This window comes from Orbicella faveolata, unplaced genomic scaffold, assembly GCF_042242905.1.
Source record: "Orbicella faveolata isolate gen_17 unplaced genomic scaffold, um_ofav_v1 contig_1, whole genome shotgun sequence".
Classification (NCBI taxonomy): Eukaryota; Metazoa; Cnidaria; class Anthozoa; order Scleractinia; family Merulinidae; genus Orbicella; species Orbicella faveolata.
Window position 1 is genome coordinate 3262245 of NW_028301536.1, and position 139997 is coordinate 3402241.

General features: G+C 38.6%; 13 protein-coding genes, 3 long non-coding RNA genes and 1 pseudogene across 27 annotated transcripts in view; 7 read left to right on the top strand and 10 right to left on the bottom strand.

The window, feature by feature from the left end:
* LOC110052905 (elongator complex protein 2-like) overlaps window positions 1-16453 on the bottom strand; it is an 18303-nt gene extending 1850 nt beyond the window's left edge. The window contains exons 1-20 of one of the 2 annotated variants that reach the window (XM_089285187.1): window positions 16246-16453; window positions 15398-15494; window positions 15030-15109; window positions 12527-12683; window positions 11673-11756; window positions 11132-11196; window positions 10934-11000; window positions 10384-10539; window positions 9613-9708; window positions 9062-9165; window positions 8267-8395; window positions 6919-6975; window positions 5470-5568; window positions 4462-4563; window positions 4272-4349; window positions 4043-4112; window positions 3313-3420; window positions 2536-2593; window positions 942-1014; window positions 1-183 (exon numbers count right to left, since the gene is read on the bottom strand). The exon at window positions 1-183 is cut by the window's left edge and continues 4 nt beyond it. In XM_089285187.1, coding sequence (XP_089141313.1) covers window positions 1-183; window positions 942-1014; window positions 2536-2593; window positions 3313-3420; window positions 4043-4112; window positions 4272-4349; window positions 4462-4563; window positions 5470-5568; window positions 6919-6975; window positions 8267-8395; window positions 9062-9165; window positions 9613-9708; window positions 10384-10539; window positions 10934-11000; window positions 11132-11196; window positions 11673-11756; window positions 12527-12683; window positions 15030-15109; window positions 15398-15494; window positions 16246-16413 — 2031 coding nt within the window. In that variant the 5' untranslated portion in view covers window positions 16414-16453. Of the gene's footprint in view, window positions 184-941; window positions 1015-2535; window positions 2594-3312; window positions 3421-4042; window positions 4113-4271; window positions 4350-4461; window positions 4567-5469; window positions 5569-6918; window positions 6976-8266; window positions 8396-9061; window positions 9166-9612; window positions 9709-10383; window positions 10540-10933; window positions 11001-11131; window positions 11197-11672; window positions 11757-12526; window positions 12684-15029; window positions 15110-15397; window positions 15495-16245 lie in introns of both variants that reach the window. The other variant, XM_089285182.1, reaches the window with a different exon arrangement.
* Window positions 16454-16796: 343 nt separating this feature from the next.
* Window positions 16797-21945, bottom strand: LOC149117737 (homeobox protein EMX1-like). The gene is made up of 2 exons (XM_089285193.1): window positions 21413-21945; window positions 16797-19330 (listed from the first exon to the last, which is right to left on the bottom strand). The coding sequence occupies exons 1-2, from the start codon at window positions 21822-21824 to the stop codon at window positions 19092-19094; spliced, it is 651 nt and encodes a 216-aa protein (XP_089141319.1). The 5' UTR covers window positions 21825-21945; the 3' UTR covers window positions 16797-19091.
* Window positions 21946-26144: 4199 nt separating this feature from the next.
* On the bottom strand, window positions 26145-30012 carry LOC110052573 (homeobox protein HMX3-like). Its single transcript, XM_020758708.2, has 2 exons — window positions 29500-30012; window positions 26145-27785 (listed from the first exon to the last, which is right to left on the bottom strand). The coding sequence occupies exons 1-2, from the start codon at window positions 29885-29887 to the stop codon at window positions 27526-27528; spliced, it is 648 nt and encodes a 215-aa protein (XP_020614367.2). The 5' UTR covers window positions 29888-30012; the 3' UTR covers window positions 26145-27525.
* A 7089-nt stretch (window positions 30013-37101) lies between these two features.
* Window positions 37102-42651, top strand: LOC110052383 (QRFP-like peptide receptor). Its single transcript, XM_020758504.2, has 3 exons — window positions 37102-37199; window positions 39477-39564; window positions 39996-42651. Exons 2-3 carry the CDS (start codon window positions 39531-39533, stop codon window positions 41000-41002), a joined length of 1041 nt encoding a protein of 346 aa, XP_020614163.1. The 5' UTR covers window positions 37102-37199; window positions 39477-39530; the 3' UTR covers window positions 41003-42651.
* Window positions 42652-43265: 614 nt separating this feature from the next.
* Window positions 43266-45207, bottom strand: LOC110052351 (uncharacterized). The gene is made up of 3 exons (XM_020758465.2): window positions 45107-45207; window positions 44212-44359; window positions 43266-43667 (listed from the first exon to the last, which is right to left on the bottom strand). Exons 1-3 carry the CDS (start codon window positions 45162-45164, stop codon window positions 43343-43345), a joined length of 531 nt encoding a protein of 176 aa, XP_020614124.1. The 5' UTR covers window positions 45165-45207; the 3' UTR covers window positions 43266-43342.
* Window positions 45208-47920: 2713 nt separating this feature from the next.
* On the top strand, window positions 47921-54416 carry LOC149117738 (uncharacterized). The gene is made up of 4 exons (XM_089285219.1): window positions 47921-48076; window positions 51000-51147; window positions 52703-52867; window positions 54133-54416. Exons 1-4 carry the CDS (start codon window positions 48025-48027, stop codon window positions 54287-54289), a joined length of 522 nt encoding a protein of 173 aa, XP_089141345.1. The 5' UTR covers window positions 47921-48024; the 3' UTR covers window positions 54290-54416.
* A 9743-nt stretch (window positions 54417-64159) lies between these two features.
* On the bottom strand, window positions 64160-78720 carry LOC110052425 (galanin receptor 2a-like). Of its 2 annotated transcripts, none has more exons than XM_020758559.2 (3): window positions 77359-78720; window positions 67345-67421; window positions 64160-66583 (listed from the first exon to the last, which is right to left on the bottom strand). In XM_020758559.2, the coding sequence occupies exons 2-3, from the start codon at window positions 67364-67366 to the stop codon at window positions 65400-65402; spliced, it is 1206 nt and encodes a 401-aa protein (XP_020614218.1). In that variant the 5' UTR covers window positions 67367-67421; window positions 77359-78720; the 3' UTR covers window positions 64160-65399. The 2 variants fall into 2 exon arrangements, with proteins under 2 accessions (XP_020614218.1, XP_020614216.1); XM_020758557.2 differs by lacking the exon at window positions 77359-78720 and adding an exon at window positions 74971-75083.
* Window positions 78721-78850: 130 nt separating this feature from the next.
* LOC110052426 (methionine-R-sulfoxide reductase B1-like) lies at window positions 78851-83842 on the bottom strand (annotated as a pseudogene). Of its 2 annotated transcripts, XR_016206144.1 has the most exons (3): window positions 83687-83842; window positions 82213-82376; window positions 78851-79971 (listed from the first exon to the last, which is right to left on the bottom strand). The product of XR_016206144.1 is annotated as a methionine-R-sulfoxide reductase B1-like, transcript variant X2 (transcript). The 2 variants fall into 2 exon arrangements; XR_016206142.1 differs by lacking the exon at window positions 78851-79971 and having other exon boundaries at window positions 81338-82376.
* A 2611-nt stretch (window positions 83843-86453) lies between these two features.
* Window positions 86454-93419, top strand: LOC110052463 (ras-related and estrogen-regulated growth inhibitor-like). The gene is made up of 5 exons (XM_089285259.1): window positions 86454-86860; window positions 86983-87121; window positions 88893-88949; window positions 91182-91255; window positions 92571-93419. Exons 1-5 carry the CDS (start codon window positions 86858-86860, stop codon window positions 92961-92963), a joined length of 666 nt encoding a protein of 221 aa, XP_089141385.1. The 5' UTR covers window positions 86454-86857; the 3' UTR covers window positions 92964-93419.
* Window positions 93420-93509: 90 nt separating this feature from the next.
* Window positions 93510-96716, bottom strand: LOC149117739 (uncharacterized). Its single transcript, XR_016206148.1, has 2 exons — window positions 95689-96716; window positions 93510-95055 (listed from the first exon to the last, which is right to left on the bottom strand). It is a non-coding gene; the product is annotated as an uncharacterized LOC149117739 (long non-coding RNA).
* LOC110052403 (ras-related and estrogen-regulated growth inhibitor-like) lies at window positions 96684-106421 on the top strand. Of its 2 annotated transcripts, none has more exons than XM_089285249.1 (5): window positions 96684-96813; window positions 102075-102213; window positions 104146-104202; window positions 104563-104636; window positions 105094-106421. In XM_089285249.1, the coding sequence occupies exons 1-5, from the start codon at window positions 96766-96768 to the stop codon at window positions 105538-105540; spliced, it is 765 nt and encodes a 254-aa protein (XP_089141375.1). In that variant the 5' UTR covers window positions 96684-96765; the 3' UTR covers window positions 105541-106421. The 2 variants fall into 2 exon arrangements, with proteins under 2 accessions (XP_089141375.1, XP_020614186.1); XM_020758527.2 differs by lacking the exon at window positions 96684-96813 and adding an exon at window positions 101370-101489.
* On the bottom strand, window positions 99591-102755 carry LOC149117740 (uncharacterized). The gene is made up of 2 exons (XR_016206147.1): window positions 102586-102755; window positions 99591-100003 (listed from the first exon to the last, which is right to left on the bottom strand). It is a non-coding gene; the product is annotated as an uncharacterized LOC149117740 (long non-coding RNA).
* A 3416-nt stretch (window positions 106422-109837) lies between the features above and the next one.
* LOC110052362 (ras-related and estrogen-regulated growth inhibitor-like) lies at window positions 109838-118732 on the top strand. 3 transcript variants are annotated; one of them, XM_089285299.1, is made up of 6 exons: window positions 109838-109992; window positions 110933-111075; window positions 111485-111626; window positions 112597-112653; window positions 115203-115276; window positions 116705-118732. In XM_089285299.1, the coding sequence occupies exons 2-6, from the start codon at window positions 111040-111042 to the stop codon at window positions 117134-117136; spliced, it is 741 nt and encodes a 246-aa protein (XP_089141425.1). In that variant the 5' UTR covers window positions 109838-109992; window positions 110933-111039; the 3' UTR covers window positions 117137-118732. The 3 variants fall into 3 exon arrangements, with proteins under 3 accessions (XP_089141425.1, XP_089141420.1, XP_089141414.1); XM_089285294.1 differs by lacking the exon at window positions 109838-109992 and adding an exon at window positions 110592-110791; XM_089285288.1 differs by lacking the exon at window positions 109838-109992 and having other exon boundaries at window positions 110592-111075.
* On the bottom strand, window positions 112128-131765 carry LOC149117741 (uncharacterized). The gene is made up of 3 exons (XR_016206152.1): window positions 131340-131765; window positions 112573-112732; window positions 112128-112485 (listed from the first exon to the last, which is right to left on the bottom strand). It is a non-coding gene; the product is annotated as an uncharacterized LOC149117741 (long non-coding RNA).
* LOC110052327 (ras-related and estrogen-regulated growth inhibitor-like) lies at window positions 122139-130746 on the top strand. 3 transcript variants are annotated; one of them, XM_020758445.2, is made up of 5 exons: window positions 122139-122253; window positions 124098-124216; window positions 128927-128983; window positions 129240-129313; window positions 129403-130746. In XM_020758445.2, the coding sequence occupies exons 2-5, from the start codon at window positions 124123-124125 to the stop codon at window positions 129820-129822; spliced, it is 645 nt and encodes a 214-aa protein (XP_020614104.2). In that variant the 5' UTR covers window positions 122139-122253; window positions 124098-124122; the 3' UTR covers window positions 129823-130746. The 3 variants fall into 3 exon arrangements, with proteins under 3 accessions (XP_020614104.2, XP_020614105.2, XP_089141402.1); XM_020758446.2 differs by lacking the exon at window positions 122139-122253 and adding an exon at window positions 123511-123982; XM_089285276.1 differs by lacking the exon at window positions 122139-122253 and having other exon boundaries at window positions 124004-124216.
* Window positions 131766-132009: 244 nt separating the features above from the next.
* Window positions 132010-139165, top strand: LOC110052358 (ras-related and estrogen-regulated growth inhibitor-like). 2 transcript variants are annotated; one of them, XM_089285317.1, is made up of 4 exons: window positions 132010-132474; window positions 134811-134867; window positions 136517-136590; window positions 138244-139165. In XM_089285317.1, the coding sequence occupies exons 1-4, from the start codon at window positions 132384-132386 to the stop codon at window positions 138820-138822; spliced, it is 801 nt and encodes a 266-aa protein (XP_089141443.1). In that variant the 5' UTR covers window positions 132010-132383; the 3' UTR covers window positions 138823-139165. The 2 variants fall into 2 exon arrangements, with proteins under 2 accessions (XP_089141443.1, XP_020614134.2); XM_020758475.2 differs by lacking the exon at window positions 134811-134867.
* Window positions 139044-139997, bottom strand: part of LOC149117742 (ras-like protein family member 11A) — a 6101-nt gene continuing 5147 nt past the window's right edge. For both annotated transcript variants that reach the window (XM_089285336.1, XM_089285337.1), the window contains one exon: window positions 139044-139753. In XM_089285336.1, coding sequence (XP_089141462.1) covers window positions 139325-139753 — 429 coding nt within the window. In that variant the 3' untranslated portion in view covers window positions 139044-139324. The remainder of the gene's footprint in view (window positions 139754-139997) is intronic.

Below are 139997 nucleotides of genomic sequence, written 5' to 3' on the forward strand. Positions count from 1 at the left end.
TTCGCTTTCCATTTTTCTCTTGAAAACGGACCAACAACGGTCACGTGACACAGAGAGAAGCCGCTGGCCACTGTGATCAAAAGTCATTTGAGTTACAGTGAGTGCGTGCGAGGGAAGCGAGCAAACTTGTCTCCACGTGCCAGTATCCCATAATATTAGAGCTGCATGTTCCGGTTTTGAGGCCTAAAAAGGCAACAAGAGAACGCGTCACGGAAAATCGTGCAAAGAGATATTTTATACTTGTGTCATTTGCTCTTAGAAGCTTTGAAGAAGAGCATTGATATCTGCTATTTCGAAAGATCTGTGTATGGATGCATGAGCGAGTAATTTGAATTTTAACAGGACTGGGAATTAACGAGTAGTCTAAGATTCTGAATACATTCCTTGCAAAAAATTATGGACGATTTTTATTTTGGACAAAAAATTATCCGAAAATAAAACTGTCTGAAAATTTTAAGCGCACGAAATTGTAAACGTCCGAAATATTTACAGTACAGTATAACACTTTTAAATAGCTCCAAAGCCGCTAGTTTTCTTTATGGAGCTAACTCTAGTTGAGACATTGCTTGAGATACGTATTAAACGGTTCGACAGGGTTTTTCTACATTCTCGTCGGTGTATCTTTAAAACCTTGTTTCACTCTAAAACATGTTGTGTGGGCGTAAATTTACGTTAGCTATGTTTTAGCCAAGCGTCCGAAAGTGAGATAAAAAGTGTCCCAAAATTAAACGGCCGATACTGTTACGCCCGAAAGTAAGTAATGTAGATATTAATTTGTTTCTTTTCCTTTTTTTAAGAAAACAATCTATATAGGGCTAACAAGAACGTGTTTAGCCGTTGCATATAAAAGCCAGACCAAACAACCTGTATGCAAGGTTGTTTTTTCCGACACACTGTGGATGTACTTCTAGCGTGTTTTAAGCAACAGAAGAGATACAAACCTTACACGCAGAAGCTAGCAAAGATCCGTCAGGACTTGAAGCCACACAAAATATTTCGTATCCATGGCCGTATCTATGTAAAAACAAACGGAAAGGGCAAACGAAACGATAAACAAAATATCACTTTCTTCCAGATTACCACATGCAGCTGCTACAGGTAGCCGCAAAACAAGGAAAAACGATCAAATTTTGCGTTTTGTTGAGAACGCTCGTTAATCTTCGGCGTCAATTCTCCTTCGAGTAACGTTGTTTCGACGAGCTAGCTCACAACATGTTAGCTTCAGGTTAGTCCTAGTCTCCCACGAAGCCGTTATTTGAGTCGTCACGCTGCGTGACGACGTTTTCTAGGTCACGGAAGCATACGCAACTTTGACACTGACAAACTGGTTTGTAACTGAAATATTACAATCACAGATTGACACTGAAAACGAAGTGAAGAGAAACCCACAAAAAGCGAAAAGGGAACATAGATAGAAAACGAAAATAGAAAGAAGCATAGATTGGAAAACGTCGGCAAAACTTTTATCAAGTTTACATCCATATGTATGAAAATGTCATTTACACATACTTCAATTCTCGTACCCTAGGAAAATCAAATAGTCAGATGATCTAAATAAGAAACATGATTAAGGAGGTTTGATTACACAGAGGGCCACAAGTTCATTAGTTTTACAACTATTAATTGTCAGCTTCTTGAAATAAAACTTGATTGATTGATTGATTGATTCATTTTGTTTGAACATGCTCGAAAGTATGTTTGCTTTTTATGTGGCCACGATTTTACCTGTAAAACGCTGTTACTCTGTCAATTTGAAGTTTAGTGCTCATAACTAACCAAAAGAAACACATTTACCTAAAGCACCGTGACCTAGCCCCTTTTACATGTACAAAAAAAAAAACTTTCAAAATGGGGAAAACTCTCTAAATGCTAGATTTCCATGGTAAAATAAAATTCTTACGTCAAAGAAGCAATAACACATTCTATTTTTATAACAATATTGTTTTTCCGGCCCAGGTTGAATATTATTTTTCTGCCCATTCAAGGCTAACATAAATATATTCTTGTGAATATTCTTCGATTATAGCGAACATGTGGAAAGCCTTATATGTCACACATGACTTCTTACAGAAATGGTTTTAGCATCGAACATACGCCTACTGGTGTTTTTTTTTTTTTTTTTTTTTTGCTAGTTTTGCCGTTTAGAGAAAGGAAGAATTTTATAAGTTTAGTTAAAAACATATAATTGTATTGCATTTACAAATTTTCAACACATAAAATTATATTCTTTTCAAAATCTCAGCCTCGGGTTTATTCTTAAAATATTTTTAAAATTTTGCAAATTTCAGCCTTGATACCCATGTAAAATATATTCTCATTTAAAAAGAGTGTTAACAATTTCTATCGGCTCTATGTTTTTCTCATAAGCGAAGCCATAACCAACGCTTCTCCTTCTTTATCATTTGACTGTTGTAGAATACAGGAAATTATTTGACTTTAATGATAACATAAAAACTGGCAACAAAGAAACGGTGCTAAATTGGACAAAAAATCGAGGTAGTGTAGAGTGGAATGTGCCCAGAGGTTTTCACTCACAGTTTCTGTACTTCAGGCCAAAGTGTGTTCTCGTGAAGGATATCTTCCGTTGGAGGTTCTGAAAAGTTAAAAGTAAAAGTAAAGAGAACAGATCATGAAAGACACTGTAATGAAATCAAATATACGAGATGAATTCCTCAGTGGAGCTGACTTACATCTAATACTTGAGAGGAGGACACGATTTTTGCAGTTCAGGTAAGCTTAAAATATCATTTCTCGTTACTGGTCGATGCTCGTTACTTTTATCGTTGGTTCTGAGAACTTGGTAGTATATCAAGGCAAGTCATTACCTTCTGCCTGAAACAATTCTGCGGCGCTTATTACAACAAAATCTAAAGACAGTGTGATTACTTGCCAGGGTTCTTTGTACTCTGCATGCGTGAAATAGATAAAAATCCTAGTATTTGCCTCGTTTCCACACTAGCTGGGTTCCCTAATTGGCTTAAAAAAAAAAAAAGAACTAAGAGAAATTTTACGTCAAACCAGCCACTCACATTCAAACAAAAACCAACCCTGATCTCACCCATGTAACTTTTCCCGCGCTTTTAACTTAATGAAAGTTTTCCGGCGCTTGACACAGCAGATATTTTCCCGCATTTTTGTTTCCCGCGGTTTCGAACAGTTACAAGTTTTTCTGCGCTTGCCACGAGCTCTACTAGGTTTCCCGCGTTTTTTACAGGACAGTTCTGATTGGCGCAGTATTTGCTACTGTCGTTACAAGGAGTCGCAAGTAAACAGCTCTAGGAAACATTATAAATAGGAATAGAAATAACAAACCTTTTAATGACACTGGTGTGAACGGTGCCGGTTCCTCGCTGGCAAAGGCTGATGATTTCATAGGCCTCGCTGGGTCTTCCAGGTCCCTTCTAAGACTGTCCATGTCACCTGTAAACACAACACGTTGAAATAATTTTGAAAATTGTGACAGTAGAGTTAAGACTGAGTCAAGAAAAACGTATCGCTTGGCGTGCTTATTTTTTTTCCCCGCTCGTCTGAGACTGGACCAGAAATGAAAAATTCCATACTGATGACGTAGCTCTACAATATCCGCGCAACGTCTCTGATTGGTTCTCACTCGGTTTTGAATTTTCCCGCGCAAATAACAACCAATCAGAGAGAGAACGCGGACGTCTGTAGAGCTCGCTTGCAGTCTCTGGAGTAGGGGAAGAATTGGCGCCTGTTTCTAGGTAAGGTAAGATTCAAACTGTTGTAGTGCCTTGGATAAGTATGCAGATTAATCTGCTCCCAAAACGCAACTCTCTCATTTCACGCCTTCCTTCGTCTTTGATGCTAAATTTGCACCTACCAAGTAGGTTTTTCTTTTTTTGGAAATCGATAAATTAATTTATAACTAAGAATAGTAACATTGACGCAAACGTCAAAACATGGCTTTGAACAAGACTGTACAAAAAAAAAAAAAAAAAGAAAAAAAAAATGAAAAAATGAAAGAAGAAGGCAAACTTGCAAAATCTACAAATTTCTAAATTGCCGGCATTCAGTCTCTCACCTTCATAGACAGCTTTGTTTGAAAGTCCAAGAGCAGGTACACTCGCTCCTACAGGCAAACTATCAGCCACCTGAAGTTAAGTTATAGAAAGCCATTTGTTAGTTGCTGAAGTCGAAATTCGCTGATACAAGGGTTAAAGGTCCTGATCAAAGTGTCCACATCAGTGAGGTGCCTCTATTATATGTCAAAGACGTAAAATTCTTTCAACATGGCTGATATTTAAATGTACCTCATCGTTTTCCTTAATTTTGCAAAGTCCTTGAAATGTCTCCATGAACTGACGAGGTGCTTTGAATATTCTTAGGACCTGAAATGAGAAAGTAAGGGTGTAAAACAATTGAAGTGGACATGCATTCTACAGGTACATGGCGGGCTCACTGCAAAGCCCGCGACAAATCAATAATCCATAATGCCGTTACCTTTTCATCGGCGCCAGATGCCAGTCTGTATCTACTGAGCATACTCAAACACTGCATGTCATAGCCATGAACCTGCGGACGGGCTATTTCACACCACAAGCACTGCTGGGAAAAGCACAACGAATAATGAAGTAAAGAACACATAAACATGTAAGAAAGCGCAAGGCAGGAAACGTAATTAGCATAACCAAGCTTTACTGCCGTTGGTTTGGCCATAACATTAAAATCTCACACAAAACAAAACAAAACAAAAACAAAAACAAAAACAAAAGCAAAAAACAAAAAAAAACAACAACAGCAACAACGAAAAAACACACGAGACTAGACCAATATTCCCCAAAACTTCGTAGCAAGTAAATGCAATAAAGTATTTTTTACAATGGCTCTTTAAAACCTCTGATGATACATTGATGCGTCTTCCAGTCCCGGTAAACGCGTGCGCCAAAGGTAAGAATTTATTGACGTTTCTTCAGGCCGCTTTCGTGAAAGTTAAAGTGAACTTGTCCACCAAACATGAAGGGAAAAGATTTCTACTTCACATAGCATAGAGAGTTTTCAAATGACGTCAGGGCAACCATATTGGTGTAGGAAAACAATGAAACAGCGGCCATGTTGGTGTCCCAAACCAACTGGTCATTTTCAACATATCAAAATTCTAACTTGGCTCCGAGGCTTGCGGGAATAAAAGAAACGAAATCGAATCGAAGTTGAGTGATGAATAATTTGATTTCCTTTGTTTTGTTTCCCAAGCCTCGTAGCCAAGTTTGAATTTTAATATATCGAAAATGGCCTTTTCTGTGGGAGTTGAACTCTTTTCTAATGTAAACACTTTCTCTTGTTCCAATGAATTTGCAAGGCTGCTGGCCATGTGAGTCACAGAGCTTTATTAATGAAGCTCTAAGTACTTCATGCATTTCAGTTCAACAATTTCCAGAGTCCAGAAACAGGCGTTCCTCGATAGCAATTGTATGTTGCTTAACATAAACGCCTAATATATCTCGAACTAACCTTTCGTCCGTGTTGTTTCCACGGAGCGTGTAATCTGGTTGTCTGATCACTGCTGACACTCACAAGAAACTGTCCATCAACAGGATCCCAGTCAATATCCTGTGGTATGCAGAGAATGAAAAAATAAAAAAATTAAAATTTTTAAGGTAACTGTTCATCTACGTTAACCACAGAAATTGGAAAAGATAGCAGGGTCCAACTGTCTTAAGAGGGCGGAAAAAGGTCGGGCTGTGAAACGGACATTCCGCTCTTGGCACAATGTGTGTTGAGGAGTAGAACGGGCACGAGTGCTCCTTCCGCACTTCCGGTGAAATTAATGCTACCAAAAATCTCCTCTCGTCGAACCGGAAATCGAATTTTATTAATTTATTTTTAAGCCACCAGTGGCGTATTTTCACAATTTCTTTTGCAATCTTAGGCCCACTTCTCAATATGTTTCTGTGTAATTAATTGTGGTTGAATAACATCGCACTCGATGCATACACATGACCCACTGGACTTCCGCAAGAACTTTCGTGTAAACTGATACATTGAACGCTTACCGTTGATATCTCTAGTTATTAAACATGTTCACATGTAAGACTGATAAAACTATTTGAAAAAATATTATATGGCTGTTAATATGAGAAGACAGCAGGGATAATCAGTAAAGTTGCGGTAGCGCTTTCTTTAATCAACACGAATAACGATTTCGCTTTTGTTGCTCGAGCTCTCGAAACTCCTTGTCTATTTCATTTTCGTAGTCTTAAATTTCATTATGTTGAAGAAACACACATAATGTTGGTAGCCTTTTATTGCGTTGATGAAATTGCTGGACAAAAGATAGCGAAAGAAATCTCTGTCAAGATTTGTTGACAGTTGAAAACATCCACTCAGTAAAAAAAGTGTGCTCTCTGTAACACGCAAATAAACTAAGTTGAATGCGTCAGATTTTCCTTCAAGGACTTCTGCAAACTCGTTAAGCAGAAACAATAAGAAACTATCAAAACTGAATAGATTTTGCTTATGCTTGAGCATTGTTATGAGAACGTCACAAGTTTACTCGATACCAGAGTAGAGAGTTTTCTTACTTGAGCCAACAACATCCAACATGTCGTAATTACACGTCGCAACAGCGTGGCCAAACGCAAGCAACATGTTGCGCCCAACAATGTTATGATACCTCGCGTTGAAATGCTGCGATCGCTTCGCCGGGGCTTATTCACAGCGCGAGATTGAAATCTTGCTTTCAACTGTGAAAACCTTGCCTTTTCTCATTAGCTCAGGACAAAAAATGCACCAAAAAAGATGTTAATTCATACAGCTGGGGTGCCTTACAATTTCTTTAGACATTTACGCTCCAGAGTGGAAGTGAACGAAACCTTCACGTTTTAGTAGAACCCAGTTTACTGCATCACACCTTTTCTGTTCGGACCCGCTAGTTTTAAGCCCCTGGTATTAGTGTCTTACCTGAACAGGACCAAAGTGACCACCAACCGTCACGCCAGGCTCCCATCTCTCTTCACTCTGTCAATCAAAAGTAAACAAAGAAATCTTATTGGTGCATTTGCACGACGCTTGCTGTCTATGGCACATCACATCGGTGAACTAGAGATAATCTCTGAACGCTAAGGGGTGCATGTATTGAAGGCAATTCTTGATCTAAGTTAATTTTCATTTCAATCGTGCGTGGTTCGTTTTTTCCTAGTGGTTACCTACTAGTTACCTAGTCAATAATAATTGTAAACGACTAGGGATAATTGTAAAATAAGTTAACTTACTGGTGGCCTCTTCCAGGGGATCAGTTAGATGGGGCTCCACGCCAAAAAAAAGGCGGAGCAAAACAGGAGAGAGAGGCTTGACTAACTAAACGCCTGGAAGAAGCTAACTTACTGGAAGAATCAAGAATCACGGCCAAGTTATTTTATTCCCTTGATATATTAAAATTCTAAATTGAATCTGAGGCTCAGGGGAATAAAATGAAAGAAATCACATAGAGGATGAGGGACGAATAATTGCTTTCTTTTGTTTTATTCCTTTAAGTCTCGGAACAAAGTTAGTTTAATATATCGAAATTGGCCTATTCATGAGTAACACTTCTCTAGTACTGTAAGGACTTCTTTGCAATTGTTTTGATATCCACACTCCAATAATGCAATAAAATCATGCACTGTACATGTGCATAGATGTATATTTTATATCCTTGGAGTATTTTTTGACACACAAAACAAAAACCATTATGAAGAGACGTCGATGAAAAAGATACACTAGCGTCCTAGGTCTGCAAAGCGTGCAAAGAACTACAGCTGCGTAGCCAAAAGAAGGCACTACACCCTCACCTGGCATTAAAACATACATGCCTGTCACATAGGTAATAATTTTAATATCACTGCTTGTTTTTACATGTATGCATTACTAACATGTTATTACAAGTGTAGTCGTACATGTGTACCATGAAGATAATAATGCTATTATTGATGGTTTTTACACACTTGCTGGCAGGCGTGGTGGCCTCATGGTTAGTGCACTCATCTCCAGATCAAGCTGTCTGGGTTTGAGTCCTGGCCGCAAACATTGTGTTGTGCTCTTGGGCAAGACACTTTACTCTCAAAGTATCACTCTCGGACACTCTGGTGCATGAATGGGTACCAGCTAACTTAATGCTGGGGGTAGCCCTGCGATGGAATAACATTCCCATCCCATCCAGGGGAGAATAGTAATACTCCTAATTGCTTCACACTACTGAAACCAGGATAAGCTCTGGCCTGATGGGCCACTTGGTTCGTATGGAGACTTTACCTAAAGTTTCTACACATACCATATTTGTTATGTTGTTCCACAGATGAAATGCTCCTTGATATCCATGCCCAAGGATGGATTGACCATCACGACTAAACACAGCCCCATAGAAACCAAGAGTGGTCCCACCGACTTCACCAACACGAACCTGCATAAGGGCGGAGAAGATCAGCAGTAGAACAGTAAGCTACACAATATAATATAGTGTAAGAGCAGTGAAAGATGCTGATAAGTAAGGGGTACGCTTGTACAAGGGACTTTATTTTGAGTTTTCACAAGGGAGAGACAGGAGAATCCCATCAATTTACCATGTGGCGCTAAACTTTTGCAGAAGTTTTAATTAATTTTGCGCTTGTATTTTGCGGGAACCCGTTTTTGCAAATTTGAATGACTGGTTTTTCTTGCGGGGTATCGATAGATATTTATTTTGCAACTATCAGGAAGTCACGTTTAACTAGAATTACAACATTTTAGAGCTCTGGCCAGTTCACAAATATCTCATCTTGCAGCAGTTGGGAGCATACATGTACATGCACATTACAATTCAAAATGGCCACCACAAAGCAGGAAAGTACCAAACTCTTTTCCGCTCTCTAATTTGATGTGAGTGGCCCAATGGTTCTACCACTAATATACATGAATTTTGAGAAGCTATATGTACTGTACTGTAGATGATAGTTTAAAAAATGTGTAAGTCTTTCCTATCAATGAAAGTAATTATTGTCCACCAAACAGAAGAACTACCTGGTGGAGGATTGTTCTCATGTTATGTGCACGTACATGGCCAGACAATGTTTTATTCTTCATTGCTTACTTTCTCAAGCCAAACACCAGACTCCTGATCTGGTGTCCACACTATTAACGTCTTGTCCATTGATGCAGACAACAGTGACATTGGCTGGGTGAAGCTGCCATCATCTGTAATATAAAGAACAAACAAACAGACAACTGGATGGCACTTTTCCCAAGTCCTCCACTGTCAGAGGGAGATTAAAGGTACATGTAGGTGTATGAGGGAGGGTGACATTGAATAGAAAGAGTGAGTACAGTACTCTAACCTTACAAAATATTATGACAGAAGAGAATAACGACAAAGGGGAAAACATGAAGAATTATTAAATAATTGCTTTCAAGAGGCAGAAGATTCATAAAAAAAATTAAAAGAAAAAATAAAAATCAGGAAGAAAGTTCCTGAGGTCAAAATGAGGAGGCCAGGGGAACTTACAAAGTAGAAGGGTGTAATCATCCTGGGAGACTGAGCTGATTGGCCAGAGAAACATTTTTCTGGTCAATCAGAAGGAAGCAATTTGAACACTTCTGGAACTGGTTTAGTAATTAAGAGTAACAACTTATGAATTTGTTCACCTTTTCTAATGGCTGGATGCCAGTGGACACCATAAATCCACCCTTCATGCCCAGTCAACACCGACTCTAATACAACTGAAAACTCATTGTCAACACCTGAAATGAAAAACACACCTGATTTTAGTACAGTGTACTCAACTGTACTGTACAATACAGCAAATCTATAAAGCTCACAAAAACATATTTGACAAAAATTAACAGCCTTTTGCACTGAGAGCAAACAGAAGAGCTAACTGCTTCGAACATTTACAGAATTTGCTATCACAGTCAGTCCTGTATACATGACTGTAGTTCACTTTACACCTTAATTATTTGTGCAAAAGTAATGCCAGCAAAATGCACAAATTTTGTTCTTTGTTCCCACAATTTTTCAACGAAAGTTCATTTGAAAGGTCAAATGGAATTTTTCCAGCCTGTGAGCAATACTTTGCTAGAACAAAGGGCAAGTATGTCTTCCAATTTTTGATAAGTTAATGAAAATTTGCAAGCACTGAAGATAATTTGCCAGCCAATGGACAAAATTTTGCAAGGAACTGAACAGCAGTTTACCAGCATTTTCTTTTTGTGGCTGATACCTGATGTACGAACAAAGTGTCATGTAACTTACACAAGATAAATTTTGATACATGACTGTATTTGTTTGTTTATAAATTTGTCAATCAATATATCTTGTAGTTGATTATTTCATGAAATCATGCACTTTCCTCAAAATTACAACTGTATGAAAAAGTTCTTTTATTAGAGAAACATATGTAATTATTAAATATATACCTCTATCAGTGACACTAAAGACATTTGAGGTAAGTTTCAGTTCTTCTAATTCATCATGTAAAGTGTTGTATTCCTGTATTTTATTTGCACGAGAAATTCTCCAGATCCTTATGAAGCTATCCTGAGAACAACTAGCAAGAAGAAGATCACCACCATCTGTAAAAAAAAAGAATCTTTAGAATCTTCAGATGAGGAGGTCCTCAGGGACTGCGCCTACACGGTCTTTAATTGCAATGTCTTCATCCTTAGTTGTTTCAAAGTGTTGAAAAAAATAATGCAGGAATAAATTTGACTGTTAAATTAATGAAATGTTGTACATCAAACTATTAAGACCCCTCTTGAATGTACAAAAAGATTCATCCGTTCTTAAGTCTTTGTCTAACTTAACTTCATTTAATATGTAAATCTGCAGGCCTTTGAGCTTGCCCTCATTTATTCATTCCTTGATTGTAGCATGATGAAGTTGCTGAAATGTTGGGACATTAACTTGTTAGTTTTCACTAGCTAATATAAATTTACATTAGTTGAATTATTAAACCAAGAAACTAACCTTCCAATGCAAAGTCAACACCTCTTATCCAGTCTTCATGGCCCAGTAAACTCTGTACCTTTACAAACTGCCAGCATGCAGTGAGTGAAGAAAAGGTAACACGAAAAGGGTAGAAAATTACAGTAGATAAGGAGAAAGAAAAGGTACATGTGCATCAATAAGTTAGACTTACATGTTTATGTATACAAGTACAGTTACCTTCTCATCTTTTTCTGTGAATAAGTGCACCTTGCTGTCTTCTCCTCCACATGCAATTACAGGAACTGCAAAGTAGTTGAACAAGATAATGTCATTGAATAAGTTTTGGATTGTAAATAATGATCTTGTCAGTACAGCTTTTGGTATCAATAACAAAATAATTATTAATTAAAAACTGTATAATTTTTTATATATTGATTATGATAAATTGATACATGTAGACATGTACAAATGGATTAACAAAAATTCCAAAACACACCTGTTCAATTGCATGGAAGATCACAGTAACTAGGGGTTTCGATTAAAACCTTGTACCATTCACCCCAAGCAAACTGATTGAAGCATTTGAACTAAGTGAGTCCGAATATTTTTGCTAGTGCCTGGTTTGACCATCGATGCATCATTAGGAAATGTTTTCTTACATGGAAGATCTGTTCAATTTTTTTTAGATTTGCCTGCCTGAGAAAACCAAAAATTGTCTTACTGCAAAAAATCTTAATAAAACTCTTGCATAAAATGCAGTATATTTGAGGAGTAATACCTGTTGTTCCAGGAAGAACAGCGATTACAACAGCTAAAATGAAGCCTTTTCCAAATGACAAAGTCTGTAAACAGGCAAAGTTACCTGACAGATCAGGAGATAAAAATTTATTAATTATTAGACTTTGCATGAAAAAGAAATAAAACCACAGGGCACCCACACAAGTTAGGAGTGAAAAATTCTCCAAGGGTTAATTATCTGCTTTTTGTCATTATTTCTTTACTTCAGGGTGCAAAGAAAACTAATTTTCGCTCTTGCCCTCTGGATGAGCTGAAACTGCATGTATGATACACATGAACTAGCCTGAAACTCATTCTCACTGGTCCCTACAAAATTTGATCTCAAGATACAGTAATTTTCAAATGTGACATTTCCCCCGCCTCCAAAATAAAAATAATAATAATAAAAAGACTTCCCCATTTGAGGAAGTAAAAGACATACCTCACAAGCCTGGCAGCAAAATCCACTAGCCTTAAGCTATTAGACATGATCTTCTTTGCATGCCGTCACTTAATTTAAATTTTTTTAAAGATTTAACCTTTATATTTTGTGGCATGCCTTTGTTTGATCATTATAACTACACCACAATAAGCACTCTTTATAAGCATGCATGCACATACAGTATACACCATCATGTTCTTAGAGGAAATGTCAACTAAAGTAAAAATGTTGTTTTCAAAAATGTAAGAATATCTAACAAGAGTACACATGTATATCTATGTAACTTGTTTAAACCTCGGTACTGAGTACTAACATAAATAAACTACCGGGGGTATTAATAATACATGTAATCTGCACGAACATGTGCACATAATATTATTATTGACTAATTGCTCTGGGAGATCTGATCTCACCTTCTGATTGTTCCCGACCCCATATCCTGACTGATGAATCTGTAGATGCAGAAACTATGATAGTTCTTGTCCTTCCATCATTGGATACTGGAATGGTAATCGCGGCCACTGAATTCACTGCCCCCTGGTGCCCTTCAAGGATGCTGGAAACTTCCCACTAAAAACACAAATAATTTTATAATAAATTCCATGTAGCAAAGCTTGCCTCAATGAATACTGTGTATCAGTAGGTAAACAAACTTTGACCAAAATCTACATTTACAGTACAATGTAGATATAGCTTGTCTGTAATTCAAGATTAGTGAGTGGACCAGGTCTAATTAAGCTTGTGTGGCACTGTAAACGGCTTCACTGTCACAACATGCAACAGAGTTTTTAACCATGGAAGTCCCCCCGGGGGGGGGGGGGGGTACTTTGGGAATTTCTGGGTGGGGATGTGCCGCTGGGACCCTGGAACCCTTAGCCTATACCAGGGCTAGTTCAGCTGAATTTTGCTACCCTATACTAGAGTAAACTCCCCAAATCCCCACATCTATCGACACTGTTGAGGCTGATTTGCATAAATTTAAACTTGCTGATTTGATTTTTTTATATTTTTGAGTGGCAATTCCTGGTTTCCTTAGTCTAGATAAAATCTTCAACCAACTAATCAGTTTTGTGAAAAATTATACCCTATTCTAGATCCAAATGCTCTGATTTATATACCCTATCCTAGAGTAAACTGCTTGAAAAACATACCCTTCACAGCGGCACATACCTATATAGCCCAGGTATGGCAGTGCCCCCCCCCCCCTGCCCAGGGGGAAGTCCCTGGCAAGATGTTTGAAGATTACCCAACCACACAATTGTGTACAGTCTCTGACAAAATCCCGACATTTTTGACGACAATTTATTCCCAAGGTTTCCAAAGTTTCCTGGTCCGACTCCTAGCAGTCAAACAAACAACGTCATCTAAGATTGGGGAATTTCCGGCAGGTACATGACTGTGCCATCATGCAGTTACATGAAATTTTCTTTTTCTTGCACTGGTTTGAGTTTATATCGTTTTCAAAGGAGATTAAGGTTGTAATCAGTGACAGCTCAAAGTAAAGCTGGATGTGAGAAATTGGCTCATGCATCCAAACTGGCTTGATATAAATGTGTTGAGGCTCGTCTCTAGAGGGCGAGGCTTGGCAACTTTACATGTAGTACCCAGGGGGACCAACTACAATGCTCTTCATGTACAGGTATACGTACATGCAGTCACTTGACATGCTTGTTCAGCATTCCTTAGCTTGTGGAGCATTGTATTGGTTACATGAACAACACCAAAATATAACTTGCCCAACAGGTGCACAACAAACATGAGCAAAGTATGTTTGGATTTAAAATTAATCCCTGCTTTCCACTTATTGTTTTGCTTAACTTGCAGTCAGAAGTTTTGAAATTGTTTTTGATTGGAAATTAACACTAACAATACTACTGAGGCTAACTTCACTTGCCACATGGACTATGCCATCAAACCTACATTTTCACTTGCCCAAGAGCAAAAGTTACTTGCCCCAGGTGATCTAGTCTCCTCCGCAGCCATTTTTTGGGATGTCATGCAATGCTCCCCTCAAAGAAGCGGCTGCTCACATCCGAACCACATTCTTTTCCTTTTGTGTTTGTGGTTTCTTTGCACCCTGTTGAACAGACCGATCACATACATGTAATGGCAAAGTGTGAATGATGTAAGCTTGCACGCGAAAAGGCCTGTGGTGCGAACATGCAGGGGATTTCTGGCTTTTGTTTCACGCCACACGTCACCAAAAATAGGCGGTGCTCGCAGGCTATGATCATGACGGACAAATAAAAAATGTGAATGAAAGCCCTAAGTACATGTCCTTCATGTGCTCATCACTATGTTCAGCTAATGAGAGAATATGTATTTTCTGGAAAAGTCAAATTGTAAGCGTCAATCAAGGGCTAAACGCTTCCTACAGATTGAAATCAGGAGGAAAGAGCGGCATTCAGAACTCTCTGTCAACAAATCGAGCAAAGCTACTTGATTTCCTGGTTCCATTATTAGTTAAAATAGATATCTTCCTTCTCAACAATAATTTTTTGAGTTAAAAGCTTCTAATAATTAGCTTAAACTTTGAAGAGTCTTCAGCTACACTATAATAGAAAGGTCGTTCAAGGGCCACCGCTATTTTTCGGCATCCATAAACAAAAGCCGGAAATCTGTACATTCATTTGTGACATCTCCTACGACGGGATACAAAGATAAAAAACATTCTCTGATTGGACAAGTTTCAAAGGGCGAATTTGGTGAAAAACATTCTTGAAAATGGAACAGAAGCGGTGGTTGGCTAATTTTGTGAAAGGAATGCTGTTCGGATGTGAGCAGCTGTTTCTTTGGGGGGGAGCGTTGCGTGACATCCCAAAAAACGGCTGCGGAGGAGACTACAGGCAATCAGACCTGGGTTTTATCCTGCCCTGACAACTTGGCACAAATGTTTATTATAAACATGTAACTTACTGTACAGTCCTGACTGGCAGTTTTCTTCCAAACAATAACTAATTTATCGGTTGAACCTGAAACTAGCTCATTTTCTGCCCCTGAAAGAAAGCAAACAGTCAAGTTGTTTCTAAATTTGCTCAAATCTAGGAAAATCTGTTTTTTGTTTTGTTTTGTTTTGTTTTGTTTTTGTCAGGTTTGAAAATTACAGAGAACTACAACTCATGTTCCAACAACATCTACATGCATGTCCCCACCACCCCTCCCCCCTTGAGCATGACTGGATACACCATATTATTAAGAAACAAGATGCTACGCTTGTATCTACTGGCAAACAGTAACACCATCAGTACATGTAGAAATACAGCACAAAAAAACCAAAAACCAACCAAACTCTGGCCAAGGAATCCATTTAACACAATTTACTCTATCTTTATGTCCATTTAGAATATGCTCTACTCTCCCAAATGAGCCACATTTAGATCTCTAAAAAAAAAATAATGAAAAGAACAAATATAAGTTTTTAGTATATTCTCAGCTCCGACTATTGCATTTCTAGCTCTCTGATTGGCTCAAAAACTCCGACTATGAGCCATTAGTCGGAGTTTTACCTTATATGGAAAACAGTGCGCCAAGTTTAAAAATTTTCCGCTCTGTAAAATTGTTGAAATAAAAATCGGCGGCAAAAACCCGATTAAGAATATACTAAAACAATTATTCCATTCGACCTTGTTGGATATGAAGTGATCATAACCAACTCGCGCTACGCGCTCGTTGGTTATTTATCACTTCATATCCAACGCGGTTTCATGGAATAATTGTTAAATATACCACACAATTTTGTACGTATACTGGATTTTAAGATTGCAAATGTCACAGTTAATCAAATTTGAAGGAAATTTTTAAGCTACAGGATTCCTCCAGAAATACTGACTGTAGCCCAATTCAGTTGTGTCCTGTTGTACCGGTACACTGAGGGAAAAACCATTGTACTGTTTTTCTTTAATTACGAGCCTTTGTTTAGCCATTGTATATTGTTGGGTCTTTTGTATCGGTTTTTGTGTACCAATACACGAGGACAGAACCCCAATTCTGCTGTATTTCGTGGCACGTTTGCCCTGGCTATGGCGGATTTCGCCACAAAAATATCAGCAATGATTGGAAGATTGAAAATACGGGCACATATTCTCATCTGTACGTGCAAATTGGGATCAGCGTGAACAGCTTTGAAACCCACCTGAGGACGATACAAAGCAATTGAATAACAAGCGCCATAAGCTACCCAGCCATTCCTTCCCCAGTCCACACACAAAGGCGTCCTGTTACATGCAACGCTGACGTATTCCAAGGAACATTTGCAACAAGAAATGAGTTTATTGCTTTCTACCATCTCCTTGTCCGCCATGATGGATTTGTCTGGTCTTTAACGAAAAACCGCTGATCTATCGCGGTTGTTTCTTTACCCATTGTATAATGTGAAATTATGTTTGCGAGCACGAGACCAGCGCCTTTTGACTTTTTTAAAAATAACCTCTCCTTTTAACTCTCGTTATTGAGCCTTGACACATTTCCGTTTTATTCAGCTTGTGGATGGTTCCCAAGTCTCATGTTCAAACTGTAGGAAAGAAAGAAAGACATGAAGGGATGGGGGGAAGTTAGAGAGGACTTAAATAGAGTGAGTGTGTGTTTGTATTCATTGGTCTATTAAGGTAGAGGGTTTTTAACAGTATTTATGATAAAGGTGATACGCTGAGTGGATTCATAGAACAAAAAAGCGAAATGGCCACGTTTACAAGAACAAAGCAATTTATTGATGCTCAGTTGTAGGCAAATTGTAACAAAAGTATCAATCAAGTGGGTTATATATGAAGCTTACAAGCAGGCTCATGCTTGGGTCACACGCAACAGCAGTGTAGTCGCCCTTGGAAAAGAGTCGGCACTCGGCAGTCCAAGCGACTTGGAGTAGAGTCTGTCACTCGGCTGTGACCCAAACATGGGCTGCACAAAGGCAAATTGACCTCATTTATCTATCGATTCTTTATCTAGTAACCCATTAATTTCATAAACTGACTGTTATTAAAATAGCATTATTAATCTCAAAGCCATTTGCGACAACAAATAGCGCAATGGTCATCATATCAAAATGGCTAGGGCCAACGGCAGGCGCGGGTAAACTCGTGTAAACTAAACACCAAATTTGTTAGAAAGACAGCACGTCCTTTCTGATTGGTTAAATCAACAGCCCTTCGTGAACCCTTTAACTCCAGGGGAAGCATAGGTTGTTAGTCAAACTGCTCTATCTATCTGCGGGTGATAGTTTACGGGAGGAGCCGGAGCTTATCTTAAGTTGAAAACTCGATCACCAAGCTAAAAATCTGATTTATTGATTATAAAGCGGTTTTCATTTTAGTATCCAAAATACATTTAATTCGCATTTGCTCTGGTTTTGCATTACTGCGCTACGCAATTAGCTTAAGGACGTTCGCACGAAAATTTTCCAGTCGATAGATTTTTTTTTAATTTTTGCTGCAGTCAGATAACGAGTTAGCTGTGTCAGAAATGCAAAAATAGTTGGGCTTCACCGTCTTCGTTTCAGAGATAAAGCGTGTGGAAAACTGCCCTGATTTTGAAAAATTGGCGCACGTAATTAATCATGGTTTACAGGGGTTTACAGTTAAAAATATCGAAGGTGAGTTAACGAAGGCAAACGATTTTAGTCATATTTTGTGGAAGTGGGTCTGTTGCATAAATTGTTCCAAATTTTACCAAAGTTTTCACAAAACGTAACCCTTCAAAAGGTATTTCAAACCGTCGCACAGATAAACGAAGAGCTAAAAAGAACAGAATTCGATTGTCCATTTTGCAAAAAATTCAAACTTCTAGTCGATAGATTTTCTTAATTTTTTCGCTAAACGTAGAAAATCGATAGAGAAAATTATCCATCAAAAGAAAAATAGGGATCACCGAACGTCCAAGATCGTTAAATCCAGGCAAAGCTATAGCAATGGCCATTTTCCCTGTCATTGTTCATTTTATTACTTAGCGCGCTCTCTCATGCATGACGTGGATGAGAAACAATTAGCGTGAACATCCTAAAAAAAAAAAATCGCACCACTTTGTCATCCAATCAGAAGTAAAACCAAAACCAATCGTGATTCGCACGCACAAGTTTTCCCGCGCTTTGGGTCAGCTACAAGAAGTTGCTTAGAGTTTTGATTGGCTCAATGAATTATCTGCGTCATTTGTGATTGGCCAGAGTGATTACTTTGTTTTCACGATACTCAAATGAAAACCGCTCTTAGCTCTCATGGCCAGTTAAAAAGTGAATTAGCTGAACGGAGTTATCACTTTCTTAAAGTATCAAGACCACAGTAATATTTCGCCTCTCACTCTTAACGCGAAATATCTTTATATTATTCAAACATTCCTGAAAAATGTATTTAACAACTATAAGGTTTTGATGACTCTTTGAGTCTCGGCAACATTAGTACTACTTCACACCATTTAACACTTAAATAAAAACTGTACTTTAGTACTTTCAATATTAAGCTATAGAAATTCCCCATGATTTATCATATTGTGGTATATCATATTAAACTGCAATTACGGGCGATCCTCTTAAAATCCTTTACAGCAAAATGAGGCATTTTGACTATATTTTCTCCATTTCAACGGCGTTCAACAAATCTCCAACCCAGATCTTACACGACCAAGCGGAAGGGAGATCTCATTTTTCAGCGTCAAACCGAGTGAGATCTGGATCCGAGATAATAAGGGCCGGGGAAACAGAACTGTCACTCCAACTTTGAATGTGACGGAATTTTAGCCAGTTTTTCACATTGCTGAATTGGAGATGTTTGCAGTCACAATGCATATCATTAAAAAATCTTGTGGTATATCTTAATTTCAATCTCTTGCTAGCTAGTTCAAAACGGTTTTAAGCTTATATCAAGTTAAAGCAAACGTCCGTAAAAAAGTCACCATCTTGAATCCATATGAGGCTGCCCAAAAGTTTCTTCCCGAGGAGAAAGAAAAGAAAAAAAACACTTTGCGTATATGCCTTTGCTCAAACCCTGCGGTGATTTATGATTCTTCATGAGTCTTTGCCATTGCACCACCGAGGACTTGCTTTCTCCATCTAATTCTTCGATTCTGAAACCAGACTTTGACCTGCGTCTCTGAAAGACCAAGTTGTGAGGCGATGTAAATCCGCTGGGCACTTCCAACGTACTGCTGTATCTTAAAGTGTCGCTCCAGTCTCTCGAGCTGTTGAGGAGAGAACACAGTGCGCATGCGTCGTGGTTTCTCTTGTGGCCCTGCACCTGGAGAGCAATTGAAAATAAGCTGTTATTACTATATTTTTTTTTTCGAGTTATTTGCTGTTTTGTCTACTTTTTTATAACAAACAGGGAGAAATGACTAAATTCTGTTGGTAAACATAGGACATTTTTAATTTATTTGTGTTCATCGAGGGCAAAATGAATCTAACGAAAGATTCCTAGTGTTGACTCGAATACGCTCGAAGATGACCCGAAAGCTTCCGAAGATTTCTGGAACGTCATCAAATATCGTTTCTCGACGATTCCGGAAGACCACTCAAACAACCTGAGAGTTTTGTGCCTTTTAAAGAAGTGCGCTCTCTCTTCGTCTCCCTTTAAAATCGAAGCTTCTCTAAGAACGAAGACGTTCGCCATCCGTTTCTCGATCAGCTTGGATTCTTTTAAGGAAGACTACTTCAGGTTTTGCTGGAGCAAATAATAAAAATAAAAATAATATGTTATGTATAAAATCAAGAATGTATCTGCCTGAATATTAAACACGGGAAGGTGATCTCAATCATGATTATTAATGCCATTAAAAAGGCTATTTAAACGTTGTCGTATGAAGAAGTCCCACGTAATGACAGATCTAATAATATAACTACAATTTAGAGAATGAAATAGAAATAAGTTTGCTTTCACAACGTTGTGAATTTGAAAATTGTTTAAATTTACAAATTAGTCTGGTTATGAAAATCACCAGAAAACAATTTTTCACGCTGTTAACAAATCACGTAAACGAGAGGTTATATTCTGAAATTTCGAGCGTTCAGTCCGTCGCACTCTAAAAACCTAGGAAAAGTTTTCGAGATGATTTTTCAGGGGATTTACCTAGTTATGACCGAGCCCAGTGAAGAAAAGTTGCAGTTTATATAAATCTTATTTGACTTTTCATCTCTGCTGGAGAAACGTTCTCGCCGGCTGAAATTGTTTCCCCAAGTTCTCTAGTCCACCGACCTGCCAAGTTTGAACTGTTACAATTTTCCTCTAGTTCAATATTATTGTTCCGGCGTTTATTAGAGGCGAACTCATTGATACTACCGCCGAGCTGTAGATTTAGGAGGGAAAATAGCCTGACAGAAGGAGAATAATATAAATTACAAATTAGGCTGGATTAAAAACAAGATACAATTTTTGTTGAGGAAAGCGCTAACTGAATCTTTTCGGACATTGACAAAATTATGCATGAAAAGTGGAGTTAATGGAATTTTATGGTAACCTGCGGGGCAGAAAATAAAGAAACGAAATTTTGTTTTCTACTAAGCTGTTAATGTTTCCAGTTATGCTCTATTCTGGTTCTTCTAACTTCTTTAACACCTAAGTTCCGAGTAGCCGGTGTTTCTCGCAGAAATGAGGGCAGCTTTTTTTTCTGTTTTAAAAACACAAACAAAACAAATTTTGGAGGCATACAAATGTAAATATATCTCTGAGACGACAAAATAATGTCTTCCGTGGCCAAAACGCTTTACCAGAAAGCCCTCATGTCCACATATCTTGTCACTGAAACGTCATGATATAGACCCTTAATTGACAACCGAAAAAAAAGAATTGCCATTAATTTACACGTTGTTTAGCCCTGCCAATTATTTTGGCAGAAGTAGTTAAATAAAAATAAACATCTCTTGTTTCAAGTATTGTGAAATTTGCCTTGAAATGTACATGTTCTCTAATCGTTTACCAATGTAGAAACGCATACACTGAAATTTATAGGCCAAGGGCTCGTACGGGGTTCCTCGTGACGGTGACTTAAAACATAATTATATTGAGCAATTACGGGTAGCAAAGAATGTTACATATATCATTTTATCGCCTAAATAGCTTTAAAAAGACCACATGAACCTAATGGCCGCATTAATAGTCATTTCCTGGAGTATTAACAAAAAGAATATATGCTTTACTTAGAAGGAGCAAATTCAATTATTGTCATGTAGGTTATATTATGAATGCCGAATGTGTAGTCAGAATGTGTATGCACTTCGGGCCGCCAAAACGATTGTATTAAGGCAATTCTGCACTAGTCATTCAATAAAGATATGATCTACCGGGAATGAAAGGAGTTTTATAAGGTTAGTTTGAGTTACTCACTGCTAGGTTGCTCCCAGTATCTGGTACCAGGCGTGTCCTGGGTTCGTTGTAAAGTTTGACTTTGAACCAAATGTCCTTCCTGAAGGTTGCCTCGCTTAGGTATGTCCTGTACATTATGCGCCAAGCTGTAACGACTTTCTGGAGCGAACACCGCTCTGGGATAGCTCGCTCTGTGCAGGGCGTGAGGCGCAAAGAGGCTGGCTGGGGAACTTGGGATTGGCGTGAAAGGAAACATGGACATTTGCGAGCCAAAACCGACAACGCGGTTATGGTTGTATATATCTCTGGGATGCGACAATAGAGCCTCGTTGTTGAAATCTTTTCTTGGAAAGCAGGTTTGGCAAGGGCAAGGAGGTAAGGCCTCGCTGGTTGCTTTCAAAGGAGGAGATCGCTCACCGGTTTGCAGATTCATCGTGTTAAGCCGTGTAAAGCGCGTGTAGCATTTAACGCTATGCGTGTTAAACGTTAAACAAGTTTGGCGCTGACGAGGCTATGGACCCATTATCTCTTCACTTTTCTATGCCACATTTTTACGCGCAACTCCTCAATCGCTTGGCAACTGAAAGAAATAGTCACGATGGAAATGTTCAAAGACAAGATGCTTTTTATTTGAGACATGCAGGCGTTTATTCTCCTTGTTGTGACTATACGTCTGTTTCTTTGTTCGTCGTTTAACTCAAGTCCTTTTTGTCTTTGTCAAGAAACCTTTACGGTTGTATTTTTGTTGTATAATCAGTTTAATCTTATGTATTACCCTGTACCCTTGCAACCTCAGCGCGGAACTGATAATAAAAACACAAATTGGTGTAGGAGATGTATAAATGAGCTTTTTGAAGAAAATTACCTCAGCCTGACGTTATGTTTACTGGCTAATTGCTTTAATTATGCAATAAAATGTCTTTAAACAAACACGTCTTTCATTAGTTGAGTGAGAAGGATTGCATAATGGAAGTTGTAATGATATCGCACATAATAGAAGCTGTGGTAAATATGAATCGATTGAGCAAGAAAACTTTTTTGGATATATATTGGCAGAAGTGCAAATGACGAGGTCGATATTGTTTTTGGTGTACGTGCGGGTTTAAACATTTCTTTGATTTAAATAATGGCCCTCTTTTTGAATAATCACAATTAAGGGGAACACAACGCGGAAAAACTTATCTGTTGAAACAAAAGGAAAATAGGCTCACATCGGGACAGATTTAAGTTTTTCATCATCGCTCTAAACTGTTTCGTTCCAAGCACAATTCACAAATTTCGGATACAGCTTTTTCGATGTCCAAACGCATTCCTCCTATAAACGTAGCTTGGAGAAATTATAAGCGTGTTTCCGTGGGTAAAAATTGTAATTTCTATTTCCCTGTTATTAGTGAACGCGAGAAAACAAAGACAAGTTTATCATACCACACGCTACGAACAATTTAGCGCTGACAATATTCTAAAACTGTACGATTGATTTTTATTTGACACGTGACACTTGCTCGCAAAACGCCAGCAGTTTTAATACCTCTCTTTATTCATACAGAGTGGCTAATTTTCTTCAACGTATATTTAAACAACAATGTACTAAGTCATTCTATATACATCTAGAATCTCTACCTTTAATTTAATGTTTTAAAAGCACTTGGTAAGAGACACTGAGCTCGAGAATTTCAAGATAATTTTCAATACAGTGCGCGCAACGATAGCAAATGGATCGCAATTCAAGCCAGGGAAATAAATTTCACCGCGACAGCATTTTGTTTAAAGTAAATGAATCTCTGTTTACAGAAGTTAATACATCGAAAATAAACCATAGTTTGCAGGGAACTGGCTCAAACTATCCTTCTAGTAATACTGGACGAGATAAATTCGTGTGGCGGTCTTAACACCTTTGTTCAAAAGCGGACAAAAGCACTACGTATGTAATGTTAGCGATAAAACAGCTTTATCAATTAAACCGATAACACAAGAAGGTATCGCGTGTATTCGCGTACAGCTTCTAAATGTCGAGCAAGAACTTGCTTAGTAGTACATTCTTTTTTATACGAATATATTTCATAGGAATAGCGAGGCTTAAATTTGCGAAATTAACAAACCGAGGCTAAATTGTAAAGAATAATTTTGTGGGCTGAGAATGTGTCAATACAATACGATCATGTATTTTTAACTAAACCTTATAAAGTTCTTCCTTTCTCTTAACGGTAAACTAGCCAAAAACGGTAGAAACAGGGGCTAGCTGTACGTTCGATGCCATAGTACAATAACATTTTTGCAAGAGGTTATTTTCGTCATATCAGGTTTGAATCCAAGAACACTGTACAACAATATTCTCAGCCTAAAATCGGCAGAAAAATAAGAATATTCAGCATGGGACGGAAAAACAATAGTCTTCCAAGAAAAGAAAATGTAGAGTGTAGTACGATGTCTGAAACTGTGAATAATACTTTTTATCATTAAACGACTGGGCCGTAGCGGTTACCTATCATGTTGTTTCATTAAAATACTTTTGTCCATTTAGACGTTTATTATTCTGTGTTTATGTTCCCCATTGAAAGACCATCAAATTCTTATCAAAGAACTGCTGGAAAACATGAGAAAACACGGGAACAATTATTACAAAATTATAGGCGAAGGCATGACACTATATAAAACAAAGCTTACAAGGAGAGAAAAATTAGCGCTCTGATTCTTAACATATATAATTCTATTCACCTCTCTGCCGAAACAGGTGTCAGTCGGGTGCGAGCATAAGTTTCTCGTGTTACCTGCCTTTTGCTTTTCAATAATTTTATTGAAACAAGGCCGCTCGTTTTCTTAAAAGGGCTCCGAATGCTTCTCTTCTGTAACCTGTCGCTAAGTAACCAAGATCTACATAGATCATACTTAATGCAGAAAACTAATCGTGCTCTTTTGTTCTTGGTAGCGTTTTCAGAGCTCAGCAAGTGGCTTATTGTACAAAAGACATGTTTTGGTGAACGTAATTAAATAAAAACAATACCCACTGAGACATGCAGAAGTACTATGAAAACACCTTAGAACAAAACGAAAAGCCAATAAGTATATTTTTAACATCTTACAGGAAGTGAACCGTTTTTTATATGTTAAATTAGACAATCGCTGTCACTCAAACTTATAAGTCAACTACACATGCTACCCCCAAATTACATTGTTATGCCGTTAAAGGAGAAAGTCACTCCGAAAAGCTTATCTTTTTTGTCTCCGTCTATAGCGAGTAAACATTCAGCTTTTCCACTCACAGAAATTTCAGTCTCTGAAGTGCCCGCTATCCTGAAGTAATTTGTCTCGAAAGAAGCGACTTCGGAGGCCGACATTTTGCAACTGTCTTGGCAGCCAGGCCGTGTTTAGGTGACGTCATTCCGTCCGACTCGAAATTGGCGGGAAGGAGAAAAACCTGCAACTGACTTGGCATCCTTGACAAGCTCAGCAAAATCTTTATTTTTTCCGAACGATTATCCACGTCACTATCTTCAATCCTATCATTTCGGAGTTTGGAGCATGTTTGGCTCAAAATAATATGGCTCAAGAGCAGCCATAATCCAGAGTGGCACTTAAAAGGTTCTTCGGAAGCAATTGGACGGAACTGACGTCACGAAAACGCGGCCTGGCTAGTGCTGCTGAGTACTGTTCAAAATAGCGGCGACGATGTTCGAATTTTGGTCTTCTTTAGAGACAAATTTTATAAGGAAAACCTGCACTTTAGAGGCTGAAACTTCGGTGAGTGGCTAAGCCTTGCACGTTTTTATTAGCGTTAACAAAAAATATACGTTTTTTGGAGTGACCTTCTCCTTGAAAAGGGAAAATCAAGCTTCCAGCATGTGTGAACTCCAGCAAATTCTAAAATTGCTTTTCAAGTCGAATGAACAGTACACTAACAAGGGGAAGATATGGATCCTGCTAAACTGGGAGCCGCATTGATTCTGCGATAGCAACATGTTTTTTACTGCCGAAGAGTTAGCCATTATTAGATAAAGTTTAGACATGAATAAAATAAAGCCTGTGTTTGAATGTGAAGAGGTAAGTGTATTGCATAGCGTGCCGGTGGTGCAAACACTTTTGTAGGGCTTAGTTCGGGTGTCCGACCGCTATTTCGGGTCGTAAAATATAGAGGACGTTGGACGTACTTTTCTTCTCCTCCCAAGCTTTCCTGGTCAAAATGCGGTCGCTTGTTCTCTCGATCGCTAAAATGTGCTTACCCTTCGAGCCATGTGACCAAGCCATGTGCAGTATTCCCCGTGCAGGCTCTATAGGATTCGCCACTTATCTAAAGACGGTTTATTGAACACGCTGAAGCTAAGGTCACTCTTGGGTAGAAAGTGGCGCAGGCATAATATAACTGCAGTCTAGGCAAACATGAGGAATAGCTTAATAAATGATTCAACTCTGTACAAGATCTTTTTTTATAGTGACATTTTATTGTTAATCTACGGAAGTTTTTCGGTAGACGTATTACGAGGACTGGAAGGAAATTTTCCCTTTTCGAAAAACATAATTGGGCGTATATTCGGAAGGGACTCTGTGGAATCCGAAGAAAAAACGAAACATGAACTTAACAGCGCAAAACTCCAAAACTCTCCTTTAACGACGAGGGAAGTGAAAGAAAAACATAGCCTGAATCATATTTAATTTATATAAAGTATGAGGTCGGAGGTTTATATGGTCAACAGAAATGATATCGTTATTTCATCATTTAAATGCAAACGCCTCATATGCGCAGAGAGATCTACAGTCGTTGTTTCTATTTTTTTTTTATTTACAAAGTGAACAAACAGGACATGTATATTTAGCCCGACAAATTGTTTCCATCAATTACAATGACAAATATTTACCTCATACGTTTGCAAGATAGGTTTGTATGAAACGAAACGAAATGCATTAAAACAATTTCCTCTTTTTAAGCGATAACCTCGTTTTGCATCGTAACTGGTAACCTTTATTGATGCGTAACTTAGTTTGATTAACAGTTAGCTAAGGATGAATAGTCAACATAAGACACTTAAACAAATTAGTCTTGTAAAGAACCGTAAGTCAATGGATTTTGCTTAGTGTCTTACGTCTCAAACAGAAAATTTACTCCACTCTGTACTATTCAAAGAGTCCGGCGAAGGCACTTAAAGTATATTCAAGGAACAGTGCTGAATCGTGTTTCCGAACACATCGTCACACTACATGTTCTTGTCGATAGTTGCTAAAACTCGGAACTTTTAACTTATAACAAAACTGAACTTCAAATATTTTTCAGCAAACCGTATCTCAGCGTGAAAATTAATTTTCTGGCCACTAACAAAGAGGCAATTTTGTTTCACTGACAAATGAAAAATGGCTCAAAATTTTCATACTTAATGCCAGTTAACTAACCTGACAACGCACAAATTGGCAACATTAAAACTAAACTCTAACAAAATGCTGCAATAAATTTACAGACAGGAATACTGTGTATAAACTGACCCGCAATCTACTTTAGGAACACCTATTCAACATTAATTATTTTTATTTTACCACAACTTAAAAGCTTTTGTAATCTTTCAAGTCCCAATAGCTTTCGACTTCAATAGCTTCTCACTGCCTCAACGAAGTTCATAACGCACGGGCAAAGAAATTTTTCCTCTAATTTAAAAAAACTGTATAGCGCCAGACGTTCCAGTTTTCGCTGCCGTTGTAGCTTGCTTTTAAGTTAGGATCCTCATTAACTAAGAAGGTTGGATAGGAGTCAAGAATCGAGCACAAGAAAGCATACATTCTAGTAGTAGTAGTATGGTACGTATCTTAGCCGTCTTCTACAAACAGACAACCAAATGAACAATTTGTGCGTTACGTGCATGAGAACAAACCCACAACGACGACTTTTTTGGGGAGAATTCAACGCTATTCTACATATTCAGTTTTGGGATGGCTCTGTCATTGAGCATTGCAAGTAAAATATAGGAAAATTATTTCAGTAAGGTTGTCATCAGCGTTGCCGTCGAGGTTGTTTAAACTCACTAATGACAACTGAGGGGCAAGTGATATTTCTTTTCAAAGAAATCTTCCTTTCTAAAACAACCTAATGATTGTTTGCGCATTGTACATGAACGCTTGCCAGGCAACCATTTTTTGACATATCAATTTGAGCGCTAAGCCCTCATCTTTCGTTCCATTTTGTTCTTCCTCCATTTTATCCGGCGATTCTGAAACCAGACTCGTACCTGTGTCTCTGTCAAGCCAAGCTGAGCAGAAAGGCGTCTTCTCTGCTGTCCCGAGATGTACTGATCGATGACGAAAACGTTTTCCAGCTCGTTCAGTTGATGAGCGGAAAAAACGGTGCGGCCTCGTTGGGGTCTTATGACTTTATCTTCCATGAGACGAGTAACGCTTTCTTCCAGGCGAGGAGGATCTGTGGAAACGCGTGAATTATTTTTAATAAAAATCGGTTTCATAGTTTTGCTTTCATGTAGACAATGAAAAGACATGACTGCTGTTTTTACTATTGTATGAAGTCTTAGCCCTTCTCAATTTCAGCTGACATTTTGCCCGCTCAGCATAAGACAATTTGCTTGTGGCATTTTATTACACTTGGAAGTTTACTCATTGTCGGAACGAAGTTGTGAAGTTTTAATTTTGTGAATTACAACTTAGGAAATATAAGCATATGAACAAAGGCCAAGTGAATTTTTCTCCATTGCCTATCGTTCACAAATGTAAAAATGAACTAATTTACCGTTGAGGTCTAAAATAGACAGGAAAGTAACAGCAATTCAATGATATTTTGACAGAATTATATAGGTCGATGGAAAAAGTCTTTGAAGTTTAAAGCGACAAAATAGAAAATTCCCTACGCATTGAGATAAGAAACCTTTCAGTTCACGCACGAGCACTTTCCGAATATTTGTAAACTGTCAATCATCGATCAATAAAGTGAAGTTTGTCCAATCAGTGTTAGCTTCTAAACGAATTGACAGTTGGGCGTTGAATTGGTTGTCAATGTAGATGTCATAGAATAAATTTTGTTACACCCAAAATTTAAGCTGGAACGTGTTAAAGTTAGCTGATTAACAAACAAATGGAAATTAATACAAGTGAAAAAAAAAATCTTTAATAAAAAAAGCCTTAGAAAATGTCCCTTTCTGAAAAGGAAGAAGTTAAACTCTAAAAACGGAGCTCATCTGCTTTGGAGCAAATTTCTGTCTCCACAAGTTGGGGCAAGTTTCGCCTCAGAAGGAAAGAAAGGATTAGCTAATAGCTATCATTGATAGCAATTATCTCTCTGCGTTTAAACTGTTTGGGTTTTCAAGATTAAATATCATGATTTGTAACTGACACTAAAACCAACTGACTTGCACGAAAGTAGTTGACTTGGTTAAAACTCTCTAAAAGAAATAATAAAATGACACAAAACGCACCATGGCAGAAGTCGGGTCGTTTTCTTAAATGCAACCAAATTTATTCATCTTTCGGAAAGAAAGTTCGCTTTTTCACGTCTTTGGCGGGGCAAACATTTTCTACTGGTTGAGAAGTTTTAGCCTATAAACTAACTTATGAGCGAGTATTTTACATGAGATCCCGAGAGAAGCTCTCCATAGATACATATCCTTGAATCTTGTTTTTATAACGGCACCGAATACTAAAATTTGTTTTGCCGAATGGCATAGTTACAAAGGGTACCTTGGTCTTTTAGTAGCTAATAATTGGCGACGATTTGATCCCATAACAACCCTATTATCCAAAAGAAAAATGAATGAATTTAAATCATCTTTGTATTGACGAAACGTAAACAATGTGCTTGTTTTGGTTGTATATTTTTCTTTTCAAAATCAATACGAAATGCACTTTTACTCAAGCACGGTTTTCAACAGGCAAACATACTGGCCGTTGTGTATCGTCTTCGTACAATTTGGGTGGGAACCTCGCGACCGACTAAAACACATTTTCTGTAGTGTGTCCTAATAAAAATTACCCCATTTGATCGCCTCGCCTGGTATAATGGGTTTTATGGACAAAATGTTGGGATCATAATAGGTTTATACACAAACTAGTTGAAACCACATGTTACATCAATAACGTTTCCTTCAATGAGATTGAGAAACGAAAAATGGAAATTTGCACTATACCTTCAATGCTTGAATTGGCATTTCTTTCGAACATCTGGTTGAAGTGTGGACTTATTGTGCCTCGTTCTACCAGTCGATATGGGTCTGTTAGCAAGACATCTTGACGGAGTGGATTCCGTGAATAATAGCTGCTCCCGCGGGCGCCGAGTGCATAGTTTGAGGCCGGATAAGAGGGAGATAAACACGGGTTTAGATGAGGAGATCGAGTCACAGGCTTGTCTCCCGGGGGATTGTGAAGCATCTGCTCAGAAAATCGACTGGTGTTTTTCATGGAGTCGGGATGTAGACTTGGCGGTATGGCGAAATAGGGGGACGAACTTATTGGAGGGTAAAACCAGTTCTGCGAAAGGCTGGACCAATGACTTGAAGAATTGTAATCCGGTTGCATGTTTGTGTGATGTCCCGCTTCGTATAAAGAAAGCGCAGTTGATTATGCTGCAAGCTGGCACTTTTGAACAACACGATGGAACATAACTATGCTTTTCAAGGTGACTTATATCAGAACTATTGATAGTATCTTAAGACAACTGTCATTAAATCCCACCTGCCTGTCAAGCTGCCAATCAAGCGGATATCATCGATGAAACTGGTTTCGATCGCAATGGTTTTAGCATCGGACAACCCTTGTGCGTAATTCGTGAAAGTAGGCGGAATCAATGTGCCATTGCCCCTGCTGAGTGAAAACCGTTTAAGCTGGAAACTAGACAAAATTAAAAGCTAGGTCAGCGAATCCAAACATAGCGAAAATGTAATTATGTCTAATTATATTGTTTGGACGTCTGAAGTCGATTTTTTCCTTTTTTTTTTCCCCTTTCAAATTGGCCATTCACTTTTCAAACAAAGAACAATCGACACCTTTTATTCGTATGCAAAACAACCCGGCAAAAACAAGCTCTGTAGAGCGAACACAAGTTTGATACAGCCTCGCAACGCTCGCCCATGAACATCGAAACAACGACGGAAAATTTTTCCAAAAAACAATTACTTATATTCCCGTTTTTCGTACTTTATAACGTGCGTGATGGGCAGGATAAATTTTCGGTAAAAGGCTAATATTGATTTTTGGTGAGAAGGAATACAAATTGTTAAGCAGTTCTCATTTCTTTGTTTAAGTGGGCGCGCCATTCTTGAGGTTAGGTTGCTGTAACAACGTTAATCCCATCGAGGAAACTTCGCAACCATTTCTTAAAATTCGGTCTTAAAATCAAATAATTGTATTTTTTGAGAACTTTGATAACAATTTAATTTACAGGTAAACGGTTAAGCCAAATTTACGTTATAACAAAACGTATTTTGACTGAATTATCGACTAATTAACATAATTATTTTCGCACAAGTCTGTTTGTCTGTTCACAGTGCAGTAGGGACATGGCTAGAATAAATGTTAAATTCCTTGATTCATAATAAAACCGTACTGTGTTGTTCTTCTCATGAATTCAACATCAGCATAAATTTTACCAAATGTGTCTTTTATTTGATGAAATACCTTAAGAATTAGCCCTTTCAAAGCACGACTATTTCGGCAAAGATATTCCTTTTATTGATCTCTCTCATGAAAAGGTGATTCGACCAAAGTTGAAAAGTCTCACTATACATTGTTTCAATCAATTCTATCCAATCGCCAATAAAATCGACTTCAAAGCTGATCAGTTAAAAATAGCATCAATATGTAAAATGTAACATGTAACAGGCAGTTACTTTTGGTGAGTTATCCCAAAAAGGCCAAGACGAGCTTTTATTTTGTGGTAAGTGGATCTGAATGCCGGATTCCCTGTAACATCTTTGGTAATGTTTCCTCGCTAATTTCCTGATATGCTACCATTTCACAGATCCCTCCTTGTGTTAAAATTAAGTTTACAACACGCATCTCATAGAAGTTTTTAATACCGGATCACTAAGGAAACACTATAGTTGATTTTCTTTTGAAATGGCACAAAAGTAATAAAGGAATAAAATGATAGAAATAGTACACGGACCTCCGAACAGACAGAGTTGCTTCGGCACGGTTTTCGTGTTCTGACTCTAGTTTTGGTGTTTGCCTTTAATAATGACAATAGATAATGGTAATAGGACGGAATGCTGTCCTCATCCCCCGTGGCCTAGTAGTCCCATTTGAATTTAAGTGTGAATTAAAAACATAGTTGGACAACACGAAGCTTTTACCTATCATATCAGTATATCATAGCTTATCGTATCATATCGCGTCATGTATCGTGTCAATAGGAAAAAAGTGCGGAAAAAAATAGACTTACCGAAGCCTGTTACTAACAGTAAATTGGACAAAATTCAGTGACAAATAGAAGTTCTAAACGTTTTTGTGAATATAAGGAGGGACTTTATTTTAGTCAAAGGAAGAAATCTAATAGTGATCAAGTACACGAACACGAATTTTGTAATCGGACCTGTTAATGGCTTCCTGTGCTTAAAACTTGATATCGATAACATAATTGAACTTTTTGTAACGTTATTAAAAGAATAATCAATTGCACGCTTTACATGAATAAAACTTACAGATACGAAGTAAAAATGATTTAATTTACAAACACTTTGATCATGATCAAAAAAGAGGAAGGCTTCCTTTCCCACCTCCAAAAACTCAGGTTTTTGAACGAGTGAAAAAAATTGTCCTTGATCCCTTGCTTACTCCCATTTTCAGGTGTTTCCAAACTTAATACGTTTTGAGCACATCTTAAAGGGACTGATCAGCCCATATGAAGACGTTAATGTTCTCGAACACCTCTTAAGAGATATCGGCTCCGTTGAAACTTGGAATCATTTATTTGTCACTGGTCACCATTTTTCTTTTTTCGCTTTTATTTTATCTTTTTATTTCTTTAACCGACCGACGGACTCATAGTTACGAGAGAGAGAGAGGGCTAGATGGGAAACGAAACATTTTATGGGGGCCCTGAGAAATAAAATCTAAGGTATACAAGTTGCAAATCTTCACGTGTGAGAAGATAGGTGAAATGTCGTGGTTTAATTAATTTCACCTGTGTTAAAGTTTACCCTTGCTCTGATGTATGATAATACCTTACAATGTATATGAAACAAATTTTTCCAAAGGCAGTAGTGAACCAGAACATTAACATTACGTTTGAAAATTCGTAATGTGAGGAAATGACTTATTTGTCTTCCACGGTTTAGCTGCAGCTGACATGACCGCTCCAAAGGGGGCCGGGAGGTAACAACCAATCAACAGACACAAACTTTGGTCAACAGAAAACAGACGGCCTTTTTAGCTTGAGCGGTTTGTTGCCCAATTCTTGCTTCCAAATTTGCAAATTTTCGCCTGTATATGGCTGATGTTTACACGGAGAAAAGAGCAATTTTCTAGAGAATATCACGTGTTTTGTAATGGGACAACAAGAAGCCTAAGCTAAAAAGGTCCATTAGCAACAATGAAAACGTGTCTGTGATTAGGCAATGAGTTAGAAAGTGCTTGTCATGCAGTGACACCAGTACGACAATGTGTATAGGACATCAACTGGATGGGAAATTTCAGTAGTTACAGTTGTTTACAGTACATTATTGCACTGTAATAAACAGTATTTCAAAGCAAAATTGTAGCATTGTTCTGACGATATTCTCTCAGGCCAAAGACATTGGTTAGGTGTTGCTGATTTATTTCACACTCTTATTTACATCCTTCGTTAAACATCATTAGACTAAAAGATTAAAAGTACGAGGCCGTCCTTAAAGGAGCTACGTCACAGTTTGTTCATCTTGAAAAGTTCAGCCTAAATTTTTCGAGTTCGTCGTTTGTAATCCGTGTCAATCTTTTCCATCTGACCATCCCAGTTCCTTTATGGTTTATTATTATCTCTTTGGTGTTTTTCTTTCTTCGTAAACGATTATTTTCAGGTTTTCTTTAATCTATAGGTAAGTTATACTTGGCCAAAACTTTTCATCACTAAACTCCTTTACATTCCCATGGCGGCCATTTAAGATCGCATGAAACTCAAAGAGATGACAAAAAATAGAATTGACAAGAATGAAAACAGGTGCAGGCGCAAACACACAAAGCGCGTCAGTACTGCTCAAAATGTCCAGGGCAATAAACATTAATTAGTTGTGAGCAATGACATCTTGCACGTGATCAGCTCGGCAACTCATGACAGGCAAGCCGACAACAACGTCCATATAAAACCATGAACTGTCTTTTTACTTGAAAAATTTCGCAATTAATTTGTGAGTGTCATAACACCTCTCTATTTTAACACGCAACGTCAGCATCCAATTGGCCATTGGCCCTGAAAGGCCCCATTGTGGGAGTGGTCAGTTAAGATATTTATCATTTTATTTATCCGATTCCAAACAGAGAAATCAATAATTCAGTTATTTGTCGAGGATGCCTAAGGAGTGTACGAAGAGTTTAAGGTTACATGATTTGTTATACAGACGTTTTCATCCGACTGAAAACTGCGTTTCAGTTGGATGAGAAAGAATCACGTGATCCACCTCACAACTGTAAAACTACGAATGGTGACAACAGCTTGGACCTTGAACCCTGGACTTGCACGTGATCATTGCGTGCGTCTCGAAACCATGGTAGTACTAAGACAGCAAATGAATGCGAAGCATATTGGAAATTGTAGACAGAAACGAAAATTCTTTATTCCGTACGAGTGAAAAAAAACGATAAAATACAAAAATAATTTGTTCAAGCAAAAAAGAATTTGACCATCAGTCGATATCTCAATGCAAATTGGAAAACTCTTAGGCATCCTATACAAATAACTAGTATCTGCTTGGAAATCAATGCTCACATTGTAACAGCAACAACTTTATTTCACCCCAGAGTTAGAAATTACAATGTTATAGAGTAAAAAACCAAAATGATAGGGGTGCTGCATACCCAAAATAGCCTAAGAGTTAAAAATTCTTGACAGCTCGTTAACAGGAAAGATATTTTACATCTTTAGGCCAGGGACACAAAACAAACAGACATAGACACACGCACACACAAAAAGAAATAATTGTACATTCAAATGGAGAAGTGTTATGACACTGACACATAATTGCGCAATTCTTAAATGAAACGTCAATTTACGGTCTTCTGGGCATTACTGTTGTTGGATGTCATGGCTGCTGCCATGTTAGTGTTGACCAATCCACAAAACAGGGGTTAATTTTAAGCTGGGGTCAACAAAACACCTGTCATGACTGTCCCCATGTGGAATTCGAACAGTGAGTTTTGTTTCCCTAGTGTGTCGACGAAGGCCCCCGATGTTTCCTCGATGTTAGCCGAGGCGAAACCGACAGGAACATGGAGGGCCTCGGAGAAAGAAAACCTTAATTAATTTATCTTTCTAGGCCGGTCACACGCATAATTTTACTTAATTAAAGAAAGGTATCTCAATGCAAAATTCTAAGCATGGTGCTGGCCATGCGGTTAAATGTTTATGCTGGCCTTGTCCAGCCACATTTATGTTTTGCTTTTCGAGACACCAATCGTGACACTTTGTCTCCTTGCGCCCCGAAACACGTGATGTGGCAACACGTGTTTCGGAACGCAATTGAGTTCAAACTATGGAACTTGTTATATTGAAGGGGTCATTTTGCAATTTATGTGCGTTGGCTATTGGGCTGGCGTTACATATCCTCGCTACCCAGTGCTGACAAGTCCCAAGAAGGACCAAACAGCTGTCCACTGTTGCAATCCTGCTTTATCGGTTTTTGTCATGTTGGTGTCTCGAAACGTCTTTCACGAAGTATCAGCCTTGCAGTCTATTGTTTGTCTTTATACATTTTTTTTGGCTGATCAGATCTCTTGTAGATCCTACGTTGGCAGCGTTTAACGTGTGCAGTCCCCTGCAGTTTCTGGTTTCAAAATTCTAAGGCCCGAATCCTAGCTCATATAATGTTAAAAATTTCAGTAAATAAAATCATGTCGACCTCAGCCCTTAGGCATGGGGGTTATGGGAAGTCAGAAGTAACACAAACTGAAATCCAGTTATCAGGTTCGTTTCCTTCGAAACTGGCTTTGGTTTTGCAGATTTTTGAAACGTCCTGCACAGTAAGCCCAAGCAATCCGTAAAGATTTTGCAGATCAAATTTCCGTTGCATAATGACGTAGAAAGTCCAGTTGTATGATCAGTATTTGCCGGATACAAAGTTTCACCTTTAGGTTCAGATTCATGGCGAAATTGTAAGCTTTGAATTTATAACTACTCTGATCATCGCGGCCATGTGTGTTAAAAGGAAAACATACATTGTATAAAAAATTGCAAACCGAATTTCGCCCAGATCATGATCCATGGAAGCATTTGCTCTTGACTAAATGTAAAATGTGGTGCGAAACATTGATCTGATAGGAACAAAAGCCGAAAATTCGTCTGTGTTCCCAGGTTAAACATGATTTGAAATTCAATCAGTACTTAATAGCATTATTTTCAGTAACAGGAAAGCAGAGATGCTTTTTAAGCTCCCTGAAGGGACAACCCTGAAAATTTCACCTTTAAATTTTTAGTTTTAAATAAAGGTGTCGATCTGTCTAACAGGAAAGAAAGCCGTTCTAATGCAGACAAAATTTACGTCGCCAATTCACCGTTTATCAATTGCGATTTTTCTGTTTGTCATTTTCTTGGTTATTATTTCAAAATATGATTTAAAATAATAGCAGATAGTTTGATTTTCGTGAAGGCTTGCATTTGGCAAGCATAACAAGCGCATTTGATTTGTCATGACGCCTTTGCAAGCCGTAAAACGTTTTGTAGTCTTCAGAGACGTTTTGGTATTAATTTTTGTTAAAACTTTCGTTTTTCTTCTCTAAAAAGTCAATAGTAATATCTTTTAAAATGCAAACATACCTAAGAAAGCAAGTAAACAAATGAAACTAACTTGTAAAGGCTAACTGAGGAAACATATCTTCCTTAAACTCCAGTGTATTCTAAAAGATCTTGCCGAGTGATAAATTAAAAAGATATCCAGTTACCAAATAAATCAGTCTATAGTTGAAATCCATGGAACCGGCTTGAATTCGTTTTCGTGTATCAAGTATTAGATCGATTGTCAAGATCTAAGGCTACCGCGGACCAAAACAATTTATTTGTCCCTTTTCGTTCTTTACATTTTAACTTTTTTTTTTTTCAAGTGTCTCCATTTTGAACGGGCTGCGGGGAAAATGTATTCCAAACACAAGCCCCCAAAATTGTCAACATTCGTGATTGAATTAATAAATCAAAAAATTTCTTTTTCGAAACTGGAATAAGCAAGATTAGCTAACAGGTACCGACTTCACCTCAATCCGCATTTACAACTGCAATAGAAAACCTCTCATTTCAATTTAGGTATAATCTTTCCATTCTATTCCTTGGTAATCTTACCCATTTTTCGCTTATGCTCTTATCAATCAATCTCAGACTTTGTGTTTTGCTGCATACGTTATTTTTGTTTTGTGAATTTCGAAAACTAATTGGTTGAGGTTCCACGCAAATCTTAGCCTTTTCGTAATTAATACAACTACTAGCGGCGCCAAATTGCAAACAGATCTAAATGGCACCTTTTTAGGTCGCAAACTAAAAGCGCCGTTAGTGTACATAACCAACCAATTATTTTGTGTTGATCCATTAAGGAGGCTTACCACTTCTTAATTTACTTATCTTCTGACGCGGTCAGTCACGTTCTCAAAGAACCTTATTCACGCGGCGGCGTCCTTTCCGAATAGCAAGCAACCGGACGATTCTTTGGAATTGCAGGTACGGGGTTGCGCTCGATATTTCTTGCCCTTCTTCTCATAATATTGTTATATAGTTGACTCAAAGCACTAGCACAAAAAAAAAAGCTGCAGCTGCACTGCGACAGCCTTCTTTTAGCTTGGGATGTTTTTTTTAAATTAAATAGCATTAAAGGAGCAATTTTCGTTATTTTTCCATTAGATGTTGAGATCATGCTAAACCGCTCCCCTTCGAATTCGCCTGTAGAATGTCGTTGAGCTAATAAACAATTGATGTCGAAAATTTTGAAAATAGACGAAGAACACGGAGTCAAGGTTTTAAATTTTGTACTTTTCCTAGTTTTCTGTAAGCATTTCATGCCTGGGGCTAGAGATTCTAATTTGATAGTAAGGAAAATGTGAGATAAGCCACAAATCATAACGCAACATTTTCTTTTTGACGCAATAATGTCGATATTTTATCATTGAATAATCTTCAGAATATCAATAGAAGTCAATTTCTTTGCGTGTGCAAAAGACGGTAATAAAATCCTGTTTTTGAACAACCGATCTTTATGTAAAAGTCTGGCCATTTTTTTTTTTTTAATTACGTTGGCCTATTTTCGGTAAGATCACAAGGCAAAAGCGAGACATAAACTATGAATCTTTTTTGCTGCAGTGATTAAACCCACGGATTAAAAGCTCAATTATTTTTTCAGATGTATATTGTTAGTGAAAGAACGGGGATTAGCCTGCAAGAAATATTGATTACTTAATTAAAAAAAAAAAAAACCTGAAACAGATTTGTTATCAAACAAACAAAAAGCCTTTTAAAACAATTTAAAATGAGGTAGCTGAGATAACTTCACCTGACATTTGAACTGAACACCGCGCCAAATTAAAAGCTATAAAATGGAATTAACATAAAAGCATTTCTAACTGATAACATGATAAGGCTTAAAGAACTCATACAAAATTTAAAATAGCTTTGGGATATAAAGGAAGACATTTAGCCTGTTTTTGGTCCCATGGTTTTAGGTTCCCTTATTGGGCTGCAATTTTTAATATAATTAGACCATCATCATAAAATGTATTGTTCCCAACGCCAAGTTAAAAGAAGAAAAGCCGATATTATAAAACATTAACAAATCGGTAAATAGTTAAATAAATGCAACAGCCTTGATTGTATCTCAGTTCTCTGTGATTGCCTATTTGGTAGATGCGATATCACGCTGAAAGGTCGGTTGATATCGGAGCTGATATATTTAAGCAATAGAGCACCTTTTCTGTGTTTACATAGCCTCATCTAAGCATGACAAAAACTGGCTTTGAATTCGGCAAAAACCGGTTTTGAGATCGGCAAAACCAGTTTGGAAATAGGCAAAAACTGGTTTTGAGATGGGCAAAAACTTAAACCAGTTTCAGGGTGGACAAAAACCACTTTTAAGATTGGCAAAAACCGGTTTTCAGTTTGGCAGACACTGATATAGTTTTAAATCAGTTCAGTTCAGGGTGGACAAAAACCTTTTTTGAGATTGGCAAAACCAGTTTTGGGTGGGCAAAAACCGGTTTTTAAATAGGCAAAAACTGTTTTCAGGGTAGACAAAACCGGTTATGAGATCAGCAATAACCGGTTTTGGGTGGAGAAAAACCAGTTTTGAGTTCGGCAAAAACTGGTTTTGAGATGAAAACGTCCAACACAGAGCCAAAAAAGCAGCAAAGAAAGCCATTTTTGAGTTTTCGTGAATGTGTGTCGCTTACGTTTAGAGCTCATTACTTAAATTTATTTCAAGCCGTGCGTTTCTTTTACATTAACATCAATTTTTGTTGCGTAACAAACATTTTTGGCCAAAATCCAACCGTGTTGGATGCAATATTTTCCTATACAGTCAGCCCTGCACAGTGGCACATGTAAAATCAGCCCTACATATTCTGCAAACACGCGTACGTCAGATTTGAACTGAACGGCTTTAATTGAAATTTAGTAACACAAAAGTTGCTTTCAAACACGTCATTTGCCGGTCTTGGTCGGTCCGTATAGGGAACAATCGTGGTCTTGGTCTTGAGTACAGCCCTCTACCTGCGGCCTCGGGCCGTACCCAAAACCTTGGGCACAGCTTTTACCAATACGGACCGACCACGACCGGAAAATAACATATATGTCTTACGGAAATGATTCCTTTGTTCCGTCATCCTTACAAGTATGTGTTCATTTTTAACAGATTATCTCGACATTTAATTCATTGCAAAGAACGCCGAACTGATTCTTGATCTAGAGTATACTATTTTTGATTGTTTTATTTTTAACTTCACTGAACAGGATTGAATTCACTTTTGCCTCTTGCCTGCTCCACTTTGTGTAAAAGGAAACAAAATGTCAAGGGCTGAGATGGAAAATTTTCATAATGGTAAGAGTGATATTAAGACAAAATAGTTTGAAAGATAACGATGCGAAGAAAAAAGCACGAGTATGTTAATGTAAAAATCTAACAGTATTAGAAACTAACGTTTAGCTAGCGCACCAGTTTTAGGTCCAACACGCCAACACGGCCAGGCTTTATCTCAGCTAGTTCCTTATTATTAAGTTACTAGGACGGGGTGTGACCGAGTATGGGGAGGCTGGTTCCAAAACAGTTGGCCAGTAATGGATTACGTACTTTGGCCAACCAACCGGTCCATTAACCCTAAGAGGGTATGTCAAAAAGCGAAAGTTACATACTTTGACCAATCGCGTATGAGAAATGAATACTTGAATAGAGTACGAAAGAAAAATAATTTACTCATCTTAAAAAACGTCATACTTAAAGTAGACTTGTGATATCTCTGTTTACTTTTCAAGGTTCTAATGAAAGTTTTGAACACCAAGGCGAACTCTACCAAAATCGAATTCCTCTGAATCTTCGGGTTGGAATGACACTCGCCTACGTCATCATCTTTGTCATCTCCTTAGTTGGAAATATACTGTTGATCTACGTCACTTTTAAGACACCGCACTTGAAGACAACCACAAATCTCTTGGTGGCCAACATGGCTGTTGCCGATTTGATGATAACTTTCTTTGCCATGCCATATTGCGTCATGTACCTCTACCTACAGAACATCTGGATTTCTGGGAGAATCGGTGATATTACGTGCAAAATCACTCAATATTCGCTGGCTCTGTCAATCGCTGCTTCGATTCTCACACACGTGTTAATCACGATCGATCGCTTCTTTTGCATAGTGTTACCTTTCAAACGCACCCCATTTGTCAAAAAATCAAAAAGAGGTTATTATTTCATTTGGTGCAGCTCTTTCGTTCTTATGAGCCCGTATCTGGTCGTTTACGGAAGCGTGCCTCTTCAGGATGGATATAGTTACTGCGCAGTGAAGTACGAGCATTTTCGCACCCTCCAGATTTATTTCTGTCTCGTGTTCATACTTCTCTACATTATTCCACTGCTGTTCATTGCAACGTTGTACACGTTTGTTTGTCGAAAGCTATGGAGGCACAAGGTGCCTGGCATTCACACGCTTACATCAATTCCCAATAGGGAAGCCCATAACAGGAAAACTGTCAAAATGCTCATCATACTTGTCACTGCGTTTGCATTATGTTGGCTTCCCGCGCATGTCATGCATCTGTTGATGTACTTCTGGCCCGATCAAGCCCTACCTCTCGAGGCCATCTTGTTATCGTTTTGGGCTTGTCACTCACACAGCGCAATCAACCCGCTTTTGGTCGCGTTTCTGAGTGAATTATATCGAAAGGCGTGTCGCAAAGTATGTAAAAATCACCGGAAAAAGGCTTGTCCTTTTTCGCGTAATAATACTAAAGAAACTAACGTGAGGCTTGTTACATTGTGACTTAATAATGACGTCAACTTCGCGACCGATGATGATGATGACGACTGCAGTGATGATGATGATGAGGAGGAGGAGGAGGAGGATTAGAGTGGTTTTCAATAGACCCTTTTAGAGTTGTCTGTTCAGTAACCTGGCCTTTGGATGGCAGCGAGGCTGGAGGTGACCTTGTTTTGATACAGACCTCACTGTTTTTGTTGTGTAAATCAAGTTGTTCTTAAGCTAATTAGTTTGCATTTACATAAGAAAAGCAGAGAGGTCTGTATCAAAGCAAGGTCACCTCCAGCCTCGCTTACAGTCAGAGGCCAGGTGACTAAGCACACAACTGTAAAATGGCCTATTGAGAGTCGTAAAACCAAAACCAAACCAACTAAACCAGTCAGCCAATCTCACACCGTAGTAAAACCGTTTCTGAGTGGATTATATCGAAAGGCGTGTCGCAAAGTATTTAAAAATCACCGGAAAAAGACTTGTCCTTTTTTGCGTAATAGTACTAAAGAAACTAACGTGAAGCTTGTTGCTTTGTGGCTTAATAATGACGTCGACTCCGAGAATGATGATGATGATGATGATGATGATGATGATGATCATGATCATGATCATGATCATGATTACGATGATGATGATGAGGAGGAGAAGAAGGATTAGAGCGGTTTTCAACTGAGAGTCGTAAAACCAAAATCAAACCAACTAAACCACTCAGCTAATCTCACACCATAGTAAAACCGAAACTATAACCAAAACCAAAGTGATTCCCTGATTACTTTTGACACTCAATTAAAAACTGCTCTATCCAGCAATGCCGCTGATTACAAAGACGCTTGTACTGATAATGGTGATGATGGTAATATTGTTTTATACCTAAAGGAAAAAAGTCGTTTTTTACACCTGATTCAGCAGACTACGTCTATATCTTGTGATTTCGATAAACTTTTATTTCTTGTTTACCCGGGTCTGTTAATTACTATATGTCGTTCATGTATGATTCGCAGCAACGTAGAAGGCAACCAATGGTTAAGGTTTGGACGGCAGAGCTCGTTTGTTATTAATTAAGCGACGAAGTAACAACGATGTAACCAATTTTTTAAAGATAATCGACGCTAAGCAGGGGGGTTGATAGATTTGAGGCAATGTTTAGAAAACCTAATCAATTATCAAAAATGAAAAGCTATATAGACCCTTGTCACAAAAACAGCGCCTCGTTCCATTGCCTGGGCGAAATTTAGCCTCCTGTAACCAGATCGCCTCTGATAGGTTTGGCGTACATTTCGCGAGGCAAATCTGCAGCCGCGAGCAATGAGAGGGGGCTGCGTTGTTAGGTAAGACAAAATTCAAACCGAAACCTCAATACCCAGGGGGATGTAATGTTGTTGTACCCCGGGGTTACGCCCATATATGGGCTATATAGGTAAGTGTTGCAAGATAGGGTAGGGTTTTTGAAGTTCTCGATCCTATAGGGTATAGGGTATTATTATTGCCCCTGTTGGCATGTGTTCCCAGTGTGATCCTTAGATAGGCTACTTAAATTGCATCAGCTAAAAGTACAGTGCGTAAATGCCCAGCTAAAAGGGAAACAAATGATCTGTTAAAATTGAACTATTCGTAAACTTCCAATGTTACAGAAACGAAATAAAGTTCAACCGTTCATGCTATTATAGTCTTTTTTTGTTGTTGTTATAAGGTGTCATTTTTTTGTATTTTGCCCTTAAATAAGGTATCAGTTTTAATTCGCTTCATCTATATAGGGTCGAGCTTTAAGACCCAAACCTGTGTGAATTTTACGGAAGTACCCCGCCCCCGGTGTTGTTGTTCGCAGGTATTAAACAAACAATTAGAGAAACGGTACGGGACAACGTCATCAGCATGAGATTTCTGGGTCGAATCTACCGAGTTGAGTAAAGGTATGGGTGGACGATTGTAAAAGGAATAATTTAAAGACTTCACCTTTTTTTTTTTCGCCCGGGCATTTAGCACGGAGATAAAACCCCGAAGTGCTTGTGCTGTATTTGGGTCGCATACATGTACTGCTTCTCGGAAAGAAGAAAGTAGTATAGCAACAAACCCGTTTCCTCATAAATCTTGAAAAGTAGTGTTTATAAAAGGAGAGTTTCAAAATAGAGGTTCCAATCAGAGGGTGGCCTACTAACATTTCTTAATTACAATAAACGAGGGAACGAAATATTGAATGCTTCAACAGTTTTCAAAAACGGTACTTGTCATTTTGAAGTAAACTATTTTATAACAAACAAAAACATCGACGCATATATTTTAAAGGACATTTCTACATCCTTTATTGCCACTTTCAGTTAACAACTAAACAAGTCATTGAGGATAATATTTTGATCAGTAGTATTTGATGAAGACATCAACGCAGACACGACCTTGATTATCATGGTCATTCTTGTTTTTGAGATCCTCTCCGCACCAGATTCGGAGCTCCCGATGTTTCTCGAGGTTAAACGGAACACCCAAGTTGGAGAACACGAGCTCGTTAGAATAGGACTCGTCTACCCCTGGCATGGCGTACCACAGGGTGTTCCAGTCCTTGATGAACTCGCTCCTTGGGTAGATAATCTGGTTTTTCTGGTCTGTTATGATAATGTTCAGGGGGGTCTTGCTGCCCGAATGGCATCCCCAGCGGCTATTGTAGGCTTTGTTTTGGGTGCAGCTGAAATAAAAAGCAGAGCACAACTAAGCTTACTTTGTTATCCAGAAAGAAGTTACTTTGTTTATTAATGAAAGTTTCGTTTATTGTTAACCCGCGCAAAGAGGAAATTGATTTGGGTTACAGTGAACATTGTATCCGAAATTATGATCTCCACTGAAATAAGGCGAGAAGATACACAAAAAAATAAAAGAGCTGCTTAATGACGGCTCAGATATCATAAGAATGAATTGATTGAACAGTCTGAAGGCTCCCTCACAACAAACAAATTACACAAGGATGTCCACTTTAAGCCCTTTGCATACAAATAAACTGAGCTATTTTCCTTGTCTTTTCTTGAAACGCGAAGTTGTGACTCGTAATCTTTTAATAGGCCAATTTCGATATATTTAATTTCTAACTTGGCTCCCCAGCTCAAGGAGATAAAGCACATCGAAGTTTAGGGATTAATAAATAAGCCTCGGAATTAAGTGAGAATTTTTTAAAATATATCGAGATTGGCCTTTGCGCTCGACGCCAAACTAGTGACAAAACAAATTCAATCTACCGTATCGCTCCTTCTCTGTGCACCAGTTTCATGGCGGCCACTAAATGGGATTCGGAGAGGAAGTTTGGTATGGCCCCATAACGGTCGCCAGTGCACTCAAGGCACACCTGTCGTAGGTTCAACTGAGACCACTCAAACGTCTTGTTACCTTGGCAACATCAAGATATCACATAAATGCATTAGCTAGAATATTTATGTGTGAATAGCACTGAATTTTCCTTTTGTCGTTTAGCATTAGGAATCTAAGGGCGTGTTCCTTATTCAGATCCATCTTGTTTCATTGCGGAAAAACATGGCGGGGTTTTACTTCCTTAATGTGATTATCAACTTGTTAACCTGAACCAAACCTAGATTGATATGGTTTAAAACGGTGGCAAGAGTCCTTTAGCACACTCAAATTTTTAACTAGTTACATAACTTTTTAAAAATGTGATCGGCTTGAGATTCTGATTTTTCAAACAAGGCTGGCAAACCCTAGAATTTTATGCCACAATTTTTTGCACACAATTCTGATCCCTTACATGTTCAACTTCTGAAAACGCGAACGAACTCGAAGTATCAATTCAGCAACCCCTGGAGGCCACAATCATTGATGTTGTTTTTTTCCATGCCAACAAGGAGAAAGTCTGGTGACCGCGTTTTCATTGAAAAATGGTTGTTGGAAACGTGATTAATTGAAAACAAAAATTACAAGGGCTTTTTCTGACAGAGCACGGCCCGGTGCAAAAATGAGCCATCGTCAAATAAATTATATCAGTTATGATTGACTAAATATTGCTATATTCTCACATTCTAGTCCGGCAAAATGGTTGTGTATAAAGCAAAAAAACTTAAGTCTGTAATCTTCTTCGAAAGATAACTATGGCTCAAAAGTTAAACTAAGTCTTGTACTTACTTAATTGCTGGGTAAGGGATGGAACTATAACAGCCACCAAAACTAGCGGCAACAGCATTTTTCAATCCGGATCAGCTTGTTTCCTAACTGTGAATGCAGAATCTGTCGTATTGAATGGAGCAGAAAAACAGCTGTATCTTTTTTAAAGACCATTTTTAATTTAGATTGATGACAATTTTAATTAAAGGTAACTAAATATTTTCATATCACTCAAGGCCACAATGCAATGTTAACTATTAACTTAAAAATGTCTGTTCTGACTTTGCCAAGAAAAGTTTGAATTACGCAAAATCATGTCACAGTACAAGCAACAATTATTGACGGACATAGACAATTGATTCTTTAATGTGTTTTAGTTCTTGGACTGATCGGGTAATTTTTTATTTCCTCGCGAAAACGAATTGTCTGAAAAACATAGGACAAAGTTAAACACTTCAAAAGTTATCTCGTTTTTAATTTAAGCTGTGTGATTTTTAAATGAAAATTGTTGCTTTCTCGCCTGTCATAGGCAATTGTTTGGGGAAATTAATGTTTTATATATTAGTTAATTTCCAGTTCCAACAAGTTGGGTAAATATGTTCAAAATTGTCATAAGAACTGATTAAAAATTAAACACGCGGCGTTATCTTGCCTATCTTTGTTCATGGATTCTCAACGCATGAGAAAATTGTCTTGTCTTTGTTTCACTTTACAATATGGTACCTGAAAGCTATTGTAGGGCCCTGGGTCTCCGAGTGGGGCGAAAGGGGAGATCTTGGCAGTGACGTTCCGCTGAGTTCTTCTAATCATGACTCATTTTAGACCAAAACAAATGCACGTCATCGTCAATACCTATATTATAGAAATCGAGCCATATTCTCTTTTGGTTATGTCCCTTTTCTGAAGATAAAACGTCCCACAAAAATTTAGGAGATAAATACATTGATTTTGTGTGTATAATCACTTGAGAGCTTTTTTGATCAAAGTGCCATCTGGGCATATCTCGAGTAACGTCTTTTCTCGTCATACAGAGCGTACTTTCGATCAGCTTTATCCCAAGCGCCAAGTGCACCGCATGCAGGTCCAAGCACAACATCAGGTTTTCTAAGAACACACGGTATATCAACAGGATACGTTTTAAAGAAACGGGCTGTTATACTGAGTCACGGAGCCTCCAGGCGTCCTGTTTGCCGTGAAAATTTTCGGAAAAAAACTAACGCAGCGAACCTTTTTTCCTTGATTAAGTAGACTTTGGGATATTCTCACCGCGATTTATACACCTTCCAATGTGGTACGAGTAAAATAGATTGACAAATAAGAATTCATTGCATGCATACTCCTTATAACAGCTTAATTGGCTTTCAGCAGTCACAACCACTGTTATCAAAACGTAATCTTCCACAATACGTACGTCGTGTTGTTTTTAGTTCGTACTATGAAAATCGCCGAATCGTGGTATGGTATATTTTTGTACAACGACCACTCCCACTTTCATTTGTTGACCCGCCAACTTTCCTTCGTGTTATTGTAAGTTGGCTTTCTTGAATGTTGGCTAACTCGGTTCAAAGTGAAGGTAGGGAATGAGAATAAAGCGGATCAATGAATGAGTTAAAAATAATTACTTCTATTTACTTATATCACATTTACCCGCTTCTTTCCCTTTCCCCACCTTTAATTTGAACTTCGCTGACGGTGAATTCACAATAAGCTAAAGGGAGTGTGGGCGAGTGAGCAAAAGAAAGTGAGAATGGTCGCTGTACAAAAATTCTAGCTTATTTCACGGTTTAGAGATTTCATAGTAGCAAAGCAAGCGACAATCGGAGGGAACTGTTTCTTTTAATTATAAGCACCCCTCTTACAGCCCTAGCTCAAATTAGCTGAACGTGGGAAATATGCTAACAAATATACAAAAGAGTAAGTGACAAGAAACACAGTCTAAAATCTCACTGTAACCATGGTTACACGAGAAAAAAGCTATATTTCATTTCAGATGGTTTTTCAAGTTGTGTGTTGTACGTCGGTTTCAGAGTCGACGTCCATCTTCGTCCGGACCAAGTTTTGTGTAGTGTCGTCGAGTCCTGTTTTGAGGCCCCATAAGGGGTTTTAGGGATAAGAGATATTTAGATAGGAAAAAAAAAAAGATACAGGATATTCAAGGAAAATTAATAGGATATAAAATATCTGGCCAAGATAAAACGGGATAGCGGGTACGAAAATCGTACATTTTTGCAATTTAAGTTAAAACTTGATACGGGATATATAGGCCAAAATTAACAAGATGAGGACTACTTGCAGCCCCCTCCCCCTAATGGGGTCTCTGATTGAGGGTTGACGGGTTTTGTGGGGACGTCAACTTTTGTATTGACGCCACCTTTCTTACGGACGTCAAGTTTTAATTGGATGTCAAGTTTTCTGTGGACATTACAGATTTGTTTGGAAGTTTTAAAAATTTAGAGTAGAAGTCGGGTTTTGTGTGGACGTTAAGTTCTGGGCTGACGTCAAGTTTCGTGTGGTAACTAAGTTTTTGTGTAAATGTCAAGTTTAGTGTACACCTTAGATCTTGCACCAAGCCTAGTTTTGAAGCGGAGGTTAAAATATACTCGGAAATGGCCATTTAGTACACAAAAGAGCACATTTTATACAGTTGGACATTATTGCCATGGTGAAACTTTTGTTCTGTCAATAGCTTAGTTTTAAACCAAACAAATCAGTACTTAATTTATTTTGAGTAAAATAAAACCCAGTTTGTGTGTGTACAAGGTAGATCAGTGTACCCCTTCAGTTACGTTAGTTTGTTTTAGTAATTGATATATTCTTCTCAATGCTTATTAAAACCATCTCTTTGAAGTATTTCACCACAATACAGTAAAAGGTGTCGCAGCTAATTCCAAAAGGCTCGCAATTCGAAGAAAAATTTGAAAGAACCGGATCTACTCGAAATGTTGTTGCAAGTCAGTTTGTTCGTTTTTCTAGGCAGTGCCATGGCTGCAGGTATGTTTTTAGTTACAGATATGACCTAAAACGAATCTTTAAATCTAACTTAGGATTTTACGCCTTGTACAGAGTAATTTTTTCCATAATAATGGAACATTTATAGTCTAATGGATGCCTTGAAAGACTGGTACTAATTCAGAGCTAAATCCAAAATATTAACGTGAACAGTTTATATAGTTTGATTTTCCTCGTGGGCAATAAAGTCATGGCTGAGAACTTTTGGAATTGCTCCCACGGACTTCGAATTACTCACCGGAAAAACAAAGGTGCAGATTGCTTTCTATTCGACGAAGAGTCCACTCCCACAAGCGAGAAGGTTGACGACTTGACCATATTAGGGGAGAGATTGGTTCATGCAGCTATGCGTTCTAGCCTTATGGCCCATCAGGCCGGAGCTTATCTGCTGTTTCCGTAGGACGATCGAGTCATCTAGGAGTACTTTTTTCTACTCTCCCTTGAATTGGATGCCTTTCTATGGCAGGATTACCTCTAGCATTACATTAGATTTTATATAGGGACTGTCAGTAGTAAAGTGTCTCACCAAAGAACACTATGCACAGTTTATGACCCCGGCAAGGACACCAACTCGGACCGTTCGATCCAGACTCCTGCGCCCTAATCATTAGGCTGCCACAACTCCAGCAACTGAATGGAATTACACGTGAACTTAAGATTGTAGCAATAGTCGATCTTACATGCATACACCTTATTTTTCTCTTTGAAAGAAAAATCGAAGTGAGTGATGTATATTCCATGGGGGTATTCTTTGCGAGGCAAGCACAATCATTTCCTTTGAGTTAGCTGGACAAATTAAACCAGGTAAAATTCGCCTCTTGATTTTCAAAGATCAGTTCTCATACAAAAATAAAACTAACGTGAGAAAAGTAGAATGGGAAAAAAGGCATTGAGTGAATTGTAATCTGATTAGCAACGGTTAAAGTAAATATACCACTAATTAACATAAACTTTTAGAACCTGGCTTCGAGGCAGTGTAAATGTCGCTCTACTCCATATATAAAGCGACGGATTGTGACTATGGACGTTATCGAACGATATTGCCTTATGTTTTAAGATATTTAAAATTATTCCTAGCTCTGTTAAAATGCCAATCTAAGTTTTTATTGACTTATTCACAATCAAAAGGCAGTTTAAAGCTGTTGATTTGACTATTAAGAAAGTATTAATTTTGGCGCTTGAACTTTTTTGAAGTCGCCTTTCACAGGTATATGCAAGTTAGTGGGCTTAAATTGCAGAATTAACAAATTTTGATCGTTGACGATTCTCCGTGAATTCATCCGTTTTCATGACAACGCCGTCATATTGGTAACGATCTTCAACCCCCAAAATATGAGGTTATTAGTTTCTCAATAAACTCTACGTATTTACATAGCATAAAAAATATTCTTCTCTTTTGAAAAATTAATTTACGAGCGAATGAATTCTCTGTTAAATTTCATATGAAAAACTTTATGGCAAACCTGGAATGATATAAGTGAGAAATCGTTATGAACTTAATGAAAAAGTAACTTTTAAAAAAATAAATACTTAAGTCTTAGTTTGTGCTCGATATAATAATATAATTTTCACGGCAAGCGCAAAAGTAATGCATGTAAAGGCAGTTGTAAGTTGAAGATCAGAAACTGTTTACTATCATTTTTTTCGTACTTATTCCAATCTTGATTCGTAAACCAAACATTACTAAAAAGTCACCGAGACTGTAATTTTGTATTTGCTTTAAAGCTTTGCAGAAAGAGCAAGCAACACAAACCCATTAACAAGCAAATAGTTTGCTTTGCAGTATTTTATTCAATGTTGCGGTACCATTGAGTACGAAATTCAATTCAACGTCAACGCATCTTGCCGATTGATTGCTAATTAGCGCACATTTTTTCCCCTAGCTATAGGCCTCTTCATGTTTAGTTTCTGAACATGTAAAAAAAAAGTACTATTTAAAAAGATTGATAACCGATGGAAAACTCGCACAGTTTATTTGCATTTTTTCTGAGAATTTTCCGTTTTGAAGAAACCAGCTCCACGGGTGCCATTCCCGAGTCAGAGCCCTATATGTATCAAAATACTATTTGCTATTTTCATCCTTTGACCGTAAAATCCAAAGCATTCAGATTTTAAGAGTATGGGGCTGATTTACATTATGTGATCACAAAATCAAGTTGTAGGCCAGGAGAAAATAAAGTAATTAGGTGCCTGACAGGTTTGGGAACGATTCCTATATATTCACGAGGAACGGCTTCGGATTTCTGAAGTACATCGAAAGCAAAATGGGTCAATTTGAAATCGTTTTTAAGTCGTGAACATGCTTTAATACACAATTTAGAAAAGAAAAATTTAAACTTTTACTTGCTATAAAAGTTAAGAACGCTTGACGATAAATCACGGAACAGTTTGGCGACAAAAACAGCTTTAAATTTTAGCGGGCCGTACTGGAGAGTGCGGCCCACTAAATTGACCAATCACAGCGCGCATGTTAACTTAAGGATATAATAACATGGCTTAAAATCCATCACGCGTCACGTGACTGAATATTCCACCGCTAAAACTGAGAAATGCGAGTGATATTCCCCAATTTTCAAAAACGCGCGTGTTGCGAAAAAGGTTAATAAACACAATAGCCTCCATTTGGCGCGAAAATATGCTCGGATATTTGTCCTTGGACATAATTTGTCAGTCTCAAAATTCGCAGTTTTCCGAGAGCGTAGCTCGAGGATAACTGTGAGCTGTGAGTTTTGAGTAACAGATAATGTCGGCGGACAAATATCCGAGCATATTTTCGCGCCAAATGAAGGCGCGTGTGTGTACAGAGAAAGCACAAATGACTAGTGGGATATTCCATAGTATACCACTCGAACGCGTTGTATAACTGAGATGTAAAGTACAGTCTTTATTCGTACTTGATTTATAGATCCATCACACGGCGGATGGAAACAAATTACCCAGGCTCTACCAGTTTGTGTGGAGCCAAGAGATAATGGCTATGGTCATTTGTATTACTATGGCGAGAGTAAGCTGGTAGCAGCGCTAAAACTCAAGTACGAGTCTGGTGTAATAAGGTGAGATTAGATCTGTGGCATATTTGACAATAACCCATTTTAAATTCCGTGTTTAGCTTACTGAGCAGAAGCGAGGCTGAAGTTGACTTATGCTACAAACCTTGCTACTTGACAAATGCAAATTATTAGGCACCTTAAGATACCAGGACGGGACGAGCTAGGACGACCACCGGAAGTAAATTAGCTCAACCGGGCATGCGCACGAGAACTCTTGACTCATCTCTCTGCCGTCCTCATCTCGTCGAGGACCCCATTTCGCCCGACTAGCCGTCGTATCGGAAACGTGAGTATTTTGCACTTGTTTTGCCCCGATAACTGTTCCAATCGACTTTATTTTCAGTAATATTGATAGGAATGTTTATACGGTTCACAGTTTTCGTGATTGTAGTGTAGAATACTACGCTGAGATACGAAAATGTGAATAAAAATATTCCTCGTCTGTTCGTTTGTGTTTCTGCAGTCACTGTTTTGACGCTATCACGAGTGTGTAAGCTCAATACAAACTGCATGCGTTGAGAATACATCAGTGTAAGTACAGTCGATAAAATGTTGTGAGATCAGAATGAATGCCATGCAGCATCTATCGAGCAAATAAAATGCACATTTTCAAACTGATGTTTAGTTGTTTTTTCACACTACCCGGAACTTGATGCAATGTTAGTTTGATTTTTATAACGCTTGTTACAATTACACATGGATATTGAAACGTTCACCAAAAGTCAGGATTCTTCGGCGACAGAACTCCCAAACGCTTTTGTGGTAAAAAGCCATCTGAAGCAGGTCGATCAGATTGTTCGTTTAATTTTTTCATACGGAAATTATGGTTTCTCTATTAAAATATTGACAGATGTTTGCTTCACGTCTCTTTTATAGTCTAATGGATGTCATTGCGTCTGTGAATAGCTTGTACGAGGTTCGAATTATTGACGTCGCCGTCCTTTGCAAAAATGCACATCTTAAGCATTTTGTTTTTGGCGACACGACGGGACCCGCGAAAGTTTCCCGCGTCCACTGCCGTTGCCGTCCTGGCCTTCCCGTCCTCGTATCTTAAGGTCCCTATTTTCCTGTTATCACGGTAACTGATTTCTAATCGCTGTCCACAAGGCCAACCCAAGCCTCGATTGCTTAGCTTACGGCGGCTAAGTTACATTTCACACAAATTATGAAATGGTCCTATAGCTGCAAATGCAATGGTTTATGTCTTCAAGGACAGCTGGTGTAACATGTACCCTTGATCTTTGATCCCTTCTCGTGTCCCTATTAGTAAAAGTTTTTGTAAAGAAAATTCTTTAATAACAGTTCCACAATTTAATCCCAGAATGTCCCTTACTCACTTGAAATAAATGCTCTGTTCCCTTCCCCCCCCCCCCCCGGTCCAAACTCCCAAGCTAAGAAGATAGGGAGGCTCTCATAGACCAACTGGCCTTCTGATCAATTCCGAGTATGAAGGACTGAAATTTTTCTGCTAATGATCGCAGTCCTCGTGGCTGATAACGTTTAATTAAAAAATTTTATCACGGAATTAAATTTTGTTCATTCTCATATTGTTACACAGGTGTGCCGCCAACGAAGCGTATAACAGCAGGTGGGGTTGTGCCTCCAAAGACTATCCTCTGAACATCATCGTCACGGACGACGCCGATCACGTGATCTTTCCGCTGCCAGAGTTTACTAAGGGACGAGGCGGGTTGTGGTACTCTATGCCTTTCGTTCACGACGAGTAAGAACAGCAAATATTCATGAGATAACCGTAAAATGTGTGATATCGACAACAGCACAACAAAAACAGCAACAACCCGACAATAACGATGGTATCTTTTTTCACCTTGCCATACAATAAAGCATGCTTTAGAAGAAATTTGTACAAGCAAAGAGCTTATACGTTCCTGTCCCTCTCCACTCTATCCTTCGGCTAGTTGTTTGAATTCCGATTAGCAATGACGCTAGCTAGGATAAATAGAGATAGCCAATGAATAAAAACAAGATTAAAAAAAAGATACTTTTTATTCCCTTTGATTTTCAGTCAATCAACAATTAAAGATGAATGCCAGCCTTGAATGAAAACGTTGGCAGTGAAAAACTTTTTCTTTACTAATATTTTGTATTGTTATTATTATTATGGTAATTTTTTTTTCTCGCCCGCAGACTCATCTGTTTGTTATTAACTATTAGTCTTGTTACATATTATTAGATACCAGTCTTTTTCTTTTTCTTCGCGTTTAAATTTCGATTGTAATCTAGTTAACGGTCACTTCTGAAGATGTATGTTGTACATACGAAACGTCAAGGAAATTAACTTTGTTTAACATGCGTTTTGGTTCCATGTTTATCACCGCGGTTTGTGTTTTGTTTCTTCTAAAGCTACGATGGCCAAGGAAAAAGAGTGTTTACGAATTAAAGATGATTTCCAGTCTGTACTGCGGACTCTCTAGAGTTTGTTTACGTTTTTTGTTTTGCTTCATGTAAGACGTCACAAAATGTGACCGTTCACATTTACTTATTTGAAGTAAATTCAAAGTTTCATGTCAACCGCCATCATGGATGCGAAGCTTTATGTTTTGCTCTTTTCGAAATAAATTGATGAAACAACTTTGTAGCCGTAAAAATAAAAGAATCTGTTGGGAAAAGAACTCACAATGTCTCAAAGATAACGTAAGCAGTTCGAACGAATAACATTGATTCGCATTCCATCGAGTGAAACTCACAAACATTGGGGTGCCGAGAGTATGCAGTACGGACTGGAAATCATCTTTAATAAACTGACTGGGATCTTTACGACAATGACCACACCGTTGTATCAATTATGATCAATCAATAAATTAATTCATCAACTAGGCACTCACTCATTAACAACTATAATAATTCTCGTAAGAAAACTGGTCCAAAGCAGCTTCACACATGCCCGTCTGTTGCCCCTCGTTCCTTTCCCTTAATCCAACTAGGCAGATCATTTAATCTTACGAAATCTTCCTCATATTCCGCCAGGTACTCCGATGAGTTAGTCTTCGCTGATTTTGCCCACCCGTTTTACCTGATCGAGGGAGAAAAGATGAAGTTTTGGTACGGAGAAGATTTGACTGGGCACTACGAAACTGACAATCAGGGTCGAGTATGTTTCCACGTCCTCGTGCGATTTATTTAACCAAGGAAACAAGCTGCCTTCATGATAAAGTTCATAACAGTTTTGATGTCATATTTGTTTCAATATACGTGTTATATTTTGGCTTCCAATAAACAGGGGTTAATAAAAGGCATGTTCTGTATCTAAATGTCGTTTTTTTCAGTTACCTTTTTATTCATTGAAGCTACTCAAGGGTGCAATGATTTAGGTTTCAATTAAACTACCTCAGGTTGCTAAATTACAGCCGTTTTCACTTTAGTGTTGAAAGTTATCAGTTCTTAATAATTTGCTTTGGTTTTGCATTATTACGCTAAACAATTGGCTTAAAATCTCGCGCCACTTTGTCGTCCAATCAAAAGTAAAGCCAAAACGTGACTTGCTCGCACACTTTTTCCCGCGCTTCACGCTGCTTACATGTGTTGGCTTCGAGCATTGATTGGTTCACTGAATTGTCTGCGTAACTGTGATTGGACAGAATCCTTACGTTGAGTTTGCTTAACGACACTCAATTGAAAACAGTTCTATTCCATAAAGCTATCGCTATAAATTACACAATTTAATTTACAAGCTATTAAGGCGGTTTCTGCTTCAATTATTATCCTAGTAGTTTCTGCTGGTTCGTAACTTCTTTTTCTGAAATATGAATTAATGACGCAGAGCTGTGCAATCAAGAAATACACCAAATCTTAAAATGTGCCCAATTTTAGATCCAGCAACTTCGATTTCATAAAATTTTTCAAATAAGTGTGTAAAACTCCGAAATGGATTTTAAAAATCTTAAAATCAAGGAAACGCAGCAGTTTCGGTAGCACACTTGGAAGCACGCGGCATTTCCAAATTCCTTTGTAATGATTTCTAATAATTAGACACTCACTTAAATGCTGATTCCGTAACAAAAGATAAAATCCTGGGCTATTTAAGCACCCCTCCCCTATTCCCTCCCGTTAGCTAAAGAGGGTTGTAACACGATCAAAACAATTTTTAAGAGAGAGAAAATTCTTTTAATTTCCTTGATAAAATGAAGATTCGACCCCTTTATCGACTTATGACTTCTTACGGAAATGGCAAAACAACGAACACCAAACCTGTTTGACTGGAATTAGTATCCATTTATTAAACACTTTGTTCTAAACAGGTTTGCAAACAAGACAGCAATCCTCCGCAGGAAAAAAATATGGCGGTTGCACGTCTCACCACAATACCACGCGAGCCCTACACAGCCCACAAAGTACAAGGAAAACCATCTTTTGGCAACATTTGCCACTGTGCTAACGACAAGTTAACAATGCTAGGTTTGAAGATGTTATTACTTTTCTGTACGTTATATAAGCGTTGTTAAATTTTGCATGCGCTAGGTTAAACCTGATGAAGACAGAACGTTTTTCTACCGTCACACAGCTACAAACATATGAAAACGTACTAATCAATTTAAAATTCTTTGGGGCTTTTTTACTTTGCTTTGCTTTGTTTCTTTTTGTTTGAGTTTCCTAGGTTTTCTTTTCTTTTTTTTTCTTTTCAACGCACGATTGAAAATTGGAAAACCACATGTACTAGCTCTGTCTAGCGTAAATGAATTAATTGAGCAAATGTTGTTTGTAATGTTTAAAGTTTTCAAGCAAAAGTTCAAGATCACTGGTCCACAAATACATGTAGAGATTTTTTTTTAATAGAGATAGACAAATACATTGAATGCTGAACGTTTCGAAGATTTCACTGTTTCGTTCTAACGAACGAATTCTCAGTTTTGTCTGAAGCAACCACCAACCATTAATATATAAAACTTGTAATACCTCAAGGGAAAAATTCAAATATCTGGGATATGATACTGAAATGATTGCTATATGAACAACTCCGAATTCACCGGGGTATAAGTTTGTGTGGTTTACTTGGAGATATGTTTCACCCAAAGTTATGCAGACGTCATGTTAGTATCCCCCAGAGGGGCACCAATGTGGTAGCTGTCAGGTATATAAGAAACATCTGTCATTGAGTTTTACACAGATATTAATACTTCTTCTAATGTAAAAACGGTTTAGTGGGAAGGTAAGTCATCTTTTAACATACGCGACGGCCTTGTCGGGCCGCCATAGCGAAGAGATCTGTTGGGCTACAACTTTGTAAAACATCAAGTTGTTAGAGTCTTGCAGCTGATTAGCCTTATTAAACCTCGGAAAGACCAGCAATTGATTTACGAAATTAAAAAAAAATGATCAAGAAATGGACACTAAGCGTCTTTAACCGGAATTAGTGTCCGTTTATTTAAAACTTTGTTCCAAACAGGTTTGCAACCAAGAATCAAATTATAAAATTTGCAATTAAACTTGATAAATACTGCGTGATTTTCTACGGTCACACAGCAATAAACCTGATAAAAATAAACATGCGAAAACTCACCAAGAAATTTGCAATTCGTGGGCGTCATTTCAGTTTGCTTAGATTTTTTTCTTATTGTTTTGTTTTGTTTGTTTTTACTTTTTCTTTTCAACGTATAATCATAAAAATTACAATTTCCTCGATTGTGATTGGTCTAAAAAACTCATAGTTTCCACTAATTCACTTGTCAAGTTGTTATTGGACCGTTTGCTATTGGACAGTTTGTTATAAGACAGTTTGTTATCGGACAGTTCAATAGCCAATCACATTCAAAGCTGTAGTTGATATCAACCAATCACATTCAAAGTTGTAGTTAAGTGCGTGGGTGCGCGCGCTTGCTTTTGTGTTTTTGGCGCCTAATTGCCGGTAGGAAGCACGGTGGGCTTAGAATGTTTACATCTCCTTTGTAGGTATTTTATTGCAAATTTCCTTTCTTTCATAACTTGGCTATTCTTCTTTTCTCGGAAATTGTAATTTTTATGATTAATTGGTGATAAGACTTTGTGTCGTCCAATTATATTTTCGGTCTGTAATCATACTCGCGATAAACAAATTGGACTCCCGCTGTGCGGTCGCCCAATTTTGTTATCCGGCTCTTATGATAACAGACCGAATTGAACTCCACTCAGTCCTATTACCATTACTGTAATAGAAAACTGGAACAGCACGAGACCTGTCTAGCGTAAATTAATTGAGCAAATGTTTTCTGTACAGTTAGAGTTTCCAAGCAAATTTGGTTCAAGCTTACTGGTCCGCAAATAGATGGAATTTTTAACAGAGATACGTGTTAAATTGAATGCTGAACATAACAAAGGCTTCATTGTTTCGTTCCAACAAACCACTTCGTTTGTTAGCAACAAACACCCCTTACTGCTTGCTTCTCAGTATTATAGGAAGAGATTCGATAATACAGCAGGTAAGCTTTCCAGGCACAATGTATTTTTCAAACATTTCTGATCGCCAGGGATTTTTGTGCGATTTTGTGCCATAAACCTCCCTATACCGCCAACACTCGAGCTCTGTGTGACAAAATGCTTAGTTTTACAATTGTTCGGTAATAGATTTCTTTCTTTTAATTTTAATCATTTCTCTCTGGTGTGAACGCCGTTTGTATAATTCTGTTGAACAACAGGGGCAATAACAAGTGCCAGAGACTGAGTCGTATTCTGTAATCTAATCTAATCTAATGATTGAGCATATGTACGCAAGAAGTATAATGAGTTTGTCGGACATATGTGGCAACAAGTGTTTGCAATTTGTAAGAACATTTCCTTGAAACATAATTAAATAATTCCTCACTAATTTCACAACGCATCAGTCATTCTGGCATTAATTTCACACTGGACTTTACTGACATGTCAAAAATGCTGTGCTAAAACAATCGTGTTAAGAGTAACAATTGTTTGAAGTAAAGCAACGAAAACAGCAGTTAAAGAGCTCGGTTCTTTCAACTGCAAGTTAGACGGTAAATTTCACGATTGCAGCCACTTTTTCCTGCATTTGTTTAAGCCAGTGCATACTAAACTTTGTTTAATGATTTATGATGCCAGTTGCTCGCCAAAACTTTGAGCTGTTCAGCATATAAGCCTGTGTATTTATTTTTTTCTGAGATTAAGTCAGCTACGTTTGTTTGCCTGAGTAACCAAATGGTATGAAAAATAGAATACTAACGAAACTGGCTGCCGCAGAACTGTGCGTGGGAAGCCAGGCGGCGAGCGATCAAGAATCTCCAGTGAAACCATCAGACAAACTGCTAAGCACAGATTGACAGTGTCGCCGGGTAGTGTCGCTCTCGTTTACGTTCCTTAACAATATACAGTTGCAAAAATCCGCTTGTCCAGATTAGATTTATCTGACACGTTGAAGTAATAGGGGCCGGCGTAGCATATTAAAAATATTTGGATCTAAATCGTTTTACACCAGGCCTTCGGTTTTATCAGAATTTCATAAAAAAAGACATACAGACACACGCAAAAAATAGACCGAAACGGTGGAAAACCCATCAGTTTAACAAACACCAACAAGGCCGTGTGATAATCTTAACGGATTTCGAGTAGCGAAGCCTAAACATAAATTAACGCAAGTTCGGTCGGGGAATTCAGCTTTATGCGACAGAAGCAACATCGAGATGTCTCGTTAAGGTAGCTTTTAATGGTTTCCAGAATTTTTTAACACTTCTTCTTTCGTGGATTATTGCTATCTTTCGTTTTTAATTAGTTGATGCTGAAATAATGGTGCCAAACAAATGCTTAATTATTAGTGAGCAAGTTATGGCATTTTTCATGAAGCAAAACTTTACCATAGCAACAGTAAAGCCCATTAAGAACACCCTTAATTTCGGCCTCGCTATCTCAAACTCGATTATATTGAACTCGAAATCAAATCATTTTCCCTTGAATTGAGACATATACTATCTTGAACTCTCTTTATTTAGAACCATTTTTTTCATTTCCCTTGAGGATTTGAGGTAGCGGTGTTTAACCATAACTCAATCAAAGTGGCTGTGAGCCACTGAACTCGAATAATGATTTATGAAAGGCTGAGAATGGAGTTTTAATTTGTATTAATTGAATAACGCGAGTCCATTTGTGGCTTGTGTCCAAACGTAGTCGCTCGAAATTACATCGAGTTGTACTGTCTTCCATTACTCCAGCTCCATTGTCTTGGCGACGAATGACGCCATTGTCCAAGGTCTAAACAAATCCACGAATGTACGAATGAGAAACATTTCCAGAAAAACAAATTTTCACTCCCACCTGAACGAGCTCAGCGACGACTTAAATGAGGGATAAGCTGGAACCAGCCATCCACTCGTACGACTGTCGCACGACTCTTTTAACTTGAGCCCGCTGTTCTAACAACCCAGCGTTTCTGTGGAAACCAATATAATGAATATGTTTCACCAATTTCCTTAGTGCAATTATGGCGCAGTGGGTCCTAATCTTACAGTACAGAGCAATTTTTATCTTTAATTTTTTATTTATTTATTTATTTTTTTATTTTTTTATATAACGAATATGTCTATATTAAAAAAAAATAAATGAAACATTTACCGAAGCACAGCGTTTTCTTTTCCAATTCTTAAAAAAACATTATTGAAAAAAAAAAACGTTTACAAAAACACAGCGTTTGCTTTCCGATGAATAATCATCTGGAGCTTTTAATCATTCGAGAATTCGTCCAGCACATCGATCGATTTCGAACTCAAAATAGGCTACCCGTAGTCGAGCCCTAAGATATCACTAGTGTCAGATAGGATTGGGAAGGAAAAACGATGAAGACGAATTGAAAACGAGTCGGGAGAGCTCTTATGTCTAATTAATTATCAAACTGTGATCAGCTTGTTAAGATGCAAGCTTTTGTCAACTTTAATAAAATTTGTGGAAGCAGATTCAGACTGGAGCCACCTTGAATTTACCAAAAATTTAGGGTGGCTCTGATTACTATAACTTGTTTACCAATGATAGGACATTTGTTTGATATCAGTACTGTCCTGTAAACTGAAAAAAAGAGTTGCTATCAAAGTAGACGTGCTAAAACATTCTGGAAACTGTTGTGACCCACCTTAAAGGAAAATATATGTTGTAGTTAGTTTACCAATTCTCTTTCAGAAAAATGGAAAAGAAGATGACGTTTTCTTGCGTTTTGATGCTATTGGGGGCAAATTATTTGCAACTTTGTTCTGCGTGGCCTTGGCGAGGTATGGCTTCGAGAAACAAGTTTTAAAATAAATACTATAATGCTTTGTGTTCGATGATAATTTTATTTTCTTAAGGGCAAATTATTAGTAATGTAAATGGAATTTAAAGTCAAACAGCGAAGACGGTTGACGGTCATTTTTTTTCCATACTATTGAAATCTTTATGAAAAAATTGCTTGGCATATGTGACCAAAAACCTACCGTGGGTGTAATTTTATATTTTTAACAATTGTTTAGCAGATAAAGCGAGCAATAGATCTTAGTATTAAGAAAAAAGTTTACTTTCAATGTTATTTTTTCTTTCAGTTTTGTACCCAGTGAGTACGAGCTTCAATTCAAAGCTAACCACATCTTGGACCGATTGCTAACATGAACGTATAACTCTCTGGGCCTCTTCATATATTCAATTTCCAAACGGGATATGCAAAAAAGTTATTATTTTACTGCGAGATTTCAGGACAGTTCGATCGTTTGAAAATTTTAAACGATTTGTATGAATGGGAACTTGCCATCCCGCAGCATTTTCCTTACATGTCTTGCTATTTTATTTTTATTTTTTCAAAAACGAAACATCTCGCGCTTTGACGTCAGTGGCCTCAATATTGGCAATGTTACTTAATTTCATCATCACGCATTCATTTCTGGTAGCTACTTTGCTCCACGATATTTTTTTTTTATGCGCTGGCAAGGTCACTTGACCAATTATCAATACGCACATGTTATAATCGGCCATTCTGAAGAAATTGGCACCAGCAATATGTCCCACGGGTGCATTTTTCATTCTATAGAGCGTTTTCAATGAATCTGAATGGCTGCTGCCCACGTGAGTGAGAACGCTCTACGGAGGTAAAATATATAGAGAATATTACATGGCCGTACGGAGATACGAAATTTATCTTCGAGTGTTGTAAAATATTTGAAATATTTTACAACACTCGAAAAGAAATTTTGTATTTCCAAGTGACCATATCCACATAAAAAGGTAGTCATGGTACAAATGTATTTTATAAAACTCAAGTATAAGTCGGGAGCAGTAAGGTAAGATGAGGTCGAACCCATTTTAAAGTTCAGTGCTTAACGTGCTAAGCAAAAGCGAAGCCAGAATTGACTCTGTTGAGATACAAACCTTGTTACTTTTCAAATGTAATTTTTTCCTGTTACATGGTAACTAATTTCTCATTTCCAACCCAAACCGTATTAGCGGCAATGGACAAAGGTTGATAAAGCAGCGCGCAGACTGTCGCAGAAGCCGAATGACATACAGCATTAGATACTACCTCTGCAATAATGCTTGCAAAAATTTTAGAACGGAGCGAACGAAGTGAATTTAATAGAAAATGTGTGCAACAAGTATTCATGTACAGTAGTGTATGTGTCGTTAATCACTCTTGCCCCGGTTGGTCAATTTCCGTACCCATTAACGTAATTTCGTAGTGGTGAAAAATTAGTTAATCAATCACATAATGTCCTTCTGGTGACCATCTTGCTAATTATCAAGGTCTTTATAGTTGACCCTGTTTTTTTAAAGTTAATATATAGATTTAGCCAGGCCTAAAAGTTGAGCTACTGGGCCGGGTAATTGTTCAAAGCCCACCCAAGATAAGCGGGAAGTTTGATTTGAGTTTTGTAACTTTGGAGTGAGGTTTTCTGTTTACATTGTTTGGCCTTCTGTTCTGAGTTTGAATTATCTCAAACTGCACAAAACATAAGCAAATAAACATTTTTATTCAAGAAAAATTTATACTTCGGTTAACACAGTTTGGGATGCGTTAGCCGGCTTCGAACAACCCGGCTCTGATTACAACTAGTTAACCTGGCTTCAGCCTGCGATCCAGTTGAAAAAGCAGTACATGGGCAGCGTTCAACTTCAAAAAACATGTGACCCCCATGAGCTCTAAACTTGAGCCCGCAATACGGTCACGTAATACAGGTCAGCGGATCCCTTGTTTTGGCAGGTGTCAATTGATCACAACATGGATGTCCAATATCAAAGATGTATGAGATATACACTATAAACCAAAGCTGTATGTCTCGGTCAAACTATTACCTGCCTAGCTGAAGTATGGTCACCATGTTGCGAATCGTCGTCGTCGTCGTGCGTGGGCGCCCACGAGCAATACTGCTAGCCATGAAAACCATGAGAAAATCCATCATGGGTTTCCTTTTTCCCCATTTAAAGTTTTTTTTCCCATTTAAAGTATGGGGCTCCGCTAAGCGGCCCTTTCGCCCGCCAGAGCTCCGCTATAATAGAAAATTAGATTTTGCATTGGTTGTTTTTCATAATGCTACACAGATGTGTCGGCGACGAAGCGACTGACAGTAGATGGGGCTGTCCGTCTAAGGAGGATCCCCTGAACATCATCGTCACAGACGAAACCAATCACGTGATCTTTCCGGAGGCAGAGCTTTGAAGCGAGGAACCCGGGATGTGGTACTCTATGCCTTTCGTTGACGCAACGTAAGAACAGTAAATATATAGTTTATGACGATATATGTGTAACAACGACAGCAGCAACAACAATAACAATATACATACCCCTTTCCACTCCATCCTTTGGCCAGTTTTTTTGAACCCTGATTAACAATAATGTTAGCTAGGATTAAAGAAGATAGTTAATATGAACAAGATAACAAAAAAAATCTTAAGACAGTTTCGTTCTTTGTTTGTTGTCAATCAATCAATTAATCAATGAACCAATCTATCAATCAATAGCCCATTTCTGAGTTACCTTGTGCCTCTGTTTCAAAACGAGTTCTCGTATGAAAATGAGTTTGATTTGCATGAAAATGAACCTGGAGGCGGAACTCATTTTCATATAGCTTCCTATGAATGGTTTCGGACAAGGACTGGTTTTGACACAGGCGCAAGGTGGATCGTTTTGGATCGATCATTGGTTTATTTACGACAGTTGTTAGACCATTCGTTCAATTAATCAATCAATGGGCACTTAGTTATCAACTATAATTTCCGCGTAAGTTCTATTATGGCCTTCTCTTTGTCACTCAACGCTTCATCCTCCTCTGTCCTCACATTAATATACATGTAGGCATGGTCTGGATAGTAGCAGACATGTTAAAATTTGAGGAAACAACACAGCGCTTTTTAAAAACATGTTACGACAGAATCTTCTGTCATCTTCAGTTTAAATTACAAAGTACAGAGTTGAATATATAGTGTACTATATATTTGACTATAAGAACAAAAGGAAACATGACAATGTAAAATATTACAAAGTTTTAAATTCACAAGATAAAGTTGAAGATTTAGAGTAAAACTTAAAATAATACATTTATTTTACATAGTCATGTTTCCTCTTGTTCTTATAGTCAAATAACATTTTGCGTACACTATATATAAACTCTGTTACAGAAGATTCTGTCAGAAACGTGTTTTAAAAAAACGTCGTGTAGTTTCTAAAACTTTTAACATGTAGGTATCTGCATTCCACCTGTAGCCCCTCATTTCCCTCTCTCAATTTACGTAGATGATTTCATGATAACAAAATCCTATTCATTTTCCTCCAGAGACTCTGATGAACTAGTCTTCGCTGATTTTGCCCACCCATTTTACCTGAGCAAGGGAGATGTAATGAGGTTTTGGTATGGAGAATATTTGACTAACCACGTCTCCAGTTACAACCAGGGTCAAGTATGTTTCCACGTCTTCGCACTATTCAAATAACTACGGGAACGTGCTGTTTTCATGATAAAGTTCACAAGAGCTTTGATGTCAAGTCTGTCTTAAGCAATAAACCGATCACATTTTGGCTTCCAATAAACAGAGGTTAATAAAGGGCATGTTACGTATCTACACTTAGTTTTGTCTTTACTTATTTATTCAACAAATAAGTTCAAAGTTACAAAGGTTTAATTTAACTACTACAGATTGTTAAATTAGAGCCTTTTTCGCTTGAGTGTTAATAGTTATACTTATTTGCTTTTGTTTTCCACTGTCACGCTGAGTGATTGGCTTAAAATCTCGCGCCACTTCGTCATCCAATCAGAAGTAAAGCCAAAACGTGGCTCGCTCGCACACTTTGAGCTTTGACTGGTTCACTGGATTGTCTGTGTAATTGTAATTGGGTAGAGCTCGAGTGGTAACTTTGAGTTTCGTTTGCAACACTCAATTGAAAACAGTTCTATTCCATGAAGTTATCGCTATAAACTACACAATTTTATTTACAACATTTATGCACAGACAGGTGATTTCTGCTACGATTGTTACCCCAGTACTGATTTTCGCTAGTTCATAACCTTGTTTACTGCAAGATGAAATAATTAACCCGAACGCGTAGCTGCGTAATCCCAAACAAAATTCCTGGCCGACCGTAATCATTCCGGTCCTAATATTGTTATTATTTTAATTCGTCATTTCTATCAATCATTTCAAGACTCACTGAGAGAAAGCATGTCTTCATTCTCTCTTCTTTAAGTCCTAGGAGCGGACGGAAAAAAATTGTTACGCTTTTGAGGAAAAGATTGAAACTACAAGGCAATTTCTTCTCGAGAAGCCGTTATCCTTTAATCGAGAACCCAAGCCCATTCGCGATTCATGGTTACTCTGAGCTACTCTTATTACCTGACAATCTAAATTGAATGCTCAGCGGGACTATGCTTCAAGCTCGCTGTCGGCCAGAGGCCTGTGTCTTATGAAGAGTTGCGTATAAATTCTTGCAGTTTGTTTTTTTCTCCCATCCCTTACCAAATTGGCGGATCCAAGATGCATTGCCCGTGACGTTACGCCGCAATTGACACATAGTCACGGCCACTAATTGACACTAAAATGAGCATTTGTTGGACATTATACACACCATTTAAGTTCAGTTACTATAGCGTAAATACTTGAGGGAATGCTTGCGGGCAATTTCTGCATCCCTCTGTCACCCGCCGGGCTTAAGGACGGAAAAAAATAAGCAAAGCCTGAGTAACCAAGCTAAGAGTCGGTGTAAACAAGCCTGTTCGATTTTCGCCAGGACATTGCCCGTTTGTCTGTTTCGTCCTCTTACACTTATCCTTCGTTGCTTCGTTATCCTTTTGGTATGGAGGATTGATTTTCTATTACAATTTGTGTCCCTCTGATTGAGAGTCATTGTCTGTCTTTTTCATGAGACTTATCTGCCTGACAGACTGTGGCAAGGAATCCGTGTCTTTCTTGGTCTCAGATAGCTCATACACTCCTCTTCTACCTAGGCCTGCAACTTGAACGTACTCCATGGACATACCCTGAGTTAAAGTCGTGTTCGATGTCGTATTGCTTCCTCGGGATCGCACCAAATTCTTAGCAGGGCTAAAGCAGCTCCTTAGGACGTCCACATAAGCGCGGCGGAAGTTTCTGTTAAGTGCTATGTACAGGTAGGGATTGATGGATGAATTCCCCTGTGAGACGCCAAATGCGATCAATTGCCACAAAGAGGGAATTTTATAGTACGTCTCTCCATCGAAATAGATGAAGAAGTGCATCAAATGGGCTGGCAGCCAACACAGAGAGAAAACAATAACGATGATGATGAGCATTTTGATTGTTCTCTTCTTGCTCATTTCTGCATGTCGGAGATTTGCGGCGCTCGGATTTCCAGGAATCCTTCGAATCCAGAGCTTAAATGAAACAATACTGTAGAAGATAGCAATGATGAACAAGGGGACCAAGTAGAGAGCGATAAAAATAAAAGCGAAATAAATGCGCGAAGCTTCCCAAGACCTAGCCAGAGGCTCCCAGCTCGCATAGCAATGGTGATAACCATCCTGTAAGATTAACGACTTGTAGTAGTACAGGTAAGGTGACATCGATAGGCCAGAGAGGACCCAAATAACGGTGCTCACCACCCAAATCTTGCGAATAACGCTGGCGCGTTTAAAAGGGTACACCACGGCGAAGAAGCGGTCCAAGGCGATGACAACTAATGTGAGAACGGAGGCCGCGATGGACAGTGCAACTGAGAAATGAAGTATCTTGCACGTGATCATTCCCATGATCCCACCGAACCAGCGACTATTTACGTACATATACGCAGCCGAGTAGGGCATGGCGCTGAACGTCATCAGGAGATCGGCTATGGCCATGTTAGCAATGAGACAATTGGTGACGGATCTCATGTACGGCTTTGTCAACACGATGAAGACCGTCATGACGTTTCCGTTGAGAGACAGGAGGAACATCAAGCTGTACACCAGGAGGACAACGATCTGGTGTGTGGTCGACGGTGGGGCCAAAGGGTCCAGCTGAGAAGCGGCATTCGAGGAATCTCAAAAGAGAAATACATAAACGTGTGTTATGAAGTGAAGAAAGTCAGAAGTTTCCGATATCTTCTCATCTTTAGCAAATAGTCTTTGTGTATGAAGTGCAGAAAAAATAGGAAATCCTCCGAGATTTTCAAATCCTTAGATGTACATTAATTTAACATCATTGAAAAACAACGAATCATTGCTTTGCTCTTTAGGACGTGACTTCGTAGACAAACCTGCAATTAAGTTGAGAGTACAGCGCCCAAAACATAATTGAGTTACCCTTTCGGCTGCGAACTGGTAACAACCATAGCCAAATTGGCTCTGTTTTGGAAAGATTACATGTTTTAATCCTGAACCTTCAGTTTCTTTTAAACTGCGACGGTCATCTTTGTCTAAATTATTCTTCACACGTATGTATCAGTGACATGCCTAATATTTTCTTTATCTTTGTATATCATCTCTAGATCTGACAATAAAAACCACATTACAAAATGAGCGGACACGAACGCGGATATATTGCACAATTACATTGTTAACTTGGAAAAAATTGATTCACAAAGCCCCAATTTTATATGATTCTACCCATTTTAAACCACTTTTCCTTCCAATCTAGTAATTTTTTCTCAATGACCAAGATATTAACGCTCGTTTACGACTAAACATCTTACCACGAAGCATATGCGGAGTGAGTAGCTAGGCGCAATAGAATTAATTGTCCCTGGTGACGATTTTCATTCATTAAAACTCTCTAAAAGTGAAGAATATTTAGAGTACTTACCGTTTGTGCTCGATATATTCATTTGTATGTTTCAGTGCTTGATCCCAGTCCTTGAATTTTTCGATAATCACAAAAACCTTCGAGAAGAAGCGAGATCAATATTATAAAACCCAGACTGTATTGTAGGTGAATGTATTGTGAATGTTCAGCTGATTTTAAAGCTCGCCCATTGGATAATTTCCGTGTCAAACGATATGGCATCCTCGCTACCAATTTAATCGATAACAGACTTCCATTAAGATCATGAAATAATTGCTATTTTTCTTCAAAACTGATCTTTTATCATAGTTTGTTTGCTCGATTATAAACCCACTCCCCACAAGAAGTCAATAATGTTAGTTGTTATCGATTTTTAAAAAACGTCGCACGTACGTAAAGATATTTTTTTCTTCCTAATCAAAAAAAAAAGGCAATAGGTGGCTTTTAGGTAGCAAATGATGTATTGTGAAATATGAAGAATTGCCTTTTTAGAGTTCGTTATTCTTCAAATTCTCAAAATACCTAGATCCGCCTTGTAGAAGAGTGTGATTTACATGTTTCTCAATTTGGCCGACAGCTTGAAGCACTAGCATTGTAAGACATTCACATTTCTCTGAAAATACTTACCACAAGGTAAATATGAGGGAAATAATGGATGTAAATAAGTAACGAACGTGCTAAATGTTGCTATTTATTGCCGGTTTGTTCGTAGTTTTCGGCAATTGGATATTTTTGATGGGTTTTACAATTTCCTTGTTTAGCGAAGACGCGGCACCACGAATGAAAATTACATGCATTTGTCGGCAAGTCTTAAGAGTAGCGAACATAGTGGGTAAAATAAATGATTTTTGGATCCATTTTAATGGTTCTAAAGTGTTTTACCCTGAAAGGAAGCAAATACGAGGAAATTACCAATAGCAACAGACATTGATTTACGCAATTGCTCGTGGATATACCAAAAAAAATGCTTTTCCAGACTTCGATAACACATAATTAATTAAGATGGCGTCACTGAAAATTAAAATGCGGTTTATTATTTCTTTCTTGGCAAACGGAATTAACTTGAAGAAAGTTTTCATAATTTTTTTTCCAGTTCAGAAGAATTTCTGACTATTTTTTCGTTCAAATATTAATTTAAATTGTGTAAACGAACATTGGGTAATTTTCTCTTTCAAAAGGCATGACCGCGCCTTATGACGTCAGTACCTTAAAGAGAGTGCGAAAATTGATTACTTTCGTTATAATCTTTCATCCCTTTCAGACCTGCACCCTTGAGACGTCTTAAGAGGTCTAAGAGGAAGTGTCTGGATATTTGCGAAGAGCAACAATAAAAACATGTCAGAAGAACAGCCGAATATACTTAGCATCGAGCTATTATAGACAAAACATGAACTGAGGCTAATATCGTTCGTCATATTCAAGTTCATGAAACAATTGGAATTCTTTGTTGCACCAGCAATTTTCCTCATTTTCCTCCTGGTAAAACAGTTGTTATTCCCCATTATCACGTTCACGTAAAATAAATAATTTGTTTTCTTCTTTCTGCACTGATTTCTACGAAATTTCTAAGGCCCTGTTCACACTACGTCGAAACAATTCGAAAACGGCGTTTTCAGACTTTTTCACTTTGAAAACGCATCAAATGTTTTCCGTCCTCACTACACCGGAGAAATTTGAAAACACAACAATCAATGGTCATTTTTGATTTATGTTCGAGGAAAACTCGGACAACGAAATCATATGATTATAGTGATATCACCGTTTCCGAAAAGCTCCGTTTTCAAAATGTTTTCCGTTCACACTTCAAAGCAAGGCCGGCGTTTTCAAATTCCTCCGGCCGATTTAAAGAGCGTTCTCGAAAACTTTCGTTTTCGTAACGGATTAGTGCGGACCGTAGAAATAAAGCTGCGTTTTTAAATTTCTCCGGCAGAGTGTAGACGTGGCCCCAATAGATAAGGTGCGTGGTTTCTCTTTTCGAAGTTGATATCTCTCCAATTACATGTATGACACGCGAGGAAATGTAAATTTATCAAAATCTCCACAGGAAAATTCGCTTGCTGGCTTTTTTTGGCTATTTTTCATGTGCAATTTCTTCTTTAAATTCATTCAAACTGTATTCACAGTAGTTTTGAAACGATGAATATGGAGGCAACAAGGCAATATAAAACAAGAAAAGACATGAAAAAGTACAAAAGGGCTAAGTTGTGGAGATGTGTTCAAAGGTGAATCTTTTGCTATGGAAGGAATTAAAAATCTTTAAACATTGAAATCTGGCACCGGTTAAAACGAACGTCTTGCTTACAGGCTAACTCTTGATGCTTTTATATTTTAAAATTGGAAAAAATTACTCGCGATCATTTGCGTTTTTGTAAACGGCCTATTGTTCCCTGAATCGATCAGACTGCTTGAAAATTTTTTCAGCCTGAGTTTATCTGCTGTGCGATATTGAAACGACAAGATGTCAAACGCTGGAAATGTTCGTAACTACCACCGCTTTCACGGGTATTGAAAGTTGTTTGTTCACACTTTTCTGAGAATAAGTGCCGGCTCGCACCTGCTCATTTCGAGCTTTTTTTAATTTGAAGATAAAAAAAAAAAACTTTGCTCCTAGCCTTATGGAGACTGCTGTGAAAGAACAATTTTTTTCTTGTTGCTGTATATCTATACTTTCCGAAGCCCTGGACAGACTTTCAAACAATGTATTAACAGCCCTTTTAGCTCTTTTTCTGTCAAAAAAGTGATAAGAGAAAACAACAGCAGCCTTCTTTTGTTTACTATCACATTAAATCAATATGATCATGACGATTAACCGTACATTTTTAATGTACATTCGATTAAAAAAAAGGAATTTTTATGTGAAAAAACCACTAAGGACCGTTCTTTGTGGTAGAAATAATGTCTCAAGAGATATGTGAATATAATCAATATAAATCTGAATATAAATGAATTTAAATGTAGACAATACGGTGGACAATATGTGGACAGAACTTAAATATAAAGTTTCATTTTTCTTTCCACCTTGAGAGGTGGCGACGTATTAGAGAAGCGTTCCTAATACAATTTCGTTCGGACGTGTTCCTTTCAAAGTTTGATTAAGTTGACAATATGTTAAGCATTCCGCTTGTCATTTTTTTTAGCTCGCAGTTGCACTTGATATTTTCCGGGTACCTCTAAACATTAATAACGAAATGAAATATTCAGCTAACGAAGAAATTTTTTGCTTTCAATCTGAATACGTAATTAAAAGCCTACTGTACCTTTTTTCAGAGTTACCAGAGCAGGGCAAGTACGTCTCTGTTGATGCTTTTCGTGAAATTAATACTCGCTGACTGAAGTGACGCACTTTTGTAAAAAAAAAGTAATTGACCCAATTACGTCGTGGTGAAAAAAACGCAATTGTTTTACCTGTCACGATCAAATTGTATTTGTCATTTTGTATTCAATCTCAAGTAAGTAATCTCGTTGAACTTCCGTTTATGAGTAATTGTTTCCGATCTGTGAGTGATAAACGTTCCGCTGTAATCGCGATTTTTCTCACATTTCAGATGGTAAAAAGAGCAAAACGTGAACAAAAATGGACAAATATGCTCTTCCATTTGATTATGACGTAAAACAGGCATTAAATTTGACGGTAGCTTCTTTAGCCTTTTATACAGATGATGATCTATGCTAAAGTAGAGTAGTAACGGAGAATTAAAACACAATAAATTGCTCATTCAACTTCTCGCTTACGTTTGTCATTAAAATTGTTTTTATCTACTACAATATTTGCCGCCCAAATTTCATTTTTCTCTGCAGGAGGCCAAATGAAGATATCGCAACTCGCCGGATAAAAATGTTAATCCTTCTATCGGAAGGAAATTAATGGCCAGGATAAAGTGGGGCATCGGAAGTTTTGTTGTCAATATTGATTTCGGTATCTCTAAACTGACTATTAGTGAAGTTGTAATTACAATCACGCGTTGGAAATTTGCTTCGTGCAATTGCTTGTTTTATCGGGTTTTTAGAGCAATTTTCCAAGCACACCAGGTAAACGAGTGCCGTGAAATAATGACACTTGAGAAGTTTTAGTGTTCTGGGTTAAACATGCAGTTTCAAAGTTTTAAGGCTTTTAAATTTTAAAAGGGTTTTATTTGTAAGGATAACGAAAATCTGGCCTATCCTCAGCAGATCAGCTTTTGTGTATAATTCGTGGACAGTACAGATAACTCAGCATTCATCAAAAAATTATAACATAGTATTGAAACTTCACACATTTTACAAATGTTGTTGTTGTTGCTTTTTTTTGTTGTTGTCGTTAAAATTATCAAGTTGAGGTTTATCGCTGCAGTTTTAGAGCCAAATTCATTGATTTTTACTTTGTGATAGCCTATATTTTAGTTTTAGTAAGGTTTCCACTTCCCAAAGGCGATTTGGCTATTTATTCTCAAGATAAGGCAAACATTATGTCACTGGGTTTTTTAGTTGGTATTGGGTTATGCCCGGCTGTTGTGATAGGGTTATAGGTTTAAACTTCAAAAAAGGTTCACCGTTTCTTAATGAGCGTTGTCTAGAAAAGTCTTCATCCCATTTTATGCTTTTGATATACTCCAGTCTGGGTTTTTTTTATTATTATTATTTTTTTTTTTTTTTATCCCATCACTATTAGTAAAATCAGACCAATTATTCAGTTCCTCAATTCATTTTTTCACGACTTTTTAAAAATCGATTTTTTTTTTCCTTCGAACCATTGTCTTTTTCAGTGGACAGTCATGGTCTCTTTACAATATGTCTATCTCTCTTATCTCGCGGCGACAAAGAATTTATAGACCTCTATGTCATAAACTTCAAAGAATACTAAATATATATCAAGAGATTATCAAGGTGAGAGAGTGAATCCCCCATATAGGCCTTCTACCCAAGGTAATCACTCGTAAGTTATTTTCAGACATGGTACCAGTTCTTCCGAGGATGTTACTCGCGCGATGCCTGGACAGTCGAAGCGACTTTCTCGAAACTACCCGAGACGAAATGGCGAAACTACCTGAGAAACTACCTGAGACGAACGTCGTTTTATACGTTTTGGTTTCGTTTCATACCAGAGATGTTGTCTGCACTCTCAGCCGCCTTTTTGTTAAGCCGGGCTTTCGTTTGTTTTTCGTTCGTTTGGCTGTTCATTATTTTGCCGTTTATTCGGTTTCAGGAAGTCGGCTACGAGTACAATGGCTGTTTAAGCGTGCGTTACAATATGTTTGTTCGTTTCTTTGTCAAAACAACAACGTAAAATGGCCACACTCTGGATATTCGAGAAAACGTGAACTATACGGCGGCCAATTCTTAACATTTCTCTTTCGAATTCTGAAGCTGTCTTACATATTCTGTTTGAGCTACTTCTGACAGTATAGACAAACTGAATGAATCTAAATTCTCGCGAGATTCGTAGGTTGAAAATTAAGTCGTTTTCTAATCGACGTTGTCTTTGGCGTTGTTGCCGTTGCTGCTTAAACTGCTTTTTGCTGCTTGGGCAGCGAGCGACTGCCTGCACTTTTGACCACCTGTTTGTTCGGTTGCCTAGCTTGTGTTTGGGCGTTTGTTCGCTTTGCACTCTAAACATCGCTGCCGTTCATTCAGTTGTTATTGTTTGTGCAGGGGACATACGTCTCTTATTTAAACTCCTATCAAAGCTTCAAAATGTACTAAAACATACCGAGAGCCGAAGCTCCTTTGCTTGTAATCAAAATATCAAAGAAGACTTATCCACAGCGTTGGAGGTTTTCCGGCCTTTCCTTTGCTTTGAAACGAAACGAAACGAAACATAAACAGATCCTCCACGAAAACATCCACACAACGCGCGATTAATATCCGCAGAAGAATAGGAATTCTCTCTCTTACCTTGATAATCTCTTTTATTATATGGAGAAGAGTGTTTTACTGGGAACTAAACCACTCGTAGATTCCATACGCCACTTCATCCGGGACCCGAGTGGCGTATTTTCCGTATGTCACCTTTGTGAGTGTCGTATCGTTCAATGACGTCACGATTCCCGCCTTTTGCTTTTGTTGAATTGGTTTCAATATTTAGTCTCCATATAATAAAAAGAACATTACACGTTGGCTCGAAGATATGAATTTTATGTTCTCGTGGCAAGAACACGAGAACGTAAAATTCATATCTTCTCGCCACCGTGTAATATCCTCTATATATACATGTATTGCACGTGTAATAATGACCATCGAAAACCAATATTGTTTGGCAAGGTTTAAAGTAGTCATGCTTGGTAACCTTTCCTTGTCTATTTTGTGTGCTGGCAGAATAGCAAACTTGCCAATATCTGGATCTCATTTCTAAATACGAAAACACACATTTATCATATTAAAGATAGCGGTTTGGTAGGATCCTTTGAAAGCGCGTGTTAATAATTCATTCATTGTTAGCGTATACATAAAACAGTGTGCAACAGCTGCCGTATAAAGTAAAGTTCTTAATATAAAGTTTCGAGCTTTATAAAATTAACTTCTTTGGTGCGATGCAGATCTTCCTCGGCGTTGACAGCGAGGCAATTCCAAGAAAATCTAAGAGGCTGCATGAGCACTCCAAGGTTACTCGACTCACCTTCCTCTTAAGAGCGTCCCTTTTCACTGGAAACAACTTTATAAAGAGATAAGATGGGCGTATGGAACGCTCACGGGTGACAGATTGACATAAAAATGACAGCTTATTATCCGTCCTGCTCTAATCCAAACCGATGGTAGAAGAGATCCCACGAAAACCACTGATTTATAACACCTGACAGCCATGAAATATTTTTCCAAAAGAAAATTGTACAAAATAATTGTTTCATGCACAGTTTGCCGGCTGACTGACATTCCTGCATTCAAAATTGGTCATTACTTCGCTGACTTAGTCAGAGTCGAGTTTTCGGCATTTAAGGTTCTTATTCTAACGGTTGACATTAAACTATCAGCGGAAAGAAACTTGGGGTAAAAGTGTTTTGATGACATAACGCAGGCTTAGTTTTTGGATTATTTTTCAGAAAACATCATCATTTCCTGAGCGAAAATTTAGGCACATTTCATTAAAACACTACGAACAAACCACCGACTTGAAACTTTTGTATCTGTTTGTAGTTATCAGTTGTTTGTATACTATCTGTCGAAACTAGAAGAGAAGTATTTTGAGTTATTTTGGCCATGTACAAATTACCTTTACAGCGAAGGAAACCTGAAAATAGCAGTTTACTAAGATAGAAAAACAGCAAAGAGATAATAATAAACCATAAAGGAACAAGGATGGTTAAGGATGGAAAAGATTAACATGGATTACAAACCGACGAACTTGAAAATTTAGGCTTAACTTTTCAAGATGCCAAACCGTGACGTAGCTCCTTTAACGTCAGACATTTAGACGAAAGCTTGTTATTTGCGCTTATATATTCGATGTCCTTTCGACTCAGGACTGAAGTCGAGTTTCGTTTCGAACGACAGAACTGGGTTGAACCGCCCGTACCCCATTGTCAAGACTTATTTTCAAATTTTGGAGAATAAAACTATAGCTCAATTATTTACTACAATTTAATGGCCAGAGATAACACAAAACCGAGATAAAATACTATACAATTAAGAAAAGAAAAACCGTAAGGATGGTCAGCAAAAGAGATGACCAATTACCTCAAAGAAAGCTCCTTGTTTTAATGTCCTCGGCACGAGTGGAGTCGTTGCTATCAGCACCAACACCATTTCTTTCAATCACAAACGTGCAAATAGTTGATGGCTTTCCAAGAGACGTTTCAAGCTGGATTCAGTCTGTTCCGTTTTGCATATTTTAAAATTTCAGTGAAAGCCGTCTGGTCGACAGTTAAATTTTGATTGGCAGCACGCGACGTTTGCATATTTAATTGTCGCTTTAGTCCCAGTATGCTTTTTATAGCATGTTCGGTATATTATCTGACCATCAGGAAAGTGGTATTTCTGTGTACCATCACGCAAACATGTGATAATTGCACTGTGACGTAAAAAGAAAACGACGCGGTTAAAAATATCCAGAGACAGGCGGCGAATCTCACGATTCCTTTATTCCAAGAATTAATGCCTTTTTGTTTAGTCGGTCGACGTTTTGTTAGCAACCACTTATGACTACCCTTTTACAGGGCGGCTCTAACTCAAATGAACAAATTAATTGGACTTTGAGCACCATTTCTATGCTAAATTTTGCAAAAAGCAATAAGCAATGAAAAGAAAAATATAAATAAGTGGGTGCAAAGACAACTTTTAACGAGAACCAACTTTCAACTGATAGTCATTTTTGGGCGGCGTAATTGAGGCGCCGGTACGGTGGACAGCATCTAAAAAGGTCTCGGAGCTTATTAAAATGACAACGAGCGACCATTCGCATCATAATGTTTGCAGATTTTGAACACTTCTTCTTCAGGTGAACAAGACAAGCGAGTTTTTTTTGTATTGGTGGAAACATATTCATCCGTCACTTGGTGTTCATTATTAGCATTTAAATTAAACTACACCTTTGAACGGCTGCCATATATGGGTTTGTTCTTTTTTTTCGTTAAATTCTGACTCTAAAGAATTGTTGATATTTCCGCTGGGATTATACCTAGCTGTGAGCAGTTAGTTTCTCCTACGCCGACGGTGCTGTTCGCAGTGTACTGGGATTCATAAAAAAAATGTTTACTAAAGATCGCTCACGTTGATACCGGGACAACTGGAAAAAATGAGATTGAAGAATTTGTCCTTCAGCTTAACTACTTGTCATAATTCAGGATGCGAAACTCTGGAAATAGATCTGGTGGGGCGTACGGCAGACTGTATGGACACAAAACGACAAGCAAGAAAAGGAGATAAGGAGATAGATAATCTCCTTTCGTTAAAATATTCTTAACTTCCCACGACTCTTGTCAAGAGATCGCCCAGTCTGAATCTCAGTTTCCTACAAGCAAAACGCGACGTTCACATTCACACAGTTTCTTGCAATACCCCAAAAAGCCGGACCGCTCGGTAAAATTTTGAAAAAGATATGAAGCTCTTTAGAAAACAAAAATAATAGGATAAACACTGTTCCTGGTGTCCCAGTAGTTTACATTGTGTCCGTTAAATAAACCAGCATTTGCAAATAAACAGAAACTTGTTAAAAATCACAACTGGTTGGAAGCAGACAAATTGACTATGTGCAAAGAGAAAGAAAAATATGAGCCCGGGACCTCCGGATTGCAAGACCAGCGGTTTTCACAGCTCGAACTCAAATCAAATCACAAGATAATCAATCTCAGTATGTCGTTTACATCCCTGTTCTCATACATCAGACCTCGCGCTGCCTATTTCGCGCCTTTCACCAAGGCCAATCGCCTGTGGACGAAACAGGGAGGAACCCGTTTTGTGTACTGATCATTGGGCGAGTGTAGTCATCAACAACTTTAATCCGTTATTATGTTTTCGGCTCGAATAAACTTTTCAGGAAAAACCACCTACCACCAAATGGTCTTCCTAGGCAAGGGAAGACTGTTTTAGTTTTTACGATTTCTTTTCAGCTTTGCAACGAAACTTGGCTGCACATTAATTTCGATGTTTTTATGTCACTAACGTGGACTCAGTATTGCATGCAGTGCAAAAAATTTAAAAAAATGTATCTTAGAGTGCAGAATTTGGATATTGCTTGGTCTGCTAAAGTTTATCCACAATCGACGAAATAAATTTTAACTGAACACAAATCAAAACTTTCAGTGAGATGGAGCAGGGGGCTCATTGAAACCAAGAAATCCCTAGGTGAACTCTTTATAATTTTGTGGGAGACATAAGTTTTAACTGACCAAACACCCAAGAAAAATACATTTACCGAATGATGGATCTGAAAATTTCATCTGGAGCTCCTACAGTCTATTTGCAAGAAAATATACGATTTTACGGTGAATATGATTTCGGTTCGGCTTTCATTAAAAATGTGTTCTGTGTGCAAGTACTTAGAAGCTCTTATGCGCGCAAAACAAAAGGTTTGTTGTATAATGGGCGAGAGAGCAACTATCAAATGTAATCGCAACTGTGACTTACTGTGCAATAGAGAGTTCCCTTCGCTTTGTTCGTTGTAGCCAGTTTTCCGAGATAATTTGAAGATTTGTGGTTTATCTCACTGAAACTGGGTGTTGAACTGAATAAAATCAGAGACTTCATCTCTTTTAAGAGAATTCAAATCACAGGCACACATCTATTGACAGGTTAAAGTTGGCTAATTTGCAGAGCAAACTAAATTCAGACATAACATATGGTATAATTCACACTTCCACGAAACGTCTTGACAGATCCAATGGCCACTTGTAGTAAAATCAATTTTGATTGGTAGATTGAAAGAAATCGCATAATTGTATCATTTCCACCAATGTTGGCGCAGCTGCAGTTTGTTATTAACTGATCAAAGTGTAGTAATTGATTATAAAGTTTAAAATAAAGTTCGTTTACACGGTAAGGCTTGTTAGTGAAACAAAGGGTGTTTTTCGAATTGTTCAAAAGCTGATATCGCACGACACAGGAGAGAGACCATCAATTTTGATCTCTACTTCCGAAATTGAAGATATCCGGGGTGTATTTTATAAATTTGCCATTATTGTTAATTTACCTACAGGATGTAGTAGATAATTTGGAAACCTGGTACAATTTTAGATCATTTATCTCGTCGAGACGGTAGTAGAAAATGCAAAGAGATCGTGTCAACACCTTCAACGCCAAGCAGTGTGTAGTCACGTAGTTTCTGTCGTAACAGCAATTCTTCGGTTGGTTGTAATTTTTTCTTTTTTTTTTAACCAAATGATACTTTTTTAACCTTAGTGTTCAGAGTTGTAGAAATCGTGAGATCGTTCTTGGAGGCAACCATTGATTAAGCAAACGCCTGTTTCAAGATGCAAATTACATCCATGCAGCTAAATTCAAACATTTCCTGTCAGTTGCAGCGGTATATTTCATTAGCATCCGTCGCTTTTCCCCACGTAACACCCCACACCACCCCCATCCCCAGATTTTCCTCAGGGGATCCACGAAGAACGGTCAGGAATCTTGTCAAGGGCTGGGTGTGAGTGGGGTGGATACGGCCACTCTAAGGCTAAAAAACACACCAAATTAAAAGATTCGTGCGTTTCGAAAAATATTCGAAAGATTATAAAAGCAATAGGCACCATTTGACTTTGAAATATGTTCGGAAAGTTGTCCTTGGGCATTATCTGTCCCTCGAAGCTCGCAGTGTTCTGCGAGCATCGCTCTTGGAAAACTGTTCGCTCCTCGGGTAAATATTGAAGCACATTTCGGCGCCAAATGGAGGCTATTGTTTATTTATTACTTTCTTCTAACCTACATGTACTGTAACTTGTTGTAAGTATTATTGCGAAGTAAGCGAAGTAATATTTTTTCCTAAATGTAATGTCTATATTTATGTATAAAGTTACGATTATTAATAATAATAGTAGCAATCTAAGTAATAATGATAAAAAATAATAACAATAATAATGGTAATAGTTTTAAGCACAAATAGCAACAGTAATGAAAACTGAGTCAGTTTATTATCTGATTAAGCTGAATTTATTAGCATCTTGTTTGATGTTACAATTACTTGTAACTTGTACTTGTAACCACGTTCCATACCTAGCTCCCACAGTTCGAGGGTTTCAATCTAGACACTTCATACACTCAAACAGAATGCAATAACTCTCCAGTTGATCAACTTATAAAAATATCAAAAGTTACACTGTATGAAAGCTGTCGCATCAATAAATATAATTCACAGCTCCAAGTCAAGAAACACGTTGAATAATCTAATTTCTGAGAAATCACAGTGTTTCCCTAAGAACAGCTCTTCCTAAGTTCATCAGCCACTAGTTTAAAAACTTGTAAAAATATCAACAGTTGCAGTGTAAAATGACAGCTGTAGTATCAATAAATATTTACAGTTCCAGTTCAAGAAAGCCTTTGAATAATGTAGTTTTCTGAAAAATCAGTGTTTATTTAAAAAAGGGCTTTCCTTCTTCATCAGCCCTTACCTTAAAAGCTATATTGTACTTTCTAACATGGCAACTTTTCCTTTATTCTATGCCAATGCCTCAAATTCACTATAGAATTAGTAATTTCGTAGTATCCTTAACACCCTATGAAGACCATGAAGTGGTACAGGAGGGGTCATAAGATAAGAGGTTGAAGGGAGGGGGTGGTCTAATTGAGTTTTTAGCTGTTAATTAAAGTTACTGGCAACTTAAGTTTCCTTGCCTAGAAAAATTCTTGTCAAATCTGCCAGTCGACTGACTTGTGCCCCACAAAACTGACAAGCAGGAAACCAAATTAGACTATTCCTAGTGTCCATCAACATTTTAACTGTCAGTCCCTGCCTGGAGTTATTGTAAGCCTTTGATTTAAATTTAATGCATACCAGAGATAGTATTGTTAATTCCATAAATATACATGTATTATACATGTACAATCATTTAAAAGCTGCGCTCCCTTAATATTATATTGTAAAGTTTACTTTGTACCATTTTGACTTGAGGTTGACTCACTGGCTTGTTCATCCTGCTTTGGGACGAACTGCAGTGAGTCAGAGAAGATTCAAAATCTTGAGGATACACCATCTGGACTATCTCTTAAGAACTCATGTCCCAAGCCATTGCCGCATTTGCCACAGCTTACCTATCATCACATTAATAACAAGAAGACATGAGTTTGTGGATGTAAATGTCAATAATTTTGACACAACATTGCTCTTCCCCAGGGGAAGCGTGGTGGCCTCATTGTCACAATATAGTGTGCTTGACTCTGGATTAATCGGTCGGGGTTCCATCCCTGTCCAGGAACATCATGTGATGTGCTCTTGGGCAAGACCCTTTACTCTCAAATTACTCTGTCTTCTCAGGGGTATAAAATTAATGGGTACTGGTGATTTTAATGCTGAAGGTAACCCTGCGATGGACTAGCATCCCATTCAAGGGGGAGTAGAAATACTCCCAGGCTGAGTCTTCATGCTACAGAAACTGGGATAAGCACCAGTCAGATGGGCCACTTGGCTCATATACAGACTTCACCTACCTACAAGAATTGCTCTTCCCCTGATGCTCAATATCCATGCCCACCCCCACAGAATTCATTAAGGGACAGGCCCCGGACTAATTTACTGGGTATGAGGCCAATTTTTGCCTGCTTGGTTTGGCCACCTGGATGACAGTTATAAAAAAGTTTAGTTGAAAACCTTGCCTTTCTGCTGACAATGCTAATGAAAACCCTGCCAGCATGAAAGGGCAATGGGAATTCTGACAGGGTGGGGGATCTCCAATGCGCAAAACACTTACAGGAAAGAGTATGAAGCTGAACTCAGGAAATTCTGAAGAAGTGAGGGGTGGGGTATTCAAACCAAAGAATACCTTCTGTGAGAAGGGTATAGATATTTTGTAGAAATACACAGGCCAAATACTTGTGTCTTGGGGCATTAAACTAGAAATATGTTGTGACAGGCCTTGGTTGGCAAATAATTATTATCTGTCAAGAAGAAGTGAGTAGGAACTGTACATGTAGTTACTGTAAAGATGGCAAAGTTGAAGCCTGTATACAAACCAACAGTAGGTCTGGTGGTTTATCAGGCTATCACCTAACTCTGATTTCTTTAGTACATTAGCGGTTTGCTGAAAAAGTACATTAAATAAAAATAAAATTAGAGTTCTCCAAGGTTTTGATGTTGCTGGCATCATTATCACGGTAAAACTATTTACGTGAGATCACAAGCAAATGTCTTTTATTATAGTTCCACTAGTTCCCTTAATTTGTATATTCACACCATGATAAAACCATCATTTTTACCTTGATAATGATGTCAGAAACAGCGGAACATTGAACAACTCTAATTTTATTATTTCTTTAACTTACATGCATGAAGTACATGATTGCATTTGTAACCTGCAATCAGGTATTCATTTTGACTGAAGTATTGTTACCTCCCCCCCCCCCCCTGGATGGGATGCCAGTCCATCACAGGAATGCCACTCCCCCCTCCTTACCCAGGCATCCCTAAGAATTTACACCAAGGTATCCATTGGAGAGATACAATTTAAGAATTAGAGTAAAGCATCTGACTAAAGAATAGAACACAACACCCAGCCTGTACTTGAATTTTTGCCACCTGGACCAACAAGGCTCCTTCAATGGCAACTCAATGTCAATGTCAATGTTTATTTATTATAACACTCTCATGGAGTATAAATATATAACAATAGAATTCTGAGTGGCCACAAAACAACAAACCAAGAGACTATGTTGGAACCTCATAATTATTAATACATGTTTTCATGAAGAAAATGCAGTGAAATGTGAACAAACAGCTGTACTGTTGCTGCTGTTCACATCGCTCTTGCAATTTCATCCAACAGGTTTTAACAGTCTTAATACACTGATCTTGTACTTGACTGTTACTAAGTGAGACTACAGTGTAATTAGGCACTGACAGGTACATACAGTAGCACCAAACACCTTTAGCTCCAGCTACATGTACATGTACTATGTGCAGGCGAGGTGACATAATCTTGGACAAGACATGTTACTCACACAGTGCCTTTATCCACCACTTGCATAAATGGGCAACTGTGAATTTAATGCTAGCAGGTAACTAGCATCCCACCTGGGGGGAGTAGAAATACTCCCAGCTACGTCCCATGCTGCAGAAACTGGGATAAGCCTGAACTGTATGAATCAATGTCCTGATCCAGACTAACACCTTTTTATCCACATTCTATAATTATACCCAGTAGGATAATGCAATTGTATGATGCACAACTTAACTGTGGCTGAGGATGGATGAAATAAGGAGACAGAGAACTGACGTGATTTATCTTGATTACCAATCAGATCTAATAACAGGTAATGCACCCAATCACATACATGTACCTTCAATGCTTTTGCCTTGCTACTTTGTTGAGCTTCAGTCTCATCTTTTTTTGACACACTATCAGCCCTTATGGTCTCAGTAAATGCTGGCCAAGGTGTGTGGTGTTGGTATTTAGCTTTAGCACTAAACAATTCATGACCACATTTTGGACAAACGTAAATCCCTGCCAAAAAAAGAAAAAAAAAATACAGTGACCGTCATATTGTACATTTTAAAGGCGACTGTTATACAGACACTGCCTATTTAGATTTTATAACATAACTAAAGCAAAGCGCGCGCTCTGATTGGTTAATTTAGCATCTACTATTTGCCCATGGGTGTACGCTGCTGACGTGTGTGCTAATGTTTACAAAGCAAATCTTTTGACAGACATTGTTTCCAAAGTAATGGCCGACGTTCTTCTGCCAGAAATGCGAAACTGTCTTCACAGTTGTCTGAAGATGAAACTTTATCGAGCTACTGGTGTGCAGTCGGTTGTCATGAATGAATTTTCGCGCGCTTGTTTTCTCTTGTCATGTAAGACTGCACGAACATTTTTTTGTGATGTAGCTCAATAAAAGGACTTCTGTTGTTCCAATGTCTCAATGTTATGTTATAAAACAAATGGTAAACGCCATAGCGTGCATTATTGAGTTATGGATGCACTTGGGAGGTTTGCTAAGCACTCAAGAAGCTAGAGTCGCACTAGGCTATCGCCTCATGCAACTCTTACGCTTTTGTGCTTAGCAACCTCCCGCGTGCATCCATAACTCAATAGTGCACGCTATGGCGTTTACCATTTGTTAATTGGAGAGGACATGCATATGGTACCTTTAAAGTTCCTATGGAGATCACATCCCTCTAGCCCTAACCATCCTTCTCCCCCCCCCCCCCCCTCCAACCTCTCCTCCCCTTCCCCCTCCCCCCCTCCCACTCTCTGTCAGGAATATCAGATATGAAAGTTCTACTTATAGCTTACTGCACAATGTCCTCAGCAGATGACTCAGGATGACTCAGCAATGGCTTCAAGTTTTTAAAAAACAGTCGCCATTTCAAACTCAGGCTATGGTAGTCTCGACGTTTGCACTTTGCGAATAAAAATTACCTTCTCTGTGACTCAACTGAGTACATTTCAGAGTGCCGGTATAGAAAATTTTAGTTTGAGTAATAACGTTTTTTTCTGTCTCTCTGTCCTGCACAGTCACACGTACATTTGCTTCAATTTGCCGCTCGTACATAATCATGTACTGTGCATTTTGAAACTTTCCCTTCAACCATTGGTATCCTTGGCTTATCTAAAGGAAATTGTATCTACCTTTAAATATCGTATAAACCGTCAACCAGCTTTTGACAGCTGGGTGAATTAGGTACGGTCCGCGAAAGATATATAGTCGTAATCTACAGCTGAGTTAACGGATAATAATTTGCAATTTCGACGACAAATATACATTGTTCGTAAGATTGTGAGAAAAAGTCGAATTTTACACAACCTACCTGCTTCAAAGTGGTCTCTGTACTTTTCGCTTCCTTTCCAAGAGCTAAAGGACATGATAAATTCCCTGTAGAAGCCGTGTAAGCGTCCGTGAATTCCTCGAACTTAGATAATGACCCCGCGATATTTGATAACCAGCTGTTTCACCTTACATTGTCTTAGCCGTTATGTTATTTCAACCAGAATGCAACATTTGTTGCCATCGTTCAAGTGGTACCATGACGAAAATCGCATCTCTCCTATCTAAGCCATTTTAAAACATTAACAAGAAGTCTTTATGAGAAGAAAAATGCCGTTTACTATTTTCAAATGTCTCTTTTCGTTCCTGAGATATTCAAGTTTTTAAAATATGCAAATTAGCCAAATGATGACGTCATACACTCAGCCAAATTTTGATCAAATATGATGAAGAAAGATATCTCAGCCAATTTGTATCAGAAATGTTTGATTCTTTGCAGTAGGACTCTACTAAATGTGCTCCACAATACGAGCTTGACAGTTTTGTTACCATGGCAACATACTGGGTTCCAGATCTCCCCAATATTAAAGGCTTTTCTGGCCACCTTTGGCGATCCATTTTGATATTTGCTAATGGTGTCTCATATGCACGACCCAGCAGGCATATAAATATGTGAGCTCGAACTTCTGGCCTCGTTTAATGTTTTTAACCTGAAAATCACTAACATATTGAAACCAAGTGGGTGGGGACTGGAAAAGAGTGAGTTGCCATGGGAGCAGAATTTTTCATAGCCGTAGGTGTGTTTCCTGTAGAACTATTAACCTACCAAGTTTCAATGGATTCTGCTGTAAATTGACCGAGATAGCTCTATTTATATACTTAATGTAATATTGGGTTGAGTGTATGACGTCATCAGTCATCTCATTTGCATATTTTACACATTTTTCACACTTAAATATCTCGGGAACTAATGCAGATATTTGAAAACGGTGAACGGCGTTTTTATTCTTTCATGAAACTCTATGTGATACACCTGAAAAATCAAGGGGTAAAAATTTGATCATAGCACCACTTTCAGTCTGTCTGTTTGTTTGTTTGTTTGTTTGTTTGTTTGTTTGTTTGTTTTGTGGTTTTCTAACTTAGTGACTTTACTTTAGCTGATTCAGGAATAAGATTTTCGTACTTTATCTTATCACGTGGCTACATGATGATTGAGTAGCACTGAATCGCTTTGATGAACCTAATATAACAGCCATTTTATTGTACCCCATATACAGTGTCGCTTCGTCCGGTTAATTGTATAACTTGCAGGTGTGTCTTTTGTTCGTTATACAAGAACACCTCCCGTTTCATTTAGGAAACTTGTGGTGGGTGTATCGGATGCTTCGATCGGCCAAAAGAGAAACTCAACTGAAACTATACCATATCTGTTTTATTACCAAAACTCGGAAATCCACCAGGAAGAACTCAGAAAACTTCATCATTAATATTTTCAAAACGCTCAGACTTAGAGGGTCGTGTTTCGACCTTTTTCTTCTGACAATTCACACTAACCTTCTGTACTTAGACCTGACGAGTGCGTTCCTCTACTCGTAAAACCTTAAATAACACATCCCACATTGCCCAGTGGGCAATTTTCCCATAGTAATCGGAAATGATGACAAAAGTTCAACCCTCCAAGTTCCTGTGCATTGCAACATGAATTGAAATGGCTCTTTTCATCGTGATGACTTCAACCCTTTTGTAGCCAAAACTGACAAGGTTAACGTCGAGATAACAACTTCTGGTCTAAAAATTTTGGTTAACTCATTTGTGACCGTTGTCCGGGTCAGGTCTGTAAGTCGTCTGAAATAGTTTCATATTTTTGCCAAAATTGAAGTGTCAGCTCACACTACAAACAATCAGTCTTTATGTTTCTGTTTACTGACCAAGCCAGTCTAAGTTTTGTTGGACGCGATTCACGAATGATTCTTCACCTCCAGGTATTGAATTGTTCATCAGAAAATCTGAGAAGGCGGACCATCATGTACTGGAGTATAAAAACGGAAAACGTAAAGTCTGTAAAATTATTTGCTTAAGTCCTGCCTTATTTTTATTCACATGGTTTTTTGCCAATCCTTATTATAACACCTTCTTAACTCAATCCCCCAGTGCCGATCGGATCACAGGGGGAAGTAACAAGCTTCAGGCTAAATTGGAAAGATGCCTTCGATTAGTTCGCGACCTCAAAGGGCCGTCAGTTGCCATTGGTGCAAATTGTTTTGCTGCATCAGTTACCAAAAGTAAACAATTTTGCTTGATCGTTCGGCTGACGAGATATTTTGCATTTTCGATTAATTTGTCTATCCTACTACACCTGATACAGTTCTATGCCCTATTCAGAGCTATGTAGAGGTCTTAATTGCAATTACATGATTCCCTTTCTCATACGATTTTATATTTCATTCAAAATCACTGATGACCTTCCCCACCTCCCTTCACCGCGTGGAACAGTCTTTTTCAGTCAGATTTCGTTTCGCACAAAAACCTCTTTATTCGTCTACCCGCACTGTGAACAGATTTTCATAAATATTGGTCGAGCAGAGCGTAGTAAAAGAAAAGGATTATCTTACGGCATCAGAATAGAAATTAATGTCTCACCGCAAAACCGATTTGAATCCCCTCAAGCCATTGTTGTGGTCAGTTGTTGGGTTTCCGCAAGAAATTAATTTGAAGCGAGTGAGTATTTGAGTCTAAACACAGGCCAAAATTTACTCGTTTGGAATTCAAGATGAAATACACGTTCTTTCCTAATTGAATAAACAAACGTAATCTTTTCAGTTTGCTCAAGCACCGGTGACGGAGATTCTTGAATGTTTGACAATAGCTTTGTTGAATTCTGTGCTTCAAGCGTGCCGTATGTAGTCAAACAGTCTGGCTTCATTTCAGAAAACCATTATTCATGATCTTTAGCGCTCAGTACGTGAAATCAACATCTATTCAACTACAGGGGGTGCTCCGAAAAAAAATAGTTTATATTGAATTCTTCGTCATCAACAACACGCAAGTGTGCTCAGATATCCGCTGTGTCACGCATTTCGTGACCGGAGAAAGCCAAGATTAACCGGAAGGTAGATAAGTATCTTATTTACCTAGATGGACCAAAAGGGAGCTGTATTTAACAACGCAGCCCACTCGTGAAACGATTACAAACAGCTGCATCTTAACAATAATTATGGTAAGCAACTTGAATATGTTGTTGCATTCCTTCAGTCGCTCGGCTATCGCTGGCAATATCGGAAACTTTTGCTCAGTTGTATTTGTTAAGAAATCTTTATGACTGCGTTTTATTTGCTTTAGGAAAAGTGCTCGTACTCAACAGCTAACGAGCGACTACCCATCAAGAGTCCAATGGTTAAGAGAAGAAAGAATGGGACAACTTCGAGCGTTAAAAATGTTCAGGTTGCCGTGTTGGGGAAAGATGGAGTAGGGAAATCAGGTAAGCCGATTGAATTCAGCACGTGCGAACAATTACACTGGGTTCTCGAGTAGCACATCAAAAACAAAGTCGCACTCTCCATAAAATCACTGATAGCGGTAGCTTTTATTTTAAAACCACAAGAACTTCACGCACTGAACTAAATATACATAACGGAAACGGCTAATATCTTAAAATGTAGCCACATGATATATTGGCATCAGGTGAGGCACAAGTCTGAGAAACGAAGCAGAACTTTAAAACAAACAACGCTCTTAACTTTCGGTGTAAATGCTGTAAATGTGACGCCTTGTTTTGTACAAGAAACCCTGCATTGGTAACGTTAATTAAAATCTCCTACTCGTCGCTGAGGAGACGTGGAAGAATTTTCAAGACAATTGTTTTCTTTTAAAAGCCGAACAGTGGGCGTCACTGTCTATCCTGTTGTGCAGAGCATTAACCGGACTTAGCTGGAGGAAGTCTGTTGTGGCGGCGACACAGGTCGAACTATTTAATTTAAAAATCTTTCAAAACAACAGTCGAGGCCTCGGGTCTAGCTCTATGTTATCATTTGAGAAAAAGTTTGTTTTCAGAAAGCACGCGGGGTCACAAAGTTATTTCAACGCATTTCTGGAGCAAATTTTCAAATTCGTTGAGTGACTGGACAACGGTTTACCAGTTTACGTGTTTCTAAATTCACAACGATTGTGTTTCTATTTAAATGAAACAGTTGGTAAGAGATTATGTGTATTTTTGCTAGAACAAAATTGACCACACTGGAATTAAGTAAGAATTCATCAGTTTAGTGTCGTAAATTTGGAAAGGTTTGACTACCACATCCGAACTGCTATCAAAAGCCCACTGTTCCAATGTGTCGGAATGGTAGAATAAAGACGTTTTTAACTACTGTTTGCCCAAAACATGTGTTTCACAGATTACAGTAAACAATATCAAGATCTTTTAAATCACCCACCGACAGCGAAACTGTATATTGTTTCTGCAAAGAGCGACTAGCGTAGGCTACAAGCCAGTAAATAAAATTAGCCACATTCAAATCGAAAACTACATGGTTAACTAAAGAAAACAGCCGGTGAAGATTACCGTTAATTGTTTTGTCGATTTTTAAAGTTTTTATTCGCTTGTTTGTGATCATCTTCTCAACCTTTCGACTTCAACACGATATATTTCCCTTGTTTGACAGTTGATACATAAGCCCAACATGAAACAAATGTAATTTATCGATATATTATAATCAAGAACAAATGTCATTGTTGGCCTTCACCGAACCGAAACTTTGACTTGATTGTATTTTCTAGTATTTCGGACGCCCGCCAAGACGATTAAAACAGTCACGAACTAGGATATTTATCAGCAGAAAATGTATCTGCTAACACTGCTTGAAAAAAATTCATCCTAAGTTACATGTACATCATAAACTCACGAATCGAGGAAACGAATACAAGGAAACCCCAAATTAAACTACTGAAGGAAAAAGCCCGGATTTAAAGTCGAATTGATCTATCTGTCTTTAGATACCCGGACTAAGCACAAGAACACAGTCTTGCCCTTTCGGTACCAAAATTAAGAGGGCGATTGTCTCTCTTAAAACCGTCCAAATTACACTGAACTTATCGCGCAAAACTTCGTTATCTCCATTTGTCTTTTGCCGACAAGCCCCTAAGCCGAAATTTCGTGTTCGAAGTTATACACGTAGATGTTTTGCAGCCAACTTATATTTTAGACAACTTGTATTAAAGTTGTTGTTGTTTTTTTTTTTTCCAATATATTTTAGCGTTTACTGTTCGAGCATTAACACGACGCTTTATTGGAGAATACGACACAACGTTAGGTAAGTTGATATAATAATTAATTGATTTAGCAGCCACTGTGTAAATTAACGACTGAGTATACGATAAACTGAGCCGGACGAGATAAGCTCTTAGTATTATCAGAAAATTATTTCCTGGATAAAGGTTAATCATCAAAGCCATCTTAATGTAGCATTGCAGACCTGTTGACTGTTAGAGTTTATTTTTCAGGGATTCCAAGGGCTTTTTTTTGTCCAAATCTATTTTCAATGAAAACAGCAACAGGGGGTTGATAAACCATTTAATAGTGGAAAAAACCACCGGATGTTAAGTGTGGTCAGTTTAGAAAAGAGAACTCTTGTAATAACTTCGGTACGGTGTAATCGTACAGGTCCAGACATGTACTCCAGGAAAACACCAGTTTGGCCTATTCAATTCCTAGTTTTGAAAAAAAAAAAAAAGCAATTCCATCTTCTTATCCCTGCACGTTTTCCCTGATTTAAGCACGGGGAATTTGGAGTTACATCAAAGCAAGGTTCTTCCATTCAGGTTTAATTTGACCTTGTTCGTGTTATTACGTAACTACTTGTCAAGTGCAAAACACTGAGATTTGTCAGAGACTCGCTAGAACAAAAAATGCTTGCAGTGCATCGCGTATTCCCAACAGGATAGCCTGACTGAATCTTTCCTCATGATCAGCTGAGTTTGTAGTTATTCCTGGGAATTTAGTTTACCTCCTGCCAAACTAGTCCAGCATTTTTCGCCCATTAGGAAGTCAGTCAAAACTCAGGTTAAAAATACAGTGGTGAATAAAATCAAGCCAACTTCCACTGGTAATAGATATTAGTAAGAAATTCAGTACCTTAAACACTAGATTAAGCGCGATTGAAAACGCACTGCGGTCATGAGATACGATTCCATATTGCATTTGTTAGTGCAAAAAGCACTCGACAAACCGGTAAAAGGTCGAACAAGACGATTTCCGTTGACAAAACACAAAAGTTATAGGGTTTCACGGGTTAATCTGGCGAATCTTGTGTGAATAGTGATGTCAACGGTTGTCGGCTGAGTTTAATTTAAAGATTCCTCGTTCTTTGCATGCAGTGGCGAAACATAGCCCTACATAACCTGTCAGTTAGTGCCGCATTTTTAGTCTCCTACTTTACAATTTGCGTAGTTTATTAATTCTGTCTGTGGTACACACTGACTTCACCCACCCAATTTTGTTTTCCTATTTCTCCCACGTCGCATCCCAAATAGTCAGAAAAGCATTAATTAGTTTCATCCTTTTAATCCATTCAAACATTGTTCTTTACATCAGTCACCTGACTAAGCCGGAAGAACTCTGGTCATATCGCTAATCCCTTATTGTTTCAAGCCTTAACTCAGCCATAACTCAGCCATTAAGCCTGTAATCATACGGAATTTTCAAAGACAAATAAAATAAATTAAATCTGTGCATGTGGGGCTTTGTTGTTCCTGCACGAAAATTACAAGTAGCATCATCTTCCTAGAGAATTTCGACGGTTTCTGCGTGCGGGTTTTGAGAAAACGTTTGCTACAATTTGATTGAACACGAAGAACAAATTGGTGTAAAACTCGCTCAGTTTTGATCGATTGAAGAATAAAAGATTGCATGTGGAATTATAGGCAGAATGCTGTAGCGAGGGACATTTGGCTCCCGGCCTTTCTTAAATTTCTTAGCTATAAGAGGATAAAAGTTTTTTGAATTAAGAGGTGGAAGAAAATCACGATTGGAGCATATACGTTTTGTTGACTACGTTGGTACCATTTGCAACAATATCATGCGGTGTAGTTTCATCGAGGTTCATTGCGGAGTTTTTGTTTAGAGAAGAGACTTTGATCGTAGTATTTTGGTTTAGGCTATCTCAGTTACAACTCTATATTTGTCGTTGGACTCTGTTTGCTTATCATTCTAGTCTACGGTGAAATCACGACTTTTTTTTTGAATCTCCACGGAAACAAAAAAAAGTGCATTGAAAAATTGGGTCTAGTCGTGAAAGCGGGGGTAAATTCACAGTGTTCGACCAAGGGGAGGGGAACTACTTTTGGTTCGAGTTATCGGGAGGTTAGAAAAATCTAGGGTTCGAGGAATTAATTCCACTGTATTATATACTTGGTTACGCGTTGATTTTGTGATAAGGAGGCAAATAATGATCACTCAGTACTCGAGGAACTTTAAGGCTTCAAGGAGTCAGGGGAGATAAGTACTTCATGTAAGAAATCAAGTCATTTCACTCGCTTCTTCGCAGAGTGCACATATCGTCATAATGTGGAGTTGGATGGTCAGTTTCTGTCTCTTGACGTTCTGGACACAGCAGGAAAGGTGAGAATCTCATCCTTTTATCCACATCACGCTGTTTTATCAATGTGGGCAATTTAGTTATCGTGGGTAGGTAAATCTGCTTGCAGTACAATATTTACAGGTTCTTTGGCTATTGGCGAAAGTATTAAAAACTTGATCATTGCATAATGCAATTCAAGGGTTTTCGTTGGCTTAGCCTTCACGGTATATTTAACAATGATTCACCGAAATGGAGGTAAATATCTATCACTTTCACCGACACTGAGGTGAATAATTGTTTTAGTATATACCACAGAAGCTGAATAATTAGCGGACCAAAACGTTATTTTATGTTTGACAAGCGGTTGGAAATTTTAAAATCTCTCGCGCCGGCTGCTCGGAGGTGGATAGTACTTGCTAATCACCTCCGAGTTAACCAATCAGAGCTCGCGAAAAGTACTATTCACTTGTGTGGTATATACTAAGAGCCATTATACCATGCTCTACTCGGTGCTACGCGTCTCGTTATCTATCTATCATCTCACATCCCACGCGCGCTCGAGGAATAACACTTAGCGTCAGTGGCTGAAACCCACGCTACGCACTGACTTAAAACGAGGTGAAGATATCTGGGATTAACCGATTCTTAGTTAACAACTGCCATTGCTGTCACCTAGGTCAAGAACTATATAGCTACATAACATTGTGGACTACATATCTGATAAAAACCTTGTGCACTTGACTCTGAAGATAGCTAATACTTATATTGTCAAAACGTCAGTCCAAATCAACATATATAACAGCACACAGTCTCACAGTCACACGTTTTGACACTTACAAGCAATATAAAGTTCGGCATTGACCCTAAACCACCAGGTTTTAAAGTTAACCAAAGTATTAATTTATCTCGTAATAAAAATGTTTTCACTGCTTGTATTTTTGTGTAGTTTGAGATTGTTCTAACTCAAAACTGAAGGACAACTGAACAATATAAATAGAAAACCTCACCGAAACGTTACAAAACTGAAATCAAAATTCTCGCTAATCCTGGAAAAAGATCGCCCAGATCTCTCACAAATCAAACCAGTATTGTGCATGTACTTCATACTACTGACTTTAGAATGTACTTTTCTATAAAATCACCAGTGTTTTCGTAAAGCAGAGTGGCATAACCAATGTCTATTTTCTGTAAACTGTAATTTAAAAGGCGGACAGCTAAAGAGAAGGCTTATAGTCCTCCTTCCCGCTTCTATACAAGGCTGTTTGCGACTGTGTGTGTAGGGTTTCTTTGTTTTTGCAGAATCACAAAGCCCCGTATTCTTTCTGACCCGTCTTCTAAATATCCTCGTATTTGCAGAACTCCTTAGAAAAGATCGATAACTGCGTTCACACTGGATCAGACCTGTTCTTCGTCCTTTACTCCACCATTGACCGAGCCTCATTCGAAGAAGCCTCTCTGCTTTGCCAATACCTTCTGAAAACCAAGAATGTTAACCCAGCCTGCCTGGTTCTTGTGGGCAACAAAAGCGACCTGAAGCATTTTAGAGAAGTCGAAGAATACGAGGGAAGATTGTTAGCTCAAGCCCTGGAGTGTGGCTTCTGCCAGTTATCAGCGTCCGAAGGATTCGATGACTCTCAAAATGTTCTTTACAACACTCTTCGGCAATTCGTGAACACGCAGAAACACGGATCACCTTCCATTAGGGTGTTTATTGACAATGTGTTAAGCCGAAAGAAGTCGATGTCGTAGTGCATGTTAGAGGGAAGCATATGATTGTATATCTGGAAATATCAATCAGTGGAGTGGCAAAATGGTTGGAAGGGGTGGTAGAGATGTGGAACGGGATGGATACTAGTGAGGTTGTTTTGATTACGCTGATCTCTCCACGCTCGCCCCCTCCTCCCAATAAGAGGGCAACCCTTCCTCTGTCCCTACCTGACTCCCTGTCCTGTCACATACATACAGTATACAGTGGAATCCCGATTTTCGAAGCCTCATTTTTTCGAACCTCCCGATAACTTGAACCAAAAGTCGTTTCCCTCTCCTCAGTCGAACGCTGTAAATTTACCCCCGATTTCTCGTACTATCCGATTTTTCGGACTAATTTTCGTTTTCCTTGGAGGTTCGAAAAATCAGGATTCCACTGTACCATAATTCGTCTAGGAGGTGAAATACAAATTAAATGGTGCGCTTTTGCTAAGAGTTATAGATGTGAGGAGAGAGAATTAGATAATTAAGTACGTTTTATATATTCGCTTTCGCTGTCGGAAAATATAGAAGTCCAACATAGATATATTTGTTTTAGTTCGTTTTGCATTTCTGAGTTACAGGTTACTGTTCCAGTTCATTGACCGTAATGGACACCTGCTAGTTTGTTGTAGGATCATAACTGTAATAAGCGTTCAACTGTAATTGCTACCTGCGATAGTCTTTTGTTAAACTGTTATCTACCTGTGTTGTTTTGAAAGTTATTAATCTTGTAAACGTTGAATTCCGTTAGAGCCAATCGAGCTTTCTGAAATGTATTAGATAATATTTAGTTAAGAATTTTTAATAGCTTTACCTAATCCTTTAGAATTGCGCTTTCGGCTTAAATAGTCGTGCCTTGTGAAATATTCTTTGGTTACATTCTGGCTGCATTCCGGTTATGTTCCGGTTGCATTTTGGTTGTGTTCTTGGATTAAAACGATATCGTTGGACCTAAGTTCTGAGTGCTGTTGACGTCTCTCAAGGTAATTCCCTGTAACAGATCCGGTACTGATCCCCGCGGCAAGAGAATTTCCCAGGTTTTTACAGAAGTGCTTTCCCAGGCCAAAAAACCTATTATCACAGTGGTGGAGTATCTAGACGACAAAGCTTTCTTGTATACGTACATAAATACCTGCCGGGGTTTCGAGAGGTAGATAACAAACAAATTTTAATAACTTAGTTAGCCGCGACAAAACGAATTTCTCTAACGGGATCGGAGGGGGGGGGGGGTTGAGGTAGCAATTCTGGAAAATTTGGTGTATTTATTAACTTTCAAAATGTTAAAATATGATGTTTAACAGTGTTTTTTAAGGGATTTAACTATACCATAAAACTCAAACTGATAAAAATTAGAGCCAGCTTACACAATAAAATGGTTACCTGATTATACTTGGTGTGATGTATTTGTCGTTTGTTTGTGAGCTTGTTTTATTTCAACTGATGTGGAGACGGTATCGGGAGAACATAAACTGGAAAACATGTGGAGGTTGAAGATACAAGACTCAACCCGCTGGTATTGACCTAGGGTTGCTAAGCAACAGGAATTCTCTAAATGCACCATCATGACGTCAGAACCACTGGAATGTTTTCCACTGCTCGGGAATTAATTTGTTATTTTATGCGTCTTTTATTTCGGTTGCCTCAGTGGGAGATTTTTGAAAATAATCCTTTACCATTACTGCAAGGTCAGTCACTCTAACCGGATTCGTCTTCCAAACCAGAGGGTGAACGGAATAGGTACGGAAGAGGGCAGTGTATTATAGTAAGGCAATTTTTTTTTATCTTTGATCCATGGTGACAACAGTTTAACAAAAGTAACAACGTCAAACTGTAAAGGAAAAAGATCTGCTGCAATTTTGTCGGGGAAGTATCGAATTTACCTTATTATTACTTATTTTCGCGAGACTAATTTTCGCGATTTAACAAAATTCGCGAAATTAAGGCCCGCGAAATCATCCTCATCATCTGACTGATCTTGCTGAATTAGTTCCTTTAATACTTCCTCAGCACAGTCGTCAAATTTGCCATCGGCATCTGGCTCCCTGTAGTTTTCTGTGATCAGCTGCTTGAGCCTCTTCATGATGGCTTCATTCTTCTCAGAAGAATAAAATACAGAAATGGAAGTTTAAAAACGAGCGACCTAATTCGGAAAATTTAACTACCTTCAAGTGAAAAACGGTGATTCGTTAAAATTGCGAAATTTAAGTCCCGCGAAATATTTCTATTCCAAATTTACGAAATTAAGGTCGCGCGAAAATAAGTGATAATAAGATATTTAAAGTCATGATGTGTTATGTATACAGGAAACGAACGAAGCAAATTAAAAGAACAGCTGTAACTAGGCAAGATGTTGCATGGTTCTTCTTGGGGGGGGGGGGGTTGTTTTGCTTGCCCTGCCGGCTATTCTTCCTTCTGTGATTTCTTCCTTTTTTACCCAAAATAAGGGGGGAGGGTCGGGTCCCCCGGGCCCCTCCCCTAGATCCCCAACTGCAAACGTGAGCCGGATGGGGATCATTAACCTGCATCTAAAACGCCTTTTTGTTGGATGATTTTGGAAGTTAAAACCTTACTGCATGCTAAATTTGGTTGCATAGCCACTTACTTCTTTAAAAACATAACTAATAAATTATTTTTACCAAGAAAAGTCTTTGACCCAGCCCTTATATATTGCTCCAAAGTAAACTGAAACACGCGAGATTACATTTGGAGGCGACTTTCTCTTTACCTGTTCTTCTCGCCGGTTTGTCACTTTTGTTTAGCCCCGCATGGAAGAGAAATCTGGCTAAATCTGCCTTTTTCGCAGGCAAGTCGAAGGATTTTCCGTCTGGTTCCTTTCTCCTCTGTTGACACTCCTTAGATAAGATCAAGAACCTCAATGTCAGATCCAAGGAGGGATTGACCATGATCCATATCGGCTGCGTGTGTTTTCGCCCAAGCTGATGTCGACAACAAAATAGATCTGACATAATTAGAATGAACTTGCTATGTAGCTATGGTGACGGGAAAGCTGTTTACAAGCTTAACTTCTCGATGCATTCTCGCAAGTTATTTTTATCAACAAATGTTTGTTTGATTACTTAAGAAGCCAGCGACAGATTTTCAGGCAAAATACGTAGCCGTCTACGCAAACACTCAAAGGGTTGGAAAAAAATATTTCTCTTGGCTATTTCACCAGCGTAACAAAGCCGATTTGAAAAAATAAACAAGCACAACCCATTGAAAATACCAGATTATGATAAACTTAAAGAACGATAACAATTGCTATAACTGTGATTTTGCGCTATTGCTATTTGTGAGGAACGCAGAGTATCTAATGATATCTAAAGTTTTTTTTTTTCCGTCGCAAGGGGTTGCAAGGGCAAGTGTTATCGTGGTTTAAAATGGTGCCTTCGTCATAAAGGATGTCAGACAAAGATAACATGATAACAGAGTCTAGAAATTGAGGCATGCCTGACTGGACTGCTTTGATAGCCACTCCTTGACTCGAAAATAAAACAAAAACAGAAGTGTTTGCCTCTTGTTTGTTTGTTTTACACACATAAACCGTATTTTAGAAGTTTCCTGTCTAACAAGTCTACGTTGATTTTAATTCAGCGGGAGACTATATCGGAATTTAACCACAGTTTCCCCATGTCCGTCTTTAGTTGTTCAGGTCGCTATCTCTCGCTACTGTTTTCTGTGCCACTCAGCAGGGCATCGCTCTGGATACGTGCCCTGTAGGTCGTCGAGTTACGGAAAAGAGGCCTATAAAAAGACGGCAGACTGCTTCCGTACATATTCCTCAGAGTGTACTGAATTCACCATGTCGAACTGGATGTTTAAGAGTGTGAGGCGAAGACAACTTAACCTGGTAAGGCACGGTTCTTGTGATATTTCAGGATCGCTCGCTGATGTACAATACATAATCACATTTATACGTAGCTTCTTTTAAATTATCTACAGGTTATTCACAATCGAAACTATATCTTCTAAACAAAATCGGCCCTGATTCCATGATAAGCACTGCAGTAATTGCAATCAGGAATTGAATTACATCTGCGTTTTGAAAGTCTCCGGCTAAAGGCTTTAAGACATCCGTTAGAAATTTGGGACGAAATATTTTTGGGGGACATATTAGCAGAGGATACTCGAGGAAACACGTGTGTATTTGAGGGGAGTAAGCATATGGCCTCGAATACTGACTCAGCGAAAAACGAGACCACAGAAAATCAACGTGGGAAGGGTTTTCAGAGGAGCTTGGTTTTGAAGCATGGTACCAACGCTTATTTCAGAGAGTACTATCGATTTTCAGCATCGTCATTAATTCCAGTCCCCCAACTAGGACATAGGGCCTTAATCTCTAATTCTATCAGTAGCTCATCCATAATGTGAGCACTATACGAAATTCAAGGTTTCGTCGATATGCAATTCTTTGTCATCAGAAAATGTTAGAAATGATAAGATTTGGCTTTGAGTTTCTACAGACAGCTTAAGTAAAAAACAGAAAGGGTTAAAATGAAGTCAACTGTGCATGCGCAGAGCATACAGTCGGCTTCTTAATATTCTCCAACGAGAACCATGTGGTATACTTACACTGATGTTCTGGAACCTTCGGAATGCTGTATGTTTGCCAGTTTATTTGTGCGGATAAAAAGTTCCCGTGTTTCTCAACGGAAGGAACTAAAGTTACCTTACAGGTGTTAGCGATATTTGTTTATAGTTGTCAAGGAAGTTCCCTCTTTGCCGGTTAATAACAATGAGAAAAGCGAATTATCTCCTCTGTAATAACCACTGAGAATAACATCAACACTGAAAGCTTTTAGTAAAGGCCCAGAAACGGAAAAAGTGCATTTATTGCAAGGATATTCAATAAGGAAGTGCGTCTGTTTCATACCTGAGATAAGGACCTGTATGACTCATGGCGTTAACATCTAAGAGGTTGTTATGGAAAGCGTTAATATATCAGTAAACATTTCATAAGTGTGTATCACTCTTGGCTCAAAACGTGTTATGAAAATGATCTGAATACCTGATAGCGATTCATCAATTTCCAATTGCGGATAGGTGCAAGCCGAAAAGGAAACCACAATGGTCGGTGAACAAGAGTCGTGGCAAAGGAGCTCTGTTGTGTTCTGTTGAAATTAGACTTGGTAATAAGATTATCATGACTTTCAGTAGTGATAATTGGTGCATACTCGGCTAAACCTATTAACACGTTAGAAATCATACAAAAAGCTTTCGTTGTGCACTGATTCAATTGTTAGACAAAACATTTCCGGTGCAATCCCACTTTTTACCCAATCGCGACCACAGCAAAATTCGATCTGTCTGTATCTGGCTGGCTTTGAATTAACTACTATGCAGAAATAATAGGCCAATTCCGATATATTATAATTCTAACTTGGCTCCGAGGCTAAGGGGAATAAAATAAAATAAATTAATTATTCATCCCTCAACCTCGATGCGATTTCTTTTGTTTTACTCCCCTACACTTCGGAGCCAAGTTAGAATTTTAATATGTCGGAATTGGCCTATTAAACAAGGGAAAATGCCTCATCTCATAGAAAAGAAATTTAGTTCTAATTCACTTATATTACTGCTGATTACTCCTCTTTCAAAATGTAGAAAACATCACATCATTTTGAATACTGTCCGTGCTCCAACAATTTTCTTTTGTTAGTACCCTGCCCTCTTGTGATACTGTAAAACATACAAGCAGCAGTGTAAATATACGTGACGAGTTTGTTTATCAGAATTATTCCTCCTGAAGCTGGGAATATACAGCTATTAGCTTAAGTGAGTTTTCAAATTTTATCGGGATGCAAAACATGCTTTTCTCTGAATGGTCAAAAACAAAACAGCCTATCACGCGAGGGCTAAAGTTGCTATTTATAATTGATGAGATATCGATCTATGTAGAGCACCAGATCTGATCACAAAGAATAATCTCTCTACTCGCATTTAAAGGAACGGTTTCTTTATAAGTAAAGAAAGAGAGAGAATTTCAATTTATAAATCATCGATTTGTTGTTAAAAGTTTTTAGCCTTGAAAAGTGCCCTCTTGAAATGTCTGTGGACAGTAAAATATTCTGCATGTTCTTTACAAGGAAATGGAAACACAGAAGGGATCTATTGAAAACAAAGAAGAGAATTTTTCGAGTGACTTATTGTCCTGTTGATTTGTGATTCGTGCATGCCACATTTTTTTTCGTTATGTTAAACCCACATGCGGAGTGTTGCGGAAATTCGAAATAGAAACAATGTAAACAACGAGACACGCGAGCGAGTCATTTTCAACTGGTCACGATAACCTTGGGACAACTAAACTCTTTTGACCGGGGTGTGGGGGAAACTGTGGGAAAGAAAAATGTTATTTTACAATTAACTAATCTTCAAATTGGCTTAGTAATCAAACGAGAACCTACACTGGAAGAAAAATATCGAGCTCGAGTGAATGCGCACAAATTGATGTGTATCCCTAAGCTGAAATTAGGCACATCATTTCCACCGCAGAGTGAGTCGAACGATAATTGATGAAGATGGCAGCCTTGTGCAACACTGAATGGTCCAGTATGGAGAAGACATTATTTATCAAATCGTTTTCAAGGACAAGACATGGAAAATGACGGAACTCAGTCTTGTTAAGGGTTTAATTTTTTTTTAGATCAACAGTGTTCGTTCGTGACGCCGAGAAACGTAGCATTTGTAAACATTTATACCAAACAGACATTGCTTTCGTGTTACTAGTGCCAGTCCTAAACTGCGCATAATTCTGCGCGTTTCATGAAGACATACGCTCCAAAAATTCGAGGACTCTGAAGACAAAAAGAGGAAAAAAAAAAAACAAGAAAACTGAACTTGAAGGAAATCAATGACAAGTTTCAGTAGCTAGGACGGCAACCCATTTGATAATTTCCGTTAATGTGTTTTCCGTTTATTGAATATATGAAAATATATTTCTTAGGTCTTCTTAGCGTATATCATTCTATAATCCAGAACATCTGCTGTTTACTTCAGTCTTTCGTCCGCGTATGAAAACCATAAGCACAGTTATGTTCTTCCTGCAAACAAACAAACAAACTGGACTTGGAATGGTAAGCAAAGTAATTTAGGATTGGTAGTAGCTTCAATTTAATGTGTTCCAAAATGCAAATTTAGCGCCACAGAAACGGGTTTTAATTAACGGCCAGTAGTTCGACTGTTAAACAACTCAGCTTGTAGAAAATGTATACTCTGCCTTCCCTTAAAAGAAAACGTAATGAAAAAACAAAATCAGCACTGTAGTTTCATATGAAGTGTTAACTTGGATTTCCAATGCGGAGCGGACTGCAGGTATTTTCAGTAAGGAATTTTCCCTTTGGGAGTGACGGTATGACAAAGGAGGGTGACTATCATTCCAAAACAGTGTGGACGTGACTTGCAGGCTGACTAACACACAGAACCAGCGACGAATATAGAATTTTTATCTCTATCAAGGATCAAAAAACCTACGGAGAGAAAAAAACATCACTGAAGAACATACAACAACCGGAACTACTTGAGAGTGAAGTGTCTTGACGAGCAAATACCACGCATGCTTCGATCGTTCGTTTACTTGCGAAGTAGCGTAAACAATTTTTTTTTCCCGCAGCTTTGTGCGTACTGTAATAACGAACATAGAGCCATTCCTATTGTAATCTTTGTTCGAGTGCGAAACAATTAATACCAAATAACGTTATTTCAGCTTCATAATTTTAATTTAGGCTTTGTTCAGCTTATGAGTTCTTAATGTTGGAGAACAAAGAAAGACAAAAGAGAGCTGCAAATACAGTGTTGGTACCTTCATTAAAGGGCACAATCGAATTGTTTTCGTATTCCAAGATTCCCTACCCAAGCTAAAGATTTCCTTGCACTGAATTTTTATTTTCAGGAATGCCAGTCAGATATTTCCCGATATTTCGTCATCAGTCAATCAAGTCCTTGATTTTTTTTTTTATAATTGAACCAGTAGCACCATTCCCTTGTGTGTCAACAAATATTATTTTCTTGGCAACCGAAAGGCTCCTTCTACCTAGTGGCCGTCTTGTACGTGACGAAACCGGGTACATTTCGTAAATATTTTTAGTCAAAATTGCACGGAAAATGATAACCCTCGAGAGCACTTTCATTTGCTTATAAAAAACAAATCGATCAAAAGTCTTGCGTCCATGATATCTTTATGTACCTCTGCAGAAAATGCAAACGACGATCAAATGAAAAGATAGAGCGTACATAATGTTGTAAGCCCATAAAATTCTTAACTGTGTTTGTCACAGTGATAACCTTCATAGGTCACGTCTTGTAGCGCTTATACGCAAGCAGACTTCCGTGGCCACGCGGGGGTCAACAAGCCAATGATATATCACTACTGATTGACGTCAATGCGACCGTTGACTATAAAGCGAAATATAATTGAACGGTAAATTATTACTGTATGCAGTTTGATAACGAAACATCACGGGCTAGTAAAATCTGCCTTGGAGTAAACAACGTTTACAGAGATACATAAAGGACTGACATTTGAAAACGGTATGATCTCTTTGCAACGTAACACTCGTCGATTAATTCCTTGTCCCAGATTTTGAGAGATACTTCACGAAGGTGGAAACCCTGAGATTTTATCAGCGGGTATACGGAGTTGAAAAGATCTTTTACAATTAGCAGCTATTTTTGTTTACATCTTTTCTCGCATGTCCTTGTTTTTACAAATTCTACGACATAAGTTAAACGAGATTGCGGAAACCGAATGTATTTCAGGTTACATGAAGTGAAGCCATTTTGATTAAATGCTGATATTTTGGATAATGACATTTCAATTACTCGCTAGGTGTATTTCCATTTTGAAAGTGTTCTTCACAGTGGGACATTGATTTGAAGATTAAATTTGTAAATTGCAGTTTTGTGACCCGTGGAGATCACATTTTATTTCCACGATACTTCAGTTAGCTTTCTTTTATAACCTCTTATTTCTCCACGAACGCGGCAAGCTGTGTGAGGTGATAAATGCTCTCAATCAACCATCATCATTCATTGTAAGAAAGATACCCGATTATAAAAAGATTTTATTCGGTACACTTCACTGCATCACTAACATTAGTTCTATTTTGTTTCCAGGACCGATCCATGGAAAGCTTGTCCCTACCAGCGAACCATAACACTCAAACAAAGCCTCGATCAGTAGGCGGAAACACCACGACCAACTTAAAAAGTTTTCGCTCTGTGGTTTTAGGAAAGGATGGCGTAGGAAAATCAGGTATTTTGAGATTCGAAAGGCAAATATGTCACGTTCTGACGTTAGAGCCGAGCATGTTTGTTTATGTTTGAAGCTCTCAGCTTGCCGTCAAACAAAGCTTTTTTATCTCACAAAAAAGACACCGATCATGAGTATATTAATTTCCATTGGTGTAAGTCACGTTTCAATTAGGCCAGTAATACCTATTCAATTAGTTTTAAACGTGCCGTTTAGAGCGAGAAAAGGGGATGGTTGATCAACCATATCAAAATAAACGTTTACGTGCTTCCCTAGACAGTGTTTTTCAGACAGAAAAACTTCTTAAATTCCCTAGGGCGACATGTGAAAGCTCACTATCATCGATTGTAATGACAGTCACGTATCAAAAATTACCTTAGAAGATTTCTTAGCATCTTACTGAAGGAATGGAAGCTTCGTTTTGATCTGTAACACACTGCACTGCGATGCGGCTCCAAAAAAAGTTTCAAAACAGCCTTAATTACGTTTTTTCGGGATCGAAAAATCTGAAAAACCATTGCGTGCGCTTTTTCCTGGCGAGTAAATTGGGGAAAGGTCGTAGCACATGACCCCCCAAAAATCTGTTTTTATGATAACATTTCCTTAAAAAGAACGTTCAATCCCTATCTATTCTCGTGTACTCCAGCAATCATTAAGTTTAGCGTTACAACCGTAATACTTTAACTCATCACCGGAAACGTTTCACACATGCATGGAGGAACATAAACATTCGACATGAAAAACTGTCAAAAATCCGAAAGATGCGTTCGTGACCACTGACATATGAAAACATCTCTTGTGCATTAGGTCGTGATAATTTCCGTAAAAGGAAATACGCACCGTAGAAAGCAAACAGATAAGAAAAATAAACTATTCAACTTACGCAGGAATGAAATTCCAGTAAATCTTCTGCCGAAAGTTCACGAAGGCTTTCATAACAACTGAAACTTAGCTGAAAGAACGCGGAACTTCGTGAAGGTTTGGTGACTGATAGCCTGATGGCATCTTTTCCACAACAAATATAACAGCGATTCAAAAGATTTTTGCGTAGTGGGAGAGGATTCGTTTTGTGCACAGTAGCGCTTGTTTGCTTTTGTATTAGATAGTTGTTCAAGAATGAAGTGTATGTACTTTGCATTGAATTAGAGTGCGCCTGTCTCGTAACTTTCCACGGGTAGACTGGGGTTATTTCCCGGGGGGGGGAGGGGGAGAGGGAGAACTCGCATATAAAAAGGACAAGAGAAAGAAACCCTTAGCGATACCAAGACCCTGTTTTGTGAACATGGCTTGAAATTTTTTTCACCCCTTGAGGTACCAATTCTTAAACGACACGTTAGCTGAGCAGACAAAACCTATTTCGGGTCAATACCCTAAAAGGTATTGTGAAAGCTGCCGCTGTGGACCTTTTTAGGCCGAGCACCCGAAGAGGTGCCAAACCTTCTCTCTTAACTCCTAAAAGGTGCCACGAGCACCCCCCGTCTTTTTTTACATGGGAGTCTTCCCGGGGATAATGCACTGTTGTTTTAAAATAGGGGATAGAGAGATGGCGGGGGGGTGGGGGGGTGGGGGGGGGGTAAAGAAGACTTTGCACTTCACTTGTTTGCGCCAGCCAAGCCCCAAAAAGATAACTCGAGGGCCTGTTTTTTCGCGGGTGTTGTGTAACACGCACGTGCAAGGGAAATACAGCTTTGGCACCGCTGCACACGATAATTCAATTGTGGGGGGAAAACGACGCTTTTATGTTGCCTGCCAGCATTCCTGAACACAAGTTCACATTATTCTTGCTATTTTTGAATTATGCTGATGTTCATGAAGTGCCCAAGGGCAGTTCAGTTTAGCTTACAAAGCACTTAAAAATTATTTTTAAAAATTAACCACGAATTGATTTTCTTATTTTCCCAGTGGAATGACTTTTTCTCCCTTTTATCTTCACAGCCTTTACTGTCAGGCTTCTCACAAAGCGATTCATTGGGGAATACGACAGGACATTAGGTAATAAAGAGTAAAGAACTTTAACAAAATCCTCTCAAAAAAAAGCCTACAGAACTGAAATGTATGAAATCTGTAAGGAAGAAATTGAATGCTGCAAGAGCTTCAAATTTCTAAACAAAATTTTCCAAGAGTCACTTACTGTCCGCTCTAGAATCGATAAGGCTGTAGGCACAATATTCAGGCACTCTGGCGTGCTTTACATACACTCCCGCCATCGAGTCTTTTGGCGAACCAAATAAGAAGAATCATGGCGAATTTAACGAGCTACTTGTCTTACTCTGAATTAAGTTGACAGAATCTGAAATAAAATGTTTGTGCTTTTACTAATTTACTTATCTTTCTTCTTCTACCTATCTCTAGAGGAAACTTATCGCCACCGAGTTGAAGTGGATGGCCAGAAAATTCTGTTAGAAATCCTGGACACTGCAGGGCAAGTAAGTGTGATAGTAATTTGCAATATACATTGACTCAGAGCTGAGATCACGGAATCCTTTTCCAGAAATAGAAAATTTTCATTCGATCCCTTACAGTCGAACAATTATCCTAGAACAAGCATTTGCTATGCATTACGTTGCTTTTACTACAATCGCAATAATTGTTTCACCTGGTCTAACTCCAGCAATACAGTTTAGTCTACGCCTAGAATGAAGTCAAAATGCTTTGAGAGTCCCGTTAAACCTAGATCCAGTCTTAAACCAGTTTTAACACAAAGTTCGCTTAAATAACCAACCCTTTGACTTCTAAATGATGTACCCCCGTTTTGCGCCATATTTTGCATGATTTTTTTAATGATCATGCTCCTTTAAAAATTTCATTTGGTGATTTGACACCGGTTGCCATGACCACCAACGAAAAATAGGAGACCACTAACCGACTTGTTTAATGTTGCAGAATTCTGTCGAGAAAATCGACGCGTGTTCTTCAGCAGACGTCTTCTTTGTCCTGTACTCGACCACTGATCGATCGTCCTTCAAGGAAGCAGCCCTCATCATCAGATACCTGCTCGAGACACGAAATGTTGCTCAATCAGCGATATTTTTAATAGCGACAAAAAAAGACCTTAAATATGAACAAGATGTGACGGAGTATGAAGGAAGACTACTTGCTATGGATCTAGGATGCGAGTTTTATATCATTTCAAGTTCCGAAGGTTTTGATGGCACACAGGATGTACTGCGAGGCTCGCTACGGTTCACTTTGAATAACAAGAACGGCAGTGGTTCTAGATCGCCATTGATGACGCGAGTTAAGAAGGGGCTAAAGCAACACAGATCGCAATCACATGGCACTAATCAGCCGCAAGTTATTGAAAGCAGAGAAAGAACTTCCACTCTTTAACATGACGATGAATATCTTGAACAAGATGAAAAACTTCAGCCATATGGCTTGTTCTCATTTGTGTCAAAAATTAAAACAGTTCCAGTACTGGTATAGGCCTGGATGGTCTTCATAACACATGAGGTGTAATGAAAGCCAAATCACGACGTCCAACGTCAGTGGTGCCAACGCACGAGGTATCAAAAAGAACATCTGCCCTCTCAAATTATTGAAGCATTTTTGCGGTGTATACCAGCGCACTGAAACCCACAGGCATGGATGTCGTATGAACAAGATAAGATTTTCTAAACAATGTAAGCCACATGCGACTCAAAAAGTGCAGAGAATTAACTTCGGTGCGTTGCTAAACCTAAGAAAGAGAGGACGTTTACGGACATAAGATGACCACAACAATATGTGTACCAGTAATATCCCAATAGCTGTAAATTAACCAATAAACACTCGAGCATCCAACGCGCTCGTTAAATTTAAGAGGATTGAGCGTTTAACTCTTTCAGCGACAAATTGGACATCCATATTCGACCTACAAACCTTGATTCATTTGTCATAATATAACTTTAACGACTGAATTTGTGTCTTGAATGGTCAGTTTAATTTTTATTATCGGGTTCTTTAGTCATTCTGATGCTATGTAAAGAATTATCTCGATTTAACACTCCTGTTGGCGGAAGGGATAATGCAGCATAACATATATCGATTTGTACATAACCCAGGCGGGCCAAATATTTATGGCAATATATATATATAATCTTAAATGTACTAGTCTAAGGTATTGTTAAGCTATGTTCTCGTCCTTCTTTGCATTCTATTTAATTCTTAGATGTTTCTAACTTATTAGAGCTCAGAGAGATCTGTTCAAAATAAATCAAAACAATTCAGCATCCCTGTGTCCATTACCTCTTTCCTCCCTTGAGATGAAGAGGCGCGGTGTCCTCATCGTTAGTGCGCACGCCTCCGGATCGAGCGGTCCCGGATCGAGCACCAGCCGGGGACATTCTGTTCTGTTCTCGGGCATGACGCTTTACTCTCACAACGCCACTCCCCACCAAGGTGTACAAATGGGTACCGGCGACGTCAATTCTGGGAGGTAATATAACCAGCATCCCATTCAGGGGGGGGGGGGGGGAGGATGCTCCTTGTCGCTTCATGGTACAGAAACCGGAGATAAGCAAGGTACTGAGCAGTACATTTTGCCTTGGTCAGTAGGAACGATCGAAAAAGTGGGCGGGAGAACGAAAACAAGAGCGAGGTCTGAGAGGGAAAAAGGGAAGAGCGAGAAGAAAAAAGGGAAATCGCGCGTTTAATTCGAAACACTCGCATTAGGTTTCGTGTTCCGACAGAAAAATTCTTATTCTCTAACTTCCACGAGTGTTTCTATTTAACAATTAGATTATGAGCTCGAGATTTTTATCACGTCCTAGTTGACGAAGGCGCTACCCGGGCCGAGTCAACTATCACGTATAGAAATCCAGAGCGGATAATCTAATTATTTTACTATAAATTTACTAGTGGTTCAAAACTCTATCTAAATCCTCTTCTCAGACACTTAGAAAACGCAAAGAAGGGGTCGCCATTTTGTTAACAACCACGCACTACTAAGCTACTCATTATCAACAGAATAGATAGTGAGTAGCGTAGCCAATCAGAGAGCGGCATTCGTGATAGAGCGCCAGTAAATTTAAACTAAAACTCGATAAAAACAAAAAAAAAGTGTCTTTTTATTTCTTGGAAAAGCGTGACCATGCGTAAATCGTAGGATGTTGATCCTTTCGCAAAACAACACTTCTTCCCATGGACGACACAAATGATCACATGAGCAGCATTTTCCCGCTTTCCTTCGGTTGCTGACAACTAAATAGCCGAAGGTGCGTGCTGATATTTTTATGTTTGTCGTGAACCTGGAATGCTTCCCAAACATCAGTTTGATCTACTTAAAATGCTTTTCGAAAATGCCGATAATCTATTGCTTCATGCATACCGATGAAAAAACACAACGAAATCACGGTTGCACGTCCGTTTTACAATCTCGACCCCATTGTCTGCCTTTGTTATTCATTCGTTTACTTCTCTTGTTTTTATTTTGATCTTTCGTTCACACGAACGTCGAGTCAGGTCTAGTCCGATTTCAAAGTCTTTGATTAATGGACTACCGGTTGTTTACCAGAAAGGTGATCAACAGACGACCCAAAGCTCGGACTTGGCCAGAATCTGCATGCTGATGCCGACCAAAAAACTAGGCTTCTAGCGACGATATTAGCAGCTATAAACACAGGTTGGCCTTTCAGCACATTAGTTGTTTCATTAAACTTCGAGGTAACTGGTCCACAGAAAAGCCCACTCAGAATAATATGATTGTGGTCATGTAGCGCCAAACCAACCTCGGAAATTCCAGACTTTAAACGAGATTTTCAGTACAAACAAATGACAAGTGTTTTAGATTTCCTCAAACATACCTTTATCGGCTGACTGTGACAGTCGAATAGAGTGGCAAACAATAAAATACGTTTGTCGGGAACTTGCAACTTAATAACTTGCAACTTAATAACAGAGATGACCGCTAAATGGAGGTAAGCTAACTTTAAAGACATTGAGTATGCAGGGAGCCGCTAATGATTTTCCTCTGAAAAGAATCCTTCTCCTTGACAACTTAAAGGTCCTCAGTCTGCTCAAAAGTCAACCGAAGCAACAGAAATAAGACATCAAAGTTAATTCAGTTGCACGTATGCTGCCTTTAAGGTGGCCAAACACAGTTTTCAAGAGCCTATGCTTAATTCACCATTACTTTTAAGCTATTTATGCTTTGGCGCTCGTTTTTTGCAAGAGTCAAGGTTAACCACAGAAAAGTTTATTCTCGCATTTTGCTAAGGTGTGTGCTGTTGCCACGGCAACGGGGCTGGTTAAAAACAAGGCTTAAAAAATGGTTTTTGTTTATTTAAAAAAAATCCAGTCGTTAGATTTTTTTCCTCTTTTGCCCACTACGAATTGACATTAAATCCCTTCTGTCTACACTGTTCTAATAAATTTTGACATAGGCGATTTTCGTAATTCGCCGTAAATCGTTTTCACCGCATGTTCTGTATTATTAAAAATTCCCTATGTCAAAATTCGGATTTTTTGCGATAGATCATTCACGTGGTTTCTGAACTATTTTTTGGCCAAATTTCTTGAAATTCTAAGGACTGGATCGTCAGAAATCCGCAAGTTTCTGCAAAAGCAATCGGTCTCAATTTTTTGAGCAACTGCGCATGCGCTGCATTTAACTGGGTTCTTTCGGTAACAGAGAGAAAGCTGAGAATTGCTGGTTTCTTTGCGTCGTTACCTTTTCTAACATATCTTTGTGATAAAAGACTAAAGTCATCAATACACCGCGTTCAATAATAGAGAAAAAATAGCACAGATAGTGCGGATGTTGAATAAATGAAATGATCGCTCTTTGCAATCCTTGTGCGCGCGCTCAATTGCATCAGCAAAAGCGCGCGCGAAAACTGTGTTCGGCCACCTTAATTTGCCTTTTGGCGAAGAACGAAAAAAATCAAGGTCAATACCACTTTTTATCATCATGACGGCTGTATCAGAATTGTCCAGTGCCGCTGTTTTCCGCTTCATCATTTCCTTCACTGGGTACAACATGAATATCTCATGAGTGACCAGAATTTCACTTCCATAATGTTTTTATTTGAGCATGTTGATTGAAAACCGCTGGACTGGGCTTCGAAACGGTTTTCTGTCTTTGAACATAGCATCGCGGATTCGGATCTATCTATTGAGAGTTTCTTGAGGAAACTAGTGGGATGTGGGATGTACATATCTGCCTGATCCAGTCACAAAAACATACTTTATGTTAGCATTGCTCTTTGTTGGTCCTTTTCACCAATAACGCATTGGCACTTACGTAATTCGCGTGAAATAAAATTACGCTTTAAGAATGCCACTGAGATAATCTGACTAAGGATGGGAAAAAGACAAGAAAAAGACCAGATGCTTTGATTAATTTGAGCATGATCAGGGATTGCACGATCGACGCCCGAGCTACACCTCCCCGATCCCCCTAGCCCAGGGGCCAGAAAACAATAATCTATTCAGGTCACTTGTTAGATATTTCAGGGTACACCAAAACAAAAAAAAGTGGGCGTTAATTACAGTTATCTAAAGGAAAGTGTTGTGTTGGCTTGATGACCTTGCTTTTGTGCTGCAATCTGCAATATCAAGGTTTTCCAAACTCCATTACCGAATTCGCTTATCAACCATCAGTTAAGCTCATTGATCGGATATTGTTCTTTAAACGGAGCAAAGATGGCTCGACCGCCGGTTGTTCCTATGGCCTCGTCGTTCATATTAACCAATTAAGAGAGCCAATACATAATGGAAAGAGTTCTCTTACTTTCAATGATTATGGTTGTGTTGCTGACACGTACTGAGATTTGAGCGGGTGCTTAACAGAGATCGCAAAGGGTCAGTCGCTTTGTTATTCTTAATTGTTGTCATAGACAATTTTCTTTCGTAGCTTTTTTTTCGACCGCCAAAATGAAAACAGGTCATTCAATTCTGTTTTGACTTTAGCTAACTGAGCTTTATAGCAAAACAAGGAAGTAAGAGGATTGTCGGTGGAAAGATTTTGGACGACGTCTCAAACAGACGTTTGGTTTGATTCGTTCAACAATCTCCTTCTGTTAACCCTACTTCGTTCCAGTCGCCTACGTACTAATTATAATCCGCTAATTAATCAGTCAGATTAGCGATCAAGATAAGCCGTCATGTCATAACTTTATCACAACTTGTGAGAGAGTTTCAGGGTAAGACTAGTGATTGAAAACTTGGAAATGAGGTGGCATTAAAAAAGATACAGGATAGATACAAGTTTTAAGACGACTAGCAGATCCAAGAAAGAATACGACAAAATGCAAGAAGGTGCCGTGCGGAAGACGACAACATTCTCTACCGTCTCCATTTGTCCGAACCCCGCCCAGAAGGTTAAGGACTCTGAGTCTTGCGCTGTTTGCATTCTAAATAGCTCCAGGAGGGCTGATCTTTACTATAACAACTTTGGATATTTTTTCCCATTAAATCGATCACTAAAAGGAAAACTGCGGCATGACCTTACGCCCTCGGTATCAATGACAATCGATGAAAACGAGCCGGTATTCAACACACAATGAGGCTTAAAGCGGAACTCAAACGCCTTCGGTTCCAAGTCAGATCTTCCACTATTGTTGAACTTGACTTCTGTCCAACCTAAACTACTTGCAAGGAAGTAAGTTTAGAGGCGGTTTATAAAGCAGACTCTGTAAACATTTGCTGCACGAAACTGGGAAGGACGACCTATTGCAAGGATTACGTTTGAATGGAATGAACTGAATCTGGCTTGCTGTTTATTTACAATTCTCTTCTCTAGGCGAGCAACTTCTTAATCCAGTTATACAAACCGCAGACGTTTGCTGCGACAATTTTCTCTGTTTACGGGGCGCCTTGAATTAAATTCTACAACTATCACGTGGAACAATGCAGAGTAGAGGCGAAGCCACTGGCAGACGAATGGTAGGTGTACTTTGTATATTGTGTAAATGTTTTGTTTGAATGAACTCGATGGCTTATATTTTGAGTTCAATATATCCGACTAGACTTGAAGGATTTAAATTTCAGTTTTTTACCCTTAAGTCACAGACATCAGAATGTTGCAGAAGACTTAAGAAATCACTGCCAACGGAAGTGCAAAGTAACTCATACTGTTCCACTAAAGCTTTCTGCGGTTTATCTTTTACGATATCATCTACTTGTTCAAAGAGGAAATCTGCGGACAATATGTTAAAATATTTTAAGTGTACTTTACAGTTATCAGAAGTGCTGAGGAAAATTGTGGTTTGGTAAATAAAATCAAACAGGAGCAGCGCAACGTTTATGTTGGCATTCATAGGTGTTAGTCATGTCTGAATTGCTATTTTGACAGTCATTTCCACAAGACAATCACGGCCACTTATTCCAACGAAGCAGGCCTCGGAATCTTAGCATTGGGTCAAATAACAACATCGAGGAGGAAAATAGAATCATTCGTGCCGCCGTGTTGGGAAAAGATGGCGTCGGAAAGACAGGTGAGGAATGGTATGATCACTCAATATGAGCTGGAAAGCCAAAGTTCACGATCTTTGAATTAATTTTGTTATATTAACACGTAACTAAAACTAAATTAAACCCGACCCCACGCACGAAACGTCAGGTAATTACACGCACTTCTTGCACGTTGGAGGATCGAGGCTAGGCAAACGAGAGAAGTGTTTGGGGGTGTTACAATAAGGTGTACCAGCAAGGAACAGGAATGATATTAAGGCAGACTAGTTACATAATTCTTTTTAGAACTGAAATTTGTTGAAAGTGGGAGATAACTGCTCTCATTTATTCTGTTTGTTGTAGGTCGTTACCATGCAAACTAGCGTGGAACTACTGTAACGATTGAATTGCGTGCAGACAACAAACATTTCACAGCGGGTTGCCAATCAAATCTGAAGTCAAAACTCCGCACGTTTTGTCCGTTCTATTAAAATTTATCGTATTTTCTTTTCAGGCAGACTCGATAATCTTATCGGTAACAATCTGATTGCTTTATATATCCTTCCGGCTTTTACTGGCAAACCTGCAACCAGAATGTAACGAGACATAACAATAAAGAAGTGAAACATTGGCTGGAGTAATTGTTTTCGCATTTTTCGATGTCTGAAAAGTGCTAAGACAATTACGTGCTAGGGATCAGTGAACATAGCACAACTGGATATGGCAGTTTCACCTTCACTCCAAAAGAAGGCGTTTCGCGCCGTCAAACTATCCCATATTTTCTTCCAGTTAAAGGCGGTAATCTTGTCAGACTACTCATTGTTCCGTCCTTTTGGCAACTTCCTTTGACCCTTTTGCTCCGAATAATGTGCTCGGATATTTCCAACACTGTAAAACTAAATTCTATATAAAAAGAAAGCGATATTTAGCGATATAAACTTTCTTTTACTAGGAAGGTGTATTTACAGAATTTTGAGTAACTATACTCACTGTTTCGTTTTTTCTGATTAACAGCTTTTACAGTACGTCTGTTGACACGTCGCTTCATTGGTGATTATGATGGAACTTTAGGTAAGTTGAAGATTTGTAATCATTACTTCTCGGCAACAAATTAAAGACACCTTCTGTCGACCACCATCAGTTCGTGAAACTGCAAGGCAAATGTGACGTGACCAAAGAACGTGTTAGGTCAAGATGATCCAAGTTCGGAGATAGTAACGATAGCAGCTCTAAGCAAAAAGTTCTGCTCACTAGCTTTTTTCGAGACCGATTCGGTTAACGTGTTAACATCCTCCTTACCATCTAATTCAGACCACGTGATGATTCAATTGGAACAAATGTGCAATTTGCCACACGCAACGGATTGCATAGGAGCAGATCATTTTCTCCCGATGGGAGTATGTACAAACTGAATAATAATTGTTACCTCTCAAATGAATCATCACGTGGTCTGAATGGGGTGGCAACAGGGATGTAAACACGCTAGCCGAATCCGTCATTCACCCAAAGTGAGAATTACTATACACCGTTAGCATGTCACAATCAAGTTCTATGCATATGTAAATGCTGTTCAACAGCTATTGACATACAGACTTGCACACACAGAAAGTACTGCTCAATAGCTTTCAATAGGTCATGTTCGATATAATATCAATAATCTAACATCGATCTGAGGCTTTCGGGTAAAAATTGCAACTTTGTTAAGTTTCTTTTGTCTCTCAGTTCCCAAAAGAGACTTGGATACAAAGAAAACACCACCAAACTCACGCAGAAGTTTGTCCTGAAAGCCTCGGAGCCATGTTAGAATATTGATGTATCGAACGTGGCCTGTTGAATGGTCACACACTAGGGATTCATCCACACTGATTCAGTTTAACGTTAGAACCGGCACCTTTTACAGCATTATAAACAGTACCACGCGAAAGTACTGTTCAATAGCTTTCAACTGAATGGTCACACACTAGAGTTTCATTCACAGACTTCAAAGTTACACCCACCTTGTAAAGCATAGAAAAAAAAAAAAAACACATGAAAGCATCGCCCATTAGCTTTTATTTGAATACTTAAGCAACTTCGTTATTAAGCGGTTTTGGATGCTCATAAAAGTAGTGTGTTACATCCGCTTATTAGCGGAATAAAAAGTAGATGGGCTTGTATAGCCGGGGGAGGGGGCTTTAAGCGGCAGTTTACCGGGTATGGTAACACACTAGGGTTTCGTCCACAGACTTTACGGCTAAACCCATCTGTACATCATAGTAAATAGGACCACATAAAAGTACTAGCCGACTTCATTCGATTGTTAGTACATCGGACAGCTAAGGTCGATATCGCGCCGTTACAAGCACGTTAAACACTCTGGAGCAAAGTTAAAGATGACCACATTTAATTTGACTGGATCTCTCTACATAAAGACTTACATAAAGTAGCTTATTGTGCTCTCTTAACATCCAGAATATACATCTGCCAGCATATAAAGTAAAATAAGTAACACCAAAATAGTTGAAATAACAGCAAAAAAAGTATAGTTATGGTGAAAGTAATAAAACAGGAAAGGGGAATTCTTCGAGATGCATCATCTTTAGATATTATGCACATATTGGGTGTTATAGAATAACTAAGCTACTACGTGCTGTCTTATTGGTCGATGGGTGTGTTTAGATGAGAGCATGTAAACACGGCTGTGACGTTGAAGCATCAGGCTGAGCTAGCCTCTTAAGGTCAATCCGTTCCTCGATCGACCAAAACTGTACTGACACAATCTATAAAACAACGATCTTGCCTATTTTTAGACCCTTTTACATACTGCGGATCACTTCTTCTTGGTTTGTCAGACACCTGAAAAAGTCTGATAAAGAACTTTGAACAACGAAATTTGAAAATTATTGGTAACAGCAATCTAAAACTACCATCAGCAGGGAACTTAATCAGCGCAAAAGCAGTCCGTTTGTCTTCGACCGTCTTCAAAATAATAATTGCACCCATTTAAGACCTACTTTGAAAGTTCACTTTACTCTCAGAACACAAGGAACAATGGGTTATCAGTGAAACTACCTAAAGTTCGCCTTGAATTTGGGAAGAAGAGCTTTCACTATCACGGAGCCAAGCTTTTTAATGAACTACCAATCGAATTTATATCCATAACTTCAAGATTTCTATTTAACAATTGCAAATGCTTAAGTGAACATTTTTACCAATTTTCTACACGTCTTTTACCTATTTGTACCTTTGTTACCTTTTTACTTTATTTTCACCACAGTTTGGTTTACAGTACCCCTCTGATAACAGTGTTTAATACACTGATGCGTCATCCTGTTAAAAATATTCGTTATATATTCGTTAGATTTGCGTGTATTTTTGAGAAATATTTCTTTATAAAAGTAATAGTGGACTTCTTCCGTGTTTACATAGCCTTTTCTTAACACTTGGAAGGTTGGGAGAATTCTCAAAAGTTATCAGCAAACCTGTAACGGCATGTTTGCACAAATGTATGGAATTCGCCCAACCCCCTTCTTGGTTATATGAGGCTACGTGTAAACACGGAAAAAAGTCCACTATTGCTTAACTGAATCGATCTGTATAAACGCAAATAACACAAATGCTCAATTTGTATAACTTGGCAGAGAGTTGGTACAAGCACCATGTGGATATAGATGGACAAGATATTCTCTTCCATGTCTTTGATACAGCTGGTAAGGTACGTTCGAGCCGGCACTTGCACCTTTCAGTTCCTTCTTCCCCTTAGTTATTACTAAGTTCCTGGTCATTATCGTGATGCTAGTTTCGTAAATTTGGTAGCACATCACTGATACAATGTCCTCTAGTCCATTAATTTGATTGATTTGACTTGGCACCGATTTATAATGTTATTACAGGTTATTACACTGTAATGCTATTACATATGTTATTATAAAGTTGCTTTGTTATCTCAGAGCATTGAATGTGCTATAAAACGGTTTACAGCAATGCTGATGCATCGATATAACAAGGCGACTTCATTAAGCAATAGCCTACTTTTTTCCGTGTTTAAATACGGCTCAGGTAGTTATGCAGACGCAGTCTCGGGTTTGCATAAATGTATGGAATTTCGAATTTCCCGAGTGGAATTTCCCGAGTGTTTAGATGGGGATATGTAAACACGAGGGAAAGACATCTATTGCTTTTATAAGATATTTCTCAAAAGTACGCGCGAATCCGGCTAAAGCGTCACACTTGTGTTTACATACTCTCATCTAAACACAGCTATCGACCAATGAGAGCGCGCGTAGTAGCTCAGTTATTATATAAAATAGTATTTTTGTAGGGCAGACAAGCCGCGGCGTGATATAAATATATGGTCATACATGAACTACAATTGACTTCTATTGCGAGGGGTGGCGAATGGTCCTTCAAAAACTCTGGGTCTCGTAAAATTTTAGTCGAATATCACGGTTCTCGCAGGCTCGTTTTTCAGCGGTTATGTGCGTCTCGCAGTCTCGATTTTTCTACAAAGCTGTCTCAGAAGTCCCAATTCGTTCCTTTATCTGTCTTTATAAATGACGTCTTCCGGCTTCACTTGATCTTGAATTTCAATGAAGCAACTTACAAATTTTCCTAGAAAAAGTTAATCCTAACTTCTCCTAAATTGTCTTACTTCCACAAAACGGTACAAAACCTACCGCAACGTCCGTTTTGGCGCCAGAAAAACAGTTATTTTTTCTCTAGGATATCATAACGTACTGTGTTATAATCGAATTTCCAGTTCCAGTCAGTTCCAAGAAGCTGGCTTAAGGCTGTACAAGCTCATTCTAGCTCTCAACTAAATCTATCTGGGGCTTGAATTTTAAGAGTCTGAACGTCTCGCGCTCGCACTCAAAGCGCTTTGAAGTCTCGGTCTCGCAATCTAAAAAGTCAAAATGTCTCGGGCTAGCAAAGAAAAACGCTTGTCTCGCCGCCTCGCAAAGTCTCGCATTTACCATTGCCACCCCCATTGCGAACAAGGTTTCCTACCGTCAAGACGAGTTTGTAAACGTTTTGAACAGCTCAGTCAAGAAATCCTTTTCCCGCCGTTTTTGCACAGGGTTGAAAAATGTCAAATACAAAAACTCAAGCAAAGATCTCTCAAATTTATTTTTTATTCTTTCAGAATTGTTTGGAAAAGATCGATACCTGTGCTTCTCTGGATATCATGTTTGTACTCTACTCTATAACGGATCGTTCGTCGTTCCAAGAAGCAACACTCATTGTCAAATATCTACACGAAACAAAAAACATTCCCTCTTCAGCAATATTTCTGATCGCATCAAAAGCTGACCAGAAACGCCACACAGAAGTAACAGAATTCGAGGGAAAACTATTTGCCGTGAACACGGGATGTTCCTTTCATCAGCTTTCCAATTCAGAGGGGTTTTCCGAGCACAGAAAGATTGTAAAGCAAGCGTACCTTAGAGTGTCTCTCGGGAGTCCGCAGAAAATGCCAAAGTCTCCGTTGATGAGAAGATTCAAGGGCAAGAACAAGAACAAGGGCCAAACAGCCGTCCCAGGACCAAGAAACAGATCTGGAAGTGTTGAGTTTTAAGGACAATGGTTCTTCGCACATAGCTAATCTTAGAAGATTCTCTTCACTTCCGAACTCGAAACAATAACTCTTCTAATTTAAGAGGCATTCGTCGTCCATTTACTTAAAACTTCCTCATAAGAATTGAACACACATTCAGCCTTGCATACGGCGACTGCGACCGCACTACGAGCGGCAGTCAAAACCGAGCTGTCTTACCGAAACGACACGATGATATAGTCTTTTTTTTCGCAGCTAACAAAAATAAAGGCAATGCTTTGGTCTCTTTAAATACTTAACTTGAGAAATCTGGTTTTAATTTGACGAGGAACAACATTTTTTGCTCCGAATAACATCACTATATATTATGTTACCTGGCGACACTCGACGAACTACGAGCGAGTTACCCGATGTCAGCGATCTGTTTATGGTGCCAAATTAGTAGCTTGGAGACACAACTGAAATGTTCCATATTTTTTCACTTTTTACAATCTGATAAGTTTTTTGGAATTATAAGTCCCTTTTCGGGAATATTTAATGCCGTCTCCATTGAGAAAAGTTGCCCATCTTCAATGCCTCTCCTGTTAATATACATTGACGTCAGAACAGTACAGTTTTTCCCGCCTTGTGAATTCTGATCGGTCAATTCAAATTTCGGGCTCGCCAGCCGTATGCAAGGAGATAGGTTTCCCTAGTCTAATCTTTTGTTCTTGTTCTCGGCATCTGTCTGCTTGATGTAGTACAGTAATAGCCCACGTATAAGAACCTGGGTTTTAAGAACCTGTTAGGCGAAAATTTTAATTTTAAGCCCCCTCCACATAAGAATCTATTAAGGCTAAAATTTTAAGTTAGGTTCTTATCAGTGGAGTTACTGTAAAAGTGTATAGGTAGAAACTGCTGAATTAAGATCATCATCTATTTAAAAGTAACTTGACATAACTTTTATTTCAAGCTTAAGTATCATGTTGTATGTCGATTGTGTTTGCCATTCAAATAATTCCCGAAGTATTTGCAAGTACTGTACTCTACTACAGTATCAAGGAAAGCTTTCTGGCCATCTCCAACTCTGTGAGAATCACAAAATATTTAATGTAAAATATCAAATTATGAATTTGGTATCAACATGAGTTTCTTTGTTATGTTTTGTTAAGGACATATACTGTACCTGCACTGAACTGCCTATAGGTATTGCTCTATGGTACAAATAAATGATTTATACAATGTACTGTATTATGAGATGATATTTATAATATATATAGTATATTCAGATGAAATTCATATGAAAATATAAGAACCTATTTTAAGAACCTTGGTAGCCTAAATTTGCTTTAAGTACCATTTATATAAGAACCTATTTAGGCTGAATTGAAAAATTCAGGTTCTTATACGTGGGCTATTACTGTAAAAGAAAGAAAAAGAAAGATGACTTTTCTGGAACAAGCAAACGCCATTGGGTAGATCAAAGCACCGTAACGGCAGAGCTCAAGTTTCAAGGTTCACATGAGGAAGTGCGCGATGCCTTCTCCGACCTTTTTATCTAACAGAATAGTAGTCACTCTGAGCTCAAAGAACGTATGTAAGTCAAAATTAAAGCACAATAAAAATAGGTATAGGTAAGTATTGTATGCACGTGCAATTATAAGGATTTACACTACTCGTGATATTTGAAAATTCTCTCAAAATTGCACGAGCGTTGTAGGCGAGTGCACGTTTTAGAGAATTTTCAAATATCTGACGATTCGTATAGGCGCGATTTCCGTCGCTCACTCAAGTGCGGTCAACTTTCCCACCGAGAGAGGTCGGGGGGAGACCGCGGGCTCTTTAATTGAAGGGTGACTGGAGTATGCTTTCCATGAGTAGACGGCAAATTTGCCCGAGAAAATCATGAAAGCGCGCGTTAATTTACATACACCGCAGAGCAAATTAAAATTAACTATAAGTTGGCTTGCTCTCGGTCAATCACAATAAACTAATATTCTCAGTCATATAATAAACTCGAAATCGTAACAGCACTGAGTGCCACACCCAAAACAAGATGCATTTGACCAGACGTTCACAGTCCAACTCGTGTTTGTAAGAACACCCTTCTAAAAGTTTAGTCATCAGTAAATGCATAAAGTAGACCCTACTACGCCGATCCCTTCGCGCGTGACTTTTCTTAAAGACGTAATTTTGATAACTTGAGGAGTGTCTAGGGCATAATATCACGGGTGAAAATTACTCCTTGCATGTGGCACAAAATTTCAGCGTTAATTTATAATTTCACATTTGAAATTACAAAATTGCCCTGGCAACGTTTGGCGCGAAATTTCTCGACCCAATAAACAAGTCAAAAACCCAGGATTGTAAGCTAAATTTGTCACTTATGATATTAAAAGATAATCAAATGGTATACTCGCGAAGTAAGGAAATAATTTCGCTTGCGTGTTGTCAAAATTCAAATAATTTCCCTTGCCTAAAGGCTCGGGGAATTATAAGAATTTGGACAAAACGCAATTGTAATTATTTCCTAATTTCACTCGTCAGCACTGGATTACCCATACTGTATGAAGGTTCCGAGTTGCGGTTTTACTGTTAGTGCGCGGGACACACGTTGCCTACCAGCTTCTATGTGTAATTCTCATTAAGAGGGAGAGAAAAAAAATTGTAAAAGAAAAGAGTTGCTCCGCAACACCTGTGAGAGTAAATGACTTGCTTATGCATAAATTATCTTTTTTTTTGCAGGTTTGTTTCCTTATAACGCGGATTTTGTTTAGGAAAGGAACGTCACCTTGTCTCTTTTGGGTCGTTAAACCCATGCTTGCTACAAACGTTTCGTTTCTCGCTTTCTTTGTGAAATTCTACCTCGTATGGGTCAGTTATCAGTAAAATTCACTCTCAGAGTGTTCATAGTCACTAATATTTTGCAGCTGTTGCGGTTTTGATAAGACTGAAACTCAATGTTTTCAAATTATCTCTTCCTGTCTAGTTTAAAAGCACCCAATCAGAGATCAGAGCGCGCGTTGTATCGGTTGCAAACGCCAGCCATAACAACGAACAATTACTACCTTGTAATGCAGTGTTAATGTTGATAGTACCGTGGTGTTAAACGAGGTTCCTTTTGAAGGAAATGTAATCGTAAAAAAAGCATTTTAGAGAAAACGTTGGGTGTCTCGTATCTTATCCTTGTTTGTTTCTATTTCCAAATCCGCCTAAACGTAACTAACACATCACTTACACGTATGTTGTCAGTCATAGTTTATTTTTGACGCACATGCTCACGTTGTAAAGGAATTTAGCTCATAATAGCCTTCATTATTAAACTAAAGGTCACAACGTCTTTTAGTATTTTTAGAATTGGAGCGTTGTGTAACTGGAAATTAGCAGTCTTTTTTTGGTTCGTTCGGCACACACCTCTGTCATTTTATGCATGGCTCTAGCGGCTCGTTTCAGACCTGCAAGGAATGTTTTAGAGACAATAGCTATTTAACATGCCACGTTTTTCTAGTGGTAGTGTTAAGAGCAACCCTGCCTAGCCTGCTTGCAAGCTCTTTCAGCAGTTCTTCGAATCGCAGGCTTAATTTTGCACGGATAATCAGCCTGATTAACGCAAGGATTAACGCATTTACGGTGAATGCGTTAATTCCATTAACCCAAAACCCCGATTTCCCTTGTCAAGTTAGCAGTCACGGCTTGATAGAGTGGTTTGACTATGCCAGGTCCAGAAAACAGTAGTCCTTTTAAATTCAAAGCCACCAAGTCTTTTTCACCTTGCTGTTGCAACTGTTTTCTCACTTTTGACGAATATGACAACCAACTACCCACGAGCCGGGAAATAGAGCGTCTACAAGCCATCCGTCCCTCTACCGGATGTCTTTTTGCATGCGTTTACCTTTATTGAAAGAATCAGGTGCTCTTTAGAGATGCTATATCTCGAACTATTAAGGGAGACGAAAAAAGTTCAAGATCTACATGGAGAGGGTTCGAGATAGCTGATAGTAAGTGACTGACAAGTACATCCATGGAAATTAATTTGAGTTTGAGACAGTAGAGGGCTGGAGATTACCGAGTTGTAGATAACGAGGTTCAGTTATGATATAATACGGAGGTCAACTTTCTAATAAAAGGTTCCGAGATAAGACTAAATAGCCTATTTTCATTCCCAAAAGGTGATAACTTTGAACTCCTTCCTTGTCTGGTAAAAATCATGTCTGCATGATTAATCATTTTTACTTCTTATACAAACTCTAAACTTCAAGTTGACATAACACTGTTAAGGATAACTGACTTGCATTGATTTGAGCAAAGTTTGGTCATTTTCCCATGCTACAAGAAAAGCAATTGTTTGATCAAAAGCGAAGATGAAAAGAAAATACTTCTTTGAATTAGTCAAATACCACCCTTTTTAATTAGTTTTGCGTGGTGTACACGGGTTTGCAAATCACCGGCAACGCCTTCCGGTACTCTGATCTCATTACAAATCATTCAAATAAAAGTTATACATTTTCTACTGTAATTTCCCTCTCCAGATAAATAGCCCACACATTCTGGGATTGATTAAACTAGTGTAGACATTAATGACATAGACAGTAATGTAAGCAATTTTCATCAAACCATGAAAAAGACTTGCTAAAAAAACTTTAAAAGCAGGAGTTAATCAGGTTATGTCGCTTTTACATATCTCAGTGTCACATGACAAAGGACAGCGAGCAAAGCTCAGCAGAGGGTTTAAGCATCCTTATCAGTTTATTACATTTCCATTAGATGATAGATTCCTCTTGGAGCCAGCATTCTAAATTCAAATTGACAACGTCCTATTGAAGAACGTTTTAATTATTATTACGTAATAGTTATGTAACAGAGCGTTTCCACGCACGTGACTAGTAGCCATTCAGATTTATTGGAAGAAAACAAAGTTTTTGCATAAGGACACGAGATTGGTTTGGGGCACCAATAAGGCCGCCGTTTCATTGTTTTGGGTCACCAATAAGGTTGCTGTGACGTCATGTGAAAACACTCCATAGGTACTTTAAATAGCACAGTGAACGAAACTACCAATTTAAAAAGGAGAGACAGAAGTGATACAGTTTGTTAGGAAGAAGTTTTAAAAGTAGCAGAGTGTTTTCTTTTGGTTCATCCAGATCACTGTTTCCACAAAGGTAGGTTAACATGGTATGTTATGAAATATCTGTTTCAAACCTGCCTAATTGAGATTCTGCAACCATTTCGCTTCTCTTGTACTAGAGAGATAGGTTCTAGTATTTTGCTAAAAGAAAAGCTATAACGTTCAGCTCTAATATTATAAGAAAAGAGTCTGATCAAAACTTGAAATCTGAATTACAATTCTTCGTCCATTAAATGAGAATAACAAAAGGTCGAAAAATGTATACGCTGATTCTATCTTGCAAAGGGTCAGTTTATACCTCAAGGTAATGTAAACTTGACCAAGGCAAGTATCATTTCACACTTTGGAGCGCTTTGAAACAACATTTTTCTGAAAGCATGAGGAAGTGTAAATCCGAGATCGTCCTCTTTTAATCTGGTGACTTTGCAAAATAGTGCCCCTATAATTATCTCACCAGTGATTAAATTATAATGGAATAGATCACTTTATTTATACACGGTTAAAAACATCAGGTCTTAATTACAAAACGCTAATTACATCCTCAATACCATTATAACTACAATGAATTAAAAAGGAAACTAATAATTCGAACCTAATAATATCAATTTAAGTGAATAAAGTGAAACAAAAATGCGTGCTTTCCATGAATGCCGTGTGTTTACACTATTTACAAGTGTTCCTGAGAAGAGACCGCTGCAAACGGATTTAAAACTGGTGAGACCTGGTGCTACTCTTTACAACTGTTTTACCTCATATCCTACTTTCCCGTTATTTTTACTAAAACAGATAAATGCTGTCGGTTTTAAGTCGCCATTTACAGCTATGACGAGAATTCCTAGCGCTTGAAGTCTTTTCTTAACTTAGCGTGTGCAAAGTGCAATTAATCTTGAATTGATAGTGAGTGCCAATTTGCGGTTTGTCTGAAGGCGTTACTGATACGATCGCTGCAGAAAAAGCACTTAATGTTTCTGTATTTAGAAAGGGTATAAATAGTTGATTGAAATAAGTGTTTAATTTTCAGTGGAGACATTAGTCCGACTAGTTTTACAATGCTGGTTCGACTTTTTGCGAAGATAATACCATGAGCGGGATTCGAGTGGTCTCTTGTAGTGTGAAAAGAAACGTTCACACACTTCTGAGGATGGTAAGAAACCGACAAAAGACGGCCATAAAACATTCCACAATGCGTTGCTAATAAAACACTAAAAATACTTTGAATGCGTGTTACGGCTCGTGTACACGTGCACATGCTACTGGGCGCGAATTCGCTTGAGCCGTTGTTAGCGCGCTTGTGTGGGTTGACACGTGATCCTGGGTTAGTTAGGGTGGTGTGCTCGGATTGGCTCACGTGCTCGGTTGCATGACTGAGCACCGTCAGCCAGACGTGCTGTAATAACCCCAAAATATTTAGAATGCGCTTGAGGCAACGAAAACGGTTTGTACACAGGCCAAACGCTGCTTTCCTCACCTCACCAAAAAATGCGGAGCATAACATTTCTTCACGACCACGTGGAGCAAGCAGTCAAAGAAAGAGTTGAGACTGCTGATGACAAAACGTGACACGTGATCTGTTTTAACTGTCAATCACCAACAAATCGTGTTTTTCGTCTTTTTACATGGCAATCATATAAATACTTAACCTGTTTTGCGAGCTTGTACGATAAATATAATACTGACTTGTTTGCACAAACCAAATTGTTGTAATAACACTAAACTTCGAATTGACCGTCTGAGAAAGGAGAACCATTAGGAAAGGCGAAAAGGTCAATCAAACATTTCTACACTACAAAACATTTAACGACCTACAATCAAAATGCAATTAGTTCCTAATTTACTTTTTTTGCTATGCTTGTTTAACGTATTTTCATCGCGTTTCAGTGCCGCGCTTCCCTGCCGTAAAGAAATGATGAGACGCAAACGATCTTGCTCTACACATCAAAGCAGCATTGTAAATGTACATGCAGTGGTACTTGGCTTGGATGGTGTAGGAAAATCGGGTAAGTTTGTAAGAAGGAATTGTCACGAATTGTCGATAATTACGGTGAATCATTTGGGAACTCGAACTTGAATTATATATAGCCTACTAAGGTTTGAATTGAAGGGTAGGTAGAAAAAGGAAACAATATTAGTTTCTACTCCATTCAGGGAAGGATTTCTTCAGGATAATTTTAGAGGCGTAAGTGAAATCTTTGAAATGATACTGTAAAAAGATTCCTCATTTAGTTTCCTATTAAAGTTGTTTACAACACGTGCTCTCGTCACTTAAAAACGTGAATAGCAAGACTTGGATCAGATTGTTCAACGGTTTTCATCAGAGTTGATAAATCAGATAATGGCAGATGAATTACGAATGGATTACCGAATCTTGTAATTACACTTTGTTCCTGTAATGTATTTCACAATCGAGGACTTGTTCGAGCAACACTTAGAGGGACGAAAGAAGCCGCGGAGCAAAAGGAAGAAAAGGAAGATGATCTTGGCACATTTTTAATCTTTCCTGGTTATCGATCGGTACGGCGTCTATGTGGGCCTAAAAATATCAACCGCAATTGAAACTGATCTAGGATCGGTAACAAGGTAGCAAGGTTAACATTGAAAGTTTCTTAATAATTTCGAGATAAAAATCGCGGTCTCTTTTCAGATGCTAAGCCTGTTGACGTTTTTACAATAGTCCCAACAGTTGTCTTAACGAGATAAAATTTTGGCCTCGAAGTAAGGAAATACCTTTACCACAAAATATAGTGCTTTTAAAAGGCGTATCATAACTGAAGCTCTTAAGGACCAGAAAAGCACTTTAGTGCGGTTTTATGGGAATTTCTCACTAGAAGTGGACAAGGAATTTTGAGTGATTAGTGCAATGTAAAAAAGCAAATGTAAGCAGGTGGAAAATGACATGAAAAAGTACCTAACGTAACTGGATTCATCAGTCTGTTGACTGGTCCTTTTAACGGGGCGTGCTTACAAGTCGTCTGCATATCGGGAGTCTGTTTATCGGGAGCAAAGTTCGCTCACCCGATTTAAAATTTCTTCTAGAATCCCCATTTCAATTAGCCAGACGTTAGAAAAGTGCATAAAAATGGCAGCTGGCTACTGTTTTCTTAATTAATACCAAGAGAAATTTTGGTTTTCTTGTACTTCAAACGGAACATATCAATTTCGAAATTCCGCCAATTCCATCAAACAGGTAGCTTTGTACACCCGAATTGAAATATTCTGAAATCTAAAGTTTCGTTGTATAAAACACTTCGCAATCAGCCATCTAGACGCCTTTATATAAGAAAGAAAGGTCATCGCTTTGAAGGTTAGAAACTAAACGACCTTTTATTGTTCTCATGAATAGTGAATAGTGGTGTCTTTTGAAGGTCTGTGACGGCTTAATTCCGAAGAACTTTAAGAAGTAATATAATTACAAGATATGTATAATGAAAGTACAAACGTATTCATGATGGCTTTTTGAAAGAAGCTAGCCATTGTGTTTACAGTTAAGTTCCAATCATCGATGAAATCAGGAAGTCATTTAACCGAGTAATAAGTTATTTTAGTGATTGTCTGCAAGAGGGATTGACCGGCAATGTTTTTCCATTATTTTGATAAGTGTAACCATATTGTCTGTTCGGGAAACTGTAGTTACGTAATATTATTCAAAACCTACATATATCTTACACCCGATATCTTTTTGATAAAATGGAATATCGACATTAGCCAGAGCTATGTAGACAAATCCAGGTCGGCTTTTCGGCAACAGAAAACCTGGAATCCGTTGCGGTCGCGCTGTACATTATAAGTATTATGGCGGTAAAGCCACGCCCTATAACAAAAATCCGACATGAGATCCACCGTGGATATTGGAGCAAATAAATTCAATTAGTCTTCTAAGTCACTGCGGCTGGTTGTAGCTTTTGTTATAGTAAAATTGAAATCCAAAGGACGCTCAAACGATTTGAAAAAATAATCGTTAGGGGATTCACACGGCTTGATTGACTCAAATAACTGTCGTAAATGGTACGGGAGGGCCAAAACGTGCAAGTATTTATCTTAAGCGTAGCTGATAGAAATGTTGATCAGCAGTACATGCAGTAAAGGTCAGTTCCGTCTCGCCATCGGTGATCCCTGCTATCACGTCTTGCAACATAGCTACCATTTTCCCTTATTAAAAATACGCCTGCTTCACCAATCAAGGAGCACCGAATCGCCTCACTTGAGACAACTACGTTAACTAGTTTAATAACATGTCGATTATCCAAGAAATGCTGAAAAGATAAAATAAAGGGTGCTTCATTACTATGCCAGAGTACTTTTCATGGGTATCACCAATACGTGTACCAGTCATCATATATCAACTGTTCAGGTTGCTTACTACACCCAGGCTCTTAAGAGTCATTCACTAGGTGACGACTTGTCCCACTTACACATACTGTATGAAGATGAAAGCAACTGAAAAAACCTCCGATAATGGTACGTCTGAATTTGGACATCACATTAATAGAGTTTGTCAGCAATGGCTCGTGTACTACTTTTTTAACTCTTTTGAAACTTTCTTAATTAATAAGTTTTTTTCTTTGCAAACGTAAAATGACAGTTAAGGATTAATTTGATTTCATTACAGGAAGACGCCTTTTCAAAAAAAAATTGTTTCGCATGGTGTAATGGAAGAAGAATACAAAAATGAAGGGTGCACATTCTCATTATGACATAAAGCTAGATATAAAATGTTCCAGACTATGCTTTCTTGTTGTAAAGGACATTGTGATAACATTTTTTTCTTCTTCTTCTCCTTTTCTCTTTCTGTTTTGCTCTTTCCTGATACTCATAGCGTTTCAGTAGAGATTTCTACTGAAATTACACGATGAACATTCCAAACAACATTGTTTGATGGAATACATTTCGACAACTTGAGAGATCAGTTACTGTAATCAGTTTAATTCGTTATCATTGTCAGCATGTTAGGAATCTAAACGTGTTTGGTGTTCTCTGAATACCAAGGCGTACGGGGTAAGTACGCGACGCAGAATGTCTTAACCAATCATCAGATTTAAGATTTTGGCTTCATTGTGTTTAGATCTGGGAGGTCAAGAGAATACCAAATGAAGTATGCATGATTATGTCGGGTGACTGAAGAACTGGGAGGCTTGTCAAGTTGTATCGTTCCTGACAAGCCAATGCTTTCTTAATCCGCGTGGAAATCTGCTGAAAATTTGAACTAGTTCTTCAAAACGAATATCGACCCTATAGTCCTGGAAAAACACAATAAGCGAATCTATTTTAGGAAATAAGTGAGATCTGTATTTAAAGGTAATTGGCACATGTTGAAGGATATGATACTTTTTGTCCAAACCTGAACAAAGGTCTTCCCTGTGGGCTAACAGATTGTCCTCAATGGGAAAAACGTCAGGACGAAAATTGCTTGGCACGGTCAGAAAATAAGAATCATTGCAGTGTCAATAGGAAAAAAAACAAAGAGTAATGCGAGGATTCAATTCATTCCTCTTTATATATCACTCACTAGAGACAGATAAACATACTATGAGATGGTTTACACCCTGAGAGATCGATAACGTTACTTTTTGAAGTTGTTGATAGTATATTACGTTTTGTAATCTATATGCACGTTTTCTGAGGTGAACGTGATACAGGTGGGCCTGAACACTCATCAAGTGTTAACTTGTGCCACCAAGATTGCCTTCTATCTGTCGTTGTTGCTATTTTACGGAGCTTAAGCAATGGCGACTGCGACGCCAAGGAAGACGCCTAGTAAAAAACAATGGATTTACATTTTACCTTTGAATTTCGCAATTATCTAGATCTATTTAGTACGCCGAGCGGTCTAAAGCGCTACTCAAACTAAAGATGTAACGCCAGCGATCAATTCCTGAAGAAAATACGAAATATTAGCCGTCGTGGTTCACGCTCTTCAAAATACGCAGAACTTAGTTATTTCTCGTTTTGCAGAGGACGGTTACGAAATGCACAAAGATGTAAAACGCACGTGCACAGTCATTGTTCTACTCATTATACCATTGTTCTACTACTCATTATATGTTTCGTAAATTCTTGGTGCGGTTGGCGTCGTGAATTGCTTAAGCTACCTTTTGTTGTTCTGGGAGGTCAGAAGACGCCAGTGAAGGTGTTCTCAATTTATCTTAAGAGCTTCAACGGAAACTACATAGATCATTGATTTATTAGATAGACGTCTCAATCAATCTGTTATCTCTTTTACAGTTGGAATTTTATTAAGGCTGTTACGAGGAATAAATGCTTCAAGCTCAGTTTACAAGAGAACTTGAAGTTTTGTTTTTCAAATAAATGTATCTCTAGGTGTGATCGTTTCCAGATTATTCGAACACATTGGCGATTTATCAAGTTTGAACAAAAGAAATCACAATAATGACAGTGTCAGGATATACGTAATGTTAACTAGCATAGATTTTCACAATCCAATTCTTCGTTTTTCCCGGCCCTTTAGTTTTAGTTCTGATAGAGAAAAGGTATCAAACACTCAAGAGATTAATTGTTTCACCACATTTTCAAACACCTCGAAGTTAGCCAAAAATACTCCGTTGCGTGTTGTATTTTTAACTCTCAAAACATGGTCTCTCGTGCTTGATATTTTACTTGAAACGAAAAGCCACACATACAACTAATGAGTTGTTTTTGTTTTCGATAATTATTTTTCAGTCTTCACTAATCTGTGGCTTGTTTTGTTTCAGCTCTTACCGTTCGATTCCTAACTAGACGCTTTATTGGGGAGTACGATGAAAGCTTAGGTGAGTGTCTCAACAGCAGGCGGGGAAGTGAAGGTGGGAAGGGGCGGGGGAACACATACAATGCCCTTACTAGCCTGCAAACAGGCTCCCAGCGAGGGCGGAAATAAAGAATTTTGCGAACGAAGCGAGTGGAATCCGCGAGCGAACCATGTGTTCCCCTCGTCACCAGACCGCTGTCGGCTCACCCGGCTCACCCCGCTCGCCCTAGACCTCGCTCGCCTAGCTCGCACTAAACCCTACTTATCTTGTTTCTTAGAGATGACATACACACATCACATGAATCTAGACGGGCAATATGTGGCACTTGCTATCATGGATACAGCCGGCGAGGTAAGCAAATTTAACTAACGCAACAAACAAACAAACAGAAACTAACTACTAGTTGTGTTGATTTTTCTTCTCCCTTTATGTTCACCCAGAACACAGAACACAAAGTGCAACAGTGCGCAGCTTTTGGAGACCTGATCTTCATTCTGTACTCCATCACGGATCGGTTTTCGTTCATGGAGGCGAAACGTTTGGGGAGATACATACGAAGAGTTAAAAACAATGAATGCATCCTTATTCTAGTTGGCACCAAGAAGGACTTGAAACATCACAGACGAATCAGCCTAAACGAAGGACTTGGGCTGGCCAAGGAGATAAGTTCTGCATTCTGTGAGATTTCAATTTCAGAAGGATTTTTCGAGACGAATTCTCTTTTGTATGAGTCTTTGAGGCTGCATTTGAACAATAGAACAGAGGAAGAAAATGCGGACAAGGAGAAATTGAGTCCTTTGTCACGGATGAAAGAAGGATTTAGAGGAATATACGCGAGACGAAAATCATGCTCAGTCTGATGCGGTTAAAAGGGAACTTCAAGGAAGGACGAAAATAAACAATAACACAGGACAGCTTAACTTCATGGCGTCGACACACATTTTAGTCTTGTAGAATCACATAGTAAAGAAAAAAATCGCTTTCTGATTGGCTGACAAAGATAGGCGTTTTAAAATTTGTATTGCATGGATAATTGCTTCCTAATTCGCTTTCGGGAGACATTTTTCAAGGGGAAAATCCATAGGTGCTTACTGTTGCAGTTTTTTTTTTACTCAAGGACTAAAAGTTTGGAAAAATGAGTGGATGGTAGAACCATTACAGGGACCGGCGGCGGAGACAATTTGAAAGTGGTAGGGCTAAAAAAGTCTGGCCAATACAAACAAACGTTAAGGTCAGTGTTTCGCTATTTATCTTGCACATTTGTGCGCCATCTGGAGCCCTGGAAAATATATCCCAGCAATAAAAGTGGTAGGGTGATCAGCCCCTCTCCCTCCGCGGTCCCTGCATCAAATAATTAGGAATTTTCGGGGGCATTGGGAATTTCGCAGGGTTAGATCTTGAAAGGTGAAAATGGAAGAATGGCTCTGTTCATATGGTGCAGAGCTTTTGCCGTAGTTAAAAAAAAATATTCAAAACAGATTTCCTTTCACAACTACACTGGTATGAGTAGAAGGAATTGACACGGTAGCTGTAATATTTCTTCAGAGTGGTTTTGGTTATTTGAATGCCATTTTTGGTAACAGCTCTAGGTGTGTAAAAGAGTCGAGGACATTAAATTACAGATCTGTTACCGCATCAAATCGTTTTGCATTTGTCTGAGAACTGTTTCTTCGCCTAGTTAGAGGACCTTAGAGGTACTCATACCATCCTTACACTGCTTGTGTTTGAAAAAATATATATTTTCTACTTGTGTTTAAACAAATAAAAGCCATTCCAAGACGACATTTTCGGATATTGATGCGTGTTATCATTTGCCAAAGTCTGGCCATAACAAGTCAAATGCACCTTCACTTTAAGCCTTATACTCCCCACGTTTTTTATTATTTTTCTTCCTTTTTAGCTGATTTTATCAACCGCATGTAGATCTACAAATCAACCTGACATCACCATAATTTTGTAAGTCTGCCCAGGGAAAATTGACATCAAAATGGCAAAGAAAGTTACCTAACTCAAATCTTGGTTACAAGGATTTAAATAGCAATTTGAAGTTGGTAAAAATTAATTGCTGTTATGGTGTTAACTTCAAAGAGGACGGAGATAAATCAGATAATCAGTAAAAAGAAAAATAGTGTCACTTTGAACATTGCGTGACTTTTGAGACAAATGTTTGCAAGTTGCGAACAACCTGGCACTACCATTTGTCACATGATTGCCAAGAACTCTTCTTCGAGAGAATTCTCTCAACTCTAGCGTGGTACATTGAAAGCGTAAAATGGGTTACGAAAAAGTTCCGACAGCTTACAGATAACGTTAAAAACTTTTTTTAAAAAAAACTTGTAGCAATATATCACATATTATAATTTAGCGTTTGGCTTACCTCAAAATACTGTCCCGCCGATTCAAACGCCGACCACAAATCTCAAAATGTTCTCTTTCTACCACGCTAGTCCTGTTGCTCGGTCGCTTCAACAACTGGTACATGTCGTTCGGGCGCTTTCCAAGTCGTTTCTGTTTCTGTTTCAAGAAAGCCGCTTCACTACTAACAAAAATTCAACTTACCAAAGATCTCACGTGATAGTATGTCACACAACACTAAAATGACACGACTGTTTTTCCCGCGCAAAGTAACAAAAATCACGCCAACTGAGCTGTCACGTGGCACTGCCCCAGGTCCAATGGGATTTCCGTCACATTTTATCTTGTTATTTTTCCTAGCACTTCCTTCGTCACCAGAGCAAAGCTGGTCGTTGGAAGTAAAACTCCAAAACTTATCTTCTTCTCTAGTTTTAGCGTGGCGTCTACACTCCACACACAAAAAAAATTATACTAATTAGCCTTAGTCTATCAGACTGAGTGTTGTTCTCAATTACTATATCGGCGTTTAATTTTTTGACAGAGAAAACATCAATTATTCCTTTGAATTGCTTTAATTATTATTAGATCAAATGGACATTTGATGCGGTGATAAAAGGTAAGATTGATCTGTTTTGACAGCTAGGAATTGATAATCCTTGGCGTAAACGTGACTTGTCAAAACGTCGCTTTCAAAAAAGTGTCTCACGTTTTCTCATAGTTCCACCGAAATGTGGTTGCAGTTGTTGTTATGGATGAATTCAGCCCATATGAAACCCATTCATGGCATTGCAGCAAACCCGTTTCTTTAAGAATTAGAAAGGTTGGCGCCCACGGCCTTTCAAAGGATCGGCTTCAGTAATTTCATTTCTTTAAACAAAAGCCAAACCCCATGAGATCAAGACGCCCTTCCGAGTTATTATGTGCTGGGGTGCCGTCGTGTCTGTAATCACATTCAAGACCTTCCCGGTTTCTTTTCGAGACAGCACTTGCTTTGGCTTTGTTATTGAACGAGCCGGCGAGAACGCTTGAATCGTTTTCTTTGGAGTCAGAATCCGCTCCGTGTGTCATGAAGAAAAGACGTAGTGGCCATGTTCACCACCATACACTCAAGGCTATTCGTGCAGTGGTTCTGGGAAAGGACGGTGTTGGTAAATCAGGTAGGTTGAACATTTCTTTTGTGTAGCATGATGGCTGCTTGTGTCAGTTCAAGTATCCTACAAGGAGCAGTTTATTTTGGAGCGAATTCATGATTGTAATGATTAGTGTTGCAGTTTTACACTTGGCACCGGGACTGAAACCTGACTGTCCTCGTATCACACAGGCGCGCGTTTTATGCAGGCTACAGGATAATTCCAGGAACAACGTATTTTTCCCTATCTTCTGTGGCCTACCTTGGATAAAGCGTCAAACTGAATGTAGATTTCGCTTAACAACCTATCAACAAACGTGAAACAGACTGGGTTATAAGCTTTTAGTAATGCAAAATTTGCTCTACAGTTCTTCTGATACAATATGATATGATTTTATCAGCCGTGTGTAACCAACGTGACCTTGCGCAGCATAAAATATAACAATCTGTTAAATTTTCTGTTTTGATTTAAAGTCTTATTGTTGCATAGCTCGCTTTCAAATTTATAAGTTTATATAATTACTAAATGTATTCTTCTCCTCGTGTCATACATGTGATGGACTTATTTTTTATTTGATAGCGTAATTATCCAAGAATTCGTGTCGCTAACTTTTTGTTTATGTTTTTTCGTTCATCTCTTGAATACCTCTTAACAGACTAACAGACGGTGTTAATCCACCTTTCATTCATTGCGGCCCGTTTCGATGCAAATTCGTGAAAAAAATGTTAATTTACCTCACAAACCTTCGGTTAGGTTAGATGTAATTGTCAAATGAATGATAAAGCGCCGAGTTGGTCTTTGTTGTTTCTATTGATGTTATAAATGACTTTTTTTGTTCGCTGTTTAAATACTAGACAATGAACTATTAAAACAAGAGGTAGGCCAGTTCTCTCTATTAAAATGAAGATACATTGTACGCCGTTCAGGAGTAATTTCAAACTCGTTGATGAATGAACCGAGGGAGACCTACAGAATCCCGACTGGTTCTGTAGTGTCAACTTTGTATAAAGCGGCGAAAATCTTGTATTTGCCCGATTAATAGCCGTTTTTGAAGTGTCTGTTGATGAAGAAGTAGTATTTGCTTTTCTGTGCTAGTTTTCAACTGTATTTATACTCAACTGCGAAACGAACTGGCTTAATCTCTTCAGGAACCATAATCGGGGACGAAGACCGTAAGTCTTGGGATTCCTGGGCACCTATGATGTGGGATAATTTTTCTATTTTTAGAACAAATTGCGCCACCCTGACGACATATATCTGCGCGGATCCACGCACATGTCGTGGGCTCTCGCGTGGATGTGGTCACGTTGCATGATCAAATGGTGAGAGTTGCGAGATTCTCTAGTGGATTTTTCACAGCGACGGCAGGGAATAAGACAGGGAATAAAATCCAGGGCTCTTAAATGTAGTTTTATGCTCTGAACTAATGGAAAAGGTAAGCTTTTCAGGGTCGAAAACAAGACTTCAATTTCACGCTGTGAATGAATAATATCTGCTCGCGCTAGTTGTACGCGTAAACTTTTGCGTTTGTTCTGTAATTGAAAGAAAAGTTATGTAAGAAAACTCTTTACTCTGGTATCGAGTTATTTTGTGAGCTTCCCAAACAATGCTTAATCATAACCAAAACCTGTTTCTGATAGTTTCTTATTGTTTCTGCTTGTTTGGCGAGTTTGTAAAAGTGTTTGAAAGGAAAGTCTGACACGTACAAGTAGCTCATTTGCATAGTGCAGCGCGCGCACTTTCAAGTCCGAGTCAGTGTTGCTTACAATTCAGGTAAAACTCAAACTTGCAATTACTTTTTTACCGTTTCGGTTGCGACGGACTCTGACGAAATCCTCGCAAACGTGTGGCAAGAGGAGCTAGGAAACTTTGAAGTCCTGAAACTCTGCTATGTCCAAATATATCCAACGTAGTGTTTTGCTGTGTTACTGATGGACAAGCTGTTAAACATATGTGAAATTTAGAGTGGAGTAATGTACAGCTCTTGTAAAAGAAGCAGCAGAATACAGCTTGGTCAGTGATATAAAGCGGGACATACCTAAATTCGACACTGTCTTACTTTACCCAGACTGGAACAGCTTACGACGAAAATACTTAAGCAAAATTCCAACAGACACAAATGCGTTGAGTTCTGGACCAAAAGCATAAAAAATTTCGGGAATTTCGGACGCCATTTCCCCCTTGCAACTTCCGCAAAAATCCTCGCAGCATGCATGCGCGTGTGCCGCAGGCGATGGCACAATATTGTTCTAAAAATAGAAAAATTGTCCCATTTCAAAGGGACAGCCTCAATACTAGAAATGGCGCGCGCTTACGGTCTCCGTGATCTCATATGATTTTCTTTGCTCATTGGCTTCCTGTAGCTCTGACAGTTCGCTTCCTGACAAGGCGTTACATTGGGGAGTATGACAGCACGTTAGGTAAGACAAAACATATGCCCTGTCTTCCAGGAGTGACTGACTAAAATCAAGATTCTCAACCAATTGGGAGAATTTCGTGCCTGGTCAGGAAGTACTGCCATGGCTAGCCTGCAAACAGGCTCCTGGCGAGGACGTAGGCTATCCCATGGCATGATCAACCCCTACACACAAGGCGCTAAATTAAATCCAGAATTGAATCATTGCAGTGTTATTTCGTGGGTTTTTTCGGTCAAAATACTTAACCCCTAAAGTGGCTCACCCAATCAAGTAATATTAATGGATACTGGTGATTTGTTAGCCATAAGGGAAACCTGACAAAAATCATGTCCCGGGGGAGGGCATCCAGCGGTAGACAAGCATCTCATCAATAGAGAGAGGGGATAAAGCTAATCCATGCGGCCAGTTGCACTGAACACGACAAAGTTTTAACCCCGGGGGGTACTCCCAGAAAAGTTGGGTGGGGGTGTGCGGCCCGCTTCCCAAAACCCTTACCATATTTATGACCAAAATCTGCGATATTCCCTACCTTATTTATGACCTGTCCAAATATTCGATACCCTATATATTTATGACCTGTTCATTAAATCAAAACCCTCTTTCAGACCTGCGTTATAATAACTTCCCTAGTTCAGACCAATGTTAAATTACCGTAAACATAATTTGTGAAGGGCTTTTGTTAATTTTCTTTTCGATAATGATGAAAAAGTGGCTTCTTCTATAAAACATACCCACATCAAGGCTAGAGTGCAAAAACCATACCCTATTTGTGACCAAAATGGTCAAAATAGGCTAAAATCGATACCCTATTTATGACCAAAACGGCTGAAAAACCCTACCCTTTGGGGCCACACATACCTATATAGCTCATATAAGGGAGTACCCCCACCCCCCGGAGTTTTAAATTAGCTTTTACTGGTTTATACTGCCCTCTGTCTTCTTCTCTGGCCGGTTTCAGCTCAATTTTCAATCAGCGTGTCAAATTGTTGTTGTCACTTGCGAAAGGGTTGCACGAAATCATTGGCAATGTTCATGAACGTTCTTGCCTCTCCAAGCGTTATATAGCTCCTCTCCAGTTTCCATTCTTCCAGCAGATAGCGTTATCGCTCAATTGACATTCTGCTTATACTTGTCTTCTCTGTTGGCTGGTAGTACCGTAAACTGCCGCTTATAAGCCCCCCTCCCCCCCCCCCCCCCTTTATAAGCCCGTCCGGCTATAGACCCATCAACATTTAAGCAAAACACTAACTCCAATTATAAGCCCCCTCCATTCTAATTTAGAGTGAAATGAATTCGATTTATGACGATTCTTTAAAGCTTTTAAAATTACGAACCGGTATATGAAAAAGCGTATTTCGATCAACACTGATGTGGTTCTTTTGAAACGATTTTTTTATTCCGCTTATAAGCCCGCCCCCTCCTCCCGATATAAGCCCCTCGGTTTATAAGCCCATCCAAAACCCTTTGGGAAATTGTATATAAGCCCAGGGCTTATAAGCGGCATTTTACGGTATGTTTACGAAAACTAGACCCTTTAAAAGCTTCATCGATTCCCATCCGGCGGGATTTCTTAACAAAATTACCCTTTACTCCTCTGCAATGAAGAATTTCGCTTTATAAATTATTATTTTTCCCTCGCCTTTCCCATACAGAGGCCACATATCGGCATCACCTTATAATCGATGGTCAATTTGTCTCATTGGATATCATGGATACAGCTGGGAAGGTATGCTTGATTTTGTTATTGCTGTCAGTTATAAGATACAGATTTCGAATTCGAGTTCGTTGATATTTCCTCATAAACGTGCCGACATTAACCCTTTGACGCCCAAGTGGCCATATACGACCACTTAATGGTCGTGCTCTTTGTACCACTTGCGACGTCATCTTGATAAGCAGATGGTAGAGCTAGGATGGGCCTTTTCGCACAATGGTCAGGTTTAGATATCGACAACATTCCAACGTCGCGAATCGAAAAACAACGTTATCAGTTTTGGTGCAAAAACGGTGGTAAAATGGTCCACAATGCCCATGATTGATCAAGGTCTGGACCTCGCCCGTAGTTAATATCCAACTTTTCAGGGCAGCCAGAGAGAACATGCAACGCAAAAGGTAGCCAGAGTAAAAGGGCCGAGAAAAAAAGAAAGGAAAGGGGTAACAAACAAAATTGAGAACGAGTAATGGCAAAAAAAAAAGTCCAAATTTAGGCTTATGCGCACGCCCGGAATTGAAATATTGCTCAATTTTGTACGTAATCCTCAAAAAATCTCTCCTTTTGGTAAAAAGAAAAGCTATCTTAGCAAAACTTAGGCTTATTTAGCGTCGTGGTAGCCAAAAAACCTGACTAAACGGTAAAAAACGGTATTATTTGGCGAACTGTTTTAGTATTCAAAGGGTTAACAAAGATGGATAAGAGAGTGAGACGCCAAATACTATTTTCCCGCCCGCCTTCTTCCTTCTGTTAACCTCTCATGTGAGTCAAGAGTAAGCAAAAGAGTCAAAGATTCGTTTAGATACGAAAATACGTCTGTTGACTGTCGCTCATAATAGTAGGAATTAATCCAAATGAATAATTCTTAATTCGGTCCTTACAAGAGATGCGGTATGCCGTCTTTTCTCTTGTGGTCTGCAATGAGGCATCCCGAAACTGAGATGACTTTTTTCAGTTTACACAACCGCCTTTTGACGCAAGTAAGCTTCAAGTTTTGGGCGGGGTTTTCAAAACTTCAATGCCACTTCGTGCATTCACATTCTCTCCCGAGTCGCTGTGTTTCGTGGTATTGCAAAAGCTTTGAATAACTTTCCCTCGTTTCCCGCCAAAACTCTATCAAGTGGCAAACCTTAAATGGGAAACTGATAGGATCCATGGCGCGCCACTTTCGGGCTGAAGTACCACGTTGGTTACCATCAGTGGGATAACAGTGCTAAAGAGCGATGTTTTTAGATAAGGGGTCGAAACCACGCTTGCCAGAAAATTTTGGCAATAGTTAGACATTACAAATAAGTAAATGAATTTCACCAAGAAACTTCGAGTCGTTTAAGCAGTCTATGAAATAAGTTAATCAGTTCTAACTAGTCTGCAGTGTCGGCGTCATTTTGGAACGGAACGCTCGATAAACGAGGTTTTCAATTCCGCCATCTTCGATGGTGATTGGATGCTTGACCGGTAGAGGGTTGGGACAGAGGTGGGTGGTAGGTGGGGCCAAATACGAAAATGTGCACTTGTGCGCCCAAAATACGCCTGCACTTCAGGCTAAGTTCCAACAAGAATTAAAGTTTTCTACCCAGTCAACTTTGTGTTGTTCTCGAGAACGTATGCAACAGGGTGCGAACATTTTAGATAAACTGGTGCAACCATCTTTTTTTGTTGTTTTCGCAGAATTCCACAGAGAAAATGCAAAATTGCATTTCTTTCGCAGAGCTCTTCTTTGTGTTGTACTCGACAACCGATCGTACGTCTTTTGAAGAGGCGTCACTTGTGGCTCGCTACATCTTACAGGACAAATCACTGACTTCCGGCGCCACTGTGATGATAGTGGCAACGAAATGTGACCTCGAACACTTGAGAGAAGTCGAAGAAAAGGAAGGAAGGCTCTTAGCTAAAGATTTAAACTGCGAATTTTATCAGGTGTCAAACTCTGAAGGTTATTTGGAGACCCAGGAGCTGCTCTATGAATCGCTTCAGCGATGCCTTAATAAGAACAAATCATCTCCCTTGACGAGGGTCAAGGAAGGACTCGTGGAAACTGCCAAGTCTTTCCGTAAGAGGTCGTTCAACCACGAGGTTACAACGGCTGATCGTGAGAGGCCGAGATCGATGAGAAGCAGTTCATTTAGTGACGTTGATTCCATCCCGGAGTCTCCTAGGCAGCCTAGAGGAAAGTCTTCTAGTCAAGAGGATTTGGCTCAAGAGGAGAAAAACCACAGGAATTCAGTGACGTCAACAGGTAGCTTTTGAAATTAATGACAACAATAATAGCGACGCCGAAGGGAAGAAGATATCATAAACGAAGCTAAAATTAGCGAATTAATAATGAAGAAAATTTGCGACGGCACAATTGTGAGAAATAATGCTAAATTGCTGATCACAACGCTTAAGTTGAGAAAGAACTGGACCGGAGTCATGTTTTACAAAATTAGAAGTACAAACTATATCTTTGTCTACTTTGATATTGTAAATTTATTATATTACCGCATCGCAAATATTATTTTATTTTCGTGTGTAGATGATAAAATTTATATAAATGTATTTACGACAGAAGCCTCCGTCTGGAAATAAAGTCTTTGATAATCTTCTTATAGTATGCTTGCGTACTTCTGTCTGCTTTAAAATAATTTCCCTTTTAGAGGCTGTAGTTTCTCTCTATATCAGGTTTAGATTGTCCTTGTTTAGGGTCTAGTCAGCCATGGTTTCTAATGTAAAACTGCGATATTTACAAGTCAGCGTTTTGCGTTTCGCCCTAGAATGTCATGCCCCGTTTCCTATACAGTGACTTGGTCCGTACACGAAGACCTTCCTTGAGCTTTTTTAGTCCTAATCCGTTTCTCTGCTTGTCTCTATCAGTGAATCTTGACTGCAAATGAGCCAGGATTGAATCTTGAAAAAGCTGTTGTGCTTCTGCGTATCCTTCCGCACTGGAAATCTCCCGATAGGCTGCTTGTAGTTTATTGGCAAGTATGATTCCCTCCTCTTCAGAAACTTCTCGGTATGCGCGTAAGTCTCGTTTTGTTCCGACCACAACGACACTATACTCTCCGCTGGTTTTTGTCGTCTTTATGAATTCTCCAAGTCGTTCAGCTTCCTTTACTGAGGAGATGTCGGTGATAGAGAAAAGTACCAGAAACAGATTTCCAAAGCAGGAGCACTGGCTGAGTTTTTCTTCCGTGTTCTGTCAAATGCAAATAGTTTAAATTGATAGACTTAATATAGGGATTTAATTTTCAGCAGTGTCAGGTTTATACCAAATTCACAAAATTCATCTCGCGAGAAATGAAGTTAACCATTATAAACTAAAACGTTTTCTAAGCTCACATGTTGGAAAACGGGCGAACGAAACGAGATAAATAAACAAAGAAATTACTCAGATCTACTATCGATTGGTTACTTGTGTTATGAGGTCGTGCAAGGGAATA

Bases quoted from the DNA above. Each gene is read 5' to 3' on its own strand.
- LOC110052425 (XM_020758559.2), bottom strand. From the start codon at position 67,366: ATGAATATATCGAGCACAAACG. The intron at 66,584-67,344 runs GTAAGTACTCTA...TTCTCTTTTGAG, and splicing joins GAATATATCGAGCACAAACG to ATTCCTCGAATGCCGCTTCT.
- LOC110052327 (XM_089285276.1), top strand. From the start codon at position 124,033: ATGCAATTAGTTCCTAATTTACTTTTTTTGCTATGCTTGTTTAACGTA. The intron at 128,984-129,239 runs GTGAGTGTCTCA...CTTGTTTCTTAG, and splicing joins GGAGTACGATGAAAGCTTAG to AGATGACATACACACATCAC. The intron at 129,314-129,402 runs GTAAGCAAATTT...ATGTTCACCCAG, and splicing joins TCATGGATACAGCCGGCGAG to AACACAGAACACAAAGTGCA.
- LOC110052362 (XM_089285299.1), top strand. From the start codon at position 111,040: ATGCAGAGTAGAGGCGAAGCCACTGGCAGACGAATG. The intron at 111,627-112,596 runs GTGAGGAATGGT...TCTGATTAACAG, and splicing joins AGATGGCGTCGGAAAGACAG to CTTTTACAGTACGTCTGTTG. The intron at 115,277-116,704 runs GTACGTTCGAGC...TTATTCTTTCAG, and splicing joins TCTTTGATACAGCTGGTAAG to AATTGTTTGGAAAAGATCGA.
- LOC149117738 (XM_089285219.1), top strand. From the start codon at position 48,025: ATGTTGTTGCAAGTCAGTTTGTTCGTTTTTCTAGGCAGTGCCATGGCT. The intron at 48,077-50,999 runs GTATGTTTTTAG...CTTGATTTATAG, and splicing joins AGGCAGTGCCATGGCTGCAG to ATCCATCACACGGCGGATGG. The intron at 51,148-52,702 runs GTGAGATTAGAT...ATTGTTACACAG, and splicing joins TACGAGTCTGGTGTAATAAG to GTGTGCCGCCAACGAAGCGT.
- LOC110052403 (XM_089285249.1), top strand. From the start codon at position 96,766: ATGTCGAACTGGATGTTTAAGAGTGTGAGGCGAAGACAACTTAACCTG. The intron at 96,814-102,074 runs GTAAGGCACGGT...TTTTGTTTCCAG, and splicing joins GGCGAAGACAACTTAACCTG to GACCGATCCATGGAAAGCTT. The intron at 102,214-104,145 runs GTATTTTGAGAT...TTATCTTCACAG, and splicing joins GGATGGCGTAGGAAAATCAG to CCTTTACTGTCAGGCTTCTC.
- LOC110052351 (XM_020758465.2), bottom strand. From the start codon at position 45,164: ATGCTGTTGCCGCTAGTTTTGGTGGCTGTTATAGTTCCATCCCTTACC. The intron at 44,360-45,106 runs GTAAGTACAAGA...GATGTTGCCAAG, and splicing joins ATCCCTTACCCAGCAATTAA to GTAACAAGACGTTTGAGTGG. The intron at 43,668-44,211 runs GTAGATTGAATT...TTTTTATTTCAG, and splicing joins CACAGAGAAGGAGCGATACG to CTGCACCCAAAACAAAGCCT.
- LOC110052383 (XM_020758504.2), top strand. From the start codon at position 39,531: ATGTCAAGGGCTGAGATGGAAAATTTTCATAATG. The intron at 39,565-39,995 runs GTAAGAGTGATA...TTACTTTTCAAG, and splicing joins GATGGAAAATTTTCATAATG to GTTCTAATGAAAGTTTTGAA.
- LOC110052358 (XM_089285317.1), top strand. From the start codon at position 132,384: ATGAAGAAAAGACGTAGTGGCCATGTTCACCACCATACACTCAAGGCT. The intron at 132,475-134,810 runs GTAGGTTGAACA...GGCTTCCTGTAG, and splicing joins GGACGGTGTTGGTAAATCAG to CTCTGACAGTTCGCTTCCTG. The intron at 134,868-136,516 runs GTAAGACAAAAC...TTTCCCATACAG, and splicing joins GGAGTATGACAGCACGTTAG to AGGCCACATATCGGCATCAC.
- LOC149117737 (XM_089285193.1), bottom strand. From the start codon at position 21,824: ATGAATCTGCAAACCGGTGAGCGATCTCCTCCTTTGAAAGCAACCAGC. The intron at 19,331-21,412 runs GTGAGTAACTCA...ATTGCTCTCCAG, and splicing joins ATACTGGGAGCAACCTAGCA to GTGCAGGGCCACAAGAGAAA.
- LOC110052463 (XM_089285259.1), top strand. The intron at 88,950-91,181 runs GTAAGTTGATAT...GCTTCTTCGCAG, and splicing joins AGAATACGACACAACGTTAG to AGTGCACATATCGTCATAAT. The intron at 91,256-92,570 runs GTGAGAATCTCA...TCGTATTTGCAG, and splicing joins TTCTGGACACAGCAGGAAAG to AACTCCTTAGAAAAGATCGA.
- LOC110052573 (XM_020758708.2), bottom strand. From the start codon at position 29,887: ATGCAACCGGATTACAATTCTTCAAGTCATTGGTCCAGCCTTTCGCAG. The intron at 27,786-29,499 runs GTATAGTGCAAA...GCGTTTCCACAG, and splicing joins TGCCAATTCAAGCATTGAAG to ATCCTCCTCGCCTGGAAGAA.